Consider the following 144,179-nt stretch of genomic DNA (forward strand, 5'->3'; position numbering starts at 1 on the left):
CCTTTACAGCCTCAATTTCCCTCTCTGCAAGATGGGGATGTTGAGGCATCTCTTCCAAGTCCCACGCTGAAGAGAAACTCACGTAACACTGGTGAGCAAGGGCCACCCGTCTCTCTTTGGCCAGACTGCAATCAGAGAGCACCTAGCTTCCTCCTTCACCCCTGCCATGGCGCTGTGTGCAGGAAATGCACCAGTTCAATTCTCTTCAGTCCTTCCCGTCATTCCATGGTCACGTGGGAAGGCGAGGTGTCACTATACTTGGAGACGATGCACACATCTTAGAAACAGTGTACCGAGAGCACCCAGTTGCCGTGAGTTTTGTCCCTTCCAGAGAATTGTGGTATCACTAGGATGCTGTCGCCGGCCACCCCACCTTTTCTAAGGTGGACGTATGAGGAGCAGCATCCCTAAGTTTGTAGTTGTCAAAATTGTTGTTGTACATTGGAAACCAGACTTCTCAGTGAAAACGTAGCCTGGCCTGATCCTGAAATTTATTTGGATTCTCCAAGTCCAAGGCTAGAGGAGAAGACACTAAGGGTGATTCAGAAGGATAAAGAAGGTCTGCCTAGAGTTAATAAGGTAGTAAGAAAGATTTCTTTAGGTGGGACTTGAGGTGCAGGGTTGTTAATACATATCACTTGTTCTCATCTGTCTACAGTTTTAACCATATTGTAGATGGATAGACGTGCTATGGATTTTTTATTCTGCTTCATTCTGAATTTTTAGGCAGTGGGATACAGTGGTTATGCATGAGTTACATGCTCTTTAGGAAGCAGTATTTTTCCTGCAATGGGCAAATGCATCCAAGAGGCTTGGGAAAGCACACTGTTGAATGTGGGCTCCCATTCTGGATTTGGGGGGTTTCTGTACCACCTCCACCACTTAATAGCTGTATAACCTTGGGGGGAAATTCTTAATATCTCTCAGCCTGGGTTTACTCACCTTTAAAATGGAGATAATTATAATAAAAATCTAATATGTTTGCTGACATGAGAGACTCAACTCTGTTATTAATGAAGAAGAAAATATTTTCGCTCATATGACTCTAATTCAGAGCTTTTCTGGGACACAAATATTGGGGATACATTGTCATTCTCACTTGGTGTCCCTGAGATCATGTCCCCAGGGTCTTTTGGAGGTGCACATGTGTGCGTACACACACACATACACATGCACACACAGAGTTTCTCTAACCTTCTCCTGAGAACTGAAGTCACTTCTTTGCCCAGAAAAAAGTCAATTCCTTAAACATCACTAATTTTTGGAACTTAAAACTTCTAAAATGGAAAAAACGTGGTTTGTACACATAGTCTCCAGGAAGTCCTACCAGCAAAACACGCGCCAGTCAATTTGCAGGTCACCGGGGCCCACAGAGCCGGCTCCTTATTGTCAGTTGCAAAGGAGAAGAGATGATCTCATGAAGGAAGGTAAGGGCAGACTGCATGCCATTAACCAGATAGGGGACACCGTCTTCGGTTATCTTCTCATGGCTCTGTCCTTTCAACGTACGCCCTGAAAAACCATGGAAGAGATCTCTAGGTCTTCACAACATCCTGTTACTTTTTCTGCCTGGGAACACAGCGGGACCATGTTTCCCAGGCTCACTGCCATTTCAGTGGGAGCTGGAACTGAGTTACGGCTAATGGTATGTGAGCAGACAGGGCAAACCACCCCAGTAGGACCTCCGTGCAACCGAGAGGCTCTTGCCCAGCCTGCTGGAAGGGTGCAGAGCATTCAGGGAGGACTCTGAGTCCCCAGTGGCTTGGCAGGACCACCAGACTGAAAAGGTCTGTGTCTCGGAATCACAGAATTGTAAGACCACCCATCAAATGCCCAATTCTACATTTTAGTAGAAGAAAAAATACCCCTTTATTCTATTAAACCACTGAGGTCCTAGGGTTGTTGGTCACAGCACTCAGCCTCACCATCATAGGAAAGACAAACATGGGTCTCACTCAATGATGACGCTTGACGGACAATTTGGTGTGTCCCTCCCTGCATTTCACACTTGTCAATGCAACAGTGGAAGGAAAGTGTGCCGGCACGTACAGGTATAGATCATGGAAGAGAGAAGCAGAGTTCAGAGCTCAAAAGCTCTGCCGGGGAGGCACCTGCTCCCTGAACAAGACTCCCCAAACCCCTGGAAACTGACAACACCTCCACAACCCTTCCCAGGCCAAGCCCCTGCTGCCCTATCGCTGCACCCGGAAATGGAGCACCTCCCCGAGAGGATTTTTCAGGTCAGCCTAATTTCTAGAACAAGCCACATATGAGCGCTCACATTTGATGTGCATGCTGTTATCGATTCAATTTCCATTGTTAATATTTACTGTAATATAATTAGTCTGGTTCTGAGCCTCACTCAGAGTTACGGGGTGTAAGAACTTTCCCAGCTGTTGTATCATATTCTGACTCCCTCAATGATGCCACAGGCTCTTGGTGTGCGTGCCCTTCTCCCCTTGGGTTCGGTACCCTGTGTGGTCAGTCTTCGGGGGCACTTCCCTGGGAAGCCTTCCCTGATCACGGTTCAGGCAGGTTCAGTCCCCTTTCCTATGACCTCGTAACATTCACTGCTAATGAAGGACAGGTTTCAATGCAGATATATTGTATATATTTCAATTTGCTTTTCTTAGACTGTGAGCCCCTCAGGGCAGGGATTAAGTCATAATATTTTATTTTTAACACTGGGGACACAACAGAGTGTATCCTTTTACTCATTTTAAAAAAGACTCATTGAGCACCTACTCTGCCAGGATGGAGACCTGTGAGCTGCCCGGGTCCCAGTTCTCATGGACACTTAGGAAAGACGGGCTCTAATGAATGCATCATCCTAGGAGGCTAAAGTAGTCTGGAAGAAGTGAAGTGAACTGGTTTCTGTGTCTTACTTTGCCTTCCCCCAAACAGACCCTTAGACAAGAGTTTGGGTGCAGCTGGTTAATTGGGAAGTGATTCATGGAGTGCAGTGCGGGGCGGGGGGGTAAGGAGTTGAGAAAAGCCACTACAGGTTATATTAAGGAGCAGATTAATGCTGTGGCAACTGCAGCTCAGCCTTCCTGGGGCTTCCCAGAGACTGTGTGGAATATGCTTGAGAATCGCCCCACTGTGGGGCTAGACAGCAATGCTAGGCAAAGATCAGATGCTTAGAAATGCAAATGAGTAGATGGATGGATGGATGGATAGATGGGCCCTGCATGCTAAGGTCTCACTGAAAGAGGCAATGAAACAGAAAATAAGGACTGAATGAACAATGGATGATTGATGGCTGCATAATGAAATCCACTGGCCTCCGCGGGGGAACGCCTGATTGTCGCCCACACTGCATTTCTCTCTGCACTGGGAGCGGCATGAGAATATGAATGTGCTAATTACACGTGGAGGGAGATGCAAACCCAGCCTGAGTTTTCTCAAGCGTGCAGGTGGACCTTTGAAGAAATCTCAAATTTATTGAGAACCAATCACCTGCAGTGTAATGAGGCTGTGTCCTGTAGGCTCTTCACGGTCTGTAAATGGAACTTGTGGTTCTAACTCAACCTTCCCTAGAAGTCCCTTGCCATCCCAGAGATGCTGACGTGGCCCAGCCGGGCCTGCGGATGGAGGCATCCTGGATGGTGAAGAAAGGAATGCAGGGAACCTCCCAGGGTTGCCTGGGCAGGGCCCAAGAGTGAGATGTTAACACAGATGAGAATGTTTCAATATTTATTTGTTTGACATCTTGGAATTGTTCATAGACCCACATTAAGCGTGCACTCATTTTTATTCATTCACTCAGTAAATATGTATTGGGTATCTACTCAGGCCAGGTGCTGGCGGTCCCCATGGGGAGCAAGTGACACCATCGCTCCTTCTGAGAGCATTCCCTAGAGGAGGCTAAAGATTTCAGGACATGAATAAAATTAGAATGTATAGCAGGGAGCAGTACAGAGACTCACAGGATGACACATGTGGGCCCTTGCTCTCACTGGAAAGAAAGAGAAAACCTCCTTGAAAGAAGGGTGGATGAATAGGAAGCAGCAAGTGAAAGAGAAAAGTGCCTCGCCGCGGGGAGGAGTTCGCGACAAGCCCTCTGTGAGACGAGGATTAGGCTCATTCACGCTGAGGCAGAATGTGGGGAGACAGGAGCACAGATGGGCAGCCGGAACTTGGCAGGAAGTGAAGCTGGGGAGGTGGGCGAGGACACACACTCAGTGTTTCCTGTCCGCGGTGTTTCCGGTATCTCCAAACGTGTGCATGGGCAGGGGACTAGTTAGATTTTATAGATTAACACACAGAAGTCCAGAAAACACTTGTGGGAAAGATAAAGCGTTTCAGGGAATTTCCTGCCCTCTGCACTCCTTTATTTCGGCAGCACACCTCTACCCTGTGCCCACAATGCGGGGAGACCTGGATGGGCACCGGGGCCGGAACAGGGCAGGTGGGCAGATGGCGGCTGGCGTGCTGAGGCCACAGGGCACAGAGCCTCCTGCGTCCCAGACTGAGCTTTCAGGGGACGCTGAGGATCAGAGAGGCCACCTGTCTTCTTCCCAGGCCGTTCTGCCTGCCCGTGAGCCAGTACGGGATGCCGAGCTAGAACTGGTGTGAATCCCATGGCTGTTACACCCCAGGAAACTCAGTTGTCCTAAACCACGGGGCCTCGCTGATCTCTGCAAAAGAGAAACGCTGATAACCCCTTCCTGATGTAATCTCTGTGTGTGTGTGTGTGTGTGTGTGTGTGTGTACAGAGGGAGAGGGGAAGGGACTGGCTGGCCGATAGCTAGCGCTTGGTAAATGCTAATTACTGTGAATGTTGATGGTGGATTTCTCCATGAGACCACAGACATACATGCAGGGCTACAAGCTGTAAGCTACAGCACGGTCTCATGGTGTGATACAAGAAAGGCTGTCCTCAAAGTCCTATCTGTTTGAGAATGAAAAAGGATGCTCTGGAAGCCGGGAGACTCTGAGCCCCACCCTGCGTGTATTCACACAAGAAGGTGCAAGAACATTCTGTGGGTTGGTCTGGATGGGCAGGGAGCTGGGCCATATCAGCATCTTCCCAGTGTTGCTTTATTCTCAAGCCAGAACAGTTTTGTCCTAAGAACTTTTCTTGCTGCAGCCTGCTATAGAGGGTCCAGCACAAATACTACGGCTTTTTTTTATTACAAAATCTTTTATTACAAAATCATAAGCATGTAATTCCATAACAACAATATCACACTCAAGCACACCCTATGACATTTTAGGGGAAATGTTCAAATTGAAACTATAAATGATTACGCTCATATCATTGCCCTCCCTATCAACCACACTCAGCAGGCCTTACTCCTGCCCGGACCCTGTCTAAAAAGGAAGGCATTTTGGTCACAGTGCTCATCAGCCACCGCGGCCTACCTGTCAGTTCACAGTAGCCCTTACGGAGATGCTAGGAAACTGTGGGCCCCCGGCCCCCACATCCTGGGATCTTCAGATGCTCCAGTTCTATTCAAGCCTGTATCTGGGCCCGAAGTGACCTGGCAGGCAGTACCAGCTGTTCTGGGCGGGCACTGACTTCCTTGCAGTGATTGCCACTGGCCCCTGGACAGGGGTCCACCCCAGTCAGATGGACTTGCTTCCTGCTGTGCCGGGGACACAGGTCCCTCTTCCTTTCTTCTGAAACTGTGAACCCGAGACTTTGCTGCTCTGACTGTCTGAGATGGCCTGGCCCAGCGACACACCTGAGCTCAGGACTGGGGACATCTGTTGGTGTGCTGGGAGTCTCAGGTCCGAATGGTTCCTGGGTGCTTTCCTGCCTTGAAATCCACCGGACTCCTCCCGCAGTGATCAAGATGATGCAAATGGTCACCTTGTCCCTCTTCCCTCCCTTGTACAAGGGGCGCAACATCCCCTGGGGGTGCAGGAACCACAAGGGCCCTCAGGAGCCCGCTTCTGCCCTAGATGTCACCTTGCTAAACTCCGGCTCAGGTTTCCCAGAGGCAGGTGCCTGAGCAGCATTTACCAGAATGACCAATGGGCAGATGACATGCCAGGGATGACACAGCTATGACAACAAAGGCCAGTGACTTGAGGACACGTTCTTCACAAGGAGTTGGCTGTGGGGAGCATGAGAAGGTGAAGGTTGCTACCATTATGTATATATTTTCAGGTCAGTTTAGAAAGGACCTTGAAAGATTTTAAATGTCTGGGGATCTCTTCTCTTCCACCTGAGCTAAAATTTTAGCTTAGATGATTGACTACCCGTGCTCATTAACCACTTCGTTCCCCTGCTTCTCCATCTGTGAGATAGAAATAATATTTAAGACCCCAGTACAAAAGACTAGGAGGAGAAATAAATTTTTAAAAATTCATTCAAAATATTTGATACACGGTAGGTGCTCCACAAACCTAAGTTTCTTTCACATCCTTGCACCTTGTGCTTGAACTTGGAATGTGTGAAGCTCTGTTTTGACTTCCATTCACTCACTGGTTCATTTGTTCATGTGTTTGCTCATTTAGAAGACACCATCTCTTCTTCCAATGTCCAGAGCCTCCAGCCCAGAACAAGGAGTAGAAAGGCCAGGTCCCTGCCTGGGGCCCCGAGTCCACCATGTACTTGAGCCTCTGGTTATGTTGAAACGTCTCAGGTGTCAGGCAAAGTTCAGAGATTTAATTTCCTCTTGTAGCTTTATGACTTTCAGACTGTTTCCCCTAAATTATGCTCAATTTTAACTTCATTAACTTCCTGTTCTGTCACAACAGTTGGGCAAGGATTTCTCCATGAGCAGTATTCAAAACAGCTTTTAATGAGCTATTTAATTAAAGGCTAATTGAGGTGAATTCATTAAAGATTTTTAAATTATGCTTATCAGGGTAGCTATCTTTTAAGATAAGTTTTAAATATTTGTTTTATATTGCATTGTTTGATCATAAAAGTATGTATAAAATTACTTTTTAAAATTGCTAATTAGAATGTGGGTACATTTTTCTTCCTTAATACTTGAGTGGGACCGTTAGCAAATCAATTTAATGCACACCCAGTGTTGGGCTGAGGCAGTAAGAGGTTATTAGTGATTACCGTTGAGGCAGTGTTTGGTCCAGGACAAATTCCTAAATCTCTTGAGAGGGATATTTTGGGGGTATCTTTGATTTTGTTTTCCAGCTGTAGTGTAAACCATAACTACTTAGATGCAGGTTTTTTACCAAGTCCTGGTGATTCTTGGGTTTCAGGTGGACTCTGTGGGGAATGAGACCAAATCTTCCTCATGCCCTGTGCCGCTCAGGAAATGAATATGTGAAATGTGATATGGCCTCCCCAAATATACCAGGGCAGCCCCAACTTCAGGGTCCCATTTGCTGGGGATACAATTTTAGCTCAACAAATGTGCACTGAGTGTCTCTTCTGTGCCAGGTATTAGTTCCAGACGGCACGGGTGCTGATGACCTGGTGGCTGTGGTTTCATGGGAGAGAGAGAAATGGGAATCACCAGACATGCACACTCCACTGTGACACATTTGTCCTTCAAGGCCAGGAAGAGGTCTCACGAGAGGAGGGTGGAGTGCTAGCCTGACTCAGGCAGTTGGGAACAGCCCCACGAGGGGTGGGGCTCTACACCTGGAGAGGCAAGTAGGTGTTGGCCCAGCAAACAAGTGGAGAAGGTCATTCTTGGCAGAGCAAGTCCAATGAAGTGGAAGAATAGGAGGAGGCTGGGGATTAGAGGGGGATTCAGAGAGCGCAGCTCGGAGATGGGGTCGGGAGGTAGGGCCAATGAGGGGATCGGGAGATGGATAAATCATGAATGGCAGGGTAAGAATTTAAAGTTTGAACTCGAACTTTCAAGTGTTGTAGAGCCATTGAAAACCTGTCCCCTCACCACGCGTATACGTACACAGTCATTTTAGGAGAGACAATGATCAACTCGGGCCTTCGAGAAGATAAACCTCCAGGCTGGTGGAGACACTGAAATAATCAAGTAAAGGAAGTGGAGTTGCTGAACAAGGAGCTGCAAATCTGTGGATGGCTGCCACAGGAAAGGAGGGGTGGAGCCACGTGAACACGGGGAGACCAACCCAATTGTTCTTCTTTATATCCAGACCAACAGTGAGAATGATAGGCAGTGGGATGGAGTGTTGCAGAGCAATGAGCCCCCTGTTCCAAGGAAGGTGCAAGAAGAGGCTGGGGTGCCTCTCCTGACTTTTCTAAAGGACATTCTTGTCAGGAGGGTGTGGGGAGTGGTCGGTGAACTTCGATGCCACGAAGCCTCATCCAGAGCTGCAACTGAATGGTTCTGTGAATCCCTGATTGCACTAATTAATCAATCATCTGGACCTCTCTTGCAAGGAATGACTTCCTTGTCCTGTGTGTGCCCATGTGAGGTGAATGAAGAAAACCCACGTTATAAATACTGTGGAAAATGGTGCTTGGCTAATGTCACAAACCCAACTGAGTAGAACTACTTCCTTTAAACAAGCTACTTAGTAATTACAGTGCCGAGACATGCTCAAAGCCAGGAGCTTGTATAAAAAGTGAGTTAGAAGTACCAAGTTACTGCGGACCCCAGAAAGAGTCCGCAAGGTGAACGCAGGCCCTGCTCTTGCCTTCTGCTCACCGAAACAGTGCATATGAGATGCCTACTGTGTGACAGATAAGGAGGGAGAACAGTGTTTATTCCCTTCCACACAGAGCAAGGGGGTCCCGCACAAAAACACACCCACCGTTTATGTAGGAAAGTTTCTTTCCCACGGGGGCTGACATGGAGACATGAGAGGCCTCACTTGGTTGACTTTAGGGCAAAGCCAGGGTTTTCACAATGAGTGTGAAGCTGGGTTCATTCATTCATCGGATCTCATTAACTTATTCCTTCATTCATTGTTTCACTCACTCAAAACGTGGCTACTTCTCAGTTCTATGTTGACACTCTAGCCTCTTCTCCAACCTCATTTCCAACATCATCCTCTCTTGCCAGCTATTTTGCCACGCCATAATCTCTTTGTAGTGGCTTTGAAAGAAATGTATTGCCCTACAATGGTTCTTTTAAAATTAGACAGGAACATCCATCCCAATGGCACTGGTCACCAAGTTTCACGGTCTGAGTTGTGCTCCTCAAATTCGTATGTGGAAGTCTTCACCGCCATAACTCAGAATGTGACTCTTTGGAGACAGGCCTTTAAAGGGATGAATGAGTTAAAATGAGGTCATTTGTTTCAGTGGGCTCCCATCCAATCTGACTGGTATCCTTATAACTAGAGGGAATTGGGACACAAACGGATACAGAGAAAAGACCATGTGAGCGCGTAGGGAGAAGCCAGCCGCGAAGAGAGGCATCAGGAAAGACCAATTCTGCTGACACCTTGACCTCACACTCCTAGCCTCCAGAATGGGGAGACACCCTCCAGGGTGCAAGCCACCCTGTCTGTGGTACCTGGTTATGGCAGCCGTAGCGACTAAACCACCATGTTTACCAAGTACGTCAAGCTCTGACACGGTAGGGCCTGCTCCGTGCCTGAGCGCTTCCTTCTCACTCCTCCAGCATCAACCAGGACGCCGCCTTTCAGAAATGCCTTTCCTGACCCCAGACTGAATGCGGCTCTCTCCTCTCACAGGGCCCACGTGCCCTTCCTGGTGCTCTCCACAACTCTCTGCTGATTCGAGTCTCCGCCTGGTCCTGCAGGCTCCCTGAGTCCCGAAGCTGTGCCTGTTGGTTTGTTGTCATAGCCGAAGGATTAAGCCTGGTGCCTGACTCACAGCAGGCCCTCTGATGACTTGTGGATTGGAGGAATGAATGAGAGAAATACTGACCCAGTAGCCCTCCTATGCCAGTCCCTAACCGAGCAAGGGGAAGATGGAGATGAGCAAGCCAGACCGACATCAAACAGGCAAATAGAATATAATACTGTTAACTTGGGAGAAGTGCCCTGGACTTCACAAACTTGAACATCCTTGTTTATCCTCATATGCCAAGACTTCTTGCTGTTCACTTGTGAAGAGAACACTCTTAATTAAATAATTGCCGATGAGCTGAAACCGAATGACATATTATGACTCTTACTAAGCTGCCTTTTCACTAAGAAACACTCCAACTTAAGATTGGTAGGCTTGCATCGGGGTACCCCTCCACTTTCCTGGGGGCCAATTTGCAGATTCTGATTCCTGGAAGTGTCACCAAGGGAGGCAGCCAAAGGTAGAGGGTGTATCACGCTCTCACTGAAGCAGAGAAAGCCAGGGAGAATTTACTACCTCTGTGGGAGGACTGATGAGAGAGAACTGCCAGGCAATTTCCATTTGCATTTTGCTGGGCTACGACTCGGGAAAGGAGGATGGTTCTAAATGAGAACAGCCCAATCAGCATGGCCAAAATCTTGCTCTAGTTTATCCCCCTGCCCCAGAGGTTACTACATTGCATAGTGGGAGGAGCAAGGTAATCAGCATTTTGAGTTACATCGGTTTTGCCTGTTCCCTTGGTAAAATGGCAAAATTCGCGCATGCAATCTTGGAGTTTCCTTATGATGCCCTTTCCTTTCCCCTTAAATCAAAGCCATTGTATGTCCTTCAGTCAAACGAGGCTCCAGAAATGGCATGTTTGCTTTCTGTTGCTTTTGATTATTCATATTCCTTTGCTGACAAACCCCCAGGTAGTGCGACCCTTGGGTGTTTCAGCTCAGTCTCTGCCAACTGCTCACTGGAACTGGATTTGAATTACCATCATCCACCATGAAGTGGAAGCAGCCACCCAAGGGAGAGCCAGGGCACCACCGAAACACAGCAGTGCTGAGGATACATATGGATACGAAGTCTCGCACGGGCAGGCCTTAATTGAAAAATAGAACAATTAGCTTTGAACACTTTCCAGATAACAGAGGGCAGCGGATCTATAGGAAGACTGGGAAGAAACAGTCATCTGCTGTTTCTTTTTTAAATAACATCGGGTTGTAGTCACAGTTAAGCTTATTAAACCGTGAAAGCAGAACACAGCAGGATACCGCGATGCCATTGCACTGATCATTTCTGAGTGGGGCGTTTTATCTGTCCTGAGAGCATCGGCCATTGCATGTCGGTTGATGTGCATGCGTGTGGACACCAACATGCTTCACGTCAGGAGCAGGTGCCCCCCGGTCCTCCAAGCAGCTACAGACCTGTGCCTCCAGCCAGCCTACTCCCACAGCGCCTCTCTAGTCTCGGTTTTCCTTCACATCCCTGAATAGCGGCTCGAGGAATGGGGACCCTGAGAGCTCTGTGAACAAAGCGGTCTATGCTTTGTCCCGGTGCTTATCTACTCTGTACATCCTGGGGTCCTCCAGCTCCTCAGTGTGGCTCATGAAGCCCCCTGAGAAATGACCCTGGGGCCTGTCTGTCTCCATTTCCAGCCACCCGCTCCTGTGACTCACAGCCACACCCATCCGCTTGTACTGGATTTGCACCTCCACGCCTTTGCACAAACAGTTCCCTCTACACTCAACCATTTGCTTCCTTGTCTAGCACTCTCTTTATCATCCTCACAGGCACTACTGAGAAACCCCCCCCGCCCTCTGTAAAGCCCTAACTTAGAGAATGTATCCCCTTGTCCAGTCCCTGCCGTCCTCTGTTAGTTTCTCTCTGCTTCTCTGCGTGGGGGGGGGGGTCTTTTCTCTTCACTAGACTATGGTAAGAGCAGAGCAAGTCTCTGCTCTGATGCCTGGCATGTAGTAGGTGCCCAGCAGTATCTGTCGACTGAAATGTAGACCAACAAGACAGACTGGTACTCCCTGTTGCTGGGAGGAGATGCTGGAGCAGAAACAAAGGATTTTGTGGGTAGTTTCATCATTATTCTCATCCAATGCATAAAATCCCACAGAGGATAGGACCAAAGGTCAACATGAAAAAGTCCAGTTTATTACCAGTTATTTAAAAAAACTGATAAAATAGTAATTAACAGAAGGATATATGTCAAAATGAGTCAATAGCAAGCCTCACTCCCCATAAGCCAATTATTTTCTCTTTTCGATGGCTGTCCTCAGGGACATATGTTCTTGCATAGCTTGGTCGCAAGCCACATACAAACAGACCTTCTGCTGTTCTCAAAGTTTAAATCATTTACGGATTTTTCATTTCACCTGGTTCTTCCAGGTGTTCCAGGCAGATGCCTTTTTTATCCTTTCCACAGTCTGAATAACGTCCCATTGCTACATATCAGATTCACCACGCTTGCTCTCCTGGAGAAAGAGACCATCTACACGAATGGAGGTTCTGGTGTCCAACTACCTGTGTTAACATCCCAGCTCCATCACCATCCAGATCCGTGATACTAGGAAAGGTACCTGACCTCTTGAAACCTCAGTTTCCTCTTCTGTAAATGGGCCTGATACCAGTCTTGAATAAATATTATTGTTATTAAAATTTAAAATAGAATTTAGAAACAGTCTGGGCATATTGCCCAGAACATACTAGTAGATCAGTAAGTGTTAAATATCCTATTGTTACTGTTATTATTAGCAGAATAAAATGGTAATTTAAAACAAAACCTCATTATCTATCACCTATAAAATAGGGTAAACCCCTGTAAAATGTGTTTTTATTGGTCATGTTTGTTTGCAGGAGGGTAACAAGAGAAGGTATAGCTAAGGTGCCTATGTTTCTGAAAATAAATGAATAACTGTTTGGTCTTTAAGTTAGAGGTCAGTGTGTGGAATAAAAAATTTACACTAATTTTTTATGCCTTTGCTAGTATAGCTCAGTGGATTGAGTACCGGTCTGCAAACCAAAGGGTCACCAGTTTTGTTCTGAATCAGGGCACATGCCTGGATTGCAGGCCAGGTCCCCAGTAGGGGGCATGTGAGAGGGAATCACACAGTGATGCTTCTCTCTTTCTCCCTTCCTTCCCTCTCTCTAAAAATAAATGAATAAAATCTTAAAAAAAATGACACCAATTTTTATCCCTGCAGGATGCTGCCTAGTAGGTGATGATGAGGGCAAGGGAGTCATTGTGACATCAAGTCAGACTGTTGTTGGGTCAGTAGGACTAGAAATGGCTCTGAACAGCTTTCTCTCCCATGGTGTGCAAGTCATGGCTTTTGGTTTCCTTGTCTGCACATCAGGATGGCAGCCCTGATGATCCGCACAGCTAGTTACAGCCCTAAGAGTTCCTCCTTTCCCCTTAAATCTGCCATTGGTACGTGGATGGATTTCCAATGGAGAGTCCTTTTTTCTTTAGATGTTCTCCTATTTTCTACACCACAGTGAATATACTTATTACAGGAACCTCTATTATAACAGTATTTGATGTTCTACAGAGTCACCATGTTGAAGACATGTGTAGTTATATAGAAGAGAGTGAGTCACTTTGGAAACTAATGCCTTTGCATCGTCCAATTTAACCCACTAGGCAATATGGTACCTTTGAGTTTTTGTAAAGATGCCTGAAGTATCCCATTAGGGTTGGACTTGATAACCCCAGAGGACCCTTTTGTAACCTCAGAGTTCATGAAAATGCTCCTTCCTCCAGAAACGTTCACATGAGGAATTGCAACAATTAACTTTTAATTGCCCTGAGTCATCTCCATTTTTAAGCGAAAGAGGATGTAGGTCCTCACTGCTTCTCTCTCGAAGCTGAGCAGAGACATGGGGATGCAGACACTGCTGGCTTGTTTCTCTTGCAGAAATGCAGGGTGTGCAAGGCTCACTGATCAGTCCATACATTGGCCCCTTGGCCTGCCTCTCTCTGGGATTCATGCACCAGCCACCTGCCATGTAGACAACAGTGGGCCATTATGGAGGCTAAGGTTCAGCCCCTCTCAAAGCCAAAGTAAAGAAAGGCAACTGTGTTTATTTTAAATACACAATCAATCATAACCCTGTGAAAAGCCACTTTTCTATTAATGCCTTCATATATCATCCAAAGCCCTCTTGATTCTACATAATTCTCTTTTGTCTGGTTGCTTGTCTTACACGTTCCCATTTCATTCCGGGACTAATATAGCTGCTCCAAACACATCTTTCCTCTATAGTCTCTCTTTGGGTCCAGGGTTAGCAAGAGAAGAAAAATTCTGTATATAATGCAGAGGGGGATGACTTATAAACACTCCAGCTATAAGGGATTTGTGGAGCAGGGGGAAAAAGTCAAATGATATTTGGGGAGCAAGCTCCCAGGGTTGGAGTGCTGACTTTGCCACTTAGATCCCTGTGGCCGTGGGGCAACCATTACCTTCCTGAACCACAGTTCCCTCACCTACAGGAACCTCACTGCTGCAAGGGCCCAAGGGGTTGAATATATAGTGGTCTGTGAGCCCTATGCCCATGGGAAATTCGTCTGATATTTTTTCTCATTCTCTTTGAGTCAAATCTATATCAATATTTTACTTTAGGAAGCTCCCTGGCTGACATTCAGAGTTACGCGAACAACAGGGAGAAGAAGGTAAAACTTACATCAGTAACTTCAAACAGGTAAAGCCGATGATTAGCTTTGAGAGCAGGCGTAGGAGTAGGAAGAACAGTCTTCGAACACAGTAAATGAGGTGGCTCGCTTTTTTCCCTCATGAGAGAACCCCGAGAATGGGTGGACCGTTATTTGAGGACTGTATTTTAAGATCTAATTGCTCAAACTGTCTCCTAGCAGAAAGGTCTGCCTCGTAGGGTAAGGTAGGTAGGTTTTGAGCCCCCCTTTTTTGCTGATGGAATATAAACATGAGCTGTGCAGTCGGAGGGACCCCGACATAGATTAGAGAGACAGCCTGAGGGTATTAAAGAGCATGGCTAACTTTCAAACTCCAAGTCTTTCCCATGAGAGAGGGCAAATGTTGACTATAACGAAAACCCCTCATTATTATCCATAATATCTAGACCCTTGTAGAGAGAGGACGGGCTCTGCCACTTTCTGAATTTATACTGCGCACCAGCCATAGATATTCGTGTTGCTTCAAAGTCATCATACCTAGTATAGGATCGAGTAAGTAGTAGTCAATCAGCACTTATCCGTCAGGAGAATGAAGAAATGAACGAATGACCCTCTAAAATGCATTATTGTTGTGCACATTTTAGACAAGACAGTTTATAAATATGAAATAGCCATTTCGAGTGGTCTTAAATGACATGCCTATAATTTTAGAACAACTTTGAGGAAGAGATTTTTTATCAGTGAGATTCAGAAGTCAACTTTGATTTCTACTTAGTGGGGAGTTCTGAATCGCAAAATCAGCAGTTCAGAGGGTCCTGATGGTTGGCAAAAGTTAGAATGTCAGCCATCAGCAGGCAGGGCTGGCCACCGCCCTAATGAAAATGGATGGCTTTTCACTACTAGGCCAGTTTGCATCATGCCATTGGAATTGAGTAAGGTATAACGGCTCCAAGATTTATATAAAACACTAGGACAATTTTAATGTTACTATCACCATAAATCTTCAAATTTTTCTGTTTACAAACAGACCTCAAAAGAAAAGGAAGCTTCCAGCAGATGTAATGCTAATATTCTCGTATATGTAATATTTAAGGCACCTAGACTAGATGCTAAACTAAATAAAATTCATGAGTTTATTTCTATTTCTGATAACCAGGAGAGCATTTATTAACCTCCTACTAGTCTCCATCTTGCAGAAAGACAGGGTCGCCCAGATCGACCCTTTAGGCTGCGTGACCTTCAAAAAGGCCACTATCCTTAGGTGTCTACGTCACTGACCAGTTTGGGAATTATGACTGGACAAACTTCGGATCAGAACTCCTCAGACCTGTAGCCAGACAAGAGACAGATGCAAAGCCTGTTGAACACATGGTCCTTCCCCCTGCCCCAAGTTCGGCAAGCACAGAACGCACAGGGGCCCCGACGTCACAGGGGCCGCTAACCCAGAAGCCTGCTGACTCACTCGGAACCATTTCCTTTTCTCCGGAGCAATTAATTTTGCATATGCCAGGGGGTTAAAAAAATAAAGCAGAAGGCAGATGATGATGAAAAATAGACGTTCATTGTTTTTCTAGAGAGAGTGTGTACAGTAATTTGGGCACTAGATTAGAAAGTGGATAGTGAATTGGAGAAAGGGGGTATTTTTTGGTCATCTATCAATTTACTGAGTCAAGCAAATGCGCAGTTTCTAATTGGTATGTTGAGTGCCTTCCAAAGGTCAGTGGTAAAGTCAAGAATAAAACCCCAGTGACTCTATGTCTTATTGAATTCCACCAGGCTGAATAATTCACCACAAAAAAGAGTTTCAATTTTTCTTGGACGTCCCAAAAAGGTACTTTGGACATTCAACTGCTGTCCTTAGTTATTGACCCAGGAATTCTTAGCAGGGAATGAAAAAGGATTAAGGGTTTTTTCCCCCTCTGTGTTTTAAGTGTTGGGGTGGACAGTCCAGTGCTTGCTTATACTGGCTTTCTCAGTTCTCTTTTTAACAAATACACAGGAGTGCACTTACTATTTCCCATGCTCCTCAGCTAAACACTAGAAATAAAGGAATAAAGAAGAAAGGTATGTTTCTTTTCCTTGAAAGAGCTTAGGCTACTTGGGAATGCAGACCATGCAAATAAGTCAACATGAATATACATAAAATTATAATTATGACTAGTTCTATGCCGTTTATCAAATGACTACTCAACAAATCACCATTTCTTGATATTAGAAAAGAATACTTTGGCTTGATCTCAATACCGTGTGAAGAAGTTGAGAGCCTGTGACACAGTCTTGTAAAAAAGGTTCAGAGGAGAAAGACAAAGAGCTGATGGAGTGGGAGCGGACTCCTGCTGAGGAAATGATGGGGGAGCCAGCACTGAGCTGGATCCTGAACTATTGGGCAGGTGCCTGCTGTCAGAGCGCGTGGCAGCAGACAACCCCAGAAAGAGGGGGCGCTGTGGGCAGGGGCACGGTGTTAGGGAAAGATCGGAAGTGCTAGGAAGTGAAGAAATTTGGGATGATGCTCTGAAAAAGAGGTACGGGAGAATGATGATGGACAGGAGATGGCATTGGTGAGTTAGAGCCATTTAAAGAAAAACTTAGGGATGTAAACTTTACAGTCTGGGCAATGAGGAGAGGAGCCCCCAGGTTCCATAAGCAGCTAAGGACCCTATTGTCCAGGAAGAGAGGAGATTGGGGGACTTCAGCTTCCAGATTCATAGAGCTGGAGTGGACTATACAGGAGATTAAAAGCTGTTATCAATAATCCTCATGATGTGGGCCTGGGCATCTCTACAGCTTCATTCCTCATCGCTGTCTCCCCACAGTCCAAGCAAAAATGATGCTGGCTTTCTTTCACTGCACTGCCTTTGGCATCTGGACTGTGCAGATCCTAGAGCATGTGGTTACAATGCTCTCTTCCCCCTGTATCGGCTCTTCATGCATCCTTCCAATTCCAGCACAGGTACTACTTTCTTTCTCCCAAAGGTATTATCTTATTCAACACATTCGAGTTAGGGGTCCTGCATGGGGGGGTTCCAGCCTCTAGGCTCCTCTTCAGTGATGAAATGTGTCACCCTGTCATTGCTTATTTGTCTGCTGTCTCTTTCCCCCTTGCCTTCATCATATCCACACACCAATGGGCTGTGAGCTCATGAGGTCAGGGATTCTGTGAGTAAATAAATGTAGCACTCAAGCTGGCTTACGTTCCAAGAGTCACGGAGTTTGCTTTAAAAAGACTTATGTTAATTTAAAAATTTTATGTATGTATTTATGAAGGTACCCACTTGTTAGGACGCACAGCGAAAACATGTGTAAGGCAGATGCGTTCAGCTATGTGTCCCGCCTCTAAAAAACCTTGCCAGCTTTCTGATCCCCAAACAGTAACAGCTGGAGGACCCGGCACAGCCCAGTCCGTGTCCGCCCTGGCAGTCTCTCGCATTCCTGCCATTATGTTGGGATTTATGAGGGACCTTCACAAAGGAGGGAGATCAGGAAGAGATTTGACAGAGGTGCAAAAATAGCATTGGAACTGGGTGAATAGAAACCTCACACACGAGCCGTTGCTGAAATATAAGACGGAGAAAAGAACGGAGCCGCCAAGGGCACGGGCGCTGGAGGAATGTGGCTGGAGCCCCTGTACCTGGGGCGGCCTGGAGAGTCATTAGTGCAGAACCGCCTCCAGGTGGCTTCAGCCGTTGAGGGTTTAAAGTCCAAGAGAGATGAATTGGAGACGTTGGATGCTCTGGGGGCAAAGGTGGGTTTTTTTGGTTGAAAAGTCTGTCCAAAGCAGGGTGTCCAGGAGGGGAGGCCACAGAAGCGCCCAAACCTGGAGGGGACAAGGCGGGAACTGAAGCTGCAGTATGGAGCCAAGACTCCGGAGCCAGGCTGCAGCTGGGCGGCGTCATCTGGACTGAGTTCATGGAAAAACCACTCTTTCTGGCCCTGTCTTTCCTTGGTAGTGCGTGCTAGTTAAAATTAAACAGCTCCGATTGTTGTTTTCTTGCCCTGCCTTACATCACTACCACCCCCCACACACACACACACCCCTTCTCTTCTACCCACACTGCCTGGGTCACTATGAGGTCAAGGCTGATGGCCATCAAGGCTGGTCATGATGGAACAGGAAGCTCTTCCAAGTCACATTCTCCTGCGATCATTAGCCAGGTCCCCAGAAAGAGTGATCAGTAGTCACAGAGTGATCACCGAAAGGCTCCTGGGCCCAGAGCAGCCAGGAGGTACACAAATCCCACCTGGGTTTGGCCCAGCACCCGACGGCTCTCGTCCCCTGTGCTTGCCGCACCGAATATACCGGAAGCAGACAGAGTCTCTGGGTACTGCGTGACCCCCGAACCCCCGAGAATATACTGACAATGACATTCCTGTTCTGAAAAAAACCCTTAGCACCTAAAAAGCCTAGATATAATATAACTGGGAACTGTGACCTGTTCTACTCATCTTTACTTAGAATTCAGTTCTATCACATTTTGCAGAAAACATCTGATTACAGATGAAGAACTCCTGAGTCGTAGCTCAGTATTAAACGGGTCATTAGTATTTTTCCCTCCCTCAAATATGCTCAGTGTTCCTGGGGTCATTCTCCTATCTCTTTTCTCTCAGGCCACTGAAGAAGGAACCTAGGAAGGAGAATGTGAATCCTCCCACTAGAGTTTGGAGCTGTATAACTTTATGCAAATAAAGTCATTTTTGTTCCAAAAATAGCTTAATGACTCTAATGCCTAGTGTAAGTACATGAATCAGACAGTTTTGCCAAGCAGAGACTTGTCCTGATATATATGCCTGGTATACATATTCTCTTGCCCTTCTGGCATCAAGTCCTTCCTCTAGTCTTAATGACCTCCTTTTATTTCCTCTCGTGGGTCTGGAGATGGAGCTCCTGACCCAGGATCAGTCAAGAGTCAGAGTTGGTGACACAGAAGTGGGAGGGGGGGTTGTAAAATGAATTCCCAAATGCTCCCCTGAGAAATGGGAGACTGTGGGGAGAGCAAACAAAGCCAAAATTGTACAGTGAAGACAAGAGAAGTTCCGGGAGAGTGTCCAGTTTGGCACCAGGCGGACCTAGAGGCGAGTCGATGAGGGGGTGAAGAGCGCTGGCCTTCCAGACCTCGGCCGCCCTTGACATCAGCCCCTCCTCAGATATGTATGGGGCACGTGTCTGAAGCAGGTCCTGTGCTGGATGGAGAGGCAGCATTCCAACAGGGGTGCACGGGGAGGCAGGATGAGGTTGGGCTTTAGCTACGGTCATGCCTTGGTTTTGCCACACATCGGCCATGTGCCACCAGATAAATCGCTTACTCTCTCTGAATCTGTTTTCTGGTTTGTAAAGTGGGAGACGAGTGTGGCAGGGGGGAACTACCAGAGCTGTGTGCACAGTGCCGACAGACGCTGTGCTCGCAGTGTGGGGGAGCTCACAGACGTGTCTACTGGCCCCCAGGGAGTGATGTTCAGGGTGCCACTGCCTTAGGTCCGGGCCAAACACTTATGGTTGGGCTGCTGGTCTGAACTCAACACTTCTTTGGTGGTACATTGGCATCCATTGACGTCAGTGAGGACCTCCCTATTCCCCACTTGCCATAATAAGAGGAAAGTCCACTCCAGCTCACCACGGTATATTTAGGGTCCCACGGCATCCAGAAACCTCTTCTCCACTTCCACTTCAAAACTGGGAGAATTTACTGGAAAAGCATACAACTGAGTCATTTTTAGTAGCTGCTATTAATTCGGTAGTAACAGCTAAATATCTCTTCCTCCTTATGGCGAATGTGTCCCCACCCTTTGGAGCCCAAGGAGAGATGGCATCTTATAGGGGATGTGGGCTGGAACCACATAAAGCAAACCCTCTGGGTCTGTAAATAGCAGACCAGAAAAATGAACTCTTCTTGCGGAATTTCTTAAGGAAGCATGAAGATACCCATCTTCACTCGCCTGCTGGCTTCTCCGGGGCCAATTATTCCGCTCCCCTTGATGAAAATATGAACGCACGCACTGAGTGAGTTGCATGCACTGGGATGCTTATGGGGTTATAGTTGTTTATGGACCTAAGGTTATTTATCTCAGCCACTTTTTGCTGCTTCTACATGGGAAAGAATGTGTGACAAACTAGTAATATTCAGCACATTTGCACTAGGGTAGGGTGCTGCGATGCCTGTTGATGGATTCAGACACTGTTCTTTCTCCACAGCTTTCTGTCCCTTTGGCATTTTATCCCCTTAATGATCTGACAACAGGAAGTAGTGACATCTGCTTCTGGTTCAGGCAGACCTGTTCTGACCTGTCTGCCTTGGTGCTGAACTTTCACTTGTATTATTTCGTGTTCCCCATAGGCCTTCATCCGTACGTGGTCTTTATCACCAGTGATTGTCTTAAAGCCCCAAGTTGTAGAATTAATGATTCAACTCAAGACCCTGCCCTATGCATTAAAAACCTATTCCTATCAATTAAACTAGCTGCCATTGTTTTTGACAACCTACTATGTGTTTAGAAGACACTACAGCGTGCACTATGAAGACCTCTCAGAAACCCTACAGAAGCAGCTGATACTACGGCTGCTCTATCACGAAAACAAGAAGGCCTAGGCGATGCTCAGCACCGAATGTGCAGTGAACAGATCCAAGCCAGGCAAACCTGGAGAGCCTTTTAATCCAATGCAGGTGCATCTCATCCTCATGCTTTGCAGTTTCCAGGGAGTACAGCAGGGTTTCTTCTTGGGCCCCAGTTTTTAACTGCTCTGAGTCAACACTGTGATCGTGCTGATGGTATTAGAAGCCTGAGCAAGCTGGGGTCCCCATCTTGGTGAACGATGGGACCAATCTTTGATCTTGCCATTAACAAACTGAGCTGTTCACGTTTCTCTGTGGCATTGCTTGACATTTAGGCTGAGGGTTTGTAGTTCTAAGAAACAGCTCGGGATGTGATGTGTTTGTGTGTGTTCGTCTGTGTGTGTTTGGCTGCCACACAATTAAAAGCTAAACCGAGGAAGAGGCTAAGGCTTTCATTAAAAGCTATCCACTTTTATTTATTTAGTGTTTCAGGGACCTGGAGAGAGTACAAATCAGAGAGGCCTCCAGGGGACGGCTTTTTACGCACTAGCTGGCAATACCAGTCTGTATTGGACTGCAGACAGCTTGATTGTTAGGTTAAAAAAAATGAACCAAAGAACGTGGTCATTTAAACAAATCAGACATATGATTATTTTTTCCCCTCACTGCAAAGGTACCTGAGAGCTCTACCAGCCCTTCTATGATTAATACTCCTTGTGGTGGTTGCACACGGCTCAACTTGGCATTGCATTTATCAAAATTTGCTAGAGCAGACAGGCATTGCTATGCAAGAAGAATAACCATAATGGGCCCCTGTGCTCTGCAGGGACTATTTGAGTCCCACGAAGGCAAGACTGGGCAGCCAGAACAGGCTCCTGGCCTACACTCTTGCTCTTGCTTTCCCAAACCATAATGGTTCCAGAAACAGCTCTTCAGTTGAAGGCTTCACCCTCAGTCTTGCTCCTGAGGTGACCTGCACAGCGGACGGTCTCCAGGGACCCTGGTCTCCTTTCCTTTGCCACTTGGCTTCTGCCAAAGAAGCCCCAGAAGGGCTTCGGAACAGCCATCTCCACCATTTGTTTCCTAATGCCGACAGAAATCGTCTGCTGTTGATTCATTTTGAAAGGGAATTAAGAAGAGAAGTACACGTTCCCATGTTCTATCCCCATATTTAGTGTGTAAAAGTTTTTTTAAGTAGATAAATAAAAATAAAAATCTGCAAGTGAATTCTTCTCAATGTCGTGCTGACCTTGCCTCTCGACACTCAACCTTTGTCCAGATAAGACCCTGAGCTCAATGGTCATTCCATGGAAACCTAAAGGTAATAGAGTTATTTACAGTATCTTCCTGCAAACCCAAAATGTATAATTCTAGTCCTCACACAATTGCCATTGCTGAACTGGATGGCAGCCAACTCCTCTGACTTTAATTGAAAGTTGCACTAAAAGCTCAAAGAATGAATTCAACTTCTGCATTTGCAGTGAAAATTTGGCAGATAATACTGACCTTCATATTACCCTGTGCCCCTTGCACAATGACCCAGAAAAGAAATTTCACTCCAGAATCACGTTTCTCTTTGACTCAGTTGTAGAACTGGAAGGATTTCTCAAGTCGTATGAAATGAACCCTGTTTCCTTCTTTATCTTGGATGCCAAGGGGATCAGAGCCTCACTTTATACTCAACCAGAGAACCATTTTAACCCTTATGATTGTTACACCTAATTTTTATCTTTTATTGCATCATTTTCCTGTGAAAAGTCCTGCTTTAGCAATATTATTTTAATAAACCCTTTGCAAATGTTTTGAGGGGAAAAACATTACAGTCTGAGGATTTAGAGAGTTCAGTATGGCGTGTGGGAAGAGCAGAGCGCGTTTTGGAAGCGCCCTCCCTGCTGGGGGCAGATGAGGGGAATGTGACCATTCCAGCCTCCCTTCCTCTGTGGCTGCAGTGTGTCCGGTGCCTGAAACTCCTGTGCTCTCCAAAGACACAGTCCTGCCATCGGCCAAGTCCTGTGCCGGCACCTGGGCCACATCACAGATCGCCTTCGATTGTGAACATTATTTACCAGCATGAGCTACGTTTTTAATATTTGCAGGTTCACACACATAAAACTTTTAAAATTCCAGAGGTCTATAGATTTCACTTACTACTTTTTATATTCAAATCCATTAATATGAAACATTTCCAAGCCATTTTAGGTTAGAAGTAATTCAGCCAGGTATGACTCGAATATGAAGTCTGACTGCAGTTGGTTTAGGGATGGCGAGAGGCTACTGCAGGTGGCCCTTCCTGTTTCAAGGGTCTGGCTGAGCTCGAAAGCACCAGGTTTGCCTTGCAGGGAACTGACGTGTCCACGTAGGCAGGGGCTGGACATGCTGGTCAGACTTTCCTGACCTTTTCCCAAATAACCTTGCAATGCCAAGACAAATAAATGAGTGAAATACAACAAAAGGACAACAATGAAAAGTAAACCCTGGAAGTGAAATTTATGATTTTCAAAAGGAAGCCCTGAGGAAGAATTTGTCACAGGCCTTCCACATGCCCAAATACGTATATCTACTAGTTCTATTTATAGGAGTTAATTCATTAACTTATCCAAGATATTCTTAAAAAGGGGGGGGACTATGCACAAACATTTCATTGCTGGCGATACTTTTAACATAAGTTTTAGAAAACGCTCCATATCCAAGTGAAAAAGGAGTCCTCACAACATTGAACTTATATCCACTGGCTGACACTCAAAGACAACAGTTTTATTTATTGGCATAGTGGTGTTGTACGTGAATAATTTTCATTCAGTTTGACAGCCATTAATCCTGTGTTAATACTGTGTGAGCTCGGAAGAAAATGGTAAAGAACTTTTATCCAGAAGCAAAAGTAGAGATGTGTCCACAACTCAGAAACTTAGACTCTCCATCTAATTATATTAAATCTGAGGACATTATTTTATTGTTTCTCAATGACTTCAGTGTGGCATGATATAAAAAGGGGGATGAATGAACATTCCTTGTGCACTTATCATACGTCAGTTTCTTGCCTTACATCCACTTGGGGATGAAGTCTTTACAAAACTCTTCAGTTCTTAGCGGCCACTGGCCTGAGGGTGAAAGCAGGGTCGCAGTAACTTTCTAAAAAGGATTTATTTTTTGTATGTGCACCAACCCCTGGTGTTCCAAGCCCTCCCTAAATCTTCCCTGGGAGTCCTAAATGACAGGTGCCCACCTACGACTACTCGGCCGAGTGACCCATCCGGCTCGTACAGCACCCCCAGCATCCTGGCTTCTGTGACCTGGGGCGCTGGTGTCCCCCTGAAACACCCCGCACGAGTGGTGCTGAGGGAGGTATCGGGGCGGCACTGTCCCACGTCTGGGGCAGCCACATGTTCTGAACCTGCTCAAATGTCTCATGGAAACTCGGGGAAGCAGTGCTTCAGACTTAAGTAAACCTCACTTTTTTGGAAGAAGAGCCTATATGCAGAAAAGTGCATGAGTCATAAATTTTGAGCCCAAAGAAGTTTCACAGAATGAAAACACCCATGTTACCACCTCTTGGATCAAGAAATAGAACATTCCAGCACCCTTTCGGATCTCTTCCCGGTCCCTCCCCTCACAAGGTACCAACTACTCTCATAGTTAGCCCTGTCAACTAGTTTGGCTTATTTTTGAATGTTGAATAAATGAAATCACGTAGCACATTCGTAGCACATTAATCATTCTACCGCTGATGGACATTTAGATATTTCCAATTTGGGCTCATTATGAATCAAGTCAATATAAACAGTCTCTCGCTCGTCCCAGTCTTCAGGTTTTCCTTGCAGTAAAAGGTTTCTCTAACAGACACTCAGCGTAAACAGACACTCGGCGTAAACAGGAGCTCGGCTTCATGAAGCGGTTTGCGACCTTACCCCAGCCCTGCCTCTACCGCCCAACAGGGGCCTGTAAGTCATCATCTGACTGCAGCAAGCAGCACCTTCTGGAGCAGTGAGGTTCAAAGGGAGGGAGGACACCTTAGCAGGCATGTCCTTGAAAGAGTCTCAGGGGAAGGCACCCTCCCCCTTGGGATGAGACATGTGCAATGGATCAAAAGCTCCACGGAGTCGTGCTGGAATTCTCTGGAGGGAGAGTTATGGAGCACATGACATAATACTTGTCTTCCTCCTTCACTGGCCAAACAGTAAGGTCACCCTAGAACCAGGGACCTGGGATGAGCTTAGATGCTGGTTAGGACTCTGCCCATCCCTTGCTGAGAGACCTCAGACAAATCCCTGCGCCTTACTTTGCCTCGGTTTCCCCATGTGGGAAATGAGTGGCCGCCCCAGCCGTTAGGAGCCTTGAGCTCTGATCCGCTCCCTTCTCCACACGGGTTACCTGGCAGATGAGGGTGCGTTTACCTTGGAAGGCAGCACGTCCTTGGCACGGGACTCGAACAGGTGCTCCAGCCGGGCTGTGTCCACGGAGACAGGCTCCAGGGAGGCCCACAGGGTGGAACAGGGCCCGAAGCGGCTCCCAGAGCCTCCGTGGGCCTCGGCCAGCTTAAATTCCCGCCAGAAGAGTTTTACTGTCTTCCTCTTGGTGGGGAGGGCAGGCTGTCGGTGCAGACCAGGGCAGAGAAGCAGCTGGGGGAGGAAATGGCAGGAAGAGGCCTTTGATGGATGAAGGCAGAGAGATGGTGGAAGCAGGGCCTGTGGGGCTGGGTGCAGGGCTTGTAGGTGTGGCAGGGCTGTTGGTGGAGGAGGAGGGGCCTGTGGGGCTGGAGACAGGGTCTGTTGGGGGATGGGGCTACTCCTGGGCGATCCATCCCAACTCCCCGACAACCGAGGCCGGCTCTTACCCAGGCTCCGTGGTGTGCATAGGGCAGCCCCCGCCTTCTAGAGATCGACGGCTCCTCTTGCCTTCCTCAGAAGAGGGCTTTCTCCGCTCCCGCCGCTCACCCAGGGCAGCTCCCTCCATGTCTCCCTCCTCCAACCAGTATTGAAAGTGGCTTCTGGAGAGAAAAATGTTGAACACAAAGTAAGTTAGTCATCCCTAACTGCTGACATGCGCTCCCCTCATCCTGGGTAAGATCAGGACAGCAGTGGGGTCCTGTTTCTGCATATAACAACGATCCGATATCAATTAAAGGTGATCAAACATTTGCTGTATACACGCGCCGTGGTATTGGGCAAGTCCTTCCCGAGCACCCAGGCCACTTCATACATCTTTTTAACACACATATATATGGGAACTCACAGTAGCTCTAGGAAGTCAGTACCATTGCGCCCATTATCTGGGGAAGGAGCCTGAGGCTTGAAGAGGCTCAGTGACCTTCCTAAGGTCACTCAGCCAGGAAGTGCTGAAGCTGACAGTTAAACTTGGATTTATGTGACTTCAGAGACCACAGTTCTATCTCCCTTGTTCCTTTGCTTTCTACGGAGGGATGCCTATGAAATGGTTTTTTCAGTTATGAAATGTAATGGTGTCCAACCCTATGAGAAGAGTGTGTCATGAATGAGGCTTGCACAGGGTCTGTTGGGTTCATCGGCCACGGTTCTGAGCTTTCCTCCCTGTACCTGATCCCTATGCACGTGGATGGCAGTGTGCGTATTCGTGTTATGGTCGGAGGAGGCAGAGTCCATATTCATGGGATCAGAGCACCTTCTCCGCCAAGTCACAGCAACAGGTCTGGCCCAAGCTGACCCCGCATATAAAGTCAGGCTGCTCACAGGAAACGGTGATTTCCAACTTGCTCTCAAGACCACTGTCCCCCCTCTCCTTGCTCCGTGTCTGAAGGAGCCTCATTACCATCTCAGGAACAGAGTGCCCAGGTTGCAACTCTTTCTCCCTCCCTCGGATACAGGAGGTGGGACGCAAGTCTTTCTTCTGTGGCACTGAGGACTGCAATTTGTCTTTCTGGGGCTTCCACTGTTGCTCAGGCCAGCCCTCCCGGTGCTCCCGAGTCAGCAGATTGCGTCTGGGCTGGCCACGCTTCAGCGCCTTCCCGTTAAACACTGTATCGATTTCAAGGCCCTTTCCCTTCCATGTGGCCGGGCACCCTAAGTCGGCTGGGGCAGGAAAATGGGGAGGAGGGTGTAATGAGAGCCACTCAGCAGGTCTGCACACACAGCCTCGAGCTATCTGGTGCTACTGATTAATTTTGTTTATTTAACCAGTGTAATAAGACACAGATGCCTCTGGTACAATAGAGGACTTGGTTGAGAGACCTATGGATGAATCCGTGGGTACGAGGAGTCAGTTGATGGGAAACAGAGAAGGAGGCGGCATCAGGAGGATGAAGGCAGCCGCTAAGCGGCATTCCATCCTTGCACAGTTCCACCGCCTCCCTCCAACGCCGAGCCTCCACTTCCTCTTACAGACCAATTCATCTCCACGAATTCTCCCTCACGCGCCCCCACCCCCAATTAATTCTCCATGCAGTTGTTAGGCATCCTTCTTTCCTAGATTACCATTAAATGCAGTATAATATAAAATCTACCGTTGACTTAAAGTGTATGCTATCGTGGCATTCTGAATATTTACAGTTTTATGCAGCTATCGTCTCTGTGTAAACGCAGGCCTCAGGGTGGACTGTGGGTTCTAGTGGAGCTCCAGAAATGTGAACGTGGAAGCACATCACATGGGCACTGGCCCTGCGTGGCCACTCGGGCAGGGAAAGGAAGCCGCGTGGGGGCAGGGGAGGGGACCAGCCTTTGCCCAGGAAGGGTCTGAGTGCAGACTTTCACATCACATTTCCTGACAGTGAACACTTACTGTGTTTTTTCCGTAAACCTCTTACTATGATTTTGAACTAAGTGAGCTTATCCTTCACTACGGCTGTGCTGGATGTCCCAGGAAAGTGAACTCTGCCACCCAGCCACACTCTGGGCAATGACTATATCCGGGTGGGTATGCCATGCCATCGTGAGAAGTCCCCAGTATAAACAGGCATTGGTCTATTTCTGTGGAACATGTGTATGCATGTGTGTATGTATTTATTAGCAAGGATGAGGTGACTGCCTGCTGCTGCTCGGATCACAGGAAATAGAATCACTTTGAGAACATAACAACTTAGCTCACCAACAGCACACCTACCACCACAGCAGCACGTCTGCCCTGTGAGGTCACGGGGCCCGTGCTCGGTTTCCTCACCCGTCCCTGGTGATCTCCATGCAGGGTGGAGTTGGAGCACTACAGGCTTCCATGCACACTCTCCTGGGCAAGGCCCAGCAGCCTCTCATCTAGCAGCACTTCCAGGGCACCTACTGTCCCCACCTGGGCAGGCGCAGGGGGCAGTTAGGGCTCCTCTGCCTGCTCCCTGAGCCCCGTGCAAGCTCAGCGACACCCCTTCCGCTGAGGGCTGAGACTGCACTTGCCCACACGTCCTCTTTGCTGTGCTGTATGCTCCCTCCGCAGTTTCCTGTGATTCGACCCTGCCCTATACCCCTCCGTGTGCTCAGCACCCCAGACAGAGCTTGGCCTTGTAACACACATTCTAGATGGGTTTTCAGACTAATGAATGAACCCACCAATCAATACATGCTCAATAATCAAATAAAGAAGCTTGAGTGCAGTGGGAGAAACAAATGTCACACCCCGAGTGGAGAGAAAACAACTCGGCGGAGGTGGTTTAGAAAGGCAGTGCGGAGTGTGGGACTGAGCAAGGAAGCAGGGAGGGCCAAGCTGACAAATGATGGCCACTGGAGTTGAACACATTGTCCCATCGCTGGAAGGAACAGGGTTTCCCCTGGTCAGGAGCCGGAGGCTGCTCTTAGACTCTGCTCCAAGCGAACGGTCTATTGTAGTGGCAAGAGCAATGGCTCGGGATGATCCCAGCCTGATTCTGAACCCCGGTGGCATCGCAAACTAGCTATAATGGTCTGAACACGTTTAAGCATCCGAGCCCATTGTCTGTAAAATGGAGGCAGTGACGGAACCCATCTCACGGGGCCGTATGAGAACTGAATGAGATGAGGCCCTGCACCAGCCCCGATGGCTCTACCGCTATCACGGGGAGTCTATTCTGAGCCCTGTGAGGATTCCAAACCCCCGGATGCCTCCCACATTTTCAACTCTCACTCCAGTAGCAAGAGCATCTTGTTCTTTTTTTTTTTTTTACTGGCTGCCACAAGAGATTTGCAGATAGTCATCCATTTGTATTTATGCCTAAGGCTCACTGCTTTAATTTGGTCTTTACCTCATTTTCAAGTTCGTGTAATTATGTTCTCAGCTCTGGGTGCCACCCCCCAACCCCCCTGTGAACAGCACACGGGGTGAGGAAATGAGCCGCTTGCTCCTCTTCCTGGAGCGACAGTCAAATAACAAGGGAGTATCTGCAGCTCATCTCCCAACAGCAGCCCTGCTCTCGTCTTCCCGAGACGTGTGTCTGTCTGGTGAGGGTTGGCTCTCACTCTTAATCTGAAAGAGCCCAGTTGGAATGCTTACCAGACGGTGCCTGGGTGTTTTGTCCTGGTTTGTGTGCGGCAGGAGGGAATCCAGAGCAGGAATCACGATGCAGTAGAGACGGGCCAACCCCGCAGCCTGCTGGTTACACGATGACTTAGTAGCCAAACCAGGGTCTCTGGGTTCATGGCCCTTGTTGCTCCGAGAAGCCCGAGGATTTCTAGTCTGGTTCACGTGGAAGACCGCAGAAGAGCAAAAAAGAGGTTGAAAGAGGTCTAGTCAGGTTACAGCTCTGCCACTGGACTGTTACATTTTCTGACCTTTGATATTTGCATCTGCAAAGAGAAAGCAAGAGTTCCTACTTGGTAAGGTTGTGGTGATAATTAAATGACTTATGAGATGTAAATAAAATTCTATGCATCATGCACTTATCTTAGTGCTAATGTTAGTAGTAAATATTACTATTACGGTTAATATTGCTACTATTGTTAGCAACTACAGAGGCTCTCACATCTATAATGTGTTATGAATTGCTCTGTGCCTGGATTTGAATCCCAGCTCTTCTCAGTGAATAAGGGGTCTCGGGTTGGTTGTATGGCCTTTCTTTCAGATTCTTCTACTTCCAGATAAAAACATGACCTCTTGCTTTGTTCTTGGAATTACAACAAGGCTCAGAAAAATGATAGTTATTGAAAGCAAGTTGTTGAAAGCTCTGTACCTCCTGCCTCTCATTCATTCTTTAAAAATGAGTGCTAGTTAGGTAAACCTTGATATCCAACCCACAGCTGTAACTGCCCAGACTTAGCCTTCTCTGCTACTGATATTGGACAAGGTTGTTTTATTGTGCCAGCAAAAGAGGAAAAGCCAAGTCTATTGCGCATGATCAGTCCACAAAATACTATCTGCGGGTGTATTTCCATGATCAGAAGCAAAGGAGAAGGAGAAAAATATTAACATCACACCCCTACACACACATGTACACACAAGAGCTACTCCCCAAGGAGAGTAGACAAAGGTGAGTAATGACTAATGTTGGTGTCACTGCTTCTGCTGGCAGAGGGCTGGCCCGGCCCTCTGCGTCTCCTGCAGGGTGCACTCTGGCTGGACTCCATCTCAGCTCACGGCTCTCTGTTACTGGGAGCACTGAGAACTGACTGGAGTAGGTGACCCACCATCTGATTATCCCATTTTCAAGGAAGCATCTCCCACAATCACATCATTTTCTCCCACAGGGCCCCTTCTGTTTGGTTTCTAATGAAATAACTGGGCAGAGAAATTACTTCTGTGAACGCTCCTCTCTCTTTCTCCGGCATGGCGAAATGAATGGCGTAGGGTCTGAAGGCATAATTTACTGACTTCATTTAGATTGTCCTGGAGGTGATGCTATTTACACAGCTGGTTTGTGCAGTGCCCACTCGCCTACTCCTCGCCACGTCACAGAAGGGGCACCAAGTCCCAGGTTCCTTATTAGGAACAGGGTGTCTCTTCTAACCTTGTTGGCTTAAGCATGTGTGATTAGAGCGAAAGCAGAAGTGGTCAGTTAGATTGTATTGGAGAAAATCGATGAACCTGGACTCAGAACATTGGAGTTCAGATATTGAATACAACCATAGGGCTGAGGATTAATCACTTAGACCCTCTGAGTTCATTCATTCTCCTTCATTCACTTAAGCAATATTTATTAAACCAGATGCCCTTCCAGGTACTAGGGATATGGCGGTGAAGAATAGCATGGCCCCTGCCCTCTGGGTTCTCCATTAAAGTGGGGTAAGACCAACAACACACATGTCAACAAACATATAATCACAGCTGAGACACATGCTTCCAGAGAGATAAACCAGATGGTGAGAACGACACAGAGCATGACTTTAGATGAAGTGGCCAAAGTTGTGCTCTCAGAAGAGGAGGCATCTGGTCTGCAAGCTAAAGGATGCTAAGGAGTGGACCAAGGTAGGAGCTGCTCAAACCAGCATCCTGGCAGGGGGACCAGCAGACGCAAAGGCTCGGGAGTGATGAAGCCATTGAAACAGAAAGACGCCAGGACGCTAAGCTCTGGGGAGAAGAAATGGGATGTGTTTTGGACAGGTATGCAGGAGCCAGAGCACCCAGGTGTTCATGGGCAGACCACGCTAAAGAGACTGAAGTTTCTAGACCAGTGATTCTCAAGCTAGGCTGCACACTGGAACCATCTGGAGGTATTTTAAAATCACCACATCCTTCTCTAAGGGATTCTGATTTCACTGGTCTGGGTACCAGGATTTTAAATTCCCCAGGTGTCTGAATGTACAACCATAGTTGAGAACCACTGCTGTAGGCCGATGGAAGTGAACCAAAGGGTTTGCAGCAAGAGAGTGACCATGAGCATGATTACACCAGAAACTTCATTTTTTCCCTTTAGTAAAACGGAGGAGAGACCAACTCCGCACCTGTGTTATGAGGACTGAATGAAATGACACGTGAAAAGCAATGTTACATAGTAGATGCTCATCTAAAGGGTGGTGATTCTTACATTGCTTACAATTTTCAAAACATGTGGTATTTCATCTGTCTGCAGATTATCTTTTTAAATTGGGAGCAACATGTATCTCGAACAGATCAATAATCAACTCAGACACTCAAATTATTTTCCTACTTGAAGTCAAGTTGATTGGTCTGAATATATCTTCCCATATTTTTGAGGGTCACATGAGGCATCGAGATTGAGTATTTGTCTATTGGTTTGTCATGAAGCATGCGGATGCTCAGACTGAAGGTGGAAAAGCTATCTTTTTAATCTCTGGCGGGTTGAGGGGTGTCACAGGGACTACAATGAGAATACGGTGGGGGACACACCCTACACAAAGAAGGTGGGCCGTCCCACAAAGTCAGCCAGCCTGGCTTTACATTCAGGACACTGTATTCCTTTTTATCCTTAGGGGCCTCAAATGTACAGTGTGGATGAGAAGTACGTATTCAACATTTCCAACAAGGACCACTGAGATAACCAGCCCGAGAGGGCTTTGCACATTTGACATCAGTGGTGCTCAGACTTAGACGCACCCATGAATTGCATGGGGGGCTTGCAAAAACAGATTCCCAGGCCCCACTCCCAGAGTTTCTGGCTCGGTGCTTGGAGTGGAGCATGAGAAGTTGTATTGTTTTAAAAATGTTTTTTTTATTATTATTTATTTATTTATTGAGAAAGGGGAAGGGAAGGAGAAAGAGTGGGAGAGAAACATCAATGTGTGGTTGCCTCTCATGTGTCCCCTACTGGGGACCTGGCCCACAACCCAGGCATGTGCCCTGACTGGGAATCAAACTGGTGACCCTTTGCTTCACAGGCCCGTGCTCAATCCACTGAGCTACACCAGCCAGGGCAGAAGTTGCATTTTTAACAGGTTCTCGGGTGATGCTGCTGGGCCTGTGACCACACTTTGAGAATCACAGCTTTAAAAATGTGGACAATTATACAGAACATTTGTTAACGTAAAGGAGGCCACCGGTCATGAGAAAGCTGATGGCTTTTTAATTTTCTATCTCTTACTCTGTTCCCAGGCATGTGATTATTATGGACTTACATTCCCTCAGATGAAGCTGTCCCAGCAAACTTGGGCCCCAGCGACCACAGTTTCCAAGCTACCTACACTTCATGTTCGAACTGGGAAGAAGAGCAGACGGCGGGACCATACCAGCCACCCTGTGCCTGCCGCTGGCCCTGCTCCGGCCTCGGGCAGCCACACAGAAACCTCTCGGAGGTACCTTCTGCTGATCTCTCTCTTCCAGGAGTCAGTAGAACAAAGAGCAAGATCGTGCACGTCCTAATGTTGGGTTGACTCCTTGGCTGACATCGGACAGGCTCTGTATCCTCAGAGGGCTACCGCCCTTCTGAATCTTGGTTCTATTACTTATAAAATGGGAACAGTGGAAGCTGTGGGCCTAAGGATGTGACTTGGAGGAGCAGGAGCACAAGTGTAGGTCCGACACTTAGAGAATGTTCGAAAAAAATCTTAATTGTCCCTTTTCTCATTTTTTCTCCCTTCCTCCCTTTCTATCCCTTACTCTTGGTAAAGGTATCTATAAGATGAAAACGATGAACTCTCTCTCCCAGAGACAAACAAAAATATACGTAGAATTCTATTGTGGTAAAGAATTAAGGTTGTTTTCCTATTCTCTGGCACTCGTCCACACATTTCCGATTACAAACTGCTGCCTCGCCTGGGTCCCTGGCCCTCTCACCTTCTGCCCTTTTCCCCTTCCACCCGAACTTCCTCCAGCACTAACCTCCACTCAGTTCTTATAAGATAGAGCCATGTTCTGCTCCACCTGTCTCTGTCCAGCTCACCATTAGGTCTTAGCTCATGCTGTTCTTCTGCCTAAAATGCATGTGCCCTCTCTCCTTTTAGTGAACTAGTACCAGATGTCCTTCCTAGTCCACTCTGGGAAGGGAGGTCACATCAGAGACATGTGTAAAAACGTTTGTCGTGGGGAGCCCAGGGAGGGCTGCAGAGATGGATTTCCCAGAGGAAGGGACATTTACCGAGGGCCTTGATGAATAGTATTTTGCTAGGTGGACCTAGAGTGGGAGAGAATCTTTCATTTAGATCAAGAAAGGCTTGTAAAGGAACAAGGTTGAGCCAGTGCCTGCATGCAGGGGGGATGTGAAGACATTAAGTGGTGGCAGGAGATGGTCACGTCTGAGACAGGCTGGTGGGAGATGCAGCCAACCACGCATAACGGGGTGAGATTGTTAGGGGCCCTGAATCACACTACCCTGGTCTGAAGCCCATAGGTCAAGGGTTGAAAACTCAAATGCCTTCATGGGCAGGGCAGAAAAGGTCAGGAAACATAACAGAACTAGATTAAAACAGAAGGAAGTGGTAAGATCCAAATCAGGCTAATACATGCAGGTTAGAATTTAAACATGACGGTGTTTTAAATGTAAATTTGGCCCATGGAGAATGGCATGCCTTAGGTCAGGTCCACAGAAGTAGATTTTGAGATGAGGATTCACATGCATGTGGCTTATTAAGAAAGAAGCTGCTCCCAGGAGAAGCCGGTGCGGGACTGGAGAAGCAGGACAGGCAGGGGGAGGAGTGCAAACAGGGGTGTGGTTGCAGGGACAGGCCCCTGTGGGGAGCTGCACGCTGCTCCGGAAGGGGAGTGCTGGACCAGACACGATGCCTCAGGCTGCGCTGACCTGAGGTGAGGGGACTTGTTTCCACGCTTTCATACGTCCACACTCATAGTCATTGGCTTAGGGCTGTCCCACCTGATGGAAACCTGCAGGCCCTTTGAGCTCCCCATGCTAGTAGTAGGTGAAGAGGCTCCAGTCATCATCTTTAGGGGCAAAAGTACATGGAAGCCACAAGGAGGTCAAGCAGAAATTGCAAAAAGATACGCACAATGTAAGGGGAGTCTCATCAGAATCTCTTACAGCAACTCTACTTGCAAACTCTCCTTCAGATACTGGGAACTGCTGAAGATTTTCAACGGCATGTCAAGCCAAGCTCCACTCCGCTGCAGAGCTTTGATAGTGGACTTGGACAGAATGGCCTGGAAACAACAAGACTGGAGGCAGAGAGACCTAGAGGGAAGCCGTGCAGCATGTCCGGGGTGGAAACGACTAGGGGCAGAACCAAGGCAGGCCAGAATCAGTGGTACTTTTTCAGTAAAAGCTGAGGGGCTTTGAAAGAAAGGCATACCACGGTCCTTCCTTTCTACTAAAGCATTTGTTTTTTGAGATGTAGAAAGGGAAGACACAAAAAGTGAATCAATAAAGAAAAGACAAGTAAAAATGCCAAGCTAGATGGCCTCGTTGAAGGCCTCACTACGGTTGAGGGGCAGGGAGAAAGACGCCTCTTTGATGGATGAAACGTATCTTAACTCCTGGTTCCAGCCAGGGCCCCTGCCTGGTTTACAATCCTGACTTCTAGTTTCAGTCTTGACTGTGAAAGAAATGTGGCCCTGACTCTGCCAGGCAATGAAGGAATTTCCCTCCAGGTCTCTGGACATCCTTGCAAGTAGTAAATCCGTCAGCGCAGGTGAAGTGCCCAAGTGCCCATTGGCATAACAGAGCCCCTGGGCTTCTGAAATGAGCCGCCCTGAGACTCTGAGGAGGATGCCAGGCTGCACCGAAGCCGCCATGCTTCTCGTGGTGTTGTAACTCTTCAACAACATAACTTCTCAGAACTTAAGTCTCTCAGACCCAGGGCTCTTTTCTCACATTTAAACTAATATTTATTAAACACGGCCTTGATCCTAATCATTCCCTGAGACCATTCCATGAATTTCTGGTAGTCTCTGTTATTCCCTGTCTTCTTGATAAAGATCATTAGCTCAGACAGCTCCATTCTTTGAGACATAGAAAAATTGGGTTCTGACCCCAATCCATGGCTCTAGAATGGTTCGACAGCCTCGTCACAATTTTCATAAATTCTCTGAGCACTGCGCTCTCATCACTGACTTTGACTCTGACCACGATACTGTACTGTTCTGAGCATAAATTCCTTCTTGCATGCTGTCATCACTTATCTTGCCTTTTATAAAACAAAACCTAAATTAAGGAAAAAATACCTTTCTGTAGAAGATGTGGGTGGGAAGAGTGTACAAAATCAATCAAAGCCGAGAGGTTGCAACTGAGCAGAAGAGCTCCTTGTCACAGACGTCCCTCGGACGGCCACTAGAAGAGATTCTCGCTGGCAGTAGCACCCCAGTAGTGCTCAGGCTTTTCCCTGTATGTACAGTAGGGACTGCTCTTCCCCAGCCCCTGCTGTACATCTTGCTATGGTAGTCCTTCGTGCACTTGGACGTACATTTCTGTTGGCCTTCCCAACACGAGGGAGCACTACACGTCCCTCACCACACCCCCTGTGCCAGGTGGGCCATGAGCAAATTCCTACTGATGTGTTTTAAAAGCAAGGATCATGTGACATTTTCAGACGTGAGCATTTAATTTCCAGTGCGAGTCCCTCCTCACTCTCCTTCTGGATAGTGGCTGTTCCTTCAGCCTGACTGTAAACAAAGCCCCCTTGTTAATTCACAATGGGCACATAGAATGAACAAGAAATAAACTCTTGTTTCGAGCCACTGAGAATTTGAGGTTATTAATTACACAGCGTAACCTAGCCTCTCTCGGTAGGCTGCCTCATTCCTGGCCAACATACTGCCCCTTCCCCGCTTTAGGCAGAACTGGAATCCAACAGTATTTATTGGGTTTTGTCTGGTTTATTCTGCTCAGCATATAATTTTAAAGGTTCATCCACCTTGTTAAATATATCAGTAGCTTGTTCTTTCTCCTGGCTAAATACTAGTCCGATATTCTCGCTGCTGAATATAGCACATTTCGTTTCTATGTGTGGAGGGCAAGGCATTCAATATTTCCTATTAAGTATTATGTGGAGTGTAGTTTGCTTAATGTCCTTTATTAGGTAAGAAAACTTTCCTGTAGTCCTGGTTTTCTGAGAGTCTTTTTGTTTTAACATGAATGGGTATTGACTTTAACAGAAAGTTGTCCTGAATTTATTAAAATGTTCATGTTTTTCTCCTCCTTTATTCTATCAAAGTAGTGAATTGACTAACTACAAGGTAACTGACCTATGCATCATAATTTCTTCATTTTCATTATAAATTATAGAATATTTCAGCACAGAGAAAAGTATAAAAAACAACAATCAGTTAGAACTATGCCTGGTGACCACACTTCAATATTCTGCCTTGTTTCTTTCTTTCTTTTTTTTTTTTTGAGGTAAAACAGTGAAGATGCAGCCAAAGACCGATTCGCTCTCACTCTGTCCTCCTTCCCCGCTCTACCATGGATGAGGAATCTCCCCAGAAAGGTTTTTACATTTTAACTTCCTACTTGTCCCTCCAACTGCATTTAAAATCGTTCCTCGTGTTTTAACATGTAGATTAGTGACATCTGTCTTTGACATTTTGTACTTCTGGAAGTTATTTTTGTGTGGCCAGTGTGGGGCAAGTATCCAAAGGTATTTGAATTTGTATATGCATGACAGTCCCCCCCAACTTAATACCACTGATTAAGCTGCCAATCCATTGCTCATTCATTACCAAGTCAAATGGGAAATGAATGAGTACCCATTTACATGGGGCCATGTTTTGGACTCTCTAAATGCAGCAGAATAACAGTGGTACGTAGAAAGACTAACCTATTCATCCACTGCTGCACTAATGCTGCTCTCAATGAATTATTACAGATTCATCTTAAATTTTATTGTTAATCCTCACCTTTCTGTTCCTCTGTTCTATACCCACCTATATTAAGTTTGAGCTAAGCTTATCAGTTCTCAAAAGAAACCTTTAAAATTTTGATAATATTGGATGGCATAAAGGATACGTTTTAGTACAAGATTGATATCAGATTAATTTAAGGAAACAAGTATACTGAAAATAGAAAATCTTCCCTTTTGTTACCATGATATGTTTCACCTGGGTTTTATTTTATGTCCTTTTGTAAGCTTTATAAATTTCTCATAGGATTTTATATGTTTGTTGCTATTATGAATCTTCAAAAGTTCCATTTTCTAACTTGTTTCTACTAATTACAGGACACCATTAGTTTTTTCAAAAGTCTTTTGCATATGTTGACATTGACCTATTACCTAATGATACTAATAAACACTCTCATTAGTTGTAATAATTATCTGTAGATTTATATTCTTATATTTTCTCTTTTCATTGAATTGATTGGCATGACATTGGTTAATAAAGTTATGTAGGTCTCAGGTGTACAGTTCTATAAGCCATCATCTGTCTATTGTACTGTGTGTTCACCACCCCAGGCGAGTCCCCTTCCATCACCATTCACCCTCTTCTACCAGCCCCACCCGCTTTTCCTCTGGGAACCAACATACTGTTATCTGTGTCTATGAGTTTTTTTTTAACTTACAAAACATGCAAAATCATGTGTGAACACTTTTTTCCCTTGCCTCTCCCCTCCCCTCCCCTCCCCTCCCCTCCCCTCCCCTCCCTCCCTCCCTCCCTCCCTTCCCTGGCTATGACCTGCACAACAGGGTTAAGGAGGAAATGTAGTAACGGGAATTGACACCTTGATCCTGAGTGTAATGCAAAAGTTTCCAAATCTTCACCATCTACCTTCTGTCAGGTTCAAGGAATTCCCTTCCATTGTTAGTTTCCTAAAAGGTTTTTTTTTTTTTGAAATCATGAATAGGTGCTAAATTTTATTTAATTTTTTCTGTATCTCTGGAAGAAATTATATGATTTTTCTCTTTCAATCATTTAATACAGAGAATTACATTAGATTTTTAAATATTTAACCATTGTTTCATTTTTCAATAAGTCCAATTTGGTTATAACAATCTTAGATTCCTTTTGCTCACATGCTACATAAGATTTTTACATCTATGTAATTGAGTAAGATTGAGCTATAATTTCCCATTTAATTGAATTGTTGGAAACAGAAATGTTTTCATATTTAATGTTATTAAAATATGTAATACGAGGTATGTTATATAACTAGATACACTGTGACTAAACTGCTCCTTTATTTTTAAAATTTTGACAGCAACAAATGGAATCGGATTTGAATTTAAAACCCAATACTGTTACTTTTATTGTTTCCTCTCTTGCTCTTGAGGAGCTGGTCTGACAGATTTTTAAGGGCTTCAGGAAAATGTAGATACGGATTTTGAAGCACTGTCCTTCACCGGGGGTCTAACTGGCCCCTGCGACCTGGCGGCAGGCCAGGGACCGAGTGGGACGGTGGGGACCTAGCAGGTCCAGAGTCACCGTCTTGATTTGAGTTTTACATGCCTTGGTTAGATTATCTGCTTTAAGCCCTGAGGTCACTGGCTCATTTTCAAACAGCCTGGCTTCAGCTGTGCTTTTGGGGATTAAGAGAGCGTCTAATGTCCACTCTCGGGCTCAGTGGGAAGGGGAGAGCAGTGAGCAACAGGTGACCTGTGGGGCAGGAGCAGCTGTCCAGCGAGTGGGCAGGCAAACGGCAAGAGCAGAGGCGGAAATGTGTCAGTGGACTGAGCAGAAAACACCAGCGTGTCCATTTGGCCTCTCCTAGAGAATCTACTTCTCTATGAGAAGAGCATCAAGCAAAAAAGAGGAATTCATTGTCTTAGATAGTTGAAAATTCCATGGACAGCACGCAGGGCCAACTGTCATTTGCAAGACCCACTGAAAAATAAAATAGTGGGGCCCCATTGGAGGAGGAGGAGTCTTCCTCTCCCACAGGCCCACTGTCCCAATCCGCGGTGAGAGAGTGACCCTCCCCAGGGCCCCCCACCAGGGCATTGCAATGCCCACAGCAGAACACACTCAGGCCCCTGCCTCCAATGGCTGTTTTGAGGATTAAACAGGATTTTATATATGACATTCTCAGCACACTGCCTACGACATAAGAACCGAATTCATACATGGTATTGTGTATAAACTCACTCCCTCTCTCCATTCCTAAAATTGTTTTGACCGTTACCTCTCTGGATGAACACTGCCTTTTGCTCCCAACTCTGACTGATCAGAGTGTCTCACTTGGTGGCTAAGGGAGGAATCCCCGAGAGGCCGGAGTGAGACCTTCTTCAGCGGGACCCCGGGGAGTTAGTGGGGCCATCCTTACTGTGGCCGGGGAACAAGTCCGAAGGGTCCCAGGGACGATTCTGGTTTGTGTGGGGGGAAAGAACTCCGCTCACTCTGGCTCATCTGTGTGCGATGCCTACTCCTCTTTACAACCCTTCAGAATCACCCAACGGGCTCTGGGGCCATGACAACAGGCGTGGGGCCCACCATGTGTGAGGAGACTGCCCAGTGGTAAGAAACACGCGGGGCATTTCTCTTTTCTCTTTATTAAATGCTTATTCACAATACATCTACCTCCCCCATCCCTCTGAATGCGGATAACCCTGTGAGTTATGTATAATTAGCTTCCTTTTCGAGGTAAGAAATTGCTGCTTATGCATTATAGAATGGTATACCTGAAACCTATATAATTTTTTAACCAATGTCACCCCAATAAACTCAATAAAGAGAAAAAAAAGAAAGAAATTAAAAGAGAGAGAATTCGTACCCAAGGTTAATGAGTCAGAAACACGTCGGGAATGTGCGTCTCGGGCACTGACAGCTGAGCCTCCTCTTTCTGGACTTTATTTGTGCGCGGCGTCACTGGCGTTGCCACTATTATTATCGTTGTTATCACAGGGGCTCGCCGACAGCTGAGTGTCTCCTTTCTCTACTTCAGTTGTACTTGGTGTTGCTGCTGCTACTATTATTATCATGATTGTAATATTTTGTCACTGTTGGTTTTGGAGATGGGGATGCTTCGCGCTGCCACAACGTACCAGCAACATTTTTGCGCCGTGATGTTGACAGACATTTACTCACGAAATTAAATGTTGCCATACCAACTGGCTCGATTGACAGGAAAAATATGCTGTCTTGTCAAAGTAAATAGTATGAGAAATCCACAAAGCAAACAGGGATGAGAACTGTAGTTTTCAATTTATCAAGCTATTATATAAGACACTTATAATACTGTCCCTTCTTACATATAAAAGTATTAAAAAAACAAAGCACAGTAGTGTAACATTAATTCCGCTCATAAGGAGAGAATTGGTCCTAACAGCCTTTCAGTGATGTTTTGGTTTTTGATTCATTATTTTCTTGAGAAACGTGTTTATGGTGTTCCCGAGCTGGCTCTTACCCACGTCACTGTCGCCACTGCTGGGCTTTGAAACCAGACTCAACCCCCTGCCCATATGCCACTGAGCAGCCAGTACAAAGGAACCGTGGGCTCTCCAGGACGCAAGCATTTTCTCTATCCTTTGACCCCAAGTATCTGGCCCTGACTCGTTTCCCAGTGACCCCTGTGTCCTTGCTTCACTGCCCTGCTGCATTAGTCACTGGCCCTCCTTAGAACCAACGTCTATTTTGGGGTCCTCTGGTGTACCATTTACTGTTGCTTTGACAGTAAAGATACCAATCATTAGACCTTCCTGGCCATTCTTGGTTTTAAAAAATTAACCCAGTTCTGGATTTTTCAAACACCACCCTTCTGGTATCACGCGTAGCTCTGTGGCAGATGCCTAAGTTACATTTAGGTTTGTCTCCCTGGTCTAGCCTTAATCCCAAACTCCTAAAGGAGAATCTGATAGCCATCTCTGTTTAGAAACTGGGAACAGCCCAAGGGTACATGCAGATATTTCTAACAGTGTCTTCATATCAGTTCAACCAAAGTCACAGCAGGTGGTTTAGTGGAGGGGGAACACGTGAACATTAATGTGTGTGTGTGTGCAGTACCCCAGACCATCCTTGAAAACCCAAAGAGGAACTGACTTCTCTAGAATGTACCTTTTGTTTCTTTGCTCTCTTGTGCAATTGTTTATCATTCGCAGAGATTTTCTGTAGCTGTGAATGCCCACCCTTCTCTATTGTTCAGCAGTTTGAAAGGATGCTGACTTGTTGTATGTTAAAGAGGACATCCATGTTCTTTCCGTTCCTCACTTACCGTCTGTCATATTTCTAGGTCTCCCAAGTCTGTGAGTGTTGAAATGTAATTTGTCATATCAACAGGTAGGAACCAGATAAATCACAGGTACAAGAGTCTGATGGCTAGAAATGAAGTTGTGTTCATTTAATTGGAAAAACTTGGTGAGTGCTCCTTTTCTGTGGAGAGCTATTTCAACATGAATTTTTAACACTGGCTCTGCAGCTGATAATCTTAAAACAGGGGGATTCTCAAATGGCCCACATCTACAGGACAATGGTAAAACTTGTGGTTTTTCCCATTATGTCACAAGAAGATTGTTTGAACCATTCCTTGAGATATCAATAAAGGAGTTGGTCCTGAAGATGAGCTAATGTGCAGATATTTGCCAGTTATCAAGTGAAATTGTGAATAAATGGTAAAATTAAAAAGGTACCCAGTAACCAAAGACATAGGAGCTTAGGCATTAAAGAGCTTTATGGAGAGAGTGATAAGTGAATGACGATATCAAATGGTGACAGGAAAATAATGTCTGAGAAGTGGCCATTAGTTTTGGTGATCAAAAGGTCATTTGCGATCTTTGCAAAAGGAATTTCAAGGTTATGGTAGGAACAGATAAACAATTGCAAATGATTGCAGAATGATTACATACCATCTGTACTCACAGCTTTGCTGAACTCTTTGTAGAATATTCCAGGACAAGAAGTAATTGCATTAGCAGGGCTACTCTGAATGCCAAGGCCAGTGGTGTGTATGGATAGGGTCATAAACCCAAACAGAAAACATCCTATAGAGATAAAAGAGACCTCAAGGTCATCCATGCCACCACAGCTATGCAATTAAGAATATTCTTTTAAATCTAAAAGCTCAAACATTCAGTTCTTATATATTACACATAATTTGTTACTGAACAGGAGTTCAGCCCTTTTATCAGGGGTATATTATTCAAGGGCTTACCATGTCAAGGCACTTTGGATGGATATTATCACAAACAATGAGCCTTGAAGGAAAGGCAGGGACAGAGCAGCCCAAGTGCTCGTACTGTGCAGGCAGTGGTGCCCCTGCCCTGCTTTCTCTGCCTGTTTGCTCGCCAGTTACTGCCCGACTTCTCTCTGTGCTGTTACGCCCCTGGAGAGAGCCTGCAGGGCCCTGCACACCTGCTGGGTGACCTCGGGCAAACTTCCCAGCATCTCTGAGCCGGAGTTTTCCTCCTCCTGTGACATGGAATAATAAATGGTCCTGACCTCACAGGGTGTTGTAAGTTATTAAGTAAAATAATCTATGCAGAGTGCATGCCGGGGTGCCTGACACATACTCAGCACCCAGGGACGGTCCCTTGAGTGACGCCGAAGTCTACAGTAAATCTGCACCTCAGTGACAAATGCTGATGGTCCAAGAGGAACCTTTAACCTTATGCTGTTTTGTGACTCTCAGAATTTGCTCCACTAATTTAGGAAGGTGAGACCACCTAAAATTTGAGTTAATTTATCCTTTTATTCCCAGATTCATCCAGTCATTTTTAAGTAACCACCTGTGCCTTGGGGAGAGGTAGTAGCTGAACTCTGTGGGGCCCAGTTTCCCCTCCGACTTCCCAAGGAGAGCTCACCGACAAGTTATGATGGCCCACAAATGACTTCTCCACGGCTCAGTTTCTTTCATAAAATAAGGACAATAATAGTAGCTTCTTCCTAGTATTATTGTGCAGACTAAATGTTTAACACATGTGAAGTAATTGGCAAAGTGCCTAGTTGTAGTGAGCATTTATTGCACCAAATAAAGTCTATTTATTATTGATATAATTGCTATTATTATTTTAAGTGACCAAGAAAGAATGTGACAAGAGCGAGTGACTACATATGCATAAAGTAGCAAGTGAATAAACAGGCACAAACAATAGATTCTGGCTCAGATATTTGAGGAACATTTCTCAGGTGATGGTACCTTTGGATCAGAATTTTAACAAGAAGAAGAAATGGTCCCAGTAGAAAAGGGTACTCCAGTGTTAGTAACATAGTAAGAGCAAAGGTATGAGGGGGGATAGACAGATTCAGAAGATGGAGACACTAGATGATGCAATTCTATCATTTTATTAACCTGTGGGGCTTAGAACAGTGTCCAACATATAACTGTTGGATGGGTGGGTGGATGTCTGGATGCATGGACGCATGGTTGCATGGGTGGATGGGTGGATAAATGGGTGGGTTAGTTTTATTGTGGCTCCAGACTCCTTTCCAGTGCTGATTATTGAATGTTAGGGGCAAGTTGGAGATGACTATGTTGTACATCAGACTGGGTTAAAAATCCCCTCCCAAGATTTCCTGCACTCTGCTCAAAAAGACAAAATCCAATCGATAAACAAACTTGATCCTACAGCCCTGGAAAAGCAGCCGTGTGAAGACTGCCTTTGAATTTGTGGTGGCACCATAAATCTCGAGATTCCCAAGATGAATCTGGCTGTGGGATTTTAGGGGTTTCCAGAAGGCACAGCAGAAGGGAATTCTTACCGGCACAAAGTCTCACCTAAGTGTGTTTTCCACCTTGTAGGAGTCAGCCCAGTGCTGACAATATACAGCGGACTAACCTCCCAGTCCCCGGGTGTCGGGTCCAGCCTTAAACTTCCACCTCCATGTACAACGGCCGGTACAGAGAGAGCCCTCGTTCTGATGCATTCTGGAGCACAAGCCCTTTTAAATGCCTTGCACAGTGGACAAGTGCTAAATGTTGCAATTGGGTGCATGTTTTCTCCTCCTTGTTTCTCTCCCCTTTTGATTTTTTTTTAAACAGCCTTTTGGATGTTTGGTGCCAAGCTTAAAAAAAGAAATCAATAAGCCAAAACATGACAGCAGCAAGTTTAATATAGCTCACCTTCCTGGAACAGGCCTCAGAGAAAGCGAGAAGCATCACCATGAAGCGGTGCTGAGCTCAGATCTCTAAAGATGTTTGGGATGGAAGAGACTTGCTCAGCAAGATTTAATACCTTCAGATGCAAATGAGGCAGCCCCTGCAGGACCTCTGGGGCAGGAGGGCTTACTGAGGCGTTTGTGGGGCAGTGATGCTCCCCTAAGCTCTGATGGTCATTCTGGGAGTGCAAGGAGAGCACAACTTCACACTCCCTGGAGGTCTGTTGGCAGAACAGACTGGAGGTTAAAGGCACAACCCCTGGGTTGAGTCTTGTGGAGACCTGTCTCGCCATAGAAACAATTTTCACCATGTATCAGTTCACTTCACGGGCAACATACCATAATTTCAGTTCCAGTTCCTTTTCCTTCTTTCAAAGAAATAGATTTGGAGGGCCAACTATATTGGGCATTTTGAAGAACGGTGATGAGTCCATTCATCCCTTCACTGGTTAAACAAATACTCACTGAAGGCCAATGTTGTGGCTGATTTTCGTCTATGTGCTGAAGATCCAGTGCTGAGCAAAAACCACTTCCAGTCCCTAAGGCTTCTGATCCGTTGGGGAAGAAGGACAATGATCAGATCATCACTCAAACCAATGGGCAATGCCACAAAGGGGACGACCGTGGCCAAGATGTGTTGAGTGCTCACCCCATCAGGCCTGTGACATGTGAAGTCTTGTTTACGCCTCATGGCAGCACTTCCAGGTGATGTGTTCATCCAAGGGGCAAGTCCAGGAAACGTGGTGCTCACAGCTGCCAACTTCAGAAGAAAGGAAATTTTGAACGCAAGCTCAAATGGTTTGGTATTACAGGCATCATGGACCCCATCGCCTTCTCATCCCTGTGCTCATCAGCAGCTCTGCCTCTGTGCCTGTTTGAAGCTTGTACGAATGATTCGCTCATGGCAGTGTGCACAGAGCTGGGACGCAGCCGCCCTCTCCCTTACTGGCTCCACCCTCCTGCCTGTTGGGCTTTAATGAAGATGGTGCTCAGGGTCCAGTGGAAGAAGCAGATGAAAATCAAGCAAAGAAACTCATATTCCTTGTTATTCTGTCTGACTGTCCCGGTCTCTGCTGAATAAAAGTGAAATACACGTGACTACAGTTCCACAATGTTTTTAAAAAAATCCAATCCCTTTAGCCCATAACTGTTCATTCATTTTTCCTAGAAAGGTATGTCGATATCTTATTTACTTTGCAAAAAATATGTTTGCATAGTTTGAAAGAGCAGACACTTTGTAAATAGGAGGCTCCATTGCTGCACTGATTAGTGGGTCCAGGGCTCTGCAATTGGCATTTAATAAGTCATATTATAACTCATCTTCTGAAATGTTAATTAAGTGGTAAAACATTTGCCGAAAGTTAAAAGTTACCAAGAATTTAATTATAACCTTGCAGATGCCATTTCCATTTAATTATATACCCTTCTTCCATTCTTGATAAACCACAAAATGCACCCCGTTAATGATCAATTGGTATTAAATTAGCTGGAGTTGGTTTTTATTAAATCTAAATTAGATTTTTATTTGTGATACAATAAAATAGTGTACCCAGCCCTTGCCACTATGATTTGGGATATTTCTGTAGAGCGTGATTACCAGATGTCTAATTGGGCAATTAATAGATACGGTTTCCAAATTAACATAATTGGGGGACCTAAAAGGAAAGCGAAATGATTATTCAGCCAGTAGACCGTCTTTTTCTGCATGATGCCATTCAGCCGGGGATGTCAACCAAGCCTTCTTTCTTCTGGAAAACTGTGCTTCATAGGGCTGGCTTTCCACCAAAATGGTCACTGTGACCCTGAAGTGAATGGCTTCAAAGGGCTCCAATGTGGGGACAGCCACTGCGAGGCCAGCCAGAAGGGCGCCTGCAACAGGAGGTTTCTGCGGGGTGTGCTGTGCCCCAGGCAGGTACAGGGAGGCTCCATGGCGTTTACAGAACAGCAGAGATAACTGGCTAGATAATGGGGTGTTTACACAGCTGACAGGAGTCCAAATGCACGAGCCGTCTCTTTCCAAAAACAATTTGCCAGATGAGTTTAGTTTGACGTTCCAAAGCCTTTCCATTTTGCCATTTAATACACCGCAGAAGGGACGGAGACTTAACCTCTCCATGTCTGCCGTCTACTTAAATCCCTTTATAATTGCTTTCTCAACATGTTCAGTGCACAGTCTCAAAGGGTGTCCTCTGCCATCTGTGTTCTCTTATGAGATAGTCCTGCCATCCCCCGCACACGAATAGGTTCTGTTCAGGTCCAATCTGTAAAGGGCTGGGGGCAGGGGTGGTGGTCCTGGCTGATGTATTCACCCTGGGCACCCAGGCCTCAATCTCTGATCTTTGTACAACAGTCTTCTTAAAACTCCAGACACTATGCCAACAAACAAACAAAATTTGGTGACAATTACTGAACACAAAAAGTGTAAGCTCTTCACAGATGTTATGCAAAGGGAGAGAATTCACACTAATGTATGACACAAAGTTTATCAAAAGTGATGGGGGCACATCATCACTCATTAGGACTTGCAATCCTCACAGTGATGCCCCACCATCCACTTCTTTCAAGGCCAAGGTGAACTCTGGCCAGGAGGCACTGCTATAGGTCAGGACTGCCTTTACTACTGGTATCACTTTCTTACCTGTTCCAGAATATAGGTTGGCCCACCCATTCTTCCCTCATTCAATGGATCTGTGTTCTCAATCACTTCTCTCTTCGGGAACTCATTCATGCATTTAGCAAAGAGATATAAACTGCCTTCTCTGCAGAGCTCGGCACCAAGACTTTGGAATTCCATGGCAGACAAGACTTCTAACTATCATGGCATAATAAATAAGGAGGAAGGTGGCATGAGTCAAAATTGGGGTGAAATAGGAAGTGTCAATCAACACAGGTGAGTGAGGAACATGGTAAAAAGTGGAAAAGTTAGAAAGCTTTGAATTTAAGCAACACAATGACCTGCTGTGATTGGGCTTTAAGATCATCAACCTGGCTGATTGGTGGAGGATGCATGGGAAGACAGCAAGAGATGGGAGAGCTAGCAGGTGGCTGCTGAAGTTCTGCTGACGATGGAAAGGGTGGCCTGGCATGAGCAGTGGGCAAGGAAGAGGAGAGAAGGGAGTGACTGAAGACACATTCTAAGAAAGAACCGAAGGATGGATTGGATATGGAGCTCAGGCTAGAGAAAACTCAAGAAGGCTCCTGGGTTTCTGGACTGAGTGTATGTGTCCATTCAATGTGTATTTCTTGAGCATTGATGCCAAACACTGCATGTTACAACGGTGGACCAGACAGCAGAGGTTTGTGCTCTCAAGGAGTTAACCTCCCTTCAGGGGAAAGCTGATAGGCTAATTGCAGAAAATTCCTTCTCTCTCCCATCACCCAAAATCTGGTTTTTGAAGGATAAAACTTTCATCAGTGACAATTCTGATGCAATTTGCTTTGGCAGTGATTGTGACTTGTTCTCACTCAATATGAATCTAGTTTCCTCCAAAATGACCTTGCTCATCTCCTGCTGGTACAACGAAGATTTCAGAGGCTAGCTTGGTGCTGTTATATTGCAAGTGATGACCAGGCCTAGGGTCACCCTTGTGGGTATGGCTGGGGCATCTTTCACTTTTGACCTAAGCTGCTAAAAACACAAGCAAGACTCTGCATTTGGGGCCTCGTCAGTGATTTATCATACAGTGACTTCATAATCAGTTCCACACTTTTGTTTTAAGTAAAGTTGCCTCCTAATTATCCCAATAATACGGATGGTCTATATAAAAGCTAGAAAAAATATATAATCAGTATAATCGCTTATGACTCAAAGTTTTATAAAGTGGTTTTATAATTCTGGCACTTATATGCATAGTTCAATGAAATTTTGATCATTAAAAAAATCTTACTTTAAATTTACCAATAACAAAAATTCATGTTAAAATATTTTTCATAAATACAACTTTAATTCTTCAGACATGTAAGTGATTTTCAGTGTATCACTAGCATGAATTTATAAAAGTGATTTTTTTAAATGAATTTCTTATGTTATTCAGGATTGATTTTTTATTCGATTTTTATTTGAAGCCTAGAAGTAGAATTAATGGACCAAAAGGTGGGAATGTTTTAAAGACCCATGATACACATATTAAAATATTCCTAGGAGAATTCTGCTAATTAACCCTCCCTAAAGAAATGCAGAAAAATTAAGCATGATTCTTTCAATCATCATTTTATCTTCCCTTCCATCTTTTAAAATTTTAATGTGTTCATTGGATAGATAAAAAATTGCTCCTCAGTTTTGTAACTGCCTTCTTTTTTGTTTTTAATAGCGAGGTTAAAAACCCTTTTATTACCACACAAATGCCTGCTAGCAGCTTCTAATTCTTCTTATGTGAATTGTTCTGTTCGTGTCCTTCACTTCTCCATGGGGGTCTCCATGTCAGTTTTTCTTCCCTTATTTATTTACACGAAATTTTTACATGTGTGCCGCCATTAGATTTTATTTCTTTTTATTGACTCTTCCTTCCTCACCTCATCCCTTGAGAAGAGGTGTGTCTTTACATGTCCTGACGTACAGACTGGCATAAAATAATCAGTAAGAGCAAGAGAAAGATGTTTTCAAAGTTAATAATGTCACTTTAAAACAAACCCCTAAAAGTCAGAAATCTATAGCACAGAGAACTTCAGGGAAACACACACAGCAAGCGCCACCTTCATTATGGGCGAATCGACGTCCAGATGCCTCCCGGGAGGATCCAGGTGGACACGGTGCTGCTCTGGAGCACAAGCTCTCCAGCACTGACCGGGAGAAGGCACGGCGCAGTGGAGGCCACAGGTCAGAACGGAACTGAGAAATAGAGGGAGGAGGAGGGAGCATGGCCTTGTGAAGCGCACGTCCCCGAAACGGATGAAAACCAATGAGAAAGCAAACACACACCGAGAACGAAATGCATGTGCACATAGCTAAGAGCTCTTTGCACTGTCTTCTAAGCACTAAGCTTTTTCATGACATATTAAATGCTACTGATAATTAGTATACTGTCCAGGAAAGGATGATGCTAGAGCATCTTTGTAACCATGGTGCCCATAGCAGTTCCTTTGCGTCCAAAATCAAGGAGAGAGCAGCAACTGCTCACTGCTACCTTCTTCTGCATGGCAGACTGCTGACTTCTCGTATCCCCACATGACAAAGAGCAGAGAGGGGAAGCGAGCTCTCTTAGGACACTTCTAATCCCATGTATGAGGCCCTACCCTCCTGAACTCATCTAACCCTAATTAACTCCCCAAAGCCCCAGCTTCTAATATCATTACACTGTGGGGGCGGCGCGTGGAGGGAGGAGAGGGTGCCAACATGGGGAATGTTGGAGGAACACAAACATTTGGTTCATAACACTACCACAGGAGATAAACCCCATCAAAAAGAAAAAAAAGTGCATTCTATGTTTAGGGTGGAGCTTGGTATAAGTTCATCGACTTCTGGTCCTGAGCAAGACTTCTGATCTCCTGAGACTGTATGCACTAGAGTATTAAATAGGATGTATAAGGGAAGATGCGGACTTGATTTAAGTGCTCGCAGTGGAACTCCTCTCTGTGTGGCCTTGAAGTCTCCCCCCACTCCAGTCTTGCTTAGAAAGGGAGAATAAGCCCGCTTAGGGAAGGTGCCTAGGGCAGTAGGAGTTTTGGAAAGACGAAGCAGCTCTCACTCACTGCGCAGGCTCCTATTCTCCTCTGGACGCCCCAGGACCTCAGGCCAGTCTGCTCCCACATTGCTGAATACACGCTACGCCCTCCCTAATTTCCTGGAGAAGAGGTAGCATTGAGGACTTGCATTACTTAACTCAATGGCTAAAATTCACACACACTTTGACACCTAGATTTACTTAGGCTTCAGCCTATCCAATATCTCAAATCTGCCTCAAGATTGCCATGTCCAAAATCACATTCATTTTCTTCTCTGTTCCACCAGCAAAGACATGGTCCACTTTTGAAACCCCACTGGGACCCCCTATGACAGGTAATGGCAGTGGGAGTCATCGTTAGCTCCCATGGGCCACCTGCCCCCTAAGTCACTGTGGAGTTCTTCCGCTACTGCGGCAACCTCCTGGTGTGAGCAGTTGCCACTACCTGCTATTAGTGGCCAACGAACTGCGGTCCCTTTTCAATCCATTTTTTCAGAAGAAAAAAAAAAAAGCCAGCCTGAAGTGCTTCTACAAAACCAATCAATACCTTTTCACCACAGTTGGCCAAGCTTGATCCGGCTAGGCCACGATCTTCACCAAGCACCTCTTCCCCCAGTACCTTCGGCCACCCAGGTCTCAGTGTACAGTTCACAGAATGTCCTCTGTTCCCCACCTCTCTGCCTAATGTCCCCTCCTTCACTACTTATCCTCTGTCAACCATCTTTATCTAAAGAGCACTTTCATCCTTCTTGTGTTGAGTCAGACACCCAGTTCTTACTGAAGTCTTTCTTCAACCCCCTAGGCTGGGTCAGACTTCATGGCCCTTAATGCAGTTTGCAACTATTCTCATGCAGATGGAAAAATCCATCTGTCTGCCTGGAATGATATCTCCAACACACAGCAGCTGCACAGTGTCCTGTAGGCCCTTGATTGTGAGTTACTGTGCATTGTTTGCCTCGTGAGTGCATGAAACCTACAGCTCCCAATAAGGTTGCCCTACTTCAACTTCACATATGTGACTGCATATATATTATCACACCTTGTATATTTATAACACCTTGTAATTGGCTTCTCTTTCCCCAGGTTTCTCTTTCTCACCTTCTCTGCACCATCATCAGAATGCTCTCTCACATGGGTAAAAGCTAAGGTGCCAGCTCCCTGTTCTGTATGTATGTATGCACGAATTTAATGAGTGTGGTTTCCTTTTACTTATATATAGAACGAGCATTGCTTTTCATTACACATTGAGAGTATTCTCATGTCCCTTAGCTTTTGATAGCATTTGAAACGTATCTCCTACCTGATTCCCCTCCCGTCTCCTCCACACTCCCACAATTATGGCCATTCTGAGGTGGTCACCATTGCTGGGATTCGATGCTGTAACTTTCCATCCTGCCTTTCTCCCTGTTGCCGGAATTGCCCTTCTTCCCAGCTCTGCATGCGGGGCTCAGCCATAGCCCAAGCCCACGCCCTGGCTTCTCTCGCAGCCTGTTTCCATCCTTCCCAGTTGGTCATCCTCTCTCTGTCCCCCAAATGGTCACACAGAACTATAAGATGCACTAGTGCTATCTGTGCATGTCTCATTTCAACCAGTTAACACGTTGAGCTTCTGGATCTCCTGCTATATGTCAGGCAGTGTGGGTGCCAGGATGAATGCATGTCATGCTGCCCTCCAGTAGCTGACGCTTTATTGAGCAATAGACAACTGAAGGTCCTCTGGGAAGTGTTGACGTCACCCCCAAATCATCTATAAACTCCAGAGGAGAAACATCATGCCCTGGACATCCATTCCATTAATGAGGAAGTATTGTCCAAACAATAGTCAGTCCTCCAGGGCTTGTGGTAGAAATGGGGCTCTCTCTATGCCTAAGTGCAGAAAGATGTAGAAAAGACACCGCATTTCCCAAAGTCCTGCGTATTAATAGTGTTTCTCCATCAGGCATGGAGCCAGACCCAGTCCCTGCAGACCCATCCCATGTCTTTCATTAAGAGCCAAATGACTGTACTCTTTGCTGAGAATAATGGGCAGCGAGGCTGATTGCCATTATAGCACATGACAGCCAGAGCCATTCGGAGAGGCACTTTGAGAATACAGTCTGAACGCTGTGTTGTCTTAATCAAATACTTCTTTATCGATTGCCCGTGGTTTCAAAAAATGATATGTTTGCATAACTGCCCCTCAGGAGAGGTGTCAGCCACGGCAGCTTTATTATGCCTTTGTCTAACTCAACCGTGATGACCCAGATCCTGCTGGAGTAATTTTCAGAGGATTGGTAACATCCCCAAACATGTGATCAACAAATTTCATTACATATATGCATTTTTAGACATGAAATGTTTTTTTAAAAGCAAAAGTGAGAAAAGCAGCTTGCAGCAAATGTGGGCAAAAAGAAAATGTCTCTATTTCTTGTATTTTTCAAAAATAGATGCCTCCCTGGCCTTTATCCTCCAGCCCCACCTACGTGCAACACCCTCTCCACTCTGCTCCCTGGGCAGGCACATGGTGTCCTCAGCCAGTGTCCCCCGCCCTGTCCACGGCAAGACTGCTCTTCCTGAGCTCATCACGGCCTGTGCCCACTTGCCTGTGGACTCAAGGAGGGCAAAGGTCGGGCTCCATCCTCCTCTGTGTCCCTGTGACATGCTGTGGGCGTCTGTCCAATGAAGGAAGAGTTCATCCCAACTGGCTAGAAAACTAATAACTAAGTGGCAAGAAGAAAGAAGAAATCAGCATTCCCCAAAAGAGATAACAATTTTATAGTCAACCTTGGAAATAAGGTATTGAAAGCCATTAATAAAATACAAATGATACCTAAAAAATAACTAAAAAACGAATGCATCCCTGCTAAACAAACATGGTCTTTTTTCTAAAAAAATTATTTATTTATTTTTAGACAGAGGGGTAGGGAGAGAGAGGGAGGGAAATATCAATGTGCGGTTGCCTCTTGCGCACTCCCCACTGGGGACCTGGCCTGCCACCCAGGCAGGTGCCCTGATGGGGAATGGAACCAGCGACCCTTTGGTTTGCAGGACAGAACTCAACCCACTGAGCCACACCAGCCAGGGCTACACGTGGTCTTAAAATGATCATACCCGATGCTGTGGGGCACATGGTAAAACTGGGGCAGATCATCCACAGCAGCAGCAGAATGATATGCACCAAGTTTTGTTTACGCCAGGAAACGACAGGAAGTGGACTGGGAAGTCAGGGCGTATCGATGTGGTAGAACGCGCCCCAGCAGTGAAAGTGACCGCTGTGCAGATCACCCTGACACGACACCGGGAGTGCAGAGGAAGCAGGAACGGCCCGATCTTCAATGTCACACCGTGGGTGGACCTTTAAGGTTCCGTTTTTATTTTTATTAGTGTGCTCTGCTGCTTCGGTAGCATGAAAATGGATCACCGTTTTTAGGGCTGTGTTCTAAAGTTTTGTGTTAAAATACAACGTGATCTCTAGCGATTTCATTTTGTGTGGTACTATGACTCACCACATTACAATTTTTTTATAATATCCCTTTCATATCCCCATACAAATACTATATATACAGTAGTGTGTGAGGTGTGTGTGTGTGTAACTGTGGCTAGCTTATAGCATTTATGTTAAAAAGAAAAAGTTCCAGGTAGGTTCCAGGTAGAGATGGCAGATTGGAGCTATATATGTATTTTTTCTCTCCTTCCCCAAACCCTATTAGAACAACAATATGGGGTTTCTTTAAAAGGCATAAATAATAAAACCAGGGAACGAAAGAGGGGAAACAGTGACACAATCTGGGAAGCTGGCACGCAGGTGGGTAACTAGTACTTACCTTGCTAGTACTGAGGAAAATGAAGGGAGCGAACTGGTGACGGAACACTGAGAAGCAACCCAGTTAGGAACCCCAGATGGGTCAGGCCCGGATGCCATCTGTGAAAGTGAAGGTGAAGATGGCATCTTTGGGAAGTGGGACAGATACCGGGTGCAGCCAGGGGGCCCCGAGCAGGGATTTGTAATGGGGTCCAGAATTCAGGGTGTCCAGGAAATATTTTAAAAATGTATATAGGCCGTCCTCACCCCCATGAGTCTGAACTGGGGGATGGGACGCATGGAGCAGGGCCACTGGGAGCTGTTTTGCATAGCAACAGTTTTGCAGCTAACCTCTAGAACGGTCATTTAACATATGTATAATTTTTGACTGGTTTCGTGGATGTGTTAAATAGCTGTGGAAATGCCCTGAGCCAGAGAGAGGGGAGTGACTTCCACCCAGGACACAACTGGGAGGCAACTCCCCCTGTTTACAGCATCTGCATGAGAGCGTGGAGTAAGGAGGAGACCACGTGGCTTTGCTGAGAGAAGAAGGGGCCAAGTGGCTTTGGGGCTCCCTGTGCCACGCAGCTTAGGAAGCTGGGAAGCAAGATGTGGCAGCGATGAAGAGCTCTCTCTTAGCAGTTTGGAAGAATGTAGAAAGATGCTGAGGGAAGGAAAGGGGTGAGAGAACTCTTGCTGGTGGGGCCATGAGAAGCTGCCCTGTGGCTTTGGATTCACTGGAGCTCCAGGCAGCGACACGGCTGATGGTGCTGGGAACCCAGGGACGCCTGCCAGCTGAGCACGGATTACTGGCAAGAACCAGGGGCTACCGGAGCCACGGACTTCTGTTTCTTTCCTGAGATATGGTACCCCAGCCTGGGCAAAGGGGGAAGGAAGGGCTGTGTGTGTTTGTGGGTGTTTTAAGGCACTTGGGATTTTAATGACGACATTAAGTCATTACTCTACATCTGTACAACCTTTGAATAAAGAATTCCTTTTCTTTTCACCAATCTCCGACATTGAGAGACGTTATTCCCTGGTGGCGGGCAAGGTGAACCTAGTACAGGGGAACCTCAGGAGAAGGGGGTGTCCATTCAATAATAGTGTACTGTCTGCCCCCCCCACAGGTCCTTCTGTAACAGGACCACGACTAAATGTGTGCCCCAGAAACAGCTGGATTCCTAAATTGCCTCCAGACCACCTTCTCTCCCTCATCCCAACACAAGACTCGAGTTTTATTCTCTATAGAGGAGAAAGCACATGCTCTACTTTGCAAAATAAGAAACCTTATAAAGACAGATGTTTACATCTGCCTTTTAGAACCGTCACCCCCATCCCTGGAGTGAAGGCGTTGAAGGTGAGATGGGGCTAGAAGGTAGAAAAAGCAGTTAATCAACCTGTGAAAACCAGGCTAACAGATCCTTTGGAGAGGGAAGTCCTGAGGAGAGATTTTTCTGGAAATAGAAATTCCAGGCCTAAGTAAGTGCTGGGATGTGGAGGAGGGCCAGACTGGACTAAGTCAAGGGCGATTCCCAGAGTGCTGGTTGACTTCTGTGGCGCCTCTCCCCACCTCCCTCATTATCGTAATTTTCTGAGTATTTTGTGATAGATCCTCAAAGTGCAACAAGTCTTTTTGGAAAGAAAGGGAAGGAAACCTGCCACAGCAATCATTTCCCCCTTTTTCCTCGATTCTAAGCCCCATAGCTGGAGTTTCAAGGAGACTGGGGAGAGGAGTAAACCGCCATTTATGGAAGGTGCTTATAAACCAGGTGATAGTGACTTGGGATTTCATGTATTGAATATGTAAATTCAGAATAATGCCCCTTCCGGTGTAAACCAATCAGTCCCACTATGCCCTCCTCTGCAGAAATGATTCCATTTGTCTTTGGTCTTTGTGTCTTTTGGGGAACAACAACTCACCCTAGCACCCAGCCTGTCCCCAGGACACTTCTCCACCCAGACTGCTGATAGCTGTTACTGGGTAACACTGCTGAAAACCAGGAAATGAGCAGAGGGAAAGATCGAGTGAATTCGTGCCTTGCCTTATCTGGGCAGCACTTCCACTGAGTGGCATTTAATGCTATTCGGTAAGAGAATGAAGCACAATTTAATGCCACATAACTTCAAAAAATCCCATCATTTTCTTCTTTTAAAAAATATGTCTTTCTGTAATTTAAGAAGGAATCAAGAAATAAAGACATTGACCTTGACAATAGCCAAGTATGGCACCTAGATTCAGTTTCCCCATTTCGGAGTTAATACGTCTCATTCTTGTGTCCGGATCCTGCTGGAAGCCACATGTAACGGAGCCTTAAGAAAAAAAACAAAAAGGTACGATCCCCTTTCACCACGGCCAGGGACCAACTGCAGAAAAGCCGCACGGCCAACGCAGCCACATCTCTTTCAGGAGAGCAGCTGGGCCGCTCGATGGCTTCCTTTCTTTCTTTTTTAAAAGAGTGCCTCTTGCTCTGAAGTTTCAGCAGGGAGCTGCTGGCTCATCACCGAGTCGCGCCACATAGTTTACGGCGCTGAACTTTGCCGTAGGAGTTGAGAAACAAAAATGAGAGGAGACGGGCGCACTGCGTGAATCGGTGCCAGTGGAAAGAGAGAAATGGGCGGGCACAAACGAAGCATCTACTGAGACTGAGACTGAGACTGAGGGTGGGAACTTGAGCATCAGAACGTTTTCCAGATGCCTGGATGAACAGTAAGGTTCGGCAGAGGGCCCGTCGACTGTGCGATGATCCAATCATGGGTTCTTGGTACAATTTCAGAGGAAGGGACTGTGGGAGAGAATGCACTGAGATGAAAAGGCGGAGACTCTGGAAGATCAGAAAGGATGTGATGGATACTCCAGAAATGAGAAGTAAGAGTCAGCTCTGCTACTTGCCCCATGGCCACAGGCAGGAACGCAGCCAAATGAGCCTGTGCTTAGCATGTGAGAGGAGGAATCACCCTGTTCCCTGATTTCAGAGGGAGACAGTACACCAGAGTAACCCACCAAAAAAGTATAAATGTCATCTATATAAATGGTGCTTACAAATAATTAAGAAAGAACATCCAAAGAATACAAAAAGAAAGGGCATAAACACTGAACGTCACACAAGAAGAATTTCACCCAGTGAATAAACACTTAAAAGGTTAGCCTGAGCAATAACCAGAGTGTGAAGTAGATCAGCCCTGAGCTATCATTTTGCATTCTTTATTTCAATACAAAATGATAATAAAACAAAAGGTACATTGGAAAGGCCATGCTTTTATATTGCTGATGGAAATAAAATTGAGTAAATCTTTTTTTGGAAGCAATTTGTAAAAAGGTGTAAACACACTTCTATCCGATAATCATCTGGAAGTCTTTTCTGGGTTTAAGGTTAATAATCCAAAAATGCAAAAGGCGCATGAAAGGAGATGTTAATTTGTGTGTGTGTAAGTTTTAGGTTGGAGACAGCCTTAATGGCTAACACAGATTAAATGAATGGTGATGTATCCATTGCTTAGATGAATGAATAAACACTCTAATTATGACAACTTTGTAGCGATGTAAAAAACATTTATAATATTCAATTAGGTGGAAAATAAATAAGAATATTTAATGGGGAATATACTGTGACTATACACATAAAAATAATAGCTACCATTTACATATATTCTTTATTGCCAGCCACTTTATTAAGCAGTGTGCATTGATTATCTTATTGAATTTTCATAACAGCAGCCCTGTGAGGTTAGCATCTCATTTACAGATGATCAAACTTTGACTTGTAGAGATTAAGTTACTTGCCTAAGAGAACAGGGCTGGGAAGCCAATTTAGGCATTCTGGCCTCAGCTCTGGAGTTCTTAATCAATACTCCATCTCACCCTTTTGGTAAGAACAGAAGAATTGGACAAGAACATGAAAAAAATTAAAATAAGCATGTTCAGCTGGTAGGATTATTATCTGAATTTCTTGGACGTTCATTCTAATAACATGCATTATCCTCCAAGACTCCTACTTCTGAGGAAAAGAAGATGGATACAAATGACCTCACTAAATGGATATAAGGAAGGGAAATGGCAACTTGGTCTCATCCCATCTTCCTGAGTATTGGAGGAAGAGAACTCTATGGCCAGCCACAAGCATATGTTATATCGGAGAAGGATGGACCAGTTTATCAGCCTACTGCAGAGACCTCCATCTCAGCACACATCAGTGTGAACAGGATATTGTTGTTGTTGTTGCTGTTGCAGAGACTGTCCTGGGAATGAATGGTAGGCTACTTAGCAGCATCCACAGCCCCTATCCATGAAAGACCAGTAGCACAGTCCTTCCAAGCTCTGACAGCACCAAAAGGTCTCCAGACACTGTCTCCAGGGTGGGGCGGGTTGGGGTGGGGTAGGGGGGGTGTTGGAAATCGTCCCTGGTTGAAAGCCACTGCCCTAAGTATCATTTCCTCTCATTTGGCCTTTATAGTTTCTATATGTCCTTTTAATATTATGGTTATCTAGAGTGATTTCCCTACTGGAAAGAGGAAATCTAACCAGCCGACACACGGATAACCCTTGGGACAAGGATGCTTCTATTTCTCAGTGAACGTTGACTACTTGACATTTACATGGATCAGTCAACCTAATCGGGAATTTCTTACTTTCAAGTTCATACTCCAGGGATGGCATGCGGTTCCTACGCAGTGACAAGAACCTGGCACCAAGTACACCATGTCTTCCCATTTACTGGGTAGGAGTGATCCCTGAACCACGCTTTTGTCATCTCTAAATGGGGATAATAGTAAGTACTCTGAAAGACTGCAGTGAGGTTGAGAAAAGAACGCAGAATCCTTCAGAAATGTTCACATAAACGTAAGGTGTTCACAAGGTGGAGTGGGGAGATAAGGGCACATGCAGACACGACGGCAGTGTTGGGTAAGGGCTTTACGAGCGTGTTTCCCTGCTCCAGATCAGACCTGCTTTTCCCAGCTGCCCCTACCTCTGCAAGCATTACTCATCATGGTTTAATGGCTTTTCCAGCAAGACTAGATTGTGAGAGTGTGTACCGGGTCATTGCAATGACCTTAGTATCTGGCATCATGTCTGTCTTACATCAGGCACTCAAAAATGGTTCTGAAAATAATCCAGCAAAGAAATAAATGTTGAATGTGCAGAATGTGATGAAAAGAGAGAGGAGGGCATCATTAATTATGCCTGAGTCAGGGGTACCCAGGCCGTCAAGGAAGTGGCTGCATTTGGGTTGGGTCTTGAGAGATAAGCAGAAGTTCTCCGGGCAGATCTACATACAAAAGATGTTTTAGGCAATGGATAGTATATGCTATCACAGCCTAACTGTGATAGGCCTTGCGTGGCATGTTAAAATGACTTAGAATTCAGCTGAAAAACACAGAGAGGTTTAAAAGTATAACTGCTACTCTCAAATTCATAAATGTTGCCATGTGGTCTCTGACTACATTTTTATAAAAGCGGTTTTAAATATAGAAAAGATCAAGAATATATAAAAGTAGAAGGAAGAGTATAATGAACCCCCGTGCACCCATCACTGGTTTCAAAATATATTAGCTCATAGCACTCTTTGCCTCATTTACATTCCTACCTACTTCCCCTGCCCTAGGAACTTGAAGACAGTTCCAGACACCACTTTCCTTCATCTGGGAATACATTTTTGTAACTCTACAAGTAAAGGACTGGGGTTTCAGTGTAACCATAACACCATCATCAAGCTCTCTCTCTCTCTCTCTCCCTCCCCACCCCCCATTTTTATCTCTCCTTCTTCCTCTACCTCTTTTCTTTCTATCTTTCTCCAATCGATTTGTTACACAAAGCAAATCCTTGTCCTACAGAATTTTCCACTTTCTAGATTTTGTTGATTGCATCACCATGCCGTCATCGCTGTCATCGAACACGTCTGTTCTATTTTTTCTAATCGGACTCAGGTTTGATTTTTTTGGGGGGGTTGGGGGAGGGCAGGACAACTTCATGGGTGGTTTGTATATCCATTAGAAGGTTCTAAACGCCTGTCTCTCTTTTTGCGTATTAACAATCCCCGATGATCATTTCTTGAATGTATTATTTCACTAGGGGTACAAATGGCTCAGATTGCCTCCTTCCATATTCGTTTGTTAATTGGGATATTCTCCAAAGAGAAATGGTCCCTCATCAACGACTTCATTACCCTGACGTACAGCTTATACGGGGAAGGCTTCCCTCCTTTTTTTACCAGTACTCAACATAAATCAGTTCGTTCCCTAACACCATCCGAAAGTCACCCGAGTGTTCTTTCTCAAACGTCATTATGACCTCATGGATGGATTTAGGTGTATTTGATGTGCCTCGTTCCACTGCAGTTACTACCTTATTACCTCACTGCCTGTGACCAGTGGAGTCTCACTGGCTCCGGGGTTTGTTTGTCCCCCGTGACCCTAGTAACCTTTGAGAGCTCCCAAACTTTTTGGTAGAATAAAATGATTCATACTTCATCTTATAATGAGAAACTTTCAGGGTTTTTTTTTAATGGAAAACAGTAGTTAGAAACCACAAGTCCTCAGTGTTGAGTTGACCATTGTTTTTAGTTCTTTACAAGTGAGAGAACTAAGAACTACACATATATACCTAATATGTATTATAATATATATACCTAATATACATACATAACTAAAAACTATACAATATATACCCAATAACACCTAATAAATGTGTAGGTGAAATGCACAATACATTTTAATGCAGGGAGACAAAGTGTTTACCTAATTTTGTCCACAGAGTGCCTTTATCTCCTTACTTTTAGGTTGAAAATCCTGGCTCCCCAGGTCATTGCTAACATCACTATATATAATTTTTCCCACTACATGCAATGCATGGTCTCATAACAACAATGCCAACACTGCCACAGAATACAAGTATCAAAAATAATTACATGGAAGGTGTTTGGGAGTTAATTTTGTACATCTTACAAAAGAGATACAATTAAATCACTGTTTTAGAGTTACTTGAAATAATTCCTGTCTGTGCTTATTTCAGCAACTTAATTCACCCTCAGATTAATTTACTTTATTTTCCAGGCCCCTTTTAGGAAGTCCTTTTTAAAAGTTCATTTTGCTTTGGAATTATTAAGATTGTGATGTGTTTCCAGAGTCAAGCCTATGAAATGAGGCATATTCACTCCAGAGAGAGTTTAGATTCTATCCCTGCCTCTTCTCTCTGTTTCCTTCCTTCTGGAGCGTTTACGAACATATGCAGGGTGGGGAGAAAGTAGGTTTACAGTTGTTTGCGTGGGAAATAATACAATAATTAATAAATAATAATACAAGAATAAATTCTGTATTTTGCATACTCACAACTATAAACTACTTCTACCCCATCCTGTATATCAAACTACGTGTATCCCTTCCTTTCTTATATACCAGTGAAATTTTTGTCACCTTGCTTTTTCCACTTTAACGTACACTTTCTATATCACATATTTGTCCACCTGACCTTGCATTACACTGTCTATAGGATGTCTATACCTTGACCTATATATACTTTGCATACATGGTACATACCTGCACTATACCTGCTTTAGGTGGATATATGTTAATACTCAAGGTCCGCTCTTTATGGCCACCCCCCACCTTTGGTATTGTAAATAGCACTACAAAAATGTTTTTGCCTGCGTACCTTTGAGATAGAGACTCGGAAGTGGGGTTCTCAGGTCAATGTTAAATACTAAGTAATTTTGTGAGATATTGCCAAGTTCCCCTTTACACTAATCATACATTTCTGCATTTCCTCCAACAATTCATGAGACAATGCCTATTTCTCCACAGAGTTGCCAATAGAGAATGTTGTCATTTGGATTTCTGCCAACTGGATAGGTGAGAAATAATATGGCATTGTAGTTTTAATTTGCAATTCTGTTGCTGTGATCAAGGTTAAGCATCTTTTCACATATTGATGGGATTTTGCATTTCTTTGCTGGGAGCTGCCTGATTGTATTTCTTTCTCCTAGAATTGTTATTTTTATTGTCTATTTTTAGAAGATTGTTTCCATATAAGGGGTGTTAATCCTGTCTGTGTGATTACGACTGCAAGTCTCCTTTTCCGTTTTTGTCATTTGATCTGTGACCACCTTTTCAAACAGAAATCTATGCGCCGTTTTCCATTTCTAAGCCAGGTTTGTGTTACGGATTTCGTATTGATGTGGAGTTGAAGTGGTACAAAGTAGTCTTCTTAAACCCTTGGAAAATGAATGCCCCATAGAAGCTCTTACCCCACATGGAGCTAGATAAGTTACTTAGAGCATCATCTGAGTTTTTCTCCCACTTGCGAGGCATTTCTAAGACATGAGCCTGGAAGAGGCAGAACCTTATCACCCCACCAGTCAATGACACTTCTGCATGGAGACCATCGAACACATGGTGATTTACAGTCTATATATTATTTTCATGTCTTTTTCAATCATTAACATTTAAACACCTGGAAACCGACTTTTGGTGATTAACCTTTAAAAAATGAATACTCTATTTACCCCTGTGTTTCAAAGATCTTGGCACATCACAGTAGCTCCAAAAATGTTTAAGACAGAGAACAAAAGGGGAAAAAATAAAGAGGAAAGGAAGAAAGAATAAATAAATAGAGAGTGATGAGAACTAGACAGCCAAATTTTCTCACGTACTATGACATTTTTCAATGCGGTGTCTATAGTGAAGAGGAATTTTATTTCCTAACTCTCAAGTCTCTGAATTCTTTCCCTAAAAGAATGCATTGAAAGAAGTCCCTATTCGAGACAACCCTAAGAGGATAGTATATTAAAAAAAAGTACCTATTTATTTTATGCCTTCAGGAGGTGGGGAGGGGTCCCTGCTTTCAACGACGGAGTGGGTATGGATTTGAGATTGGACACAGCCATCTCCACTTGAGGAGGCCTGTCTCCCTTGTTCTGCCGGGGACTCCAGCAGAGGATTCACTGTGGGAAGGACCTTGCGGAGCCTGGGAAGGTGAAAGGGAGGACCACCAATGACTCACTGAAGCTTTGCTCATGTGAGTTATGGGAGAACATTACACAGGTTGAACTGTTATAAGAGGAGGGAACGAGGTGGATTTCAAAGAGCCTTAAAATGGAAACAGACAAACTTAGAAATTCTGTGTGAAGCAGACATCTACAAACATACATATGTTATGTATATTTATATCAATATACATGTAGGATGTAGGTACCTACTTAGATAGATGTGATGAATTCCTCTTTAAAAATCTAGCAGAAAGTTGTACTATGAGCTCAGAAGCTAGAGAAAAAAAATAGTATTTATGGAGTATTATCATATGCAAAATACTTTACACACTCCATCTTATTTCAGTTCTTCCAAATATCCTATAAGGATCAGCCCTCTTTACAACTGAGGGAGCACAGACTCCATGCAGTGAAATAATTTTCCAAAGTTTACTCACAAGAAGTTAGGAAGCTAACACCCAAGGCTGAATCTGCAGCCTTTCAGTATTTTCTCCCTGCTATACCTGCTGACTTTAAAATATATTGATGGTTTCCTACACCACTGCAATGGATTTGGGTCTCAAATCCATTAGTTCTCGACAAAGAGCCACAAGACACTGGGAATCTGGACCAAGTTTTACTTTTCATTAACTGGAGTTATGAGAATAAACAAGATATATTGCTACCATAAAATACATACACCCTTCTGCTCTGGAAGGAGTTAGAAATTCAAGGAAAAACTGAAGCCTAGCCACAACTAATAACTAGATATTTTTTGGGCTAAAGCAGTGATACAAAGATTATTTAGTGTTGATGCCCTATTCCTGGGGTGGGGGCAGAGCTCGGAGAACTCATGGGTCCGTGATCAGAACAGTACTTATGCTGCACCAGAGACAGAAAGATCCTTTTTGTTTGTAAGATGAACTACTTGGGTTACTTTATCATGATTCCATAAGGACCTGAGAAAGTCTAATCTTAATATAATTGTGAAATGAAGATGTAATTTGAGCATACTCCATTATGCTGCACAGTTTCTGTCTGCATTAAAGTATTTCGTGAACAGCAGCTATTTAATAACTGACAGAAATCCTGTCTCCACCTATTTATTCTCTGACAAATTAACCTAATACATAGTTTTTAACCTTTGGATGTAAATTACACTGGTAAACATATTTTGAACAGAAAAAACTGAGCACTCCCCGAATGTTTCCAGAACCGAGAAACACTTCCCGAAGACAAGAACTGAGGGATAATTTTTGGATGGGATAAAATACATCGTAAATCCAATTCTGGACCACAAGGTGGTTCTTGGTCTCTTCAGTTTGGTGTGGTCACAGTCTTCCTTGCCTACTGAAGAGCATGCTAACTAACTAACATCCTTATTCATTGCTTTTTCCATAACACTTAACAGAGTGCGTGAGGACCTCAGCTCCGGCGGCAGATTTACTTGATTTAGGGACAGCTAGTGTCTGGTTCTGAGCCTCCAAATAAGAGAATCATTCCCAGGTGTTCGGGGATGGTCTGTGGGGTCTGGACTTGGGGGACCCACATGGGACCCCCGCTCCCTCACTGGCTGAAGTCACTCTACCTCTCGAATGTCAGCATCTTCATCTCGGTGTCCTACCAACCACACACGTCCGTGTGGATTCAACGGAACCTTTGGAGTCAACGCAGTTCTGCTGGTGTGGAAGCTAAGTATTGGTGAGAAGGTACCTTGACCAGAAGTCTTTCGACAAAAGGATATATAGGTGTATGTATATATTTTTAAATGGATATACCTTTTATTTATTTTTATTTATTTTTTTCTTTTTTTTAAATTTTATTTAGTTATTTTTCAAGTACAGTTTTTTGTCTATTTTTCCCATCCCAGCCTCCCCCGCCCCTTGCTCCCCACCTCCCTCCCATTTCCACCCCCCTTAGTTCTTGTCCCTGTGTCCTTCCTATTTGTTCCTCCAAATCCCTCCCCCTTTTTCCCCTTAACTTCCCTTCCTTCTCCCCTCTGGTCACTATCCCCTTGTTCTCTATTTCAGTGTCTTTGTTTTTTTTTTTTTTTTTCTGCTTGCTTGTTTGTTGGATATACCTTTTAAATGAATGATTTGACACTAATTTTTGCGTAAGTGACTTGGTTGAACACTTCACGGGTATGGGCACTGTTTGATTTCATTCACCCAGAAGAGGCAGGCCCTGCACATTTTCTGGCACAGCACAGGGTCTCAAAGTCACAGGTTATGAGTAAGGAACAGCACTCATCAGTCACTCAGTCAGCCAATCGTTCACTGAATTCTCCCAATGCATACACATGTGGGGGGCGGGTGGGAAGTGGACGGCTGCTTTATTACTCTGCTGTAAGCTGCAAGAGAACAGTTACCCTGTCCAACGGGCCCTATCTCCGTAGATCTACAGTATCTAAAAACCTGTTTCTGGTATAGTGTAGATGCTCGGCAGATACAGGTGGAGTGAATGATTCCATCTATAAACTGTATACAATGGTAGCAGGGAGTAAGTGGGTGTGCATTAGAACCGAGAACCGCTTAGTCCCAGCCCCTAGGCCTCGGAGGGGCAGAGACGGGCAAGGCTCTCCACGGAACAGAAGGGCTCCAGAGAGGCGGCGAGAGTGAGCAGACTTCCGGCGAGTGAACGAATAGCAGGACGGCCTTGCTTCTGCGGGGCCCAGCAGGCGCAAACACAGAGAAGCGGGTGTAAGGAGGGTGTGAATGAAGAATGCTGTATGGCAATGGGTCGCTCCACCGCGGTCCTCGCAGGGGCTTCCTCAGTGATGATGGTCTCGCTCTACCCTGTCATGGATTGATAGATGGGACCAGCCATTTAGATTCCCTCCATCCCAGGAGTTCTGAGAAGGACCAGTTGCAAAGCCTGTCCCAGACGGCCCTGGATTTGACAGTGTCTCTAAGATTTTTGAAACATGAAAATTGCCATTTCAATCCCTTAAATTGCATTCTGTCTTCTCAGGCTTAAACTTGCATTTATCATTGTAGCAGAGTCTCCTTTTCCATGGAGACCATTGGAAGGGTCTCTTACGTACCAGAACCTAAACAAAGTCCCACCTGAAGACCCTGGAGAAAATGGGAATCTTGGTCCACCTGGATGCAGGTGACGAGGCAGAGAGCAAGCTCTACGCCCCTGCATAGCTGACCCTTCCATAGCTTTGGGGGGAAAATTATGTTTTTATTCTGTATATACCAATTTCCTTTAGAGTTATAGCTGTCCTTTGCACAGTCTAGTGCTAGAGGTGTAGAATACTGCAGCGAGAATATGTAGGCACATGCTCACCTCCTCCACTGAAACAGCGGCAGGAACACCCAAATGTACTGGGCTTGACATGACTTAACAGAGATTTATTTTTTGAGATGCACAGAGTGATGCCATGTGATACCAAATAAAGTAGAGAGGTTGCCCAAGTCTTTCCAGTGCACTTCGATGGCAGGGTGGGGTCGGGCTCCCCTGAAAGAAGTGGACACGGGCATTGTCAGTCTCCCCAGAAGGGGCTGTAAGCCCAGGGCCGGTGAGACCTTCTGAGGGCAACTCTGATTCCCTGGGGAAAGGCGTGATGCTGAAGGGGAGGAAAACATTGTCATCTCTCTGGTCCTCATTGCTGCTGGGGCCTGGATCCCTGAAGAGCAGACATAGTGCTTATGGAAGGAGACTGTCCCACGTCCCAGCCCCGCGTGGCAGCCACAGCGAGGCAAGGTGGTGCTCCTGCCCCGACCAGGGCCACAGGTTATCTGCCTGCCCTGTGGGTAAGAGCTAGACTCTGGAGTCAGACAGCCTGGATTCAAATTCTGACCATGTGCATTGCTCCTTGAGCAAGTTACTTTGCTTCTGTGTGCTTCAGTTTTCTTCATGTATAAAATAGGAATAATAATAGTGTCTGCCCAGACAATGATGGGTTATTGAGGTAATACATCTAAGTCCCCCTTATTATGCTCTATTTCTTGGTTTTTTCCTCTATAGCATGCATCATTTTATCTATAATTTGTTATGCTTATTATTGCTTTCCCCCCCTCTTTTTCTCCTCATGGGGATGTAAACTCCACAGGTGCAGGGTTTTTTGACTAATCACTGGTAGAGAAATGCTCTGCATTATTCACAGTACAGTATGTGGCCCACAACAGATGATTAATAAATGTTTCTCGCCGGAATGAAGCAGTTGGAAGGATGCTCAATAAATGTAAGTGATTGTTCTCAGTGTTCTTCCTTCGCCCCTGTAACCCACAGAGCCCAGTGAGGCCTCGCGCCTGTGCGCCTGGTCTCCGGGGAGCGGTGAGCCATAAAGAACAGCCCATTCCACGGTTTGTGCCCAGGGGCCTGTGCTTTCACCGTGGCGCTGTCCTGCCTGCGCCACGGGAAAACCATGAGAAAGCACTGGTGCCCCGTTACGGTATTTAGTTCTGGTTTATAAGCTGGCAAATCTGGACAGCATTTTATATAAGGTGAAGAGGAGAAAAACAAAGCTAGTAGAAAAACAAAGCTAGTAGTACCTCTTTTTTTTTGTACCAGGGATGCAGAGCTTACACTAACAGCACTGAAGGGGATCAGGTCTACACTTACTGACCGCCCCTGGCAGACATTGTTTCACCCTCCCGATAACAAGGCGATACAATGATGAAATCAGTAAGATGCAGCTGAGGCTCACTGAGCACTCTCCTAAGCCCTTGGCATGCACTATCACACTTAATCCTGACCAGCTGCAGTCAGACGGCGACGTGGTCATCCCAGACTCAGAAGCTGAGGCCCAGGAGGTACTCGATGTGCCCATGGTCACTCCCGTAGGAAGCCACGGGAGGAGGAAGCACACCGTGTGTCTGTGGGTCACAGACACAATGTTGTACGGACTCCGAACCATGTCTACATGGCTCCGGGTTGGAAGGCAGGTGATGAGAAATGAAAGGCATGTAAATCGATAGACCCCTGTGTTAGGAGGTGGGGAAAGGGGCCCGGAGTCAGGGAACTGTACACACCTGAGAAACTAACAGGTTTTCTAGGGGCAATGACATTTCCTAAATGTCAGGAGGGAAGTGGCAGTATCTCAGAGGCCAAGGGTGTGCATGTAGGGAAGTGCAGAGCACAGGCAACAGCATGCGCAAGGGCAGAGGTGTGAGGGACGCACACTGTGGCCAGCAGACGGGAAAGGGACCGCTGACCTTTGTTTAAGTCTGGGGTGCCTGCTCTTCTGTGTGCATAAGACATCGCCCTGGGAGCTGTTGACAAATGTGCCTTCCTGGGGCTCGTTAGGTCCTGGACGGAACTTGGGACACTGCAACCTCAGGGCTTCTGATGACACCCTGTGGATTCCATTTGGGGAAAAGTGGCTATTTATGGCTTTTAAGAAAGAATCAAATAAAGACTTTGGTCATGTCCCTGTCTTATAAAATCCCTCTCATGGGGCGAGATGGATGCCCTGGAAGAGGAGAGCTGAGGCAGGGGAGCTCTTAGCAGGCTGAGCCAATAACCCAGGTGAGACAGGCCAGCGCCTGAACTGCAGCAGGACTGAGGAGGTAGGGGCATCGCGCAAGCAGACTCAGAGCTACGGATGGATTTCCTGACCCACCGGCAGTGGCAACAGTAGCATGGAAGTCAGCATCTGCTCGAGGAAAACTCGAGGTCAACAACAGGAACGAAGTACATCCCGGTGCAAAATGAGGCCGACATGCAGCGCAGGATGATTCCATCGAAAATACTCTGGTGAGTGGGGTTCTTCCATTTTCATGCCATTTTAGCCTTCAAAGGACATTTGGGGGCATCTCATTGTCGTAGATACCCTCGATCAACTCAGCAGTAGGCAGCGCCAGAGATGTGACACTGAGTCATCGTTTCAAGGGATGATGTGCCTTATATCCATCTATTCAACATCGACGGAGAAGCTACTGTGGTAGGAAGGAATAGGGGCAGGGGCAGAAGTGACTCCCATTCAGCATGGGGTGGGAGGGATGAAATAAAGTAGCACAATTCATGATGCAGCTAGGTTCTAGGAGGGGCCAGGGAAGATTCTGTAAGATTTCCCGGGTAGGAGGGCTGATCATCTAAGAGGCAGTCAGCCTTGGAGGAGGGACCTGACTGCACATGTAGAAATTAGGTGAGAAAGAGATTTCGGGCTGCAAAAATGAGCTGGAGAGCACGACTAGAGATAGTCAAATGAAGATGGAAAACACAGGGCATAGAAGCCCACAGAAATGGATGCCTGAAGTTCGCAAATGAGTAAAAGATTGAAACAATAAGGAAACAAACTGCGCTCACTGAGCATGAAGGTAGTACCTCCAAAACAGCCTGCTGGGGTGTTTCCCAAGCTGTCAGACAAAAGGGTTGAAGGTCCTTGACTATTGAGGCTGGGATCCAAACTGCTCTGTGTTGGCCTAGTGTTCCACAGAGGTGCCTCGGGGCTGCCATGGGATGTGAGGATAGGGATGCAAGGGGCAAAGACCCCCCACTTCTCAGGTCTAAACTAGAGATGATCTGCTCTCACCTTTTTATTTTCTAGGCTTCTGAGCAAGGTTTTGTTTGGAGAAGATATGACTTCCTTGAAACTTTTTGAAGTCTGTAGATTACTTGGAGATGAGAGGGTCATCACAAAAGTTGAATCTGTCAACACAAGACTTATTTGGGAGAAGGTGTAGAAGGACATAAAGAGGAAAGACTGCTTATAAAGTCATTTAGATAGTCCGGGCAAGCGACAATGAACCCGGTGGTGTGGCAACGGTAGTGGTTACGGCGGGGTGGGGGTGGGGCATGGGTGGATCTAGAAGCTAAGGCATAGGTGGGCTCCAGAGGACCTGGGAGTTGAGTGGGGCGTACAAAGGAGGAGGCAGAAGGATAGGAGGGCTCTGAGGACAGCAGAGCAAGCAGGGGCCCTGGGGAGGAGGGGAGGGGCTCAGGTCTGGCCGTGGTCGGATCTGTGTCCTCACGCTCGCTGCCTCTCTCTGCTCAGAGGCGTCAGCTTTCCCACCGGGAAGGACTCGGCAGTTACTCTACACCTAGCAGAGCTCTCCTAATGAAGTAAGACGTTAATAAATCTGTACTGATTTAATTTGACTATCCCATGACATCACCTCGAGTTCAAGTTTTAGACAAGGTGGAGACGGAAGGTGCCTTTGCTTTCGACTTGGAATAGATGGGGGGGAGCAGACCTGCTCCCAGGCTGTCCTCTGGGCGGTCGTGAGGCGGAGTGAGGTGGCAGGGCAAGCGGCGCTTGTTTTTTTTTGCAGCCAAAGGACACGGTTTCAAATCCTACCTTGTCCGTTTTTAGATGTGCCATCTGGGTAAGTTTTCATGGCTGTTGGGCATTTGTTTTTGCATTTTAAAACAAGGGAGATAATATGTCTTTCTAAAATATTGTGATAGTACATCGTGACGATTTCTGTAATACTCAGAACACCGCTTGGGGATTCAGCCAATGCTGTACACATATTAGCATTCCCACCCCGCCCCCCATGCCATGTTAAAGAAAGTGTCCCTCTTCCTACCCCCATCCATGTCCAAGGTCATAGAGTGCAACATTCTTAAAGAGGGTCTATGTATGTGAAAGGCTATTTGGTAAATTCATGTAACATCCATGCTATTCTCTGAAGCGGGTGCAAAGGTGGTAAGTCTACTAGACCAAGCTCAGAATGAGAGTTGTATTCAGTGCTGGGAACAGGTAAACCCTTCTATCCAGATGAGGAAACCCCAGGACAGGCCTCCATTGTGTTACAGGTGCCACGAGGAAGTCTGACATCTCAGAGAACGGAGCTGGTTTCATAACGTGCTTTGTCTTTTCTTTCATAAGCATTTAGGATTATTAGTTATACTTCAAACACACTCTTTTTTGTTTTCTGAAGGAGAGTGTACTTACACGTGTAACTTGATTCGATAAAAAATAAAAGAACAAAAAAGTCTTAAGCCTCTCGATTTAAAAACAATAAATTGTGAAGCCCTTGTAAGTGAAGTCAAATACTGAGAATTTAATACCGATGCCATTTGTAATTTGCATAGACTACAAAAGTAATCAATCTTGCATTGTTTTAAGTTCAATGAGTTCACAGCAGTTGATGACTTGGCCTGGGATAATCCTTTTCAAATGTTATTTTCGATTCAAAAGTACCTGCCAAATAACACTGGATTACCCTAGGATGACAAGGGCTTGCTGCCCACAGAGGGGCGGTGGGCGGTGGAGATGAAAGGGATGATGCGGAAGCAGGTGGCATCTGGGTACCACCAGGTGTTCCACACCAATGGGGAGGAAGCAAGAGCTACCACCTACCAACAGGCTTGTATTTTGGGTTTCCTTAGGAATAGTTAAGACCTGGCACCAACCCAGGAGGGCAGGTAAGAGATGAACATGTTCCTCTTGTGGTTTGTTGAACCTGGTATGTATTAGCTTGCAAGATTCAGTTGTTACATATTCAGACATTTTGGTAGCTTGAAACAGGATAAGGTGGGAGTATTTACACCAGGGAAATAGGCAAATTCTAATGGCCAGGTAATAAATAAAACCCAATTCTGCCTACGCACATTACCCTAAAGACCAGAGATAATCTTGACAAGTGTTTGTTTTCAGCGAGCTGTCTCCAAATGAGCAAAGGAGTGCAGGACCATCCTGTGCACAAGCCTAGCCTTTCAATTTCTCTTGACTCTTGAAAACAGAAGAGAGAAACAATCCTGCCTCCTCCTGCATCTTATGTAGGGGAACGAAACCTGCATCATCAGACTCTGCTTCCCGATGAAATGCAGCTAGCTTCTGCAATGACCATTTTGATGAGTGATTTCTACATTTTGACAGACTTCCTCAGACTATGATCTACCTCTGAAGAGCAGTAACATCCCAGATGGTGTCTTCAATGAGGTATCTGAATGGCTGTTAATTCCAAATCAGTGCGATTACTCAGAGGGAGCTGCGTGTGTCTGCAGAGTGCATCTGTGGGTGTTCCCAACAGCAAGCATGCACGTTTTAGAAGAAGGGAGATTCCGAGATTCTCTGCAAAAGCAGCTGCCTGGTGGAGAACAGTTAGCAGGGTGGGGAAACCGGAATGATGAACGTGAGTTGTTTTGTGTGCCTGGCTCCCATTTAACCCCCAAAGCAGAAATGGAGGAATTATTCTTTATTCATTCATTCGCTTATTCTTTTGCTTTTGTCCAACAAAAATGTTGAGCTTAATGGCACTATGTCACGCGCTGAGCAAAGAGTAGTCAGAAAGACATAAGGGGTCCCTGCCCTCAGGGAGTTGCCCCCTAGGGAAGACAATTATTAAACTAATTATTACACACATAGTTACTGAATTTCATCTGCAACAGGCACTGCAGTGGAGAACTGTGGGATGCAACATGGAGAAATAATGGGATCCCACCTAGGCCTCAGATGATCAGGTAGGACTTCCTGTAGGAAGTGATACTCAGCAGTCTGCACAATGCATGCGTTCATTCCACAGTACTAAATTCATGCCAGCGTCAGGGGATCTAAAGATAAAAAGGCTCTTTCCTGTCCTGGGGAGCTCACTGTCGAATGGGCCATTTGATCATGCAAGATGCAGTGACATAAAGATAAAAGGGAAACACTGGGTTTCGGGAAGTAGAGAGGAGTAAACCACTCACTAGAAAGACTAGAGTCTTTCTGGATAAACAATGCCCAGGCATAAGCTCAACTTCATGAGTAGGAGATACCCAAGGAAAAGGTGGGACATTGAAGGAGGGGCCAGTCCAGCCACAGGCCAAATCATGGAGGCATTAACCCTCTGTTGTCCAGGTCACTGCTGACGTACTCAGTCAAATGCATTTAACTCTGTCCTTATATTTATTTTTTTTCCCTAACAGTGTCAGTTTCAGAAGAGCGAGGCCCCATTTCCTCCATGGATGTACTTTGAAACAGTGTCCCATGTAGAAAAAGAGCAATTTGTGGATCTCATAGAAGTTGATTTGGTTCCTACCTCCCCCATTAGCTATGTGACCTTAGACAAAGCACTTGAACCTTTCAGCTTCAGTTTCCCCCTCTGTGAAGCTGGGTGACAGGGTTCACGCGCATGAGGTTTTTCTAGGCAGGACACCAACAGCCAGATGGCCCTTGATGGACACCAACCTGGACCGAGGGCATTCGGCGGTTTGTGCTCCCGCTGGTGTCTATGCTCCCACAACTGTCTTTCATGTTTCTCGTTGTGTAAGCACTGATTTAGGCTGAAAACAAATGCGTAAGTGATTTCAGCATCAGAACCAGCTTTGAGGCAGTTGCTTCATCTGCAAACTGGGGAGCTCCGTTTAGGTGCCCTGTGTGGTCAGGGACACGCATTTACCGAGTTACTGTCAACTTTTTACTGGGATTGTCACCAGGACACGGGTGAGTTCCACCTTTGCCAGGTGCCATTTGAATTTCTATAATCAATGAGATTAAACTTTAAACATTTTCTCTAAATATTGGATATTGACAGTAATTGCTTGCAGGAGGGGGTTTAGGTCGCTCCTCTAATTGGGTTTGCATAATTGACTTGGGAGTATGTTTCATGGACTTGAATTCTGACAGTTGTATTCGGAGCACAGCTGATGTTACTGTAGCCAGGAACTGCTGATTTTAAGGTGATTATATGTGCAACTCAAAAAGAAAGATTTTCACCAATTAAACTAGAGATTTCTCATCACTCTGTGATTTCCTAAACTCACTGGAAGAGCTCCTTTAGACTTATTTAGATATAGATTTTTCCACATATAACTCTTGTGAATTTCTTTTAAGAAGTAAAATACATTGGTTAAGGTATTAATAAAGCTTCTTCTTACCCAGACTGAGAGTTTTTATTGTGATGGGGATCTTTCTCTCCTGAGCTATTGATCCCTGTTCGGCAACTTTTAATAAATGGACAGACAATGATAGCTAATTAAGCTCCAAAGCACTCTGCTATCATGGAAATTCAAATGTGAAAGAAAAAAACAGTAAGTCAAGCGTGTCTGAGAATTGCTGGAAAACGGTGAAAACACGACAGAGAATGTAGCTGAGATTCATCAGCTGGTCGGGGGCTTATTTTGACAGCTAAGAATCTGGATAATTGCACAACGATGAACCGGGAGCCGCATTTTCAACTCCAGGATTGATACTTCCCTTCGTGGAGTTAGAAAAGGTCTATCGCGCCGTTTTATGGTTCCTGTTAGAAGTCCATTCTGGACCCCAAACTCTACAGCATCACTTAGTGCTGGCCAAATTGCACCTTGGTGACATGCCCAGTGCCGCACGACGGACTCTTCCAAGAAAATGGGAACATTCATTTGGCAATAACAGTAACTGCAAGGGCCCTTACGGTACATAGGAAAACTTTTTTTCCCTCTGATTTTATATTTTATCTCATCAATTTCTGCCTTTCTATTTTACCCTGAAAATTGTCGCACAAATCTCCGATGGAATGGCGGGTGTAGGAAAGGCTTTTTACTCACTTTCTGCCTCTGCCATTTGTACATCTCATTATGCAGCCGACACGCCAGGCAACCGAAATGGCCTGCAGAAGGGGGCTTCTGGGAACAGCCCCGGCCTCGGGCAGAAGCCCCCGAACTGCAGGAAGGCCCTTAAAACGGAAACATGACCCCGTGACTGCCAGATCAGTTAGGCACAGGTTTCTCAGGAGCCAGCTAACTCTATTTATTACAACTTACTCACCTATTCTTCCCTACATTCAGCAAAAATTTATGGGCCAGACTCTGTATAGTTTGACAAAGATACAGAGACATAAAGGCAATTAAGTCCTGCCTTCTGTGAGTTCAGAGTCTAGCAATTGGACATATGAAATAAATGAAAAAGTTAAAGCGGTGCTTTAGGTTCTTCCAGGGTATTAGGAGAGCAGGGGAGGGGGCTGGGGCCCTCAGCGAAGAATAAGGTGGGGAGGGGCTCGGTCTTCAGAGGGAGAGAGTAACATGGTATGAAAGAGTACACATTAAGTCCAAAATAGCACAGAAAGAGGATGCGCACGCATCGCCCAGTTCCCCTCCACGGTGGGATCTTTGTGACTGCTCTGTGTTATTGAAACCAGGACTCACTTCACTTAGCGTAATATTCTCCAGGTCCATCCGTGTGGCTTCACTCTAGGTGGGATGTAAGGCTGGGACTCATGAACACTGACCACAGTGTGGTGGTTACAAGAGGGAAGGGAGGGGGGATAAACAGGGCCCAATATATGGTGACGAGAGGTGTTTTAGCGATGGGTGGTGGGAACCCAGTGCAATATACAGATCAGGTATCACAGAATTGTGCACTTGAAACCTAAATGATCCTATTAACCAGTGTCACCCCACTAAATTACATTTTCAACCCCCCCAGAAAAATCCACATTGGCACAATATAATAGCCAGCCTACAGACCTGACTCAAAAATTCATCAGTTTTTGCACGTACTCATTTTGTCTTTGTCTATAAGGATCGCATGGGAAAACCTGAGTGTTTCAGTGCAGCCGTTGGCAGAGAACATGGGGAGGGGGAGACGGCACAAAACCCAAGCACAGGGTTCCTTCCTGGCTAGTGCCCGTCTGTGCCCTGCCAGCAGAGGTGACTCCACTACAAAGGGCGAAGGGTGGCACCGAGGCAGCAGACCGATGCGCCTGGAGCCATCCCCCTGCACCTCCATCTGTGCGATGGGCCCGTCAGGAAATGAGGCAGTGCCACCCAGCATCGTTTGTTCCATCTTCTGTCCCTGGTGTCGGCTGACATCGATCGGGCTTCCGGCTGGATTCCCAGGAAATGCCAACGCGGCACAGCGGAAAGGCCCCTGGGCCTCCGGTCAGACCAGCTGGGATGGGAACCCTAACTGCCCTTTGTCAGCTCTGCACCTGTCAGCAGGTCACCTCTGAGCGGCAGTGTCCTCATCTGGGAAACAGCCAGGCCGATGACGCCTCCCTGGACGAAGGCAGGGCTTGTGGCACAACAGCTGGAAACTAGCAGGTGTCCAGGGAAGGGGAGCGTGATTCCCCGTATCACTGCCTTCTGTGACGTTCACGTGCTACGGTGCATCCTGATGACATGACCCAACATTTGTTTTCTTTCATTTTAAATTATAGAGTCCCTGAGAGCTTTCAAAATGCTTGCACATACATTTTCTCATTGGTGTCTCGCCTGTGAGATTCCTGAGGATGACTCACTGGGGGCTACGCGGGCAGTAAGTAGCAGGGCCAGACCTAACGTCTGGTGTGATCATTTCAAATTCCGTGTTCTTCCGGCTGTCCCCTGTCTTCTCCGAGGTGCTGAAGGGGCTGTTGAGATTCTTCTGAGGGAGAGAGATGAAATGGCCCTGGATAATTTAGGGGCAAAGCAAGGAAAGCTTTCAAGCTCATAACAGAGTGGAACCTGGAGCAGGAGTGTGTCCCTTCAGGGGAGCACCCAGGAACATTTGACAGCGATACTGAGTTTTGCTTTGGTTTATGCATTTCCTGGGGCACGAGGGGAGTATTTTCGTCCTCTCTCCTGTTCTCTGCCAAGTCATCTGTTTGGTCACCCGTTAGCTGAGAATATATGGTGTATTTCTCTTTTCTGCTCTAGTCCAGAGGGTCAGAGTGAAAGGGTCCCTAGATAACTGACCGCTTTTTACTTTTGGTGGGGGGAACCTGTTGTTTCTGGGGTAACAGCAAACAGTTTGGCAAATGTTGTCGGGCAGAGAACAAACAGGGAACACACCAATCATTCCTCTTCACGAGAGACCAGAAGCGACACTGGTCCCTTTGGGAAGGGAACATGCAACATCTCCAGGGAACACACCTTGTCGGGCAGCTGTTCTCCACCAGGGGCGGGTCTCCACAGCACCCGGGGCAGAAGCACTGAGAAACACAGCTGGTCCATCAGCCACACCAGCCTCTGCCCTGGCCCAGCCTCACTCATCAGAGTGAGGCCTCCGCCTTGTGGAGCTGCTTCTGATGGAGCCGGGTATGGAGTGTGCTCTGGTGTGAGGGGGTGATGTTAGGGGGTGGGGGGCAGACTGGGGAAGCAGGGGACTGGATGGGAATCCTAAATTTTCCATTCCCTGTGTGACCTGTGGTAAGTTTCCATGATTCCCAAGGCTCCTTCGTGATTCTGCCTCATATAAAGTGGGTTTCAATAACCTTTATAAGCGTTAATGTGAGGATTCAAGAAGATAATGTATGTTAAATGCCTAAATAATAGTCTGGCATATAGTAGGTGCTCGATAAATGTCAGCCTCCACCCTTCCCTCCTGTGTGCTGTCTGTTCATTCCCTGCAGGCAGGCAGTAAAACACATGCCTATTACGTCTGAAAGAGCCAAGGAAATCTTACCTGATTACCACTTAACCCATGTGCGAGCCTCTCAGGGCCCCAGCCCTCTTGGCAAGGAGGTTCAAACTCTCTGCCTGCAGAGAACGGGGCTGCCATCTGGGGAGGGCGCTGGGAGCCTCTGTCTGGTTGCCACGCCCTGCACATTTGCCCCCAACTACCTACCAGGGGACAGGATGGGAGTCTTACTCCAGCTAATCTGCCAGTTACGTGGAAGAGTGCTTGCCAAATCACAAGGCTGTGGACATTAAAGTGGTAATTACCACACACGGGTTCCCCAAACTGTTCGCTTGTCTGTATCCAGCCACTGATGGAGTGGCTAACATTTGGAGTGGCCTTTGAGCCAGATTCAAACTGCGGCAGATGTAGAGAGATAAACACTGGGACTGGAGAGAAGTTCTGAGTAATGACATGGTACTGAGCGGGGGGGTGTGGGAAATGTCAGTCGGGGCGCAGATCCCAGAAGGCAGAGCCTCTCTGTCCTTCCTCTTGCTAACACCCAGCACCCTTCCACGTTGGGCAGGGACATCTTCCTGGCCCAGCCTCCCTTTCCTCAGCCCCAGCTAGATCAGTCACTGATCCACCAACCGCACCACAGGGATCTCTACACCCGCTTCTTGATGAATCTATGAGTTATTCGCCTCCACCGGCGGCAGACTGATTGAGATCATGATCCTCAGTGCCTGTGCTAGTACCTGTCAGGGAGCAGATGTTCTCTGATCACTGAGGGGGAGGAGGGAGAAGGGAAGGGAGGAGGAGACCTTTGGTAAAGCCCCCGTGATTCCTCTCTTTAGAGCAGACGTCTTTGCCCTGCTCTGTGTCACAGAGCTGTGCCACCACCCCACTCCCACCTGTCTCTGTGCCCCACACAGCCAAGGAAAGCTGCCTGGCTCCTTCAGAGGGAGAGCGGACCAGGACCCTGCGGTTCCACCAGCCTTCTTCCTCACATCTGTCCCGTGTTTCTTGGTTGGAATTAGATTTGGCTGCACACCAAACGGAACGACAACCACAGGGCGCTGAGCCCAACAGAGGGCCTTGTTTCTCTCCCAAGTAGAGACCGGAGAGTCCAAAATGTGATGGCAGCTTCTTCCTTTGGGTCCACAGAGACCCAGGGTTTTACCTTTCTGCCCTATCACAACTTCAAGGTCACTTTACGATGCAAGATCAGTACAGGTACCGCAGCTGGCAAGGGCACATTTCAGACTAAAGGAAGGAGGAAAGGCAGGAGAGCATCCCCAGCCAACTTGGCTCTCTTTAAGTGTGAATCAGTCTACATCACTGCTGCACACACCTCTTCGGCCTGAATGCAAGCAGACAGCAGCACACAGCTACAAAGGAAAATGAGACACATGGACCTTTTCTTTTGTCCAAGAGGGCAATCGCCTTGCCAGAAATCAGGGTTCTGATATTACAGGGTTCAAGGGGACTAGCCTTGGGATGGGGCGCTAGCAACAACAGCATCCTGGATAAACATAAAAGAACAACGAAAGTGAAGGGAGTCGCATTTCCCTCGTCTATAAAGATACAACCCCCTAAACGCTGTTTCTCTTGACAGGCACAACTCAGGTGTCTGTCTCAGGGAGAGAGAAAAAGATGGAGAAAAATGATACCGCCTTCCTAGCTCCATGGAAGCAGCCTGGAGAAATCAACCAGTGGGAAAGAAGCAAATGTGTATTAATTCCCCACTTGCCCCACAAACCAGAATACATTTAATCTTACTTAATTCTTGCAGTATCCCTAGGATGTAACTATGATTCCTCCCATTTTGTAAAGGGAGACTTGAGTTCAGAGAGGTTCAGTGACTTGCTCAAGGTTGCAGAGCAAGTATGAGATGAAGCTGAAATTCAAACCAAATCCCCTTCAAGTTCCTGTTCTCTGTGTAACAGTGACTCTTGACGCAAAAGTAGAAGTGGGAGGAAGAAGCATGACACCGTCTTCGATACGAAGAATGAAATGCCCTTGAATTCTGGTTTTTACATTCAGTGTGGAATACTAAATGTTCACAGTTCCTTTTATGTATAGGCGTTTTTCTGAGAGACATTTTCTGCATGCATGGATTTTGAGGATATTTTAAATCTCCGTCAAGGTGCCCTATATTGGTGGTGGAGGGGAGAGAGGAGAGCTGAATGCAAAACTTTACAGTCTGAACACGGGTGCCTGCTGGCCACTGAACTCAGAAAGGTTTTCCCTATTTAAAGCAGGGCTGGTGTTTACTGCTGTTGGGCCACACTGGGCTTCTAGGATGCAAGGACAATATGGGAGACAGCATCAGAGCTGCAGAAGGAAGCTGGCAGTGGGACCCCTTAGGGATCTACGGGGACATGGAGGTCCCCGTGGCCGGGGGGCCACGGGAGTTAACTCATCACAATTGTGGGTTCAACTGACAAATCCAAGTCCATTGTCCCAAACTTGTTTGCCTGGAGAGCAACCTCAAGCAATTGATACTGACCACTCAGGACTTTACATGCACTCCACCGCTCACTCACTTACTTCACATATGTATGTATGTATGTATGTCCATCCTTCAATACTGGTGCCACCCTGTCTTTGAGACAGCTCCTTTGCAGGAGGCAGATGACATAGAGAAAGGTATCACCAATGTTGATATCCAGTTATTGCTGCTTCATAACAAAGCACACCGACACTTAGCAGCTTAAAATAACAATACTTGTGTATTCTGCTCTGCCACCAGCCATGTGGGCAGGACACAGGTGGGACAGTTCACCTGTGTTCCATGTGCCTTCAGTGGGGTGCATTCTCCCAGGGACTGGAGCATCCACTTTCAAGACCATTTGCTCACATGGCTGGCAGGTTGGTGCTGTGAGTCGAGAGTCCAGCTGGGATTGCGGGTCAGGCTCGTAAGTTCTGGTTTCTTGCAACATATGTCTCTCCGTGGGTTTCTTTGGCTCTGTCACTGCGTGGTGGCTGAGTTCCAAGAGCAAGTGTCCCAAAGGGACCAGACAGCAGCAGTAAGGCCCTTCCTAACAAAGCCTGGGGAGTTGCCAAGAATCACTTCCGGCAGGTTCCATTGGTCCACCTGACACCAAGCTCCACTCAGGTTCAACGGGTGGGACATAGCCCACACCCATCGTAAGAGGTGTCAAAGGATCTGTACCCCACAGACCTGCATACGAAAGCGGTTAGCTCCCACCTGTGCTTCTGTGCGGCCCAGTACAAGTTCCTTCACTACCCTAAACTCATCTTTCCCCTTTCCGTGGTGAGAAAGAGTGGAATGTTGAATTAGATGCACACTCCATTGCTGCCCCCATCCCACCTTTGGGGCGCGAGTTGGCTTCCACCTCTCCACTCAGTTTGTTAATATTCCATCCGTGCTATCTGAATTAATCAGTTCATCTGAAATGATCAGCTCAACCCTCTCCAGCGTCTCCCAGGTTTCTAATAAAACTTTCAGACAGGTCATAGCACTGGGGCACCCCCTCTGAGGCCCCTCTTCAGACGGGCCGATACTTGTCCGCGGCAGTCACTCAAGTCACTGTGGATTCCTGCTAGCCTCTTAGAGTTTGTGTGGTCTTCTTAGTCATTCTCTTCCAAGTGTGCCGTACTCCAGAAAGCAGTGATGAGTGAACGAACAGGCAAACAAACTAATGGAACCTATGTGCATACGCAAATCCAAAGCTGGTTTCAGACAACGCATTCGAGTCGTGATTTCAAGGCGCAGGGTAAGAATTTGTTTTCTGGTAGCCAAATTAAGTGAATTTAGCTAGATAGATTTTCTGGAGAAGAGCCTTGAAAAATTCTGACCAAATAGGACATTTTTAAAACAAAAGATTATACTGGAACTTGTTTTGGTAACACAATGTGGTCCCAAGTCAACTTCCCATCAGTCCACCTTGTCTAATGCCAGTGGAGGGATTATCTCCGAGAACGCTCTCAATAAAATATTTGCAGAAAATCTACTTTCATTTGTGTGTCAATATCTCAACATAGTAGCATTTGATTCTTGGAGTACTTTAAAGTGGTTAGAAATCTTCAAGGAATTATTTTATCTATTTCCATAAAATTGTTAATTATTGTATTCTGTTGTGAAGGCGGGCATGAACCAGGGAGAAGATAAAAGCATCTTTCAATTTTAATGTCCCAATTAATTAGTTTTTACTTATAAAATCAGAGTCTTTGCCAGGGCTCCTGAAAGCAGTATAAAAGATTGATGTCATGAAGATAAGAATTTAAGTGGGTCAAGCCCAACCATCAGATTCTTCTTAATTAGGAATGAATCTCTCTATAAATTCTATAAAGTTGACTGAATACCAGACAGCACACTGAATTACTCATGTAATGCAAGGGGCACATGATTTGAAGGTGCGCTGCGCCTTTTTGCCGATTTCATCAATGGCGCTCTCCACCCTGATCCATTCTGCTGCGTGGTTGTTTATTCTGCGAGTTCACAAAAATGTCATGTTTAATTACAGATGGTGCCCCTTCGTGCCTGCTCTCAGTATCGAATGTAAAATATTGGCCTGCAAAGAAAAACATGTGCTTCTGTCAGAAGAGGCATCATTTCAGAAAGGTCACATTTGAAACTCGCTCAGTGAGTCAGCTCAGAACTCGTGGGCTCTGGTGCTGGTTTTCAAGAATCCAAAAGGTTAGGCCCTCCAGGCAATGCCAGATATTGCTGAGGACGGTGGCTTTCACCGGGCACAAGGGAGGGAGGCTGCGTGACAGATTTAATGTGTATCATGTCCCAACGTCACGGGTGAGTCTCACGCATGTAAGGTGGAGAATAGATGTGATGTGGAGAATGCATACTGTTTTATTCTGTTTATATACAGTCCAATGACAGGTGACACTAAGCTATGGCGGTAAATGTAAAAATAGCGGTAGCCTCAGGGTGAGTGTTAACTGAGAACAGGCGTAAAGAAACATCCTGGGTTGATGGACATATTCTGTTTCTTGGATGGTGGTTATACACGCACACGCATACTGACTCTTCAGAAAACTCCCATGCGATCCTCATGTCTCCTAAAAGGAGAAGCTTGCTAAGATGCATTTGGAAGGAGTTACCCACGACTTGTAGTCACTCTGCTCCCCCAAACCTCTGAAGCTCGTGGTGTTCTGATCTTTCGGCCAGGGTGGTGGGCGGCGGATGCAGACAGGTCTCAGACTAAACAAGGCCCCTTCTGAGTCTTGGAGGAAGGGTGGGATTCAAAGGGTTAAGGAGGAGCCAAAATAGACACTAGCATGAGAACAGGAAGCTGAGCAGACACCCCTCAATCAATTCCCTACCAGACGAGCTTCGAGAATGACTGGGTGAGGACTGGCTTGCCAAGGGAGAGAATGAACAATAAACATGGTCGGGAAGGCGGAGCAGACTGAGGAGGGTGTTGAATGTCATTACCGGACTGCTCTTTCCCTCTAGGTTATAGGGAAATAATGAAGATTACTGATCAGAAGCCTTAAAAGATGACACCAGGTACTATGGAAGGTCACTCTGAGGGCAACGCCAGCAATGAATGGATGAACCTTGGCCTGTGAACACTCACTGTTGCCTTTTATTTCCATGAAGATCTCTTCTCCCTATTTTTCATAGTCTTTCTCTTCTCTTTTGAGCTTCTGAGTCAGACCCTTTTTCAATAATATGGTTAGCATGATCTTTTGAGAGCAAAAGTTTGTATTGCTTGAGTAAATCCTACATTATAGAAAGCACATTCAGCCATTCAAGTATGGATTGAATTGGAGTATGCATATTAGATATAATTTGATTCCAACATTTTTCTTTAATTAGGTTTTTCTGCTATGTGCTCTTAAGGCTATGATCATACTTAAACATATAGGTAGGTGCGATTAGTCCATTTTATGACATACAAATGAGTTTAGTCATTCATTTTGCTATCAAATGGCAAATATCTACAAGTGGCGATGAAAAACTGACTTTGATTTCGAGTCAGAGAGGGCACATTTAATTTTGCCAAAGCTTCGGTCGAATTTAGAATCTCTTACACTGCTGAATTGTAATACTGCACCTAATGAGTGTGACAGGCCACGCCGAGCTAGGGCAGCTGAGAGAGTGCGTGTTAGAAGGAGTTACCTCCCAGGCTAACACAGTGACCTACGGACACTCTGCAGTCCTGCAACCTGACCTTAGGAATCAATCACACAGCATCCCAGCCACTGGGAACGTCAGCTCTGCATACACCTGCCTCTGTCGAATATCTCTCATCTTTAACTCTTTCTCACAGAAATAAATTCCCGCTTTGTCTGCCCCAATTTTCCGTTATTAAGTGCAAATGGAATTTCAGTTCAGTTGTAAACAGTACAGGCCGATGTCAGCATGTCCACACTTGTATTTGCTCACAAGAACTCTCCATTTCTGCCGATTGCTTTTATAAAGAACACAACTGCGCAGGGCCCAAGTGTTTACTTCTCGTGACTGCGTTTCTCCAGGCTGAGGTGAGAATACCTGCCGCCCTTGTCCATCGGCACGGTTTACGGATCCCGCTCTTAGTCATAAGGCTTGGGGTAGGATGATAAATAGATACCTCTTACATACGGTGCTGGAGACTTTGTACGCACGCACATATGCAGCCTGTACCACCTTTGGGTCATTCCTAATTTAGAATGGATGAAAATGAGGCTCAGACCCTTGAGTAACTTATGTAAGGACGTTAGGGTAGTCCACGCAGGTAAGGTGAGCTGCAGAACAGGAAGAGAGAATGCGGTACTGGTAGAAATTAACTGTGAGACGAAAAAGAGTCACAGCTGAAAAAATGGTAACAAAAACCTACAGCTGCCAACTCAGGAGTCAAGACTGTACAACGACGTGTAACTGAAGAGAACGATCTGAGTCCCTCATCAGAAATCTGAGTATGGAAAATAGTAACAGGCTCAGAAATAACCGGAACCATTACTTCTAGGACATACCTGCCAGGCGTCACCAAGGAGGTACGTTTGTGGCACCACAAGAGACAAAACAGATTTATGGCCCCTTGTGGAGTCTACCGCCTCAGGGAAAATCGTGCAAAAAAAAAAAAATGGCCATCCATTGTGACTTTGAAACACTTAATGGTGCCTTTAAAACAGCCCACAAAGAAACGGAAGCCAGTGGCAATGAGCCTGCTTGCAAAAACTTGGTGAGTGGGACGAGCGGCAGCTCCCTGGCTTCTCCGGGTGTTTTCCCTCACCTTGTCAGGACCTTGTCCAGGACTCACATTAGCTCCCACTGCTATGGAGAAATGTTTATCTCTGGGTGCCTATTAGGCACCTATCCCTAAATATGCACTAGCTGTGACCTTTGACCTCTGTTCCTTTGAAACTCGCTTTTGTCAAGTCTCTGGTTTCAGTGTGAGGAGGCTCAGCATCACAGCTGGTGAGCAGCTGAGCTAGAATTCCAATTCCATCCGTCAGAATCCACATCCGTCCTGGGCCTCCCCTAGCACAGGGGGCAGGAAGCAAGTTTACACTCACTGTCTATCTCGGGTCCACGTATTTTGCAGACGACGGCTTTATCCCATTGTCTACCTCACCTGTATTGCACATCATTGTATTTCTGTAATAAATACATCAAACTGAGAAAATCACGATGAACATATTTATGCCTCTGGGAAAAACAGGCGATTTGGGGTAAACTTGGCCATAAAGGGCTGAAAATGAGTAGCTGTTTAACGACAAGAAAGCTGCCCTGCCCATCCCTGGAAGAGCATTTTGGCTTTTGACTCAGGAGAGTCATTTAGCTTTGGGAGTTTCCCAAAGTGCTTTATACCAATGTCAGTCATCTCAATAAGTCTCCGTGTAATGCCTGGATGTCTTGCTTTTTGTTACTTGAAATGGAAGATCCCAGAAGCTCTGTGTGGAAGGAAGTATTTTTATAATCATACATGGTCCCTGAACTTTGATTGTTTGTTGCATTTTACCCATATGGACTTTAGAAGCAACACAGACAAGTGCAGAGGAATAAGCAGCTAGGGCAAGCTGGGTTTGTTAGGACAGATTCGGCTAGTGTTCTACGGTTAGTGTGAGTTAGTGTAAGAATCACATGAGTACAGATCACGATGGCCTGAATTCAGACCACTGGAGTTCAGATCTCGGCACTGAACCTCACTAGCTGTGTAATAGCAGACATACAACTCGATGTCTCCAAGCCTCAAAAGACACAAAATGCAGCTAATAATACAGATACTGTGATCTTGCCTGAATTGAGTAATTAGAGTTAGAACAAAGGATACGGGTTAAGGAAGTAATTACAAACCCTGACTTTTTCAGAATTAGTTCTGATATCAGTTATCAATTGCTCACATCCCCCAAGCTGTGCATCCTCCAAGCTAGGGCCTTGGTTGGCTTAGAACAGGCAGGAATCTGTGGAGCAGGTAATATTCTTTTCCCAAAAAGATCCTTCTAGCTCCTGTTGACGTTCTTTCAACAAGTATCTTTGGTGAGCATGGAAGAAACATGTCAAAAATGAGCCCTTGGTGAGGAGTGGGGATGTAATTCCGAATGCCAGCCCCTGACCCTTGGTGCACAATTTAGGGCAAATCACCTGACCTCCACGGGTTTCATGAAAACAAAAATGGGGGTAGTGAGGGGAACAGGGTGTAGCCCAAAGAAACTTCAAAGTTTTCACTTTCGGTAATTAAAAGCACGCAACCCTCAGCCATTCCTTTCTTCAAGGGGCTGATTCTCTGCATATACATCTATCCAGTAAACCAATGAATAAATTAAATCAGTCCATCAATAATAAATATATATCCCAGACTGATGCACAATGCGCTGTTTTTTTCCCCCCACAAAGAATAAATTGGTATCTCAGTGTATGGGCATAGAGGAATATTTTCTGTTCCTTTTATGAAAGAATGGTTTTAAGGAGCAAAAGTATATGGTCTTTGTCAAACATATAAGTCTGTATTTTCATTTAAATGTAAATGAAGCAGCGAGTCCTAGGGAACCAGGCTCTGAAGAGAAGCACCAGGAACAGTGAGCTTTTCAAATTGAAATTCCTTCTTAAATTATTTTTTAAGTCTCTCAAGATCATCGTGATAATTAATTTCTTTTATATTTTAAACATCTTTCTCTTTTTCCTGCAAAGAGGAAGAAAGCCATGACATGGGGGAAGAGCTTCGATTGCCAAGGCGACGCTGTGTGTTGCTGGCTGGGGAGACATTTGTGCAACGTACACAGAGATATGAATATATTAGGGTGGGGACTGCTACTTTCAGAGCAAATATTACATTGTCACAAATATCATACCCTCCAGCCAAGGTATGTATGAATGGCTTCATTATTAAAATTTGGTTACTGTTTCAGAACCGTAAATCCATCAGTTATGATAATTTTTTAAACACGAAACCACAAATATTAATAAAAAGTTGTCAGTTCAATGGAGCATCCACAGCAACCAGATATTATAATTCTGGGAAAGTTAGGAAACAATATTTTTGAAGCCTAGGAAACTATTCCCTGATTCAAAACTTTCACCTGAGCTTGGAAGCTGTAGCTTGGACGATAAATTTCCCCCACACTCCCCCCTAACAAAACACACCATTCCTCACTGTCTGCAGGATAAAGAGCGCGTTTTCCTAGCCTGGCCTTGGAGACCCGTACTCGCTCTAGACAAACTTTCCAACTGCTTCCCGCGCCCCACCCCCAGCCACCAGCCTTCCATTCAGGCACAGAGTGAGCCTGCCCACAGCATCATGACAGCATCTGTACCGAAAACGGCCCTCAGCTGGCATGCCCTCCCTTCCCAGGACTCTTCTCAAACGGCCAAATTAAATGTTGGTTGGGTTTTAAGCTCTTTATTCACCGTCTTACCCATAGTAGGTCCTCAATAGCCTATCTATGAAGAATGAGAAAATAAAACAAATTTGTTTCTGGTTTCCCTGCAAAAGTCATGGATTTTATAGCTCTGGGGTAGCCAAAACATGTTTTAAAAATAAAGACTATGGAAGCACAATGGGGAAATTTCGCCAAAAGGAAATCTGGAGAACAGGCAGGCCTGTCGTATGCCAGGAAACGGTTTTTCTTTTTAATCGGTGGACAGTCACTATGCCGTTATTAAGCAGCCTGGCTGTCGCAGAGAAGTTGGCTGGGCCCCTTCAGGTTAAAGGCCCTGGATCAGAATACACGCATCCCAGACTGCGAAAGACCAAACTAGGCTTGCAGAAGGAAATGACCTGATTTCTTTTCTAGGTTGCAGATGAGTCAGTCTTCCCACTTTCTGTCTCCATTCTCTCGCCCGTTGTTTTCCCTAGAGTGCCCTGTACTGAGATTGTACCCAATGCCATGGCAATCGGGCGCACCCAATACACCCTGCCTTCATCGTACGTATTCAAAGTACACTATGGAGGCAGAGTGAAAATGGAACCTTATTAACAGGATTAACTTCTGAACAACAGGTCTCAAAACCCAACAGAAATAGAAGTGACAGTGTCAGCAACAAGGTTCTGAGAAATCATTTCATTAAAACTCATTTACTTTTAAAAGCGGATTACTGTTGTAGTGGCTCTCAGCATCAAAACCTGGAAGAGTGGGCATCGCACAGTGGGCCACATCCCCTGGGATTCTGTCCGCCAAGGACTGCTTCTGAACGCCACGCATCTGCTATTCTGTCTGGCCTTAGCGAGCTGATTTACCCTCCAAAGAAAACACATAAGGACCATGCACCCGAGAGGAGGAAATGAATGTCATAAACCTGTTGTAAAGCATTTCGAGTCCAAACAAGGTCTGGGGACACTGGCGGTCTTTTCCGTAAATGATGGAAATGGCGGAGCCCACAGTTTCAAAACCAAGCCGTCCAGCTCCAGCCTCCTCAGAATAAAATGCTTGAATATTTCTGAAAAAGAGAGGCTTTCTTTTTCATTTGTTCCCATGATTTCTACCCTTCTCGTGGAACTTAAGGCAATTTGCTTGTTCACTCACTTATTTTTTTCACTTACACATTTGGCACCGGGAAAGCTCTGAGGATACACCCATGAGGAGGACGAAGCCCACCCCCCCAGGAAACAGAGGTGTGCTTTGAAAATTCAAAAAGGCTTTGCATGTTTTGGTCTCTTTACGAATGGGGGGATCCAGTTTAAGAACCAGAAGGGCAACCTCTGATGAGAAGTGGGCTAGCTGGTTGGTGAGGTGAAGTTTTGCAACCGTTAAAGAACTTGAACCTTAAACTACTGTAAGTATGCTAATGAGGTACATGAAGAGGGACTAATATTTTAATTTCTTGCGGTGGGCCCCCCCAGAGTTTCCTTTATGAGATGTCAGTTTTGTGAAAGAGGTTGGTTACTTGGTTCACAGGCACAGGTTCCAGAGAAAAAGCAGGGACATAGCTCCAAACTGGTCTTGGTGCTTGTGTTCGAATCCAATCGGGCATTCAGTTCATCTCAGATGCACACTGGGACATACCCCTCTCCTCAGTGACGGCTGTGCTGTTCAGAGGCAGGTGGGTTCACAGGGGTGAGTCCAGTCTGAAGCCGCTGATTTTCCCCACCCCCTTAAACAAGCCCACATTTGGGGAGTGAAGTCTTTGAACATGGGTGGTTTTTTTTTACTTTGATTTCTAGAGCTTATTTTAAGAAGAAAACTGTTTCAAGTGCCCAAGAACTCATATAATTTTTAAGTAGTTTATAGTGCACCTCTCAATAACCCATTTCTGAGTTCTATGGGGGAAACATTAAAAATTTTTCTCCGAGTATCTATATTGATCTCAATATTTTTCCTGATAATCATAGATAATAAGACCTCTTATTCAGAACAGAATTGCATAGCCTTTGATAGCATCTGTTAAGTATAATACAGAAAATAAAGAAAATATCTATTCAACAATGAATTGTGTTATGCATGTGTTTCAAGGTATTATTAATTTTTTGGTTGTGCAAATCTGTTTCCAGTTGGGGTTAACAACAGTCTATGAGACCAGTTTTTATCTTTGCAATCTCTCTCTCTCTCTCTTTCCTTCTCTCTCCTCTCTCTCGAACTCATGAGCTGAGAGTGGAAAGCCCACCCACGACCTGTTTCTCTCAGTCTTCTGTCTTTCCTTCACATGTCACTGAGTGGAGGAGAGTAATACCAAAATGCTAGGTTTGGGGCTTGGTGGAAGAGGCAAGTCTTTAGTGCTAATATTAACCCTGACCTATAACCCAGCTCACCAGAATTTTCTGTGTTGAGATCGGGCGCTGAGCCCATTGACCATTAAGGCTCTTCCACTTTTGTTTGCTTCTGTTCTCTATCTGTTTGTCTCTTTTGCAGAAGATGGGGAAGAGGAAGTGGGGGGTGTCTAGAAAATGAGCCCAGATATCCCGGGTCCAAATACCACTTCAACATCATCAGAGAGACTGAATCTTAATGTTGTTTCTCTTATGTGCTTTAGTCTCTAAACCAAAGGCTCACGGATGAGAAACAGCCCTCCAGTTGGGCACCAAGCTCAGAACACAGTGCATCTGGTGTCGGTTTTGGTTTTAGGTTTTCACTGATGCTGATCAGAGTGGACCCTGTGTTCTCAGCAGGAGAACCAAGGGACTCAGCTTTTGGCAGGAAGAGATCAGAGCGAAGGAGGCGGAATGGCTTTGGGCCATAGGCAGGAATTAGCTTCATGTGGAAAAGTGATTCTGACCTCACAAAATGGTCTGAGTGCCAACCGTGGCTCTCTTCTGAGCATTTCCTTCGAATTTGATCTTGCTTATTGGGTTTTTGTGATGAAAGGCTTTTATTGATTGGTACTGAGCGCCTGAAAGTTAAGTGGTTCTGTGGAAAATAGGGAATTAGATGATCATTATTTTTTATCTTTTCTGAAAAGTGCAATTTCTAGTTAGACAGCTGACTAAATAAGACCCAGGGTGTCTTTATACCAGAAAGTAAATGAAGAAGTGAAAAGTGGATTCTCAAACGCAGGATTTCAGGGCAAGTGGATTTAATTAACTACTTCATCTGAACTGAGGGGGAGGAAGATCTCACCACGAGTGAGGTGGGTATTCCCTTCTGTGAACTGGTCTGGGGTGGAAGGGGCAAGCCCTGTCAACCATCCAGGTTCCCTTCCCCCACACCTCTCAAATCCCCAAAGGGTCATGGGCTAATGCTTGGTGCCAGTCAGTTTCTGTCCCTGGGTACTTCCTGTTGGTGTTAAAAAGCTTTCCTAAAATGCCCCACTTACTCGCTAGGTCAAGAAACCAACTGCGGACCTCTCCAACAGGTGAAGATGGAACACCCCAACATGAGAGTCTTCACCCTGCCATGCTTGGTGAACTTGATTTTTCACTCCTTGCCTCTGGCTAGAGTTCCTATGCTGGCTCACCAAGTGCCCTTGCTGAGAAGGATGGCCATGACAATGTTGTTGTTGGCATTGAGAAGATTGAGGACACCAGCAATGCTCTTCCTGGACCTCAGGATGGTGGATGGGCTGATGCTGTGAGTGGAATGGTCTCTTTGTGTTTGTGTGTACAAGGTGGGTAAGGTCTCTGCCTTCCTGGAGCTTATGTGTTAGGTAGATGAGGCAAACCATGCACTAAGGAGGTTAAATACTCGAGAAATGTAGACTGTGGCAAATTCAACAGCAACAACAACAACAAAACTACAGAACCATTGGACAGAATTTCATGGGCTTTGGAAGGGGCGGGTGCGGCACTGTGGCCCCTCACAGCTCTCCAGCCCTCTCACAATGGAAACCTCTGGCCTGTGAGGTCGAATGGCCTGGCCCACCGCAGGCCACTGGAATGACCAGTGTACTTTGAAGCCTCTTGGCTTTTTAAAAAAAAATCTCATGCAAACGTTGTTACCACTCCTTTCTATAGTCATGTTTACTTTCACATAGAATTTATTTAATAAGCGGACAGAAAAGTTCAGAACAGAGAGATACGTGCCATGTTTTCCCTGTGACTTTGCGTCTCTGGGCATATACTGTGCTCTGACCTGAGAAGGAATTTGGGGCCAATACCAGGCCACCCACCCTGGCAAGGGAATCTTCTGGACACTGACGGCGGAATCAGATTTCAGGCTGCTGCGCATCTTTGGACGCTGCGACCTGGGTAGCTGGGCCCCTCTTACTTTTCTATTGCCCAGCTCTGCCACTAGCCCCTTTGTCCTGATCTACACAGCAACCCGCTGAGGTCCCAGCTCAAACGGGTTACGATCCCGAGACTCCTGGATTGTCCCCCTTTCACCCAACTTTAAACAAATGGTTAAAGACTGGGACTTGGAGAGGATTCTGAGTACACGGTGCTGTTCAGCTCCTCTCCCATTGTAACTGCTGCTTTGCCTGAGTCACGATGTCTAGCTACAAGGACAGCTGAGTGCACTTGAAGTTTGGCCCTGGTTTGAACTCCTCTGGAGTGAAGAGAGAATGGGTGATGAGCTTTTCCTGCTAGGGACTAGCAAGGAGTTCCGGTCAAGGATCTGGAAGCAAAGCAACCGACAGGGGTCCAGACTTAGTGATCTGAGGCTCTCTGGAAGAACTAGCTGGATGAATGTAACCAGACACCTAAATTTGTGGGTTAAGCTTCCCTGCCCCTGAGGTTGGGTGTGATGGGGAGTCAAAACAGGGAGATTGCTAACCCGTGTCTGGATAAGGAAACCCAAACAGAGGAATAGATAATAGATAACAAGTACTACAGGGATGAGCACAAACAAATGTAAATAGACAGATGAAAGGACTGGTGAATAGACACTGTTATCATTCTGTGAATGAAGAATGTTCCACATCACTAGCATATTTGCAAATATCCTTTCTTAAATTTAGAAAAGGTCATATTCTCTGACTCTAATTCTAAAATAAAGAAATCAATAAACCATGAGCCCACATTAACGGAGAAGGAAGCTCAGATGCCAGGCAGTGTGATGGGACCCCCTGCCCAGCCGCCCTGTGGGGACCACCTGGGTGCCAGGAGGACACTGGGTGAGACATTGGAAATGAACTTGCAAAGCCTCCCATTCTGATTCGGACATGAAAGAGAGCAGAGCTGGACTCCTGGAACATGAGGAAAACACAACCATCAACCAAAAGAAAGGAAAAGGAAGCCATGGCACATGGAGGCAGAGATCCAGGCTCAAACCGAATCCTCTCAGTGAGCGAGGCAAATTGCTCGGCGTCTGTGATCCTGCTTCTCCTTGTCCGCTGAGTGGACATACATGTGCACAGAAACCCTTGTCCTACGAGGTTGCTGTGAGCAGTAAATGAGAGTCTGTGTAAAACACTCAGTGCTCAGCCACCAACATCCACAACGTCCTTTCGCATGGAAATAAATGTCTTTGGGAGGAAACATGCTGGCCCCAAATGCCAAAGCTGAATGAGAGAGCTCGGCACACGAGGACGTCTTCCAGTTTGTTTGGGAAGGTTCCAAGGCGAAAAAGGACGCTAAGCGGCAAACAAAACGTCTCGTCAGCGTCCACCCAGAAGACGCCGGTAAGGAAGTTATTAATTAATCGCCAACCAGCCATAGGTGTTGCGGAGCCTGATCAGTGTAAGCCTGCTTTATCATCTGACGTCCAACATATGGCACGTGGTTATGAGGTGGATGACACCAGTTTTAAAGGTCGTCGCTACCCAAATGAGCATGTCTGGGATGGGGAGGTTAGTGAATGCTTTCATCTGCTGATGCGGTGTGAACACATCCGGGAGAGCCCAGGCGCTCCAGATGGCAGGCCACAAAAATAGTGAAGGAAGATGATGCGTGTTAACTGTTTGTTAATGACATCGCAGTTCACCGGGGGGTAAGAGAGAGAAGGAATCCTCTCTAAGTGCTTATGGAATTCAGGAGCAAGAGAGAAATCACTTTGCCTGGCTCGCAGGAGATGAAAGCTCACTTGTAAGAAATGAAAACATATCCTTCCAACTGTATTATTAGCATTGTTACTTATTATTATGAATTGTTTCAGCTAATACAGATAATATTTAATAAGCACTTCCAAGAGCCAGGCCCTCATTGGGGTTTTACTCATTTTTCTCAACTCTTTGGGGCAGTTGTGGGTAAGAATGCTGGCCCAGGAGTCAGACTTTGTGGATTCCGATCATATTTGTGTGACTTCTGAGAGTGACGTCCCTGAGACCACTCTTCTGTCAGGTGGCAATGATGTTCCTACGTACCCAGTAGGTTACTTTGGCTCACATGAGGTGAGCACGTCAGGTACTTAGAAGGATGTCTGGGGTATGCTAAGTGCTCAGTAAATGTTAGTGTCTCCTCTGCAGATAATTTCCCCTCTTTATGCATATAAGGAAAATTCCACATGTCGAGGGGCGTGCCCAAGGTCATGTACTCAAATTAGTACAGATTCTAGCCTGATTCCTGAGATCACCTTAACTGCCCCAGGCAGCTGACCCTTCTCCAGGAAAAGCATGCGAGGCGCCCCCTTCAGGAGAGGGTGGATGATTCAGGAAACAATGTTCAGTGCACAGAACCCTGCCCCATCATGAGCAGGAATAATCAGGAGCCTACCCAAGTCAGACCCAAGTTATTTTTTCTTCCATTAAAACAAAAGCAGAACAATTCAGACTTTGGGTGGGATGATGAAGAAACATGGTGAAAAAATAGCTTCCAATCTTCAAATCATAATATTGACAAATGCACGTACCAAGTCCTCACTGTGTGCCAGCTGTTGGAGTTCAATGCCCTGTGTCATGTGTCAGTATCGTGTCTTATATCGCATATTGATAATTGTCATCCTCACAGTGACTTGAAGTTTGTCCTGTCATTGTCCTCACCTCACACATAAGAGAATAGGGGCACAGGAAAGATGAGTAACATACCCAGAGGTATATGATGAGAAAGCACAGGAGCCTGGCTTTGAACTCAGGCAGCCAGGAGCCAGAGCCTCCTGCCCCTAGTCTTCCAAGACATGGACCTGCCCTGGTGGCTGAGGGCAGGGCTCTCACACCCGAGCACCTCAGAGTCACCTGGCAGGCTTGTGGGAACCCACCTGCAGAGCAGTTTCTGCTTCAGCGGATCTGGGATGGAGGGCGAGGGTGGGAATTTTCATTTACAACAACTTTAAATGTGCTGCTGATGCTGCTGGTTTGGGGGCCACACTTTAAGGGTCATAGGCTAATGAGGCTTCAGAGCCTGAGGTGGGGTCACAGAAAGCTGGTCTGGGTCCCAGGTCCACCCCTCGGTGGTGGTGTGATGCCACGCAGCCGCTTAGGCTCTCCGGGCTTCAGTTTCCTTGTCTGCGTAGCAGGGGTCTGAGCCATCCAGCCTTACTGACTACGTAAATAGTCATTAAAAGGCTGCAGTTAATAAAACGTAGCTCATAGAGCTGTTATGGAGATTAAATAAAATATCATGTTTAAAGTACCTAGGAAGTAGCCTGGAACACAATAATAGCTCTCGCATGGTGGTAAATAAATAAACTCGACGGAAAATGATTAATCCTCAATGTGCACGTGGCACAGGGAGAAAGAGATGAAGCCACCTTTTCTATCTGGGATGAGTAAATGCAAGGACCAAGGAAATCCAGGACGCAGCACAGACAGACACACGCACACCTGGCGGCACACAGACAGCTGGCCGGGCCTGCAGGACACTGAGAAAGTTGCAGACCGTCAGCTGAAGGGCTCAGGAGGGGCTCCTGGAGAGGAGACAATCCCAGCACGCTCAGCGTATCCAGACATGCAATTGCATTCAATGTTTCTTATTTTTTAAAGAAGAAAGAGGGCCGACTATGCGTCAGGCTCCTGTTTGGTAATTTGCAAGTAATTGTCATACTCCTTTTTTGACTAGATGCTGGGTGTGGCTGTTCCCCTCCCGCAGGTGAACAACAGGTGCTCGATGATTAAGCAGTTTCTGAAGTCACACCCTGTGTGTGGAGAGGTGGGGGGTGCGGGTGGGCTGGACTGAGAGTGGGGCGGCTGGGAGGCTTGTTCCTTGTACTTAAGCCCCAGGGACTGATCCTGTAATTCTGCCTCCCCCCATTTCCTCTAGCAGAGTGTTGGCTAAGTTCCAAAACTCCACGTTTCCAACCTCCTTGCCTTTCATGTCCCCCAAGAAAGGCAGAGAAGATGTGAACGCACACACCAAAATGAGCTCGCACCATCTGAGGCAAGGCTGGCAGAGTTCCAGGGCATCTTGAGGACGCGCCTGGGGGCCCCTGGGACAGCTGCACCCTTCGATGACTCCCGCCCGGCCTGCCCGGCTCTCCCTCTGCAAGCACCCTGGCTTCTCCGCTTCCTTCTTAGAATGCACGGCACCCTGGTGGCTCATCTGAGCAGTTAGGTGCAAGGAAGGCGGTGCTTCTGTCCAAATCCATGCAGAACAAGCACACTGGCCCTCTGCGAGGGAAACTCCAGGTGTCAGAGCAACGAAGATGCTCTTCGCCACGGGCACAGGCACAATGCATTGGGGTTCCCTGCCTATTCACCAAACACAACCACTAGTCACGGTAAGAAATGCAGAGTATATGAGTCACAGGATAAGAGCAGTTATGTCGCATTTACTTAGACGCCAGACTTCTAAGAACTTAACCAAAATATATTCCTGAAATTAGATATACACGAGAAGGGCTTGAGATACAGGAATGGCTTCCCCAAAGCCCTTTAAACAACACACACACACACACGCATGCACACACATATACACTTTAGAACTCAGTAAACTGTGGGCTCTAGCTTTATACATGTTTCTAATCTATAAGAGACAATTACAAAGGTGCTACTTATTGCTTGGCACACTGGTGTACCTGCCAGTTTACGGAAGGATCCAAATACAAAGAACATGGAACCCGAAAACAATCACACAAACGACTGGCAAAAAAGAAAGGAGCAATTGGCAGTCCGGGTTGGGGCTCTCTGCAACTGGCGTTGGCATTGGCAGAAGAGAGAACCAGCCGGCTGAGGGCTTAGGTGGATGCAAAGCTGGCTGAGTGGGTGGAAGCCTGGCTGAGCGGGCACCCCCAGGGCCTTGGAGCAGCATCTCTGACCAGGAGGGGAGAGCCACTTCCGGTGGGGCAGAGCTCGGGCATGAATCAGCACAAGAGGAGATAAGCCCTAAGGGACAAAAGTGCAGACCGCCCTCCATGCACAATAAAGGTGGGCTTCACGAAAGGCCACTTAATGTTTGTCCTGGCAGAAGAATGCAAATGAATCCATATCGCCAGGACTATCCCTTGCACTTGGATTGACAGGAGCTGTTGAGTTATGTATAAAAATAGCGGTCTGAGTGGGGAAATTAGGGCTTCCTTGTGGTTACTGAAGTCTCGGTATTCCTGGGGCCTCTTTTGTATGTCTGCACACTTCTGAGTGGCTCCTTCTGTGCAAATTTATGTGTCTAGGACATGGACCTATTTCCCCTGCTATGGGTGGAAAGATCCAGGATGCTTCATTTATTTATTTTGCTTGCTGTGTGCAGCAAAGATGGCTCTGAGTCTTGGCAAAGGCAGGCTGCCCAGAGCCCAGCGGGATCGGTAGAGGACCGTGAGGAGAAACAGATCATTTGTGTGTCAGAACTCAGCATGGGGGAGTGAAATTCTAACCCCAGAGTTTAGGGCTGGAGCTCTCCGAAATCCTTTATTCAGAATCCAGGCATTCCACTGCTCCCGAGTGCAGGCACTAAGCGAGAGGCACCTCCTATATCAATGCAAGGAAAAGCTGTTTCCCTTGAAAGATCGGTTCTTCTTTCTTGCTGTCTCCCCACTGCCTCTTTCCTGTTGTGTTACAGAAACGGAGAGTCTTGTTTCCTGCTTTGTTTTGCCCACTGGGAAGCCTAAATGAAGATACCACCAGCACTGAGTGTTTTATAAGGCCACGTGGAACGCTCCAACAATAGACAGTGGCTACTGTTTTTATCTGAGCATCATCCTTTTCCTTATCGGATGAGACTCACCGGACCACAGAGATAGGCACTGAAACGAGACAGGTTCAGACATGATAAAAATCCCTGTAGCAAGAAAGGTTTCTTCAGGGACCTCCGTGTGACCTGAGCTGGGCCAAGCACAGCCTACTCCAAGAATTTCCCACCAGAACTGGCAGAGCAGTCTTCGGCCATACCACCCTGAACGCGCCTGATCTCGTCTGATCTCCGAAGCTAAGCAGGGTCAGGCCTGGTTAGTACCTGGATGGGAGAACTGGCAGAGCAATGCTTCCCTGTAACCCAAACCACCTTACCCCCTTTACTTGGTGGGGGAGGAAGGACCCAGAACCTAGAAAAACAGAGATGAGAAACCAATGGTGAGGGACCGAACCGTGTTTGGGAGCTAGAGCTGGTCAACCTCAAGGCCATTTCCACCAACCCTCGTGACTGTGGTACTTCATATGCAGGGACATACTCCTCTGTCCGCCCTCCAATAGTTCCAGCCTCACTCCCGTCACTTGCCGGAGGATCCTTGCCCCCCAGTCTTTCCCTGGTGTTCAGGTTTGCCAGCCTCTGTTTACTGCCAATCTCGGGGCCTTCAGTGATTTTTCTTTCCTTTTTGCCTTACATCTAATTTCATAAACTGCCTCGGATCCTCTGTGAAGAGAAGCGGAGTATAAACAAGCTTATGGTATTAAGTGACTTCGAAAGTTCTTTCTCCTTCTGCCACGACTGTTGATAATGGTAGCCTGTGACAGCACGAGAAGGTTGACTTGGCTTCTGCATTTGTTTCAAAAACCAGAAAGGTCAGTGATACATTAAATAATGTTTTCCCCTTTAAGATAGTTCAGATAAGCAGTTTCCGATGGGGTAAATGCTAAGTCTCAGTTATCTGGAAAGCTCACTCACGGGGGATAGGATACTCCCCCATGGGGCAAAACACACAGATATCATCATTTAAAAAATAGCATTGACTAGTCACAGGGCATACAAAAGTGACTTAGTGGCTGTTGTTTTAGTGTTTGTATCATTTCTAAAAGATTTTTTAAATCTCTAGGCCACAGAGACTTCCAAAACTTAATATATTTCATCCCAGGCTCTCCCTGCCCGGAGACCCGATGATTTTGCATCTGTGCCTCCATGTGCTTTGCCTGGTCAAATAAACATCTCTGGGTAGTGACGTCTTATTTGGTAACAGAAGAGTAAGTGATAATAGAAATAGTTTCTTCAGTGATCAACAGCTCGAAGAACAGCCCCTCCTGGATTTTTTTTAAATGTCCTTGTGTACAGATGTTACCTTGGAGGCACACTCACTATGGAAGTCAAGGCTACAGCCCAGCCCGCCCACAAACGGGCATGGGATGATTCCACTGCCACACCCCAGGTGCCACTGAGACTGGGGACAGGGCCGCTGAATAGGGCTGAGAGGAAAAAGGGGTGTAGTGGCCACATTTGTTCCCTCAGAGGAGGATCTGAATTGCTCCTACTTAAGCCTCCAGTGGCCAGGAGAAAAAAGACCCCTCCTGCCAACACCCACCACCACTGCAGGGAAACTGGGGGGGTAGAGACAGAGGAGGTTCAGGTCAGCAAACAGAGTTCCCCGTGAACGCGCACAGAAGCACAGCCAGCAGCAGGGAGAGCTGTTGGGGGCAGCAGAAACGGATGACAATGCATCTTCACTGATGGAAACTGGGGGGACAGGGAATCTGGGGTGGGTCGGCCGTTACAACGTGGAGCCACCTCTGTCTCTCTCCCTGTCTCTGTCTGTCTGTCTGTCTGTCTCTCTCTCTCTGCTTTTTCCAGGTGGGCAGACCTTTCCCATCAGACGCAGCCATCCTCTGTCAAGGGTTTCGACCAGCATTTCCGAGAACAGGAATGAGAGGCCGAGCTCAGCACCCCTTGTCTGCCTGGATCCCCAGCCCCTATTTAATTACCTATCTTGCTCCAGACAAGTTAAGATGCTTTGTCTCGACACATGTGTGTTTTCCCAAGTTCTCAACACAGACTACAGGCTCAGTCAAGCTTAGCTGAACAAGCCAAACAGCAAAGGCCTTGTAGAGCACGACCTCTGAGCCTGGACCACCCAGCTCCATCCTTTGCCCCTGCGTGGCCTGGACAAGTGACTTAACCTTTAAGTGGTTTCAAGTTCTTCACAATTAAAATAGAGATATTAATGCTATGCATGGGCCTTGTGAGGGTTTATGAGACTGTGCATACGGAAGGGGCCTGGTTGAATGCCTGGTGCATTTAAATGTCCAATGATACTAGGTATGATTATTTCATTACCCTCATACTCATCATTAGTGTTATTATCAGGATCATCATGTTGATAAACCCCTATAGGACTCTGTCCTTCTAGATACTGAGATAGGAATAATGGAAAGAGGAAAGGCTGCAGAGAGAGAAGAAAGAGCAGAAGGAAAGAGGGAGGGAGGGAGGGAGGGAGGGAAGGAAGGAAGGAAGGAAGGAAGGAAGGAAGGAAGGAAGGAAGGAAGGAAGGAAGGAAGGAAGGGTGGATCAGCTCTCAGAAGGCACAAATCAGTAAAGATGGAAAAGCATGGGACCCTCCAGATGCTGGGGCTGCCTCTCGCACTGGTTCAACCACTCATGTACCAGGAACAGCACACTGAATTCAGGCTTAGCTGGGGTAACTGTCTGAACTTGCTGAACGGATGGGAGGGTAAGGGTATCTAAATGTCTAGACAGTGATGATGACCAAGGGGAAAAGGGGCAGCCACATGGGGACCCAGGTAGCAAGCAGAGTCCCAGGGGTGAGGATGAAGTTCTGGATCCGGCAAGGAAGCAGAGAAGCCCCTGTCTGGGGAAGGCCTCTACGGAGCACAGATTAGAGGCAGGCTCCAATCGTGAGCGTGGAGTGTGTCTTTATGGATTAGACCATGCTTCACTCTGCTTGCAACCCTTCAAAAACCTCCCCACTGTGCGTTGTATGAAACCCCAGCTCCGTGCTGTGGCGGGCCGGAGCCTAAGCTGTCTGCATCCCGTCCACTTGCTCAGCCTCGTCTTCCCCCATCGGCCCCTGTTCCTCAGACATGCCAGGCTCTCCTCACCTGGGGGCCTTTGCGCTTCCTTTTCTTCTCACTGGAAGATACTTCGGCCCGACCCCACATGGCTAGTTTTGCCCCACCACTCAGATCTCAACTCCACTGTCACCTGTGTTCTTACACATAGCCTGCACTCTAGAGTCACCCTCTGCTGTATCACCATACGTATTCGTTTTGGAGCCTGCATCACAATCAAAAATCTCCTTGCTCGTTTGTTTCCTCACTATTTATTATCTGTCTCTCACAGTTTCCAGGGATGATGTCTGTCTTGTGAGTTCCCCGCTGATGTTTCCCCATCACCGAGCACAAGGTCTGGCAGCGAGCAGGCCCTCCAGCAGCACCTGTTGATCAGGTGGATGACACCCCTCATCTTCCACGACCCCTGCAAAGTCAGTGCTGCAGCCTGGTCAGCAGTTGTCCCCTGACAGGGGCTAACCACAACCAGCCCGGTAAGCTGTCATTGCTACTGGAGTCAGTCTGTGCGCTGCAACGGAAGAACAGCTGGTGGGGAGAAGGAAGCAGAGGGTCTGTGGGTCTGTGCTGCTCGGAGACCAAGGCGTGAGCAGCAGCGGTAGGAGGGCCGGGTGCGGCCTGCAGGGCCCTGCAGAGAGAGCTCAATTCCTTCTCTGTCTCTAGTTTAGAAGAGAAGAACAAATTGTCCCATTTCACCCTCGAGGGCCCTTTTGTAGAGTCCGAGGAGAAGAGAACGCCCCTGCCCCCGCACTGACAGACGACATCCAGAAAGGAATTTGGACGTTTTTCATCCACTAAGACAGTATCCCTTGAAGATCTCTAAAAATATTTTTAGAAGTACATCAATGCTGTTTGGTATTGCCACACCGAGTTCCTTTTGATACCACACATAATGCTCACAAAAGAACCTTTTAAAGCTCAATTGTAATGCTGGTTTGTAAACCCGCGTCAATCAATTCTACTCTGATTAAAAAAGAAAAAAAGAACTTAGAGAGAATTCAGTATGGCTCCCGGTCACACAGACTAGCTGTAGCGATGGGAAACATGTGGGGAGAATAATATAAGCTGTGGACACGGCAAAATATGTGAAGAGCGTATATCCGTACGTCTTGCTATGCAGTTTACACAAATCACTGCCTGAGCATTAATATTTATACTCCAAAGCATTTTTCTACCACGCCCATCAAACTGTCACATAATCAGGGCAGTCCGTATATCACATAGCACAGGGGAGAGAAACTTGCCGGCCTCGGTTCCTATAAATATTTTTCTTTTGTACTAGATTAACAGTGTCCTCATGGTAGGGGTGCTGGTGGAAGTGAAGTTTGCCAACGTACTTTTATGATTTAAAAAAAAAATACAGACGCTTCGAGTTTCCACAAAGTTGGCGTTTATGTTCTGCACGGAAGAGCCCTTTCTGACCTCGCCTCTGAAGTTTTTGAGGTTTATTCATTCTGAATTAATTTTTAAGCTAAAGCTAAAGAGAGGGCCGTTCTCTGCACAGAGATGTTTTTCTTGGCAGAAAACACAAATACCAAAGTCATTCTTGGGTTATGGCTTGTTTGAAAGTACCCCCTGCCTGCTCTTAAACTTCCTAAAGAAGATGCCTTCTCTTGCACTGCCCCTGCTTAAATCATTGTAGGATGCTTAACATGTACGAATATGAGTGTGGCTCTTTTGGCCGGGTGTCCAAAGGCCTTCAGACTTGACCTCTACCTTCCTCTGCCATCAGGCAGCATCCACCCTTATCCGTGGGAAACATGCTCCTGGCCCCCAGCGGATGCCTGAGACTGCGGGTGGTACCCAGCCCTACTTACCGACTATGTGTTGCTACGCATTCATACCTATGATGACGTTTAACAACAAAGTAGGCACAGTAAACGATGAACAACAATAATAAACTAGAACAATTATAACATTATCCTGCAATACAAGTTAAGTGACTGGCTATGGGCCATTACCAAGTGAAATAAGGGTTCCTTGCACACAGACACTGTGACACCACAGCAGTTGATCTGACAATGGGACTGCTACTCAGGGACTGAAGGGTGAGCAGTGTGCACAGCATGGCTACACCGGACAAAGGGACAATCCGTGTCCTGGGCAGAATGGTGCAGGATGGCCCTAGATTTCATCATGCTACTCAGAATGGTGCACAATTTAAACTTTTGAATTATTTATTTCTAGAATTTTCCCTTTAATATTTCTGGACTGTGGTTGCCAAAACTATCGAAAGGAAAACAGTGGGTAAGGGGGGACCTACTATATTTATTTCTTTGTTTTCCCTTCTGCCTGGGAGGGGGACAAGGGGCAGAAAAAGCATGAAGGTTTGGAGTCAGGCGGACCTGACTTACAGCTTGCTTTTGGTACTTAGTATATGCCTGACTTTGCCTATTTCAAGTGTAACCACAAAATTTGGGTTATTTTGGGCAGTCAGTATAGCACCAGGTTAAGAGCTCTAGCTCTAAGGAAAAAAACTGACTGAATTAAAAACATTGGCTCTTATGCTTTTTGTGATTCGATTTTTAGCACAGGTGATTTAAATAGCCCATGTGATTTGATTTTTCGAAACTTCAGTTACCTCATCTGGGAGGGACTGAGCAAAAAAGGAAAAAGGACTCATGGACACGGACAACATGGACATGGACATGTCATGGACACGGACAACAGTATGGTGATTGCTGAGGGGCGGGGGCAGTATAAGGTGACTAAAAGGTAATGAAGGTAAAAGAATACAATAAAGATTAAATTAAACCTGAAAAAAAATGGGGATGAATATTTGAACCCACTTCATAGTTTGCTGTGAGGAGTTAATGTGCATCAGCTAGCTATTGTTGCATAACAAACAAAACTCAGTGATTTAAAACAAAGACCATTTATTTTTGCTCATGAATCCATGCATTAGCTGGGCAGTTCTGTCCTGGCTGGGCTCACTTGTGCATGTGTGGTCGGCTACAAAATGGGTGAGAAGCTTTGCTGATCTAGGCTGTATTCTTTCATAAGTTTGAGAGTTGAACAGTCCAAGATTAGTCTAGAATAGTCTTGGCTGGAAGAGTTAGGTGGTGTCTCTTCTACATGGTGTCTTATTTTATAGTAGGCTATCTTCTCAAGGTGGTTGGGTAGAGGGGCGGGGGGGAGAGAGAGAGAGAGAGATTGTTTCAAAGCCTATTGAGGTCATAGTTCAGGTCTAGTATAACTATATCTGGTATTTCTGCCACAAAGCAAGCCCAAAGTCAGGAAGAAATGTGTTTCAAAGTTACAAAAGGGGACAGGGACATAGGTGCAGGGGGGCCAATTATTGGGGACGACAATATAATTAATCTAGCACAGAGTACAAAACACTGAGCATGAAGGTAATCCTATAGTAACTGCTTAAAGAAAGTTAGCCAACATTACAGGTTGGCTATTGCCCACTAGTGCCGTTGTGAGGATTAAAATTCGAAGAGCCACCCAAGAGTGCACGGTCTACTTCGGTATCGCATGGTTACCACCAAACAGTGGCAGTGAGGTCTGCCCCCCGTGTTCTAGACCAGCAACACCGAGTCTTCTCTTCTTTTCAGCTGTCTTTGCTGTGGCTGCTTACACAGCCTAGGGTGCACTTTCTGTGTCTTCAAGGTCTTGTACCTGATTATTCCCACTTCTCAGTGAGATCACATTTCCAATGACCCTACGGAGCCCTTTATATTCCCACGGCGTCATCTAGAAACTTCGCCCATCGATGTGAGTTACTGATATTGATGCATTGCTGCCCCCTCCCAGGGATTCTACTCCTGGAGAGCAGGGACTGTTTAGGAATCATGTTTTATTTCCTCCTATACTTAAGTACTCGACAAATACAAGTCTTTAGGAACTGAGGTGGGGAGAAGGGAGTGTGGGAGAAATGAGATTGTATTTTACTTCCTGGCTTCAGGAATAATGGCCAATCTATTCATATATTAAATATTTTGTGCTAATAATGCCATGGTTTACTTGCAGAAATAGAAAGGCTTATAATTAAGTTCTATACTTTATCTCAGTTTGGTTTTGAATGTTTATGTTCAAAATTTTACATTAAAACTTTGTTCCTTATGTTTAAGGCATTGTGACTACTTCAGTTGACTCATCTATAAATTACTTTTATGATTACGGATGCAGCATTTCTGATGAGGCGCTCACATATACTAGTTTATGCCTAATAATCCTCTTACGAAGATGCTAGCCCTTCGCTTGTTCCTGCTGCTTCCCTCAGTCTTAACCCTGTGTCCACAGGCATCTGTAGGACTTGGCAATGGTTTCTACCTCCCAGAAGTCATGACCTCCTGTCCAAAGCCTCAGGACAGCCATTTGTTTTACTTTGCACCCCTGAGAAGAGAGGGGTGTGGCGTTACTTCGCACACACCTTGAAGAGCAGCTTTCCAAAATTCCCTTTCACCGTGTCCCTTCTCCTCTGCCTGGGCAGCCCACCTGCTGCTCTTGGCTTGTCTTCCCCAGGTGGTAACCTTGTCCAACCGTCACTGTGTTTTCTGCACCTTTCATGTCTTTACTGTTCTCTGGACTCAAAACTCAACCAGCACACACACAAAGGGTAGGAGTTAGAGCTGCTCGCAGGTGACATGTTACGCTCTTGTCATGCCGAAGGCCAAATTGTCATGCTTTGCAAAACTATTCATTTCCAGGCCGTCAGAGAGCCTTCTATTATGCCTCTGTTTTGGGGGGCACGGAGCTGATGTTAATTCAGGGGTTTACTTTTCAATATCAGTGTTAGATTTACTTTACTCTGCCAATGTGTCCAGAAGGAAGCCAGTGGATAAATACAAAGCATATCATTGACTGTTATTATGCTGATGTGTAAAACATAACTATTATTCTTGACAGCTTGGTCTGTTGGAATTAAGATGACGTTTACACATTTCAGACAGCTCTTAGAACCTATGATTTTTGCTCATGCTTTTGAATTTTTTGACATTTAAAACCCTGGTGGAGCACTTTCCACAGGGCATAGTGGGGTGGAAACTTCAGGGTTTGTGTGGATGAAGCTTTAAATTCTACGACCCCAACTCTGGACTGAGAGAGACAGCCTGTGTAAATGGCAGCCTCTGGAGACAAAGTGTGCTGTCTCAGCTGACCCTGTTCTCACAGTGACCACCAGCACGAGCGAGCTACTGAAAAGAAGACAATCGTGAACTGTGTTTGAGTGATAAGATCAATGGAGAAGAGAGGAGATGGGGGGACCATCTTCCGTGAAACCCCCGCAGCTGAGGTTACCTGCTGTACTGGGGGACTGCATTTGTAGGGATTGAGAGGGCACCGTGAGGCCAGAAGAGGTGAGGCCACTAGGGTGTTTCGACTGCAAAAGGTGAGATCTGAGCAGCGTGATACCCACAGCAACGAGGTTGCCTTCAGTCAGCCGGCGGGCAGGCACGTGAAAAAGATGACGACAGGCTTGTTCTTCTTTTCCAACAGGCGGAGCAGAACCAAAGTGAAGGGTGTTCCAGAGAAGTAAATTTTGGCTGCCTACAAAGAAATCCCTAGAGATAAGAACAATTTAACAAGGACTGCAGCTTCCTTAACGTGTCCGGGTCACTCTGCTTACTGAACACTGAGCTGGGGCAGGATCCCTCATCATCTGGGAGGTGGCCAATGGGATTACTGAACTGTGGTCGGTGTGACAGCAGCCGACTCTAAAAGTCCATGGTCCTCACCAGGGAAAACCTGGAGAGAGTGCAATCCAGAGCTGGGGTTCAGGTGATGACTAGGGAGTCCCAGGTAGCAGACACGTGAGGTGAGAGAAGCAGCGAGAGCAAAGATGGTAAGAAATGATTTTTTTCCTGTGAGCCTGAGGGGAGGAAGGAAACCAGCGTGTGTGGATGCCAAGTTCACAGAGGGGAACGTGGGCGATAAGTCTTCAGTGTAACAGGGACTACAGCATCCAGAGCACCCTTAGAATTTATTCTCGATTCTACCGGCAATAGAGAGCCCGTGACGACTTTTAAATTAGCTGATTGAGAGAGGCTGGAGAAAAACATTTTGATATATTATTTAAGGGACATGACCTAAGCTTTAGAATTAATTGAAATGTGAAGAATGACAAAATAGATGGAGAAATATTAAAGTAAGTGGGATGAAGCCTAAGATTCACGTCTCCATCTCACTGGGAGAAGTGGTCCTGATTTTCTATCATGTATTGCATTAGCCCACTTTTCATGTCTGTGTCTCACATCATGGGCTTGAGGTCGGCTGAGTCTCCATTCTACTAATTACTCCATCTATCCCTTAATGGTTGCTTAATTTGTAATTACTGAATAAATGTTCCAGTTGCAGTGTGAAATGAGGAGGGCCCATGCATCTGGCAAAAACCAGAACAAATGAAAACATGGAGAAGAGATTGTAGAATTACGGAATTGTAGACATAAACCATTTGTGTTGGCGGTTCTGATCTGGTGATGAGACCTGCCTTCTACCTATAACCCACATGTATTCATTCCTAAACAATTTGAGCCTTCCTCTCTCTGGAAAGAATGTAAGGTGTTTGTTTGTTTTTTGTTTTTTCAAACAATAGATATGACTAAAATGAAACAGAAATAGAAAAATAGTAATTGAAAGAGGATGTCAAAAATAGCATGCCCCCTCCTCCCGCCCTTTAGAGATGAACTTTCTGCACCTGTGAAGTGAAGGTAGGTTGTGGTCACAGTTGTTTGTTTAGGTCAAGACATAAATTTTCCCTGGCAGGAAATCTTAGCCAGCAAAGCAGAACAGTAGTCAAATGGGCACTGGAAAATTTGCCTAGCAGGTATGAGGACAACAAGCCAAATTTTCAAGGCAGGCGAGGTGGTTGGTGACGAAATACGTGGCTCTACTTGTGAGAATGAAAATAGATTCTGTACATGAATCTGGAGATCTCCTGTTCTTCATTCCTCAGGTACTTTCGAGTTCAAGAAATTTCTAGAAGACTAAGACCTCAGTCCATTGGCCTGGCTATGTACACCAATAGCCTTTGTCTCCCTGTGGCCCAGGTGAAGCACCTCTGAGATTCAGCTGTCCTTGTCAGACACTGCATTAGGAGTCTGGATCTTATACTGAGCTTCCTTAGATTCAAGTTCATGTTCAAAGTTGCATCTATACAAATCACAGTAAAGTCTCTCAGATGACTCTAGATTGTGGGGGACAGGCAGATATTGTAGGAGGACCGTGGGAGAAGCCAGACAGGACTGAGTTTGACTTGCACCCAAACCACTACATCATCACAAGAATTCTACAACCCCAGTGACCCTCCGTCATCTCACCCACCAAGTAGGAATAATTTTACTACTGACAGGGGAGCTCTGGGATAGAAGCTGACTCTTACCGGGGTTCCAATAATCATCGAGCGTTTGTGATTAAACACACTCACACAGACTGCGTGGGGAGGAGTGCCCATGTGCCCACACTTACAGGTGTTTAAATAGAGTGCCTGTTCTCCACTCATTTCCTGGAGGACATCTCGTGATTTGCATGATGAACCAAAAGTCCTTTGAGCAGTCAAGTGTAGAATGAGAACAAAGAGCTCAGGTTTTACAATTCGCAGGCCTCTGCACTTTCTCTCTCACTCTTCTTCCCCAGAAGCTCAAGGTTGGCCAAGGCCATGAGCGACTAGGTGTTGGCCCTTCAAGTTTTCCTCATGGGACCCCTGGAAGAGTCTAAAGTGAATAACCCTCAACTTCATCCTAAATGGGGGAGACCTAACAAACAGCCAACTTTTCGTGACTATATCTCTTACGGCATCCCTGAGAGAACTGATCTATTGCATCATGTATTAGGTATATTATTTCAGAGCTGCAAAGGTGGCAACAAACAAGCAGGCCTGCTGATGACCAGGTGTTTAGGTTAACAGGCATGTTTTATACTGAGTGGATCACAGTGAAGTGGGAAGAGTTAGGCTAGTCTGGGTTTGAACCTATGCTTTGGAGACTAAAGGGGATGCATGATTTTGGCAAAATTACTTAACTCACCTGAGCCTCATTTTATCCATCAGCAAAGTGGGTATGCAATACCTAACTTAAAATTTGAGTGCAACATGAAACAGCAGGCATTACATATCAGACAACCAATAACTAGCCCACAAAGATAAGGTCATTTTATTCCCGCCCTGCTTTTGAGTGATGTTGCTACAAATGCTGCTGCGGACGTTTTCTGCAGAAGGCACTCAGCTGCTGTGAAGCCGGCCTTCACTGGAACGTTTCGTCCCGTTGCCTGTTGCACTTAAACTTGGGAAGGACAGCATCGATGATGAACCTGAGCTGTTCGACATTGCTGGCTCTGCCAGTGTCGAGGCCCAGCCAGGACCGTGATTGATAAAATGAGGACAAAGTCTCCTCCTGTATGTTTCACTTTTCCAATTAGGAAGACCACAAGTGCTAAACAAACCAGCCAATTAGTAAACGAGAAGGGAAGGAAATAGGAAGCCCTAAGAGGCCGGGTGGCCGAGGCACCTCCAGCTCCTGGGCCAGAACCGGGGAAAGAGAGCAGGCCATTGGTGGATGGACACACACACACACCAACAGCCCGCATCTGGGCCGCCGCAGTGACTGGGGCTGCTGGGTCTCCGCGTCACTGAAATCACACCAGAGCCTGACAAACCCTTTCACATCCCCCACTGAAAGCAGCTTTATAAACATCGCCCTTTGGAATGGAGTTTTAAAAATAGCTTTTTTGGTGTGATCCTACATCAAAGCAAGGACGGCACTTCCCTTGTTCTTATGTTAGCCTGCAAACTAAACATGTGCAGGATCATAGTGGGTAAATTAACATTTCATTTTCAGGAGGCAAAAAAAGGGATAGATTTGGCAGCCAGAGGCTCACCACCGGGAGGTGAAGGCACCTTGGATCTCTTTTATTACTGGGCCTGCCAGACCTGCACAGAACGGACTGCAGGTCAGTAATGGGGGTCTGGAAGGCTGTACCCTTCCTCTCGTGGAGTTGCACACCAGAATCACAGAGCTCCTCTTCTGCTGGAGGGCCTGCCTGTCTCATAAGAGAGCCATGAAACGTGCAAACATGAACAGATAAAAAGTGGGTGTCAGATATTCCAGTTCTCCTAACTGTAGAAGTTGATGCAAGTAGCTTCATCTCCCCGGGCCCCACTTTTCTCCAAAATTAAATGGGCTGGGGAAAGCATTTTTATATCGCCTTGGAGGTCACATATAGTGTATGAATGGGATCCAGTTTTCCCTGCGTGGGAGAAGGTGTTGTGGACTGCACTGTGTCTCTCCAAAATGCATGTACTCAAGTTCTGACTCCTGGCACCTTGGAATGCGATCTTATTTGGGAAAGGGGTCTTTACGGGGGCGATCACCTTAAAAGGAGGTCCTCGGGGTGGGCCTTAGTCCAAAGTGTCCGCTGTCCCTGTGAAAAGGGGAGACCAGGACGGAGATGCGCAGTGGGGAGGGGATTTGAAGGTGCAGGGAGAAGGCCTTGTGCACATGAGGATGGCCATCTACAAGCCCGGAGATGTCTAGGGCAGCCCCCTCCCTCAGAAGGAGCAGATCCTGCCAACAATGCACTTGACATGGGGCCTTCTGAGAGCACCTGGGAGACAATGTCCCCCAGTTTGGGGTACTTGTAACGGCAACGTACTAGCAAATTAAGACAGAAGGGCTGATGGGTTCTGGATCCCCTCCTGAGAGGGGTGACGGTGAGGTGCAGGACCAGGAGTTCAACGGGAGCTTCTTTCTCCAATCAGACTTTTCTCCAGAGATGAGTGGCCCTTCCAAACACCCAGGTTCCTATCTAATTACCTCAATAACACAGTTGTCATGACAACTGGCTATAAAGTTTAGTTCTGGAATTTGAATCTAAGCATGCTAAAATCTCCATGGGTATTTTCTTTGAGAGTAAATTGAGCAAAACATGTGCATGCACACACTACAAAATCTCTCAAAAACCTTAAAAAAAGGGCGCACATCCCTTTACTCACATCCCAGCATTCGAGACTATGAGACATGCGTTGCCAGAAAGCATCTCTGCATTCAGCTGCCATTTATTCATTCAATTGCCATTTACTGAGCAACTACTATGTGCCAAGCACAGAAGGAGAACTCTTAGTGGACTAACTGCTTATCTTGGAGAAAGCTTGTGGTGGAATGTCTGAGCTGAAAAAGGACAGACTTGCCTGTGGTAGGTTAGGGAGCCTTGCAGACTTCCTGAGAAGGGGGTCCGTCCCTTGCCCATTCATCACTTCCTCCCCAGAAATGTAGTACAGCTGCCAGTACCTTGTAGATATTCCCCAGATATTCACTGAACAAATGGATGAATGAACAAAAGAAAATTCAACAGTGCACTGAAACTGGACTAGGAATCGTGAAACACTGAAGTGACCAGTCGTGCCACAGTGAATATGACACTGATGTTAACTAATATTTACTGGGCATTTACTATGCTCCTGGCACTAAGCACCCAGATACAGTGTTACTACATCTTTCGTGTAAAATCCAGAGTCTTTGCCATAGCTCTGTTTGATGGTTAAAGAGAATAAGGCTTTTAGAGACTAGGTAAATCACCTGCTGTGTTATGGAAACACACAGACATACATTTCAGTCCAAGTCCAAAGTCACGCTCCCCAAAAGTGTTGCCCACGCTCCTATTCTCTGTGGGAGCCTACTCTCTCTTAAGCCAGACTTCTCCTAATGGGAAGAACAGGAAGAGTAAGGTGTTTTCCAAATCTATATTTTGTTGCGTATTTATATTCTCTTAAATGTTTTTCACTAATTTTCATAAATAACAGCCAACAAGAACTTGGAGAATTTGGTCATGAGTTTTGTCCTCTTCACCCTCTCAGGAAACCTATAGTGATTTTTATTCAACCTTACTTAAAAAAAATCAAAATAAGACGAACTTGCAGCATCTCCAGATAGGAGCGTAATCTCGCTTCCAACAAAACCCCACTTGGCAAAATTTTGATACTAATTTCAAAAAGTGTCAAGGAGTGTCACTGGTTTGAACTTATGTAATTGATAAAGTCAGGTATTGATTTGTGTTAGTAAACCAGAAGCCGGGGGCCTATCATGTGAGCTAACTGGGGTTAAACGGTGTCATTTCTGGATGGAGAGTGAAGTGTTCGGCCGGCTCTGTGGACGCGGCAGGAGGCTGCTGCCCTCCCAGCCCCCGCTGAACACGGAGAACTTATCTTGGAGAACTGCTGATTGCCTGGATTCTTCGTGTTGTTCTTGGAGGCTGTTATTTATGAAAATTAATGAATGGAGAGCCAGACTGAAGAGAGAGGGGCAGGATGACAGAGTCCTTAACTAAAAAAAAACGAGAGCAAAGCAACCTGACCTTCCTGCCGACTGGTGAATATTCAGGAATAAAGGACACATTGAAAATCGAACTGCTTTGAAAACTCAGTGTGGGTGTATTGGGGTTGGGGGTGGGTTGAGCAGTGGAAAGTATGGGAAGCGGGTTTTTTTTTTTAATCCTCACCTGAGGAGATGTTTGTTGATCTTGGAGAAAAAGGAAGGGAGAGAGAAACATCAGATCAATTGACTGCCTGCAGTGCGCGCTCTGCCTGGGGATCAAACCCGCGATGTACGGGACGACACTCCAACCAACTGACCCACCTGGCCAGGACAAGGGCTGACTCTTTTTTCATGAAAGATGTAAACATTCCCATGAGCAACAACTCTCCACGCATCATACACTTGGCCTGCAGCCATGATGCATGCATGCTTCTATTCATTCATTCATTCATTCATTCATTCATGTGCTTGCTCAATTTCACTTATCTATCAAGCCTGACACTATGCTGTGTGTCTGGGACAGTGACTGATGATGCTGAACGAGACACATGTCAGTACTCCAAGGGCCCCACATCTAATAACAGACAGACAGAAAGACAGCAGTTACAGTAGGACAGGTACTCTGGGAGCAGAGGCAGGTACAGCGGAGTCAGCCTGCGGGGATAGAGCTAGAGACTGCCTTTCGGGGAAGGGGCCCAGTCACTGACCCGGGAAGTGCGGATGGCTGCAGTCACCCAGAGTTTGAGGAGCAGGACATTACATCAGACACGCAGGTCAGACACCGCTGTGTCTGAGTGGAGAACAAACCCCAGCCCACAGTCCTCTGCCCTTCTCCTTCCCAGCCTTTGGTAAGACTGCAAGTCATTTGTGATTTGTGATTGTTTGAACAGATTCCTCACCAGGCTAACACTCTGTGGGGGTAGGAATTTGGACCAGCTTCCTCACTACTTATTCTCAGGTGCTAGAGCAGTGGCTGGCATATTCTAGAGCTAGGCACTGAACATCTCTGAGTGGAATGAATGAATGAATGAATGAATGAACGTGTGTATGGAGGCACATCATGAAATGAGATCCGAACCTCATCTCAGCTCAGTGAGGTCACAGGTACCTTGAATGCCACCTTGTAGGTGCTTATGGATATGTATTCAGTGAATGAATGAACAAAACTTGACAGGGCACTGGAATTAAACTTGGAATCATGAAGTCTACAGCAAGAGGGAAACTTGAAAGGGTCTTAAAGAGAGCATTGGCATGGTTTATTCTAGAACCCTTTATTAGATGCCGATCATGTGCATTTGGTAGTTTGCTATACGTGTCAGTGACTCCAAGACATAAAATCTAGTTCTCTGTGGAAGAAGATTGTAATCTAGGAGGGAAAGAATAGATTTACTCTACACCTTTCAATATTTTGAAGATGTCTCTATAGGGAAATACCTGCATACTTTTTTATGGAATGCAATGAGAAACAGGACTTGCATTAAAAAGAATCGTTCCATGGCCAAAGGCATATTCCCTGATAGCACAAAGCATATTGCAAAACAGTTACAAACATCTTAGTCTGTACTGAGGATCAGCAGACTGTGGCATCAACAACAAATACAGCCTGCCATCGCTGTGAGCAAAGACCGGTTTTTACATTTTTCATCTTTTTAAATAAAAAAATAAGATTTGTGTGTCATGTGTAAAGTATAGAAAATTCAAATATCAGTGTCCATAAAGAAATAAAGTGTTATTGGCACACAGCCATGCCTGTGCCTTTATGTACTGTCTATCGCTGCCTTGTTGCTACAAGAGCAGAGTCGTGTGGTTGCTGCATTTGGCCCACAAAGCTTAGGATGTTTGTTACTGGGCACCTGGCAGGAAAAAGTTTGCCGGCCACTGTGTCAGACTCACAGTGAGTTTGAGCAGCACGGCTGATGCCAGCCTGCACGTGGGTGGACCTTCTTCCTAAGAGATTCCGCTTCCCGATTCAGTGGTTCCCTGCAAATTAAAATGTAACTACGCTGGGGAATTTCATTTCCTACTTCTTAAAATGAGTGCCTTGCAAATGATGATTGATTAGGCCTTTGATTAGGAAGGGGACATACAGCTTAGTATGAAATGCAGAGCTATTTTAGGTCAGTGCAGCGCAGTTGGAATGGCCCCGGGTTAAGATCAGGAAGCCGATGTTGCCATCCCTTGAGCGTGGGCAGCTCACATCCCCCATCTGGGCCCAAGACTCCTTATTTACCAAACCGCAGGGCCGGGAAGACAGTCTTCAAGGTCCCTTCCATGTCTCACTGTCTATCATTCTGCAAGTACAAGGTCCCTGTTTATGCTCAGGGACCTGCCTCCTCCTCACACATACGCATTTTACGGAGAAGCGCTGGTCACTGGATGCATTCAATTATTTACACGTGTGTGGAGTTAACAAAAAGTGCACGGGAAGGAAACAGTCTGGCATTTCAAATCTGCAGGAAGCATGGCGACAATCAGAGTTCTGCGTTTCATCTTGTAGCTTCGGGACGCCTGTTGTGTCTTCACGTGGAGGAGACTGGCTAAGAGATACACTGGCAACATTTTAGGAGCTGAAGTGGGGAGGCATGAGTTTGGAAAGATTACGTGAAGTTGCAAATTATACTCAGGATACGCCTGCTCTCTCCCAACCCTCTTCTAACTTCTCTTTCCTTTCAGACCTGCAACCTCTTTCTTGCTTAGCCCCATGGTTATTCTATCTCAAAATCGCCTAACCCAATAATGGAAGCTGTTAGCTAGGGCAAGATTCAAGGAGCCAAACTGACCACCGGGCACGTCTGTGTGGTTTACCTGGGCCCCTGCGTGATCTCTCATTGTTCTCCTTTTGAGTCCAGACAGCCCGGTGGGAATTCTGGAAAGGGGCTTGCAAAATATCAATGCTGAAGTGACTGTTCCAGTTGTTAAATCATAATAGAGCGTGATTTAGCTGAAATGAAGTAATTACAGGGGAAGAAAAGAAAAGTCCAATGATATAAAAACACGTCCCTTTGGACCGCCTAAGTGCCAGGGTGCTTTCTGAGGCACACACGTCGGTCCTTTCTGACGTGCCTATGGCACTCAACATCCGCTGTCCAAAGCTGGGGGTGAGTGATATTTTGACTCAAGCTCCTATCCACTAATGGGGGCAATGATGCTGCACGTACCAACATTCAAAAATTCCTCAAAGAGGTTGTGATCGTTCTAAATCAACACATCTCATGTTTTCATATTTCGATCTGAAATGTCCAATGTAAAAGCCCTGTGCCCTCTGGCTCTTCCTTTACACATACAGCATCTTTGTTCACATCTTGGTTCTCCCAGGTCTTAGCTGTGTGATCTTGAAAGAACAGCTTCAAGTTTCTGATCCTTAGTTTCTGTACATTTGAAAGGATATGATAACAGAACATACCTCGTATGACTTATATTTTAAATATAGATGAAAAGCTATATCCCAGAGTCTGGCACATAGTAAGAACTTATTATCTATTAGCTATTATTCTACACGTTTTAGGAAAATTCTACTTGCCCTTCGGGTTTAGATGCTACCCTCCCAGGAATTTACCCTTGACCCTGAGGTCAGCCAATCCTAGCCTTCCTTTTTCCTACCACTGTTTATAATGTTTTATAATTATTTCATTACTTGCTTCTTTTGTTACGTGTGGTTTTCTCAAAAGCTGAAATCCATCTAGTCTATTTTTCTATCTCTGGGTTCCTTCTCAGACCTAGATACACAGAGTGTTGTGGTGAAGGGGTAAGGAAATGAAAGTAATACGCATATTAAAGCAACAAAATCATGGGACATACTTGTGCATGAAAACTCACTGCTTATAGAATAATAAAAAAAAAGAATCTAAAACCTCAGTGAGGCATCTGCATGGCCCCTCCTTTGACTTTCAACCTCTTGGAAGGAGGCTACCTTCTCCCCTTCTGTGTTCCATATTCACAGTCAAAACAGAAGCCTTCCGGTACATCCGGCCACAGGACCTTTGCACAGGCTGCCCCCTTGTACTCTACACTCATCCTTCAGATCGCAGCTCAGGTCTTCCTTCCTTTGGGAAGTCTTATCCCAGCCCTCCATCTAGGTCATGCCTGCTTCTCATATGCACTCAAAGAAATTTGTTGTATTCCTTTTGAGATTTACTCTCAATTTCATTAATTATTTAGTCTTGTGGTTATTTCATCAATAGTTATCACTCCCCAGCAGGCAGTAAATTCCATGGAAACAGGGATCACTTTTGCTCTCTCCTTTGCACAGTGTTATGGACGGACCAAACACATAGCAGGTACGAAGTAAATACGTGTTAACAAATGGATAAACGAAGAGACAGCAACCAGTGCTTTGGGAGTGCAGACAAAAGAACTTCAGTTGCCTGACAAGGGGTTAGAATTCCTTATCATTACATTCAACCAACAGCAGACTTTTCTATGTGTTTATGGAGAGCTCCACCTGCCACGTCACTCAAGGGCTGTTTAAGAAGCGGTACTATACCTTTGCTGCAAACACTGAGCAAGACATGAACTCGCAAAGGTCAAGAGTAGACTAACTTTTGTTCCAGACTGTATTGCCCAAGCTATTTCCCTTCCCTACTTGCCCTCACACAAAGCTTATAATGTCTCAATTTGAAATTGTCCTGTTATCTTCGGTTTCAATATGTCCATTTTAAATGAACTGGGCTATGTTCCCAGCTTTCTGGAAATTACATAATTTCATTAAAAACTCTATGTCAACTCCTCCACACACTCAATCATTCTCTGCTTCTCCTCACCTCACCGTCAAGTCCAATGTTTTTATGCATTACACTTCTCCTCAGAAAGATCTCAGTAACCTTCAATAGCCCGACCCATCTTTCCTCATCCTGTTCCATAGTCTTGGTTCAAACGCTCATCGCTTTATTCATTGCCAAGAAATGAGAAACTGGTTCTCCCATCCCCCTTCTCCCCATTCCATCACCAAAGAAGCTGATGGGATCATCTAAAAATGAAAATACTCTACTAGCTAACCTGTACTTCAGGGCTCTTAGCAATAGGTATCTTCCAGTTTCTCCAGCTTCCCTCGCCTTATCCCTTCCCTATGAATGAGGCACCCCAGCCACACGAAACTTTTTATCAATACCTGCCACACCCCAAATCTTTGGAAGTGGTGCTCACTTCTGATGAGGTCCAGCTGCCTGCCTTCCACCGGAAGATGTCCTTTCACTCACCCTTCAAGAATACGATTAAAACTCCTCTCCTCTCTGAAACCGTTTCTAACTTTACGGAGAGAATCAGTCACTGCACCTTTTGCAAAACCGTCACTCTCTTCAGAGTGGATTGAGCAGGGCAAAAATACTCTTTAAAAATAATGATCTCGTTGCATCTCTCTCCTTTACCAGACTGTGATGGGATCTGTGAGTCTGACATCTGTGTCTTAGAATCCCAATGTCTCCTTTGTTATTAGCCTGCTATCTGGCACATAGGAAGTATTATAACATATTCAGTAACTAAACAGTTTAAAAATATAACTATTTTCTTTTGATAACAAGCATTTACTCCACAAAAGAAATGTGTCCCCCCAGACACTCAAGTGGTGTTTTGTTGACGCAGCAGCCGGTAGAGACACGTGACGAGCGGGTGACATCTGCATTTTGACGTGTGTGATGTGTGTGTGTGTCTGCGGTAAATTTCCATTTATGATGATCAAAAAGAAAGGGAGTTGAAGAAGTTTGTTTTAAGGCACGCTGTAAAAATAACCCAGATTGTGATTCTGTCACTTTAATTTTATCTCGGTTCCAACAAATATTTCTCTTTAAAATGCTTGCTTGCCCTCCTAGATGGTGCTGAGAAGACCTCCAAACAGATCCCCCAACTCCTTGCATTTCTAACCCTTTGATTTGCAGTCTTGGTAAATGATAAATGATAAAAATAATACTCTTGGTTTTCTAGATGTTCTGAAAATATTCTCTGCATCTATTTTTGGTTTTTAGAGACTTAGTGTATATTAGCATTCTAATACTTCACTTTAAATAAGTTCTTTACTTATTTCAAGAACTCGAGTCATTTCAATTGCATGAGTATTTATTGAGTGTTGACTGTATCTCAGGCTTCGTGTTGGGTCCTGGTGATTCTTAAATACAGACAACAGGGTATCTAACCTTAACAGTGCTAAGTCTGAGTTCGTGGCTTAAGGGAGTGTGTTCAATATAGAGGGAAAGGTCAGGCTGACCTTGTTGAGGAGTTGAGTGGCAGAGTTGACTTCAAAACACAGTGACTTTTGAACTGAGCTCTGAAGGTTGATCAGGAGTTTGCCATTATTTGGGATAAAAAGAAAAGCAAAGGATTTAAAAATGTTTCTGTAAAATAATATTGCACTTGATTTCAATGAAGTCCCCAGTATGAATATTATAGAATAGGGAGAACAGATAGTTGAGATGATGTAATTTAAAAAAAATTCCCATTCTGGACTTTTGCTGTTGTTTGTCTTTGAGGCTGCAGAAAAAAATACTTTATGAGGGTCACTTTGATGTATATGAATTATTCACCATAAGAAGTCAATCCAATTAAAAAAATGGGCAAAGTACCTGAACAGACACTTCTCCAAAGAGGACATACAGATGCCAACAGACCTATGAAAAGACGCTCAACGGCACTAATCATCAGAGAGATGCAAACTGAAACCACAATGAGCTATCACCTTGCACCTGTCATAATGGCTAATGACAATGAATGACCAAAAAGTACGGGTGAGGCTGTGGAGAAAGGGGAGCCCTTGTGCGCTGCTGGTGGGAATGCACATTGGTACAGCCACTGATGAAAACAGTGTGGAGTTACATCTAAATTAAAAATGGAACTGCTTTATGACCCAGCAATCCCACTTCTGGGAATATACCTGATAAAACACTGATTCGAAATAACACAAGTATCCCTATGTTCATTGCAGCAATATTTACAATAGCCAAGACCTGGGAGCAGCCCAAGTGCCCATCAGTTGATGAGTGGATATGGCAACTGTGGTACATCTACACGATGGAATACTACATGGCCATAAAAAGGAAGACAATCTTGCCCCTTGTAACAGCATGGATGGACCTGGAGAGTATTAAAGTAAGTAAAATAAACCAGTCAAAGAAGACAAGTACTACATGATTTCACTTACATGTGGAATCTAATGAACAACATAAACCAACAAAGAAAAATAGGAACAGATACATAACACAGAGAACAGATTGACAGCTGCCAGAGGAGAAGGGAGTTGGGGGCTGGGTGGAAAAGGTGAAGGGATTAAGCAAAAAACAAAAACAAAAAACCACCTCATAGACGCAGACAACAGTACGGTGATTACCACAGAGAAAGGGGGCGTGGGGAAATGGATGAGGGTGAGAGGGGCATAAATGGTGATGGAAGGAGGACTTGACTTGGGGTGGTGAACACACAGTACGATAGAAAGATGATGTGTTATAGAACTGCACACCTGAAACTTATATAATTTTATTAACCAATGTCACCCCAATCTATTCAATTAAAAGAAGCAAGAGAGTGAACTAATGTGATAAAAGCATAAAAAAGAAGTTGAGCAGCTGACACGAACCTTTGTTAGAGCTACTGGAGGTTGAATGTCCCCCCCAGGAAAAGCACTTTTTTATTCCTCTCTACCTTCTGCAAGGGTCATCTTCTCATGAGGGAAATCTCGGCCAGCTTTTCTCTTCTTGATGCAAATCAGAAGTTCGCGTCCCGTTGTTTTCTCCACTCTTGTTAGAATGAAATCGTTCATCATTAAAGACACAGGCACACAAACACACCCAACCTGCCTGCCTGGGTGCGTGGGCTGTTTGCTTCATTAGAAACCCAGAGCACAGTCAGACAGAAAGGCATGACCACCCAGTCCATTAGCGCTCTTGCTCCGACACAGGCAGCTTGACCTGGGAGCAGCCAGAGCTAACGGGATGTCTCATTAAAACAGATTTTGTCAGAGCATTTCCCCCGCCATTTAACATTCTCCTGAGCATCGTGCAGAACCTGGGGCTGGAGTTTCCCGTGTCATCTGGCAGAGAACAGTCTACATAATGGAAGGGCTTCGAGGGGTGTGGAGGGCCCACGGCGTGCCAGCTTTTCCCATGTCCTCTCAATAATTCTGCGACATTCACTCTGTGCACGTCACAAACATGCCAGTGCTGTGAGTCCTAAAGCTGACACTGCCTAAGCCCTCGCTGGGTCTCGGTCACAGCATGACATGCTTCAGACGCATTACCCCTTTAACCCTAAAAACTCTATTATGGATGCGTTATTGTGGTTGAAATTTGCAAATGAGAAAAGCCAGACTAAGGCAGATTAATTAACTTGTTCAAAGGTTGAGAGATAGTATTTGATGCAACCAGACTTCAATGTGTGCACTCTTGCTGCGGTGCCATCCGACTCCTAATCTGGCGCTTGTATCACCACAAAAGGCTAAGAAGCGTAGAGTAAACTCAACAAGAAGAAGGATTGTGGTGGTTCTCACGGTTGCGAGTGTTATTAGTGAATAAGTGAGCGTTTGCTGAGGGTTGGCTATTTGCCACATCCCAGACTAATCACTCTACTGACGTATCTCCCTTAGTCGTCTTTGTAGTCCTAGGATGAAGGCACTCCGCTCCCGTTTTACCAATGTCCAAACTTAAACAAGTAGAGTGACACACGTCAGCCAGGCGGGGTCCCAGACTGTCTGACTTTGAACTGGAAGGAAGGATGACAGTGACTCGGCCTAGAGTGATGCATGGAGACACAGAGACAAAGGAACGATTTAGAAATATACTAATGGGTCCTAATTAATGAAACTTCATTTTTTGCTGTTTAAATGTAATACAATTTAATAGCCTTTTGGGTACCCACTGCTGTGAGGCATTATGCTGAGATCTAAGGTCAATACCACACTACTTTATCCTTATAAAGAAGAAGCTTATAAGGTGAAAAAAATTTCGACAGGTGAAAAAAATAGACGGTATTACTGACAAATAACAATAGATTAGTCCCACTTTATCTGCAGGAGAGATGCACTAAGATTGCCTGAGACGATGCCTAGTACACAAGCTTATAAATACTGTTCTATTTCCATACGTACATACCAGTGATGGAGTTTAATTTAGAAATCCGGCAATTTCATGAACAGAAGATTTGTTCTTACGGGAAATCTTAGCACCTTGAGCGCATGATTATTTTTCTTTCCTTATTACATCGAGAACTTTTCCCTTTTCACTTAAAGAGAGCACTCTAAGCTTCTCTTTGGTGTATCCGAATTGCCGACATCACTGCTCTTGCGTGTTGGGTCCATAATTAAGTAACACGAGGGTGACCAAACACAAGCACTGGGATACGTCACTGTTCATCTGACAGTCTGGACAGGACAGAGTGAGATTTCATCACGCTACTCAGAACGGCGCGCAAGTTAACACTTATGAATTGTTATTGCTGGAAACTTCCACTTAATGTTTTTGGACTGCAGCTGACCACAGGTAACTGAAGCTGTAAAAACAGGAACTGTAGATCAGAGTCCTATGGTACTGGGGAACAATTAGATCGTCCTTAACATATTCCAAGTGGGCTTGTAAATGTGATACCCATGCATTTATTTTTTAAATCTTAAAAAACTGACGTGGTAGGTGATACTATCATTCCCGTATTACAGATGAGAAAAACAGAAAGTCAGGGAATATAAACAACTTTTGTGTTTAAATGTCAGGGGGATTTCTCTGGACCGTCTCTGTTTTTTAAGTGGCCGAGTCCCTTTATAAATTCCCATGTTACGTTGATGGCTGAGTCACTACTAGAATCTGTTCATTATGGTTTTTCTCTTCCTAGTTGTCATTCTTTCCATTTAATTACCCTGAAAATTGGGTTATAGAAAATATACTATTTTCTAATACAGTAAGCATTTGTCCCTACTTCTGAAAAAAAAAAAAAAAGGAACTTCTGCAAGTTCACAGAGCAAGCCGTGTACTCAGAGAACAAAGATGATTATTTCCACCTCGCTGGGAAAGGATGGGGTCATGGTCTGGAATGAATCCTGCAGAAAAATGGAATTTGAAAAGGGGAAAGTAGAACTAATCCCCAAGTGAAAACCAGAGAGGTCCTGGGAGGAAGGACGGCTAGTGCGAGCTCTCGGTTTACTACAAACCTTTGCACTTGTGCATATGAACGTTAAATAGAGTTTGGTTTGATCTGAATTCCAGTTGCGCAGCTTACTGGTGGTGAGATCCGGAGCCTCTCAATTTCATCATGTGCAGATGTGCCCAGTAATCCCTATCTGAGAGAGCGCAGTGAGAATTAAATGTGATCATGAAGACGTCGGCCCCAGCAGAGTTCATCGGAAATGTAGTAAATGCTCAATAAAGGCCGGTAAGGAGACCTAGTGCCCCCTTAATAAAGGACTGGTAGCCACAGCAGTTTGCAGACCTGTCTGAAAACGACCATCGGCTCTCAGCCCTCTGAGGGGTTCTCTCAGGTAGAGAATGTCACCTTGCTCAAAGTCATGACCCTGTCTGGGGCAGCCTACACCCAGTGGTTGATGACTGCAGGGACATAAAGACTTGGCCACGGGTCCTGCTTCAAACAACTCCAATGGAGCCATCCCAGCTCTAGGCTCGACGTGGGGTCAGCCGAATCTGTCATGATACTTTCAGCTGTTTTTCCTCCCTGTTGAATCTCGCTTCTTCCCCCTCCCTTCCACAAGTTTTCGTTCTAAGGAGACCCCTTGAGAAACCTCTTGCTTGCTAAACCCCAACCCAGAATCTACTGGCCCGCTCTCTCTGATGTTCACACCACGAATGTCTGAGGTGGCGGGGTCTAGAGCAGGCAAAGACGTGGAGGTTAGAGTTGGGATGGGTGACAAACGCTTACCTGTTGGAAGACAGTTTTGGTGTCACGTGGACCGCTGGACAAGGGGACTTGCCCTTTGTCCTACTCCGCAAGACCCTACATCTGAAATGCTGTTAATACAACCACTGTTCATCCATTTTACAGACGAAGGAAGTTGGGTTCACAGAGGTATAAGGATGTAACCAAAGTCACGTGACTTTAAGCATTGTTGCTGGCTGACAGTGGCTTCCAATGGTCCTTTTGGGATGAAACTCTCTCGCCATGATGGCCCGCTGGGTGCATTTTTCCTTTGTTCGAAATTCTTGGGGGTTGCAACCTGTTTGTGGTGTCTCCACACAGAGATGGTGTTTTCTGCATTACGGGACCTTGGGAGTCTGAGGAAGGTCTTTTGCAGCATCAGCATCCTGTCCTACCTCCCCGGGCTGTCAGCCAGAGATGCCCAGGCAAGGGACGGGGCTTTAAAAGGTTAATTACCATTAATCATTATGAGAAGGTGGCTTATTATCAATTCATAAATTCAGAATAAATTTATTCTGCTGACAAGCAAAATGTCCTTCTTGTCCTGTAGACCAAGCTTCCTTTCGGAAAAATAATTTTTTCCAAGACTATGGTCTTTGTATAAACTGCTGTCTCTTCCAGCACGCCATGCGGAGAGAAGCTTAATTAAATTCATAACATTGGTTAAAGTATGCCAAATGCATCAAAAGCCTTTAGGATTTCATGTCTAGGGGTACCTGTGCAGACAGTCATATGTCCATAAACAGAAACGTATGTAGGTTGTTAACCAACATCTTCGAAAGTGTTTTACAGGTGACTCGTGAATGAATCTGATTACAACATTTCTCCAAAACATCTCTTGTGTGACATTTTAGTAAATAAAATGCATAAGGTTTCAAGGTTTCGACCTACAAAACTCACTGCAGCCAGACTCTAGGTTGCAATGAAGGTATCATTATAACCATGTCTCTCTATAATCATCCAGAATTTGTCAATTCATTGTTTGCATTTTCATTAAAGTATGAAGCAAAATTAAGTGACCTAACATATTTAAAATAATAAGAAGAATGAATATTCACCATTTTACAGTTTTTATTATCTGTCAGGTACCATATTTGTCATGGCAAATTTCATGCATCAACTTGACGGGTCTATGAGGTGCCCATATATTTGGTGAAATATTATTCTGGGAATGTCTGTGAGGATATTTTTCAGAGATAAACGTTTAAATCAGGACTGAGTAAAACAGATTGTGCTCCCTAATGTGGGTGGGCCTCATCTAATCAGTGAAGGCCTGAGTAAAAAAAATTTTACTGCCTGATTGCCTTTGAACTTGACATCAGCTTTTTCCCTACCTTGGGGCTTAACTGAAACACTGGCTTTTCCTGGACCTTGACTTTGCCGTCCTTTGGGCAGGAACTGCGCGACTGGCCCCCGTGGGTCTCAGGCCACCAGAAACAGACCCCAACAACTGCCCGCCACTTGCCCCCCGCAGGCCCTTCATCCTGCAGATCTCAGGACATGCCCTCTTCAACAACCACGTGACCCGGTTCTTTACAATAAATCTCTTTAGAACATTCACACACACAAAGACTGCTCATAATACTGAATATCATACTAAGTATTTTATTTAACTAAATTTAATATTTAATGACCTTCAGAGAAGGCCACACTGTTATGCCCTTTTACAGAGGAGGAAACTGATGTGCTTTGCTGGGTCCCCAGGTCCCCCATCCCTGGCCACGCCGCCATCTCAACTCCCTTCTTCAACCAAACCTCAGGTGACAGCCACATGCATGATCCCCCTGCAGGAAGTTTCAGGAGGAAAAAACTTACGAGGCAGTTTGAAGGGTAGAGTGATAGGGGTGTGTCCTGGCCCTACCTGAGAGCATCAGCACACCATCTGCCCCCATGTCTGGCTTCCTGCTCTGGTCCCTGAAGGGCAGGTCGGCAAGTCTTCTAAGACCTCAATATGGAGAGTTCTGCTGTGGTCTTCCCACTGTTCATGGGTGATTGACTTGGTCCCACCCCATCTCCTTTTCTCTGACTTCAGGAAGAGACAGTCCTCTCTCTCTTTCTCCACACAAAGGAACAGAATTTCTCTCAGAAATTCTCTTAGAAAACCGAGCCCCCCCCAAACCTGCCTTTGGTCTTCCTCCTATAGAATCAAAAGCGATGGGGCCCAGGACGGGGCTGGTGGTGGGTGAGCTCTCTGAACTGCTCTCTGCAGGGAAATGACAGGCAACAGTCCCAGCTGGCATCCTGATGTGTGTATAATTCGAGTACTTGTTAGCATTTTCAGCAATGAAAGATGTTGGGTCCTTTTTCTCCTATTCTTTTTCTCCTCCACGTCTCCTTGGCTCTTTTCTCTGTCTTACCCACACTTCTCTCTTTTTCTCACTCTCCCCAGTCTGTCTGTCTTGGTTGTTCAGCAATTAATTCAAATATGAAAAAAAAATTATAGCTCTTGTTTTCCTTCTACTTGTCCCAGATGTTGGAGGAAGATGGGTCCGCCCCAGGTGGACAGCACCTGATTCTACAGCACCGGTAGGGTGCCACTCTCTCCCTCCACTGCTTGCCTAACTTCGAGGGCACAACAGACACAGACTGACACACTTGAAAAAGATGCTAAGACTGTTAAGTAGGTTCTTTGCTTGAACTTCACCATGAGGACACTTGGATTTATGAACCATGTGAGGTTCAAGGAGTCTCAAAGCGCAGTGTCATGGGTACTCTCTGTGACTCTTGCACCTGACACTTTTTGAAGCCCATTATTCCAGCTGCCCTCAAAGCACCATTCGGATTTGGGATGGAGAAAGACCTGGTTAAACCTGAAACAAGAGGTGTCTTACAGGGACTCACCGCATGGTCCCGTCTTTAGTTCCTGTGGGGCCCCAGGTGCAGGTTTACGGGTAACCCTTCTCCAAGAGTAGACTAGAGCCTCTTCCTCCGGAAAAGAAGACGCCTCCCACAGGAAGGATGAGGAACCGAGGAGAAGACTGCTAACATTTCAGTCCCCGTCTTCCCTCAATTGTGCGTTCACGGTGTAACCCCACAAACGTCTGCTGGCTCTGGGTGGGAATTTTCAGATCTCTGAGTAAGACAAGGTGATTGGGCACTTGAGCTTCTGGCTGGGTTTTAGCTTTAAAATTCTGAAACTTTATACACCCTTCTTCCAAGTTAAATTCAAAATCACTTTGCTTATATATTTCTTTAATCAAGAAATGCATTCAGAACACCTACGTATGTAGGTGAGGGACTGTAGTTATCTAGATCATAAAATAAGCATTTCATAAACAGCTATTAAAAAGGTTTATGAAAGTTTTCATCAATATGGGAACACGGGCACCAGACAGTCTTAAAGGAAATATAACAAAACATGTGTTTCTATGTACACTATGATACTTGATAAGTGGGAAAAAATGATAAATGATGTCAAGACAGGAAGAATTTACTAAATAGCTACTTCTGAGAGGTGAGCATATGTGTGCATTTTGTTTTCTTTGCTTTTTGCATTAGTTCCAAAATCCCTCAAGTGACTGTGGATTCTCATCAGGGGAAATAAAGCATTTTTTGTTTTTCAAATAAGTTCCTGTTCATATGAATTGGGTGTTACTTTGAATCAAGTCAGAATATCACAAAGAGCCTACACTTGCTTTTTAGCTTTTCTATATCATTCCTTCGAGATCCAGCTCCTGTGAGACATGTGTTTCATGCTTCAAGAAAAGCAGTGCATGCCTCTCCTGTGTGCAGTTAGGCCTTTGGGCATCTCCTCTGAAACTACTCAGGGGGCTGAGGCCGAGGGGTCCGGGAAGCCCACAGGCACAATGTCGTCAGGTGAAGAGAATGATGTTGATAAGGTTGCTTTCAGGTCTTCCGATGGGAGAAAAATGCAAAAACATCAGTGATGTCAATTTAAAAAATTCCTTCTTGATAACACATTTCTCTATGTAATTGCATTAAAAATGATAATGTGCCCAAATGCCTCTACTCTTGGAAGACTGTCAGCCACTAGTGGTCTGGCACTCCCAACACTCCTCACAGCCGCCATCCACACGCTTGTTATTTGCTGTGAGAACACCCATGACTCCGTTCCTGCTTTTGGCTGTGATTCTAATCTCATCCTGCTCTGGGAGAAGGTGAATCGTGTTTGATAAGGGCAGGGCATACGTGTGCAGGAGGGAGTCTGAGGGAGCTATTAGGGTCAAAGTAGAATCTTGCTTTGCAAGCCCATCTAAAAAAATTTAATATCTTCCTTTAAATTCATTCCTTATGCTGGGGGAAAAAAGATTTCTTCAGAAAAAGCTGCTAAGGTAATAAGAAAATATAAATCTTTTGGCTGATAGTAGAGATTTTTAGAAGATGCAGGGAGAAAAGCTGAGCGTGGACTGCCAGGTAAGCTAGGAGCCAGGTTGCAGGGACTCACCACCAACTCCCACCCCTTACTTCCTTTGCAGAAGCAGCTCAACTCTAAGCCTCGTTTTGCCCGTCTGTAAAGAAAGCAAGATGTTTCTCCTACCGCAGGCATAAGAAAGCTTAATGGAACCATGGTCATAAAAAGCTTTTGACAAAAGCCCCTTCTTAATGTAACGGGGTAGCAGGACTAAGAACAATGATCCTGCCGGGAGCCTGGGATCATTTTGGGATCACAATTTCCTTCCCTGGCGAGTGTAGACGGAACGATGCAATGGGCCTTATCTGTCTTAGTGCACCTGAACTGACTGGCTTTCATCTGTCGTGGACTCTCTGGGATGTGAAATATCTACCTCCGAGAGGACAAGGGCAGATAATGAGCTAATCTCCATGGCTGTCTTGCTCTCTTGCTGCCTCTGAGGGTATCAATCTGAAGCACCTCACTTTGGAGAAGAGAATACCTGAGAACAGGCAGTCCTCTGAAATGAGTGTGTGGTGTTATTTCCTCCTGCCCCTCAGCAGACAGACACACGTGGTATGAAGCTAGCGGGGACCCACCTATCACAGTCCTGTTCCCGCACCCGGGAGACAACGCACCAATCTGCAACGGAACGTGCCAACCTGCATCTCCTTTTTGACAGCATCCAAACCCTGTGCTCTTCCACCTTTCGCCCTGCACTCAGGGTGACTGAAAAGGAAGGCAGGAAACAGAGAGTTTTCCCACTGACACTGACTCATCCTAACGCAAATCTTCCTGAAGCTTGTTCCCTTTTCCATCAGTTCCCACACTCATCGAACAACCCATAAGCGTTGACTCACTGACTAAGCAGCTATAAAGGAAGTCATTAGAGATGTGTTTGTAGAGGGAACACACTCTGGAAGAGGCCTTAAGTGGTCTGGGAAGATTTGAACTGCCAGAGAAGTGACAATAACCTACGTGCTTCGGGGATGGGCAAGACTTCCGCCTGCCTTTCTAGAATAAGCTGCCCATTCACCCATGCATTCATGTTCATTCCTCTGTTCAATAAACATTTACTGTCGTCCTACAGTGCAGCAAATGCCCCTCTAAGCACGGGGGAGGTGATTCTTCAGCTCCAGGCTTTGCCTTCAGGATTCTCCCGGGTTTATAGATTCAGTCACAGGCCATTGCAGACCTGTGTGTTGAGTAGATGCAGCATTGGTTCGGGCCACTAAGAAGCAGAATCCTATGTAGGTTGCATAAAGTTTAGAAAATCTTAACATCGGGGGTGATTGTTAATGTGGTTTTAACTCATGGGTGCATGTTGGGGGCCTAAGTAGAACAATAACACAGAGAGTAAGGAAATGGTGTTGAAGACAGGATAAGACGCCATGAAAACCAGGACGAACACTACAGGTTTTAAGCAAGGAAATAATATACTGGAGATGGGGAGGGGTTAGAGTTCAGTAGATATCCAGACATTTGCTGAAGTAAAAGGTTCTCCGAGGGAGACTGGATTTTCAAAGGCGGCAATTTCAGGCGAGGCCCCAGTTTTGAGGGCAGCACTGACTGCCCCCTTCCCAAGATTAGTGTAGCCGCTCTGGGTGAGACAAGAAGACCCAGGGCGCACAAGTATCCACTGAAGACGTGAGGATTCTTCAAGCCTTGCTCAGTATATTCTTCAAGCCTTGCTTAGTATAAAGCTTGCCCATAATGAGGCAGGAAGGTCACCTCCCTGTGTAACCCCCATTTTTTAAAAGATTATTTAGAAGCCTCTCTAGGGATCTGAGTGTAATTCTGTTCAACCTTTATTTAAAAATCCACCTCTATGACGACCAATTTTTACTGGCCCCTTAGGTGATAACTTAAGACAGATTTCTCTTTAATCGTTTTATAACAATTTACGTCTCTAACTCATTCATCTCCTTTTATTTCCCACTTCCATAGAAGGCGTCTGAGGTTCTCACCAGAGAAGAGAGAGGAAACCAGGAAGGCAGGGGCAGATTCTCGGGTCTCTTTTCTGCTCATTACTCTACCTAGAATTTTGCCTCTTAGAGGAACCTGAGTGAAGGCCTTCTGGACTAGGGGCTAGTCAGTCCTGTGTGCAGATCCTAACTCCTTTATTTAAAGGCGGCATGACCCTGAGAAGTCACAAACATTGAGAATTGGGTTTTTCATCTGCAGAATGGAGATGGACGTTGCAGAAATGCTGGGTGACTCAAATGCAAAAGCCTGTGAAAGTGCTCTAGAAGGTGAGGAACTTGAAAACAGAGGCCACTTCTTGAACATTGAAAGATGATTATGGGACCAAAACAAGCAAACAAGCAAACAAACGAACAACCCGACAACAGCATTTTCTAACCTACTGGTCTCCTTTCTAGTCTGCCACATCTCTTGCTTCTACTCTACAGTCATAAGAAGAAACTGGTTACTACACATTCCAGGTCATGAAGTTTAGCAAGTGACCGCGTTCCAGAGAGACCAGCATTCACAGAGCTGGGAGTGCATATCATCTCCAGGTCAGGGCTGCTCCCTACGCCCCCTACCTCAGCTGGGGTCCATGTGTAGAGATGAATCTGTGTGTTCTGCAAGTGTACGTCAATAAACACTGAGTTCATCACCAACATGAGGTCTCTGAGGAAACGCACACATGTGCATGGAAAAGCAAAGGGCTGAAAGGAAGGAAAAATTAAACCTGTATTGTGGCTGCATGACTGTCCATTAGCAGAAGAAGTAGTGCTTCCTTTCATCACTGACCGAGGAACTGTCATTGTGCAGAGTCTTGGGACAACAAGTGCTCAGGTAGCGGGCCACACCCTCTGCCAACTGCGGGCCACACCCTCTGCCAAGAAGAAGGAGGCTGGGGCCACATTCTGAGGATTTTAGAACCTGGAAAGGTAGTAAAGTGAGTACAAGACACTGATTCTTCTGCCAGTAATTGCAGCTCCCGGCTGAATTTTCAAATTCTTTCAACCTTTGCTAAATATAACCCAGAGGTTTGAATCACTATAAACTCATATTATATTTATCCACAGGATGAGGGTCACATCCTAAGTGCTCTTCCAACCATAAAGGAGGTCCCAGGCCATGAATTCATTCTCTTTTCAGCATCTTTCACCAATATTCCTTTAGCTGTAAATAGCAGTGATATGTCTATTAAATTCATTTTCTCACTTGGTGGCATATCTACTCCAAATATAATCTCATTACCTACAAGGAGGCAGATTCTCGCCGGACCCCTCCACATTAGGCCATCAGATTCCCTGTTTACGCCTGTTAAATGCATTCACACAGTGGCCGTGCTCTCTGTCCTTCAAAGAGCAGAAACTCGGTAAGCCACTCTGCAGAAGATCAAGAAAGATGAAGCTCATCTTTCTCTTAGCCATGCCCATATTGACTGCCTCACCACGCCACAGCTCCTCCTGCCACCCCCCTCTGATGGGCATTAAGGCAGAGCCAATGCACTCGGATCCAAGAGCAGCCTAATGTGCCCAGAGATAAATCTTCTGCCCTGCTCTGTATCCAAGACATCTTGCAGCATCTAGGTAAATTATACGCCATGGCTCCAGTTTTGTCTACTAATTTTTTAATGTACGTAAAATATTCAGGGTGATTTGTGAGGCATGAAATGCCTCTCGTGAATCCATCCTGATACCGCCTTGCCTAGGAATATATTTTTAAGGGCTGCCCACGTCCATCTGGGGCTGAAGTTTTCTAACTAAATTAAACATTTACTGGCTGGACTGATAGAGCGATGGAGCGTAGGAGGCCCCTCAGGATTCGTCCATTGCTTCCCTCCTTTGCTGCCAGTGGCTTTTGGAGTCTTTGCACCTTATCCTGGTGACTTCTGCTTTCTGGCACATTCGGTGGAGGGAGAAACTGAAGCTGAGGTGATCTTTCAACTTTATGGACTCCTAATACACCTTATGTATCCAGGGTCTTTTTCCAACCCCGTAGATTAGAGGTGAAGACAAAACTCTTCAAATACTAGAGAGAATACAGGATTCCAAATAGTAAGTGTAAGGCCATAGGGTTCAGGCCTCTGAATTCAAAGATTAAAATGGCTCACGCATTTTCACTGGCTGGCGTAATGCAGAGAATAGGGCTTCTGTGTTCAGAAACTGGCGTTTGACTTCCAGATTTGCCAGTCATTCGTGGTGAGACCTAAGACATTTCACTTAAGGTCTGGCACCGCCTTTTGCTCTTCTGAAGTTTGGGAAAATTAATGTCACTGTCATAGGGTATTGTGAAGAATCAGAAAATTAATGTGTCTATGTGTCCAAAACATTTGCAAGGGCTCAGTCAAGCTGATTTTCCTCCTTTCCTTCCTAGTTCATTTTTTGTGATGGCTTTTATCACCCTATCTTGCAATCAGAATAGCTTTCATGTGGGGAGATGCTTGGCAGGCCATTAATATGCGTTTTTCATATCTGATGCTCACAACAGTACACCATGGTGTGTATTAGTATTCCCACTCAACAGGAAGAACAGTGAGGTTTCAGAGGTTAGCAAGTTGGCACAATTTTAATACCTTCCCCACATCACAATGCCAAGGTTCTAACCCCTATGGTCCGATCCCCCAAATCCAATTATGCCTCCTCATTCTTCTCACATCATGTGACCTGTATTCTGCAGGAAGAAAAACATTTCCTGGATATCACCTCTCCTTTATTCCTCTACTATGTTATGGCACCGTCTCTGCCAAAGCAGGGCCAGATGTGAACACTAAGGGGACGAAAATCATGACCTCAGAAGAAATGCACAACTTCGACATAAATAATGAAAACAAAGAAATTGTGGAAGATTTTGCTTATCTCGATGTGGTCATCAATTTCAATGGAGACCGCCACCAAGAAATCAAGAGAAGGCTGAGAATTCGGAAAGATCATCAAGAGCAAAGATATGTTATTGCTAAGATCATCCACGACCTCATGTTCCTAATGATGACATATGGAGGCGGAAGTTTGACAACGAAGAAGGCTGAGGGGGAAAAAAAGATTCGTTACTAATATGGTATTGGAGGAGAGATCAACAAATACTCTGGGGCACCAGAAAGATAAACAAATAGGTCCTAGAGCAAATTAAGCCTAAAACATTGTTGAGGGCAGGGCAGAAATGATAAAACTGAAGCTGTCCTACTTTGAGCACTTCTTGAGAAGGTGGGGTTCTTTGGAAAAGATGAGAATGCCGGGAAAAGTAGGAGGTAGGAGAAAGAGGGGCAGACCAACCAGGAGATGGATGGACTGCATGAAAGAGGCCACAGGCATGTACCTGAAGAATCCATGCAGGGATGCTGAGGGCAGGGCATTGTGGATGTCAGTCACTCATAGGATAGCAGCAGTTCGAACTGACTTAACAGCATGTAACACACAAATCCCAGGCTGCTCCAAACTTCTATTCAGTGTCTTTGGGGCTACCCTATTGCCAACCTAATTTCATAAGGGTTTTATGAGCTACATGTCTTTCACCAATTAATTAGAGACTCTTACATTGTCTTCAGACATTTTTGTCCCCATTTTTGCCATATACATTCGGTTATCGCTGTTTTACTTTTTACATGTCCATTCTCATATTTTGATTTTCTTAAGGGCTGCTTAGCATTTCAGTATCTCATGTTATTGACCACTTGTTCTTTGCTTTATTTATTCACTTATTTTCTTCTACTTCTATTTATCACTGCAGAGCTCCTCTATTTTCCAGGCGCTTTAAGTTATTAACCCCATCCGTTTCTTTCCTGTCTTCACCTACAATGATATTACTTCACATATTCATTCTTCAATGTTGTCTATTGGAAATCCAGTGTCTGCAGTTCATGTTTTCCCTTCGCTGCCGTATGCTCTTATTTTTAGCCTAATTATGAGCATAATGAAGCTCTGATTTTCCAGGTTTCCCCTTCAGTGAGTTGCGTCATAAACTCTCCTGTTGCCAAGTCTGGTACTTTTATCCCTTAGGGACACGAATAAAATATTAAACCAGAAAGCCATCCTGCCCTACATCACAAACATTCTGCTACTCTGACTTCCTGTCTTCATTCTCTGCATTCTCAGCTACATCTGGCCATTAGAAATGACCCAGTTTGAAGGCCCCTGTTTTATTGTTCAGCTGTGGCAAGGGACTGTCCCTATGGTGAGGTTCTAAGTGTGCTAGTGATGCTCAGTGCTCAGAATGGCAGCATTCGGGAGCAGGAGCCCTGGGGGGGCCTTTACGTGTCCTCCTGAAAAAGTGGCACAGGACTGTGGGATTTTAACAAATGGGCCAGGAAAGTATCACTGAGCATCACTGCTCTTTTGAACAAGTCCCTAACTTCACTAAGTCTCACTTTCACACCCTGCAAAATAGGATTACAAAAGTATATGTTGATCTTATGGACCTGTTGTGAGACACCAATGGATCAGCATTTGTAGACAAGTCCAGTATGATCCCTGGCATGTAGTGTCTTCCCAAACAAATGCCGATTATAGGAAGCCAGCATCGCCATACTGCCAATACCCAGCAAGCCTTGACTATTGGCACCATGCGGTCCATCAGTCTACACTGGACCAAGTCAGGTGGCAGAGGTCTCACAACTTTCCAGGTTTGCCCAACCTAACTCTGGAGAATCCTGACTTCTAGAATGTTCTTTAGGTCTGGAGCAGGGGCTACACCACAGTTCAGGATATTTAGTCGAAACTGTTCTCTATGCAGAGAGCCATCATCTGTCTCTATACAACATTCACTCGCTCTTGTCTCTTTCTCTTTTAGTCCACATAGGACACTGATGATAAGCAGAAGAATCCTTCAAGTTTTTAAACACAGTTCCCAAGTACTTCCCCAGCAACTTCAACAATACCTCATGGTCTCCACGGTCTCCAGCCCCCCTCAGCGTTCACTTTTCCAATCTCTGGACTGTCTGAATGTGTGAGGTCCCAGACCTGACTGAAACATTTCAGGAATAGCCTACATAGGGCAGAGTGTAGAGAAGTGCCATGTTTCTTGTTCTGGATAGTCCACTTTTCTTTACAAAGCCCATGAGCAAAATCCCTTCTTTCACAGCTACATCTAGCAGTAAGTTATTTTAATCACATTTATAACCAGCCAGAATCTTTGGTTTCTTTTCCTCCACCTATAGTTGGAAAGTTGATTTTTGAGATCCAGGTTCGGAAACTCACATTTACTTTGGGTACATCTGATTTATTAGCATAATCCACTGTGATTCCGTGAGATAAAAAAGTCCCCCAAGGAATTATTGATCCATTTTACAAATGCTTTTTTAGGACTTAGTTTGAGATGCTGCCTCAGGCTCTGTGGATATTGGTTAATAGCACGCATCTTTTCTTGCATTAATGGAACACAGAGTTCTAGCATAGAAGAGAGTTCACTAATCTCAACAATAATCATGAAAGTGATACCAAGAGCCAACAGACACATGAAAAGATGCTCAACATCATTAATAATCAGAACATAAAAATCAAAACCACAATGACATATCATATCAGACCTGTTAGAATGGCTACCAACCAAAGACAACAAATAACAAATGTTGGCAAGGATATGGAAAAGGGAACCCCCGTGCACTGTCGGTGGGATTGTAAATTAGTGCAACCACTACGCAGAACAGTATAGAGGTTTCTCAAGAAGTTAAAAATGGAACTAGCTACCTTATCACCCAGCACTTCCACTTCAGGTTATCCATCTGAAGAAAATGAAAACACAAATTCCAAAAGCTATACATACCCCTATGTTAATTGCAGCATTATTTACAATAGCCAAGATATGAAACCAACCTAAGTATCCATCAACAGATGAATAGGTAAAGAAAATGTGGCACATATAATACAATGTAATACTACTCATTCATAAAAAAGAATAAAACCTTGCCATTTGCAACCACATTAATGGACCTAGAGGGTATTATGTTAAGTAAAATAAGTCAGACAGAGAAAGACAAGTACTGTATGGTTTCACTAATATGTAGAATCTAAAAAAAACAACAACAAGTAAACCAACAAAATAAAACAGAAACAGACTTACAGATACAAAGAACAAACTGATGAGGTTGCCAGAGGGGATAAGGGTGAGGAGATGGGAGAAGGAAATTAAGAGGTCCATTTTTCCAGTTACAAAATAAGTCATGTACAATAGAGAATATTGTCAATAATATCATGATCACTTTGTATGTTGATGGATGATTACTAAACTTCTGGTGATAACTCCGTAAGGCATATACATGTCTAATCACTATGTTGCAATGTGAAACTAATAAAATACTGTATGTCAACTGTAATTGAAAAATAAATAAATATTTTTCAAAAATGGTATCAAGGAGGCTTATAGCAGGGGAACTTTGAGTTTCAAGGCATGGGAATAGGAGTAACCTATGCAATGGAAAAGATGTGGAAAGGCTTGGAGACAGGACAATGGCAAGGAGAAGGATCTACAGGTGGAAAAATACTAACGTAGGTAGGAAGAAAAGAAAGGCACAGACAAGTCTAGCAATAAATCAGACTCTTATCACAAGGGGGTTTGTAGGTCCATTAATAATTTTGGTTGCTTTCTTAAGAGCAGTGAGAAGCTACTAATAATTTTTAAGCAATGGGATGAGATGGAGTGGGGGACAGGATTAGATCTACATTTTGAAAGGCTCGATGGACAGCTACAGTGTGAGAAGGATATGTGGTAGTTGATGGCTGTAGCAACAGCCCAGCTGAACAACAATGGGACTGTGAATATGGTGGTAGGAGTTCGGAGCAGAAAAAGTAGATAGATTCAGAAGGCTATTCTGGAGCTGGACTACACAGGACATAGAGGAGGGAAAAATACACATATATAAATCTAAATGAAAAATAAAAGATAAAATATAGAGCAGACAACACATAACGTACATAGAAAACCCTGTAGTTTCCACCAAAAAAAACAACTCGATATAATAAGTGAATTTGGCAAAATAGTGGGATACAAAGTCAATACTCAGAAATTGATGGCATTTTTTTTGAACACCAAAAATGAAATATCAGAAAGAGAAACTAGGGGGAAAATCCTATTTACTATAATAACAAGAAAAATAAAGTGCTTAGGAATAACCAAGGAGGTAAAAGACTTGTACTCAGAAAACTATAGAACACTGAAGAAGAAATTAAGGAAGACATAAATAAATGCGAGTATACACCATGTTCATGGATTGGAAGAATTAACATTGTTAAAATGTCCATAGTACCCAAAGAAATGTATTAATTCAACATAATTCCTATTAAAATACCAATGGCATATTTCACAGATCTAGAACAAATATTTTGAAAATTTATACGGAGCCAAAAAAAGACCCTAAATAGTCTCTGCAATCTTGAGAAAGAAGAACAAAGTAGGAAGGATCACAATAACTGATATCAAACTATAATAAAAGGCCACTGTAATCAAAACAATGTTATTGGCATAAGAACAGACACATAGACCAATGGAACAGAATAGAGAACCCGGAAATAAAGCCACGTCTCTATGGTCAATTAATATTTGACAAAGGGGGCACGAGCATACAATGGAGTAAAAATAGCCTCTTCAATAAATGGTGTTGGGAGAACTGGACTGGTACATGCAAAAAAATGAAACTAGACCATCAACTTATGCCATACACCAGAATAAACTCAAAATGGATAAAAGACTTAAATGTAAGCTGTGACACCATGAAAGTCCTAGAGGAAAACATAGGCAGTAAAGTTTCAGACATCCCACGTAGCAATATTTTTGCTGATATATCTCCTAGGGCAAGAGAAATGAAGGAAAGAATTAATAAATAGAACTACATCAAATTAAAAAGCTTTTGCATGGCTAAAGAAACCATCATCAAAATGAAGAGGGAACTGACTGTATGGGAGAACATATTTGGCAATGATACCTTGGACAAGGGATTGATCTCCAAAATATATAAAGAACACAGAGGACTCAACACCAGGAATACAAACAACCCAATCGAAAAATGGGCAGAGGACCTGAATAGACATGCCTTCAAAGAGGACACACAGAGGGCCCATAGACATATGAAAAGGTGCTCAATGTCACTAGTCATCAGGGATATGCAAATTAAAACCATAATGAGATATCACCTCACACCGGTCTGCATGGCCATCATTAATAAATCAACAAACACATGTTGGCAAGGGTGAGGAGAAAAGGGAACCCTAGTGTACTGTTGGTGGGAATGCAGACTAGTGCAGCCACTGTGGAAAACAATATGCAATTTCCTCAAAAAACTAAAAAGGGAACTGCCTTTTGACCCAGTGATTCCACTGCTAGGAATATACTCTAAGAATTGTGAATAACCAACTTAAAAAAACTTATGCACCCCTATACTCTTAGCATTACTATTTACAATAGCCAACTACAGAAAACAGCCTAAATGCCCATTGGTAAACGAGAGGATCAACAAACTGGTACATTCACACAATGGAATACTACGCAGCAGAGAGAAAGAAGGAACTCCTACCTTTTATGACAGTGTGAATGGAACTGGAGAATATTACCCTACGTGATACAAGCCAGTTGGTGAAAGACAAATACCGTATGATCTTACCTACAAGCAGAATCTAATGAACAAAATAAACTAACAAAAAATAGAACCATAGGCAAAAAATCATGGAACAAACAAACAGTGACCAAAGGGGAGGGGAGAGGGGATAACGGTGGAAAGAAGGGGAAGGGACTGGACAAAAAACTTGTATCAATGACCCACAGACATGGACAACAGTGTGGGGATTGACTGTGTGAGCAGGGGGTGGGATGGGCAAAGGAGGAAAACGGGGGGAAAATTGGGACAACTATAAGAGTAACAATACAAAAAAAACTAAAAAAAAAGGAAACCAAATTCCTCTTTGACGAGTGAAAAGGGTAAAACACATATTTTCTGAATGCTAAGAACTTATATAGCAAAAGGAAGGCAGGAAGGAAGGCAGGAAGGCAGGAAGGCAGGAAGGCAGGAAGGCAGGAAGGAAGGAAGGAAGGAAGGAAGGAAGGAAGGAAGGAAGGAAGGAAGGGAGGAGAAAAGGAAGGACAGAAGGAAGCAAACAAAAATAGGGAGAAGGAAAGCTGGTATAAAGGATGAAACCCCCAGGTTTCTGATCTGTATGTACAGGTGGATGTTAGTACTGTTTCCCATGTGGTAAGAGTTGCCATGGGATAACGTGAGTTAAGACATGTCGAGCTTGAAGTGCTCACTAGCTATGCAAGTGGACATTCAGAGTTGGATATTCATTACTCTGTCTGCTTCCCTTCTATCTTCAAATACACAGCTATTTTGTGTCTCATCATGGATCTTGATGGTCAATGACGAGTCAATGCTAGCACAGTTCAAACAGAACTTCTGTCAGTGCATGTCCGTGTATGTTTATGGGTGTGTGGAGAGAGGGAGAAAATATAAGTTCGTGTGATGAGTTTTGGTTTTCTCTGAGCTTTTCTTTTGAGAAGAATCTTGTTTTCTTGTATTAAATATGCTTTTAAAATCTTACTTAATGAGTTTATGCTCAAAACCAAGCTCCCAGACACTCACCTGCCAAGCTGACTTAACCAGTCAGGTATCTTGACAAAATAACTGCCCAATTACCAGATTTTTATAATTGCTACATTTGGGGCATTAAGCCTGAAAAATATGCATATTCACGACCTCAGTGTCTCCTGTATTTCTCATCCCTCTGTTTGGAGTTTGAAAAATTGGCATGCAAATTGTTTTCTGACACTTCTTTTGAACCTTTAAATTATGTATCTATGACTAATAGCAACGTCTGAGGATGTTCTGTCAGAGAGGAAATCTAGTTTGAAAATCTGTCCTTTGGTTTTTAATCTGCGATTTCCTAAAAAGATCGGTTCAGGCATTTCTCTGTCCCCTCCCGCCCTGCAGCTCTGGGAAGCCTGCTCCACCCCACACCCCCACTGCGAACATGCACTTTCTTCATCTTAGCAGAAAGCTGACCAACTTATTCCACGCATTCAAAATTAGAACAGCAGCAAGAAGACGAGAGGGTCCACCATATTGAAAGAATTCACTGTGGCGTTGAAAGTCAAACCAAGTCTGGGTGCAGCCTGACATCAGCCATGGGAGCTCATATTGGGCCAGGTACAGCATTGGCTCCCCACAGGTGAAGGCTGCAGGTCTTGCTCACAGCCTGGCGGCCGCACCTGGCACAACACAGTGCGTAAGCAGCCATTCACCAAATGCCCAGTTGTGAATGAAGCTATACCTGGTCCTACTTCTGCCTTCCTGTCTCTGGTTCATCCAGGCTCACCTGCTTCTTTTAAACCCTTCTCCCCCTTCACTCTATACCCCTCACTCATAAAACTGGGCTCCGAAGATTCTCACACTTTATGGTCTTTTTCCTGAGCCTTTTCCTTAGCCAGTGCCACACTTGCAAACTCAACCTGCTATACACCTGCGATCACAGCCCCCCAACCTTGGCCTGGCACTTCAGGTGTTTCAAGGCTATCAGCCCCTTAGTCCTAACACTGAACCGACTTTTTTACTTTCCAGCTTTTGCATCCGAATCCCAGTGGTGTGGATATGTTTATCTGCTCACAGTGTGACTCCCACTCTGTGGACAGAACCCTCCCCCACAGACTGAGTTCTCTACAAGTTTCCAAGTTCCAAGCACAGTGGCCACTCAGCCATCTGGTCACCCTTGCCCTGCCCTTTCAACATCAGATCTGTGCACTTGAGAACTGAACACCCCCTTGCCCACTGCCCTGTCCTAGTATCTGCTATGTCCCCATTGGTCTGATTAGTACTTTTGTATGGGCATATAGTGGGTTCCCTGTCACTATACATCATCAGAGACTGAACAACCAGCGACAGAAATTTCACAGAAGTGATTTAAGCATCAGCTGCAAGATCAGATTAAATTGTCTTTGATGCCTCTTTCAATCCTGAACTTCTGACTACACAAAATACAGCCCCTGAAATATGCAGAAGTCAAAGTTTGTGTAAGCCACTCTACTTTATGAAATGTGATTCAAAACTTGACTGAAAAACCTGAGATGTGATGCAGAATTTATGTAGCAGGATTATGTCCCTTCCTTACTGGACGGAGGGACTAAATCTTGCACTTCCCCCAGGGCCAGTTTTCAGTGTGGGCTGGCTGTGTATTTATCTAAATGCCCGAGGGACCCATTTCGACTATTCTTATCTTGCAAGATGGCTTACCTAATCACAGAGGCCTCTTCCTGGAGATGCTGAGGTGGTCCTTCGAGGTAATATGCATTCCTTCTTGTCTTGCTGAAGTGCTTCCATGGCTTTCTGTTCCCCCTGGGGGCATGGCCTTTCCACCCCATGGGGCCAGGGTCCCTCCTCACTCAGCAGTTCCAGCTCACACAATGTCCCCACATCTGACTGCGCTGCAAGGGCCATGTTAAACTACCGCGCATCTTCTTAGTTTTGCCCTCGGGGTTCCCTCTGCTTATGATTCTTTTAGCCCACAATCTCCCAATCAAAATCCTACCCTTCCTCAAAAGTTTAAACTGAATCACCTCTTTTTGGGAATGCTCTTTTAACCCAAATTGTCTTCCTCTATAAAAATCAGTCCTTTTGCCCTGACTAGTGTGGCTCAGTTGGTTGGGTGTCATCCTGCAACACAAACAGCTACCAGTTTAATTCTCAGTCAGGGCACGTGCCTGACTGAGAAGGTTGTGGGTTCTGTCCCAGATCAGGGCACGTAGAAGGGGCAACTGATCGATGTTTCTCTCTCACATTGATGTTTCTCTCCCTTGCTTTCTCCCTCCCTTCCCCTCTCTCTAAAAATAAATGAATTTTTTAAAAAAACAGTTCTTTCACTCTCTAGGCTCCCAACACAACTGGTCTTTTCTTGAAGTTCATTCACTGAGGTGGTGTTACTTTTGCATCTCTCAGCGTGCCGTGTACAGCAGTCAGGTCACACTAATCTCCGTGTCTCTTCCATCCACCCCAATTCCAGGCATGAGTAAGTACATGATAGACGTTGAGTGACCATGTATTAATTCGTTAAGTACATAAGATGCCCAGAGGTATATTTATGTACACCAACTTTCCAAATTATTTCCTAATCACTATAATAGTGATGAGTCGTGATGTTCCAAAGTACAGATTTCTTGCCTGTTTAACATGGCACCACTCTAACTATTTTAAGACAACTATTTCATCACCTTTGTAAATGACTTGAACTCAATTTCCTCAAAGACTTTTCTTTTTTTTAATTTTATTTACTTATTTTTTGAGTACAGTTTTCTGTCTATTTCTCCCATCCCAGCCCAAAAAGACTTTTCTTTATTCACTCAAAAGTACTCTCAATGTCAAACATATGTCACCAAGACATTATTTCCTCATCATCACCTTCAATATCTTCAAAGTTAATTAAGCTCTTATGACCTTCTCAACCTTTACTGATAGCATTTCACAGAGGACTAAATTATAGGCCAGAAATTCCTAGAGAAATGATAGGATCTCGGAGGTCATCAGGACAGACGTCTGGGAGAATCTCTGCCATTTCTTATACAGTGATCCCCTCTCACCCATGGGGACGCATTTCAAGACGCTTAGTGGATGGCTGAAATTGCAGATAGTTCTGAACTATATATATAAATAGTATATTGTATATATATAAATAATATATTATATATAAATGATATTTTATACATATATATATATATATATTATGCTTTTTGCTATACATATACACCATTTAAAGGAAGCACTTTATGACTTTTCTTTGGCATACCTGTACGGCCAGCATCACTGCCCTTGCGCTTTGGGGCTGTTATAAAGAAAAATAAGGGTGACTTCAACACAAGGGCCATGATACCATGATTGTCAACTGAGACAGCTACCAAGTGACCGACTGGCAGGGGGTGCACACGGCGTGCAGATGCTGGACAAAGGGATGATTCATGTCCCTGGTGGGGTGGGCATTTCATCACAGTACTCAGAACGGCATGCCATATGAGTTTTTATTGCTGGAATTATCCCTTTAATGTTTTGGGACCACGGTTGACCACAAGCAACCGAAACAATGCAAAGCAAAATGATGAATAAGGGGGGCATTACTGTACATGCTTGCTAAAAAAATATTGGAAACTGGAATAGTATTTTAACCTATATTAATCACTTTGGACTTTACACTGGATCAAGAGGTGTGCTGTTCGCTGGGCTCTGACAAATTCCCAATATTCGGTACGACACATGGTAGTGACCAGGTGTAGGAGGAAAAATGGGAGCCAGTGCTGCTGGCAAGAAAATCAGAACTGATCGGCCAGTTGTGCTGGACACTGTCCTGCCAGGACGTTTTCTCTCTTGGATCTCTCCCAGGTTCTTCCTTCAACCTTCTAATCTGCTTGGCATCCAAAACACATTACTTCTGCGAGTCCCCCAGAGAAGTGGTGTTGGCTGCAAAAGCAATTCTGGGGGGCCTGGGGCCATGGCAGGACACCAGTAAATCTCTCTTCCCAGAGAAAATGGTAACCCAAAGTAACTGCAGTCAGGATCCTCTCCACCTCTCCCACAAAAGAGAAGAGATTTCTTACAGCCTGTCACTTCTGAGGCTATAAGGAAATGCCTTCCAAGTTTGGGCAAACAATCAAATAGAAATCATTGCAGAACCTCTCCCATGTTGACAACTCCCCTCAGGCCCTGTTCATACTATTTTTTATCAACTACAGTGAACTCTAGTCCCCTGGTACCTTTTTCTAGGTTAGAAAAAGGCCAAATACTGAGGCAGAGTGACCAGGAGGTTCAGAGCCAGATTCTGGGTCCCAGGTCTAGGCCTCCATCAGCCCAACCTTCTGGGCTCCCATTTCCTCAGCCCTCCAGTCTCGGAATCACTTCATCACTCACCTTGGCTCTTCTGTTTTTCCCTGGATTGAGCCCCCCCTTTCCCCAGGACTCCGTAGCTCAGTCTGGGGTGTGTCTGAGGGGACCCATGTGGACGTCTACATGACAGCACAGTGACTGTGACTGGGTCTGTGAGCAGCGCTCAACAGTTTTTCCTCAAACTCCTCCCTTTGTCATTTGTCAACAAAAATGCACTTGACTTTGCTGTGAGGCCAACCAGTAAAGGGTGTGAAAGGAAGTATCCTGTAGCCCAGATGGGGAAGGTTCCATTGATAAGGATGATAACCTTTCTGAACACTTGCCCAGGAATGACATTGCACTTGTCCTCAGCAGTGAGCGGGAACACTGTGGGTCTCGGAGGGGCCCCAGGACACTGGTAGTACGTAGAGCTAGGATAGTTCTCAGGTGTGATGGACGAGCCCAGAGTGATCATGTGACAGCCAGGCGGGGCTGAGTGTGCACCAGTGCCTCCTGTGCAGATGCCCAGCCCGGCCAACCTGCTGCGCTGCACTCCCAGGGGACGGAGGACAAGTTGCACTGAATGTACGAGATCTGGTCAACCATCTCCCTCAGGCAACCAAACAGCTCAGTGTCCAGTAGAGAACTGGTAGGGAAGGTTCCCCTGGAACCTTTGCTCCATGAAGTGCACCACGTTTCTGTGGTCACTCTGTCATGGATAAAACATAAGGTCATCACTACCCAGTGAGGTCACATACGGAGTCGCGAGTTGAGGCTCCTGAGGTCTGTGGAGAGCAGGCCGTGCCCTGCCTGTGTCCTCACACCTGGCGCTCCCCACCCAAGCCCTAGTCAAGTAGCCACACACTATGGAGCACACCTGTGGACTGGCACAGCCCTAGGGACCCCAGGAAGGCAAGAGAAGCTCCCTTCTGAGATTAGCGTGAGAAGCAAGACTAACCTAAGCCAGCTAGGTTTAGGGCCCTGACCCTCAGTATCTACCTGCTGGAGAGGCAGAGATTTGCATGGACTGGGGAGTCAGGGAAGGCTCCTTGGTGGTGGGCCTGAAGGACAGTGAGATTTGGAGCTGTGGGGAGCAGAGGGAAGACAATTCAGTTGGGAAGAGTAAAAGCAAAGACAAGCTCTTGACCTTGTCCTGCCTCAAATGTCAACTCATAGAACCCTCACGTTTTAGAACCAAGGACTCAAAACACCACGAGGTTCAGGGGCCTCTCCAAGGTTGCACAGGTGGTGGAGAGGTGTTCTGTCCAACAGTGGGGCTTCGTGTCGGGGCTCTGATTCACAGCCGACAGGAATGTCATGTCATCATGTTTCAGCGTGACACTGGGAGAGGTGTAGAAGGTGCGCCAAGGCGAGGCGAGGGCCCTTCACAGTGTGGGAATGGTGGGCCCGTTTTAACATGAAGTTGAAAGCTAATTCATGACAAAATGGCAAAACACAGAGTGACGATCCAATCGACACTGTCCTCTCCCCTCCAAAAGGAAAATGACAGTGTCACCACCATGAAAGGATGAGACAAGGGCATTGAGCAGCAGTCCAGGTGACAGACATGGTCAGCACTGTGAGGAGGTGTCATCAAAATACGATTTGGGGGCACTCAGAGGAAGCAGACAACTCTGTCCTTAGCACGATGAGGCCACAGGGAGAAGTCATATTTGGGGCACTCTTTGGTACAGTGTGACAGAACTTCCTAGCAATGAGAGATAACCTTCCTTAGAAGGGATATCCCTGTTGCTGACCTTTAATAAGCCAAGATGGGACATTTGTTTGCCAGGGCTCTTGCGGAGGGGATAGGCCCAGGAGGTAAATTGTCTAGGCTGCTATTTTTTTATCCTCATCGGGGACATGGTCTTTGACCTTAGGAGGAGGGGAAGGGAGGGAGAGAAAGGGAGAGAAATATCAATGTGAAAGAGAAACATCAATTGGTTGCCTCTTGTTACACGGCCCAGCTGGGGACCGAACCCATAACCTAGGCATGCGCATGATCAGGGATG

Source organism: Artibeus jamaicensis, unplaced genomic scaffold (genome assembly GCF_021234435.1).
Source record: "Artibeus jamaicensis isolate MK-2021 breed Jamaican fruit bat unplaced genomic scaffold, CSHL_Jam_final contig_464, whole genome shotgun sequence".
In the NCBI taxonomy this organism is placed as follows: Eukaryota; Metazoa; Chordata; class Mammalia; order Chiroptera; family Phyllostomidae; genus Artibeus; species Artibeus jamaicensis.